This window comes from Brienomyrus brachyistius, chromosome 11 (assembly GCF_023856365.1).
Source record: "Brienomyrus brachyistius isolate T26 chromosome 11, BBRACH_0.4, whole genome shotgun sequence".
Lineage (NCBI taxonomy): Eukaryota > Metazoa > Chordata > Actinopteri > Osteoglossiformes > Mormyridae > Brienomyrus > Brienomyrus brachyistius.
In genome coordinates this window covers 16,909,151-17,028,341 of record NC_064543.1, presented here as the reverse complement: position 1 = coordinate 17,028,341, position 119,191 = coordinate 16,909,151, and the positions used below count along the sequence as shown (strand labels likewise).

At 45.1% G+C, this 119,191-nt stretch overlaps 6 protein-coding genes across 7 annotated transcripts; 3 read left to right on the top strand and 3 right to left on the bottom strand.

Annotated features, from left to right (window-relative positions):
• The first annotated feature begins 1,500 nt into the window (after nt 1–1,500).
• On the top strand, nt 1,501–4,635 carry snai3 (snail family zinc finger 3). The gene is made up of 3 exons (XM_049030767.1): nt 1,501–1,980; nt 2,891–3,505; nt 3,987–4,635. Exons 1-3 carry the CDS (start codon nt 1,902–1,904, stop codon nt 4,166–4,168), a joined length of 876 nt encoding a protein of 291 aa, XP_048886724.1. The 5' UTR covers nt 1,501–1,901; the 3' UTR covers nt 4,169–4,635.
• An 11,745-nt stretch (nt 4,636–16,380) lies between these two features.
• LOC125751656 (E3 ubiquitin-protein ligase RNF166) lies at nt 16,381–34,616 on the bottom strand. Of its 2 annotated transcripts, XM_049030781.1 has the most exons (7): nt 34,152–34,221; nt 25,375–25,540; nt 24,226–24,382; nt 23,751–23,863; nt 18,531–18,645; nt 17,149–17,256; nt 16,381–16,885 (listed from the first exon to the last, which is right to left on the bottom strand). In XM_049030781.1, exons 2-7 carry the CDS (start codon nt 25,443–25,445, stop codon nt 16,820–16,822), a joined length of 630 nt encoding a protein of 209 aa, XP_048886738.1. In that variant the 5' UTR covers nt 25,446–25,540; nt 34,152–34,221; the 3' UTR covers nt 16,381–16,819. The 2 variants fall into 2 exon arrangements, with proteins under 2 accessions (XP_048886738.1, XP_048886737.1); XM_049030780.1 differs by lacking the exon at nt 25,375–25,540 and having other exon boundaries at nt 34,152–34,616.
• A 94-nt stretch (nt 34,617–34,710) lies between these two features.
• On the top strand, nt 34,711–41,659 carry ctu2 (cytosolic thiouridylase subunit 2 homolog (S. pombe)). The gene is made up of 15 exons (XM_049030761.1): nt 34,711–35,110; nt 35,266–35,340; nt 35,582–35,660; nt 35,744–35,803; nt 36,089–36,149; nt 36,290–36,399; nt 36,939–37,195; nt 37,874–38,009; nt 38,646–38,777; nt 39,460–39,551; nt 39,743–39,843; nt 40,112–40,268; nt 41,012–41,078; nt 41,226–41,284; nt 41,442–41,659. The coding sequence occupies exons 1-15, from the start codon at nt 35,055–35,057 to the stop codon at nt 41,494–41,496; spliced, it is 1,497 nt and encodes a 498-aa protein (XP_048886718.1). The 5' UTR covers nt 34,711–35,054; the 3' UTR covers nt 41,497–41,659.
• A 395-nt stretch (nt 41,660–42,054) lies between these two features.
• piezo1 (piezo-type mechanosensitive ion channel component 1) lies at nt 42,055–107,938 on the bottom strand. The gene is given in 52 exon segments (XM_049030716.1): nt 42,055–43,399; nt 43,703–43,883; nt 44,110–44,189; nt 44,292–44,414; nt 44,810–44,982; nt 45,241–45,333; nt 45,501–45,689; nt 45,885–46,032; nt 46,872–47,030; nt 48,529–48,743; nt 50,246–50,393; nt 50,705–50,816; nt 51,006–51,276; nt 52,166–52,354; nt 52,767–53,025; nt 53,337–53,374; nt 53,376–53,508; nt 53,902–54,005; nt 54,116–54,282; nt 54,516–54,590; nt 54,858–54,969; nt 55,051–55,151; nt 56,357–56,410; nt 56,621–56,700; nt 57,210–57,299; nt 57,507–57,672; nt 57,772–57,865; nt 58,040–58,283; nt 58,398–58,554; nt 58,672–58,776; nt 58,970–59,174; nt 59,366–59,566; nt 60,874–60,999; nt 61,467–61,643; nt 61,755–61,918; nt 62,622–62,719; nt 62,875–63,033; nt 63,356–63,504; nt 63,758–63,939; nt 64,534–64,639; nt 64,794–65,054; nt 65,512–65,615; nt 65,701–65,791; nt 66,050–66,160; nt 66,850–67,024; nt 67,900–68,113; nt 68,519–68,723; nt 74,537–74,681; nt 75,495–75,537; nt 76,339–76,461; nt 88,244–88,339; nt 107,280–107,938. Coding segments are annotated over 52 exon segments (7,506 nt in total). The 5' UTR covers nt 107,341–107,938; the 3' UTR covers nt 42,055–43,149.
• Nucleotides 107,939–109,828: 1,890 nt separating this feature from the next.
• cdt1 (chromatin licensing and DNA replication factor 1) lies at nt 109,829–114,311 on the top strand. The gene is made up of 10 exons (XM_049030749.1): nt 109,829–110,502; nt 111,273–111,368; nt 111,537–111,760; nt 111,975–112,169; nt 112,315–112,457; nt 112,554–112,654; nt 112,740–112,928; nt 113,033–113,173; nt 113,345–113,546; nt 113,814–114,311. Exons 1-10 carry the CDS (start codon nt 109,999–110,001, stop codon nt 113,972–113,974), a joined length of 1,956 nt encoding a protein of 651 aa, XP_048886706.1. The 5' UTR covers nt 109,829–109,998; the 3' UTR covers nt 113,975–114,311.
• aprt (adenine phosphoribosyltransferase) lies at nt 114,302–118,976 on the bottom strand. The gene is made up of 5 exons (XM_049030786.1): nt 118,806–118,976; nt 117,053–117,156; nt 116,822–116,955; nt 115,789–115,867; nt 114,302–115,509 (listed from the first exon to the last, which is right to left on the bottom strand). The coding sequence occupies exons 1-5, from the start codon at nt 118,907–118,909 to the stop codon at nt 115,370–115,372; spliced, it is 561 nt and encodes a 186-aa protein (XP_048886743.1). The 5' UTR covers nt 118,910–118,976; the 3' UTR covers nt 114,302–115,369.
• Between the last annotated feature and the right edge of the window lie 215 nt (nt 118,977–119,191).

Genomic DNA, 119,191 nt, shown 5'->3' with positions numbered 1-119,191 from the left:
TATAAAACTGCTCGTCTGGCAGTTTTATTTGTATGTCTTTTCAAAATTGCTTCCAATGAAGGTTGTGGTTGTCTGGCGCCTCCCTCTGGACATCCGAGGCATTCCGGTGAGGCCCGCCTCAGGCGCCCGTGGAGGCTTTCAGTTACTCCGCTATGAATTGTCTTGTGGGCTTTGGAGGGGGCAACAGATGGATTGGGACAAACTGGTACCAATGTTGGCTTGTGTGTATGTCCTCTTGTGAAAAGAGTACATTTATATAAGAGGTGCATATCTAGATAGGATTCTGTTACCTTCCTCGCTTGCAAATACCTTTTGTGACTGTTAAATCCCGATGAATGAATAAATTTGAATTTACAGTAAGTACTGATCGGTCAGCATTGTCTAGAATTTGGGAACGCGTATAAAATTAGGGAAACAAAATATTTCGCAGTAATTTTTATGTTCTTAGTAGCGGTATATTCGTTCTGAAACTTAGTGTTTAAAGAAAACTGACCAAGGCGTAATATACGACATGTTACCGTACTTCAGCTACCTCGTAAGTTTAATTTCAATACTACTTTTAATTTTTTAAGTTATCCATTTGCAGCAAGGACAGACCATGGTGTCTCATTTTGTAAAAGGCCTGCACGATGCATCGTAAGTTATGCACAAGCAATTGTCACGTCGCATGAACCGTTATAGACAAATTACAGGAAACAAAACATTTTTCAGGTCCCCACTGAACTTATTTGGTGACATTATGAAGTTTAGGGCTGGATAGGGGTTTAGAATTGGGGGCTTAAATTTGCCGATAGATATAAATGGAGTCTCCATTATAATAGTAGTGGAGGTGTGCGTGTTTGTTTTTTAATTTTTTTTATGTGCATGTAGTAAGACGTTGGCTTAGACTGATCATCTGGCATTTTTGCATTTGGCCTATGGGTTTGAACCCCCCTCCCCGGCAAAAGTTAGCGTGGGTTAAGACAGAATATTACGATCAGATAGGTTCTATTTCGGCAACAGCAGAGGGTGGTGTTGGACTCATGGACGTCCGAAGGGGATATGCTGCCTGGCACCGAGTAGAAATCCTCCTCTTGCTGCTTTCAGGTTTTGTATTCATATGTTAATATCCCAGTTCCAGTGTCTTGTTTTTCTAACTTCCTTGCTCTCATTTTTGTGAACCTGTATGCGAAGCCGTCCTATTTAGCGGGATCCACTGTAAGCACACATTATACGTCAGGAGAAAACAGTGACGCGGTTTATTTTCTAAACTTAAACTATTAACAGAGGCGCGTATATACGAATAATGTATTTAAAAAATAATACGTTTTCCTTAACGTGCAGTTGTTTTCCCCCCAGAAACTTATTATGGATGTACTACACATTGTCAACATTTTAATGTTGTTTTCTTAATACGTTTTTTCGAAATAAAGGCTTTTCTGGAAATTTTCCTCGATAGCATGGAATTCAATAAAGTTTTATTAATAAAAAGATTCATGTTATATGAAATTTATATAAAGTTATAGTTATGTGATTATTAACAACAGTGATCTTTATAGAAATTTATTATTTATCGTTGCATTTAATAAATTCTTTAAGTGGACCAGGGATTATACGAATTTAAAAATCAAACCGGCCAATGCACCTGTTTTGTTGGGGTATGCCGACAGGCGCTTTAAGCCCCGCCCCTTGCACTTGTCATTTCATTCTAATTGGCCAGACGGGCTGTTTATGCTAATTAGCCGCCAGACTGCACCTGACTCTCTCTACTCTACTGAAGAATGCGGAGCAAAGACAGCCTCCAAGTATCAGCTATTTATTCATCCATCCGTCCAGCCCCTCGTACATTTATTCTCACATTCTTGCTTTACCGCGATCACGACTGCTCCATAAACTAATTATCAAATAGGGGATTTCGTAAGATGCCGCGATCCTTTTTGGTGAAGAAGCACCTCAGTAACAAGAAGCCAAATTATGGTGAATTGGACTCAAAGAAAAAAGGTACAGCTCTTTTATTTATTTTATGACTAATTTATATGAACATATTTTTATTTTTTATTATGGCAAGCATAGCTTTAAACGAGTTATTTTCTCCCTTTTTAGTATCTGTGTGGTATACTGTATAATCTTTGATTTGAAGTTTCCCCGGTAGTTGTAGAAATTGTTTTGATGGGAGAACAGATATAAAATGACTTTTCAGTATGATTGTACACCTGTTCTTCACTTTTCACGCAAACTTATAAACTTAATTATAGAACAAGTTCGCGTTTCCACGCACGTACACTTACGCGCAAAAATATTTAAAATGTTAAGTACTGCCTACCCTAGTAACTCTGTTAATAAAAATAATAATGATGATGATAATATAATAATGATGGAAGGAACAAAAACGTATTGCAACGGATACTGCAAACGCGGTTGGAGTTCAGCAGGTGCAAAATCTCTCACACAAAAGAGGAGCTCATTGTCCGCCCCTCCTTTTGGGATCTTGAGGGTCCCATTAAGCATGTTGAAGAGGCTAATGTAGTACCCTTCGAAGCTCCTTTTCACTCCGAAATCCGCCTGAAATCCGCGTTCTTGTTCAAACCTAACCCGTGTATGTGAGCTGGACCTCGATTACATTTTATTGACTTAAACTATGATGATGACGTTTTTAAAATGAGAAGAGCGACCATTTTTAAGGTGCTCCTTGATATAAATCTAAAAAAAATTAGAAGTGGTTTATATTTTCTCATAATGCTTTAGTTACTCGGAAAATTTACGTTATATGGGGCTTTTTTCTTTAGGTTAAACTAGTGTTTTTAGGAAAATGGACAATATCTCGTCATTGTGAGACAACCTCCATTTAATTGAAAATGTTTTTAAAAGTCCTTAGTTAATATAGTAGTTGTACTGGTCTTTTTTTACACAGTAGATGCAGCCTCGCCACACTTATCAGAAGAAGCCAGATCTCCTCTGCCGTGCCCTGTCATCTGCAGCCTGCGGCCATTAAAAGACTGTGCGTCTGGGGCTGTGATGGCCGAATCGCCTGCTTCCCCGCCGGAGCACATGGCTCTCCCGGCGCCTAAGCCACCCCATTATCCGCATGTGAGCCTGGCACCAGAGCTGGCGTTCCCACACAAACTTGCTCTCGCTCCACTCGGGGATTCGCTTCCGGTCATGAACCTCCTGCAACACCCAGACACCAGGGTTTTCCAGCCCCCAGTGGAGTCCGGATTTCCCATGGAGCAGGGCGGCATCCCCACAAGCCTGCTGGGCCTGGTGCCTGGTGTCCAGGAGCATTTTGAGTGTCTGGGCTGTCGCAAGGCCTACTTCACCGTCTCGGGCTTGGCCAGGCACAGGCAGCTTCACTGCGAGTGGCACTGCCCCCAAGGCTTCAGCTGCAAGTACTGCAACAAGGAGTATGTCAGCCTGGGTGCCCTCAAGATGCACATCCGCACGCACACCCTGCCCTGCGTGTGCAAGCTGTGCGGCAAGGCCTTCTCCCGGCCGTGGCTGCTGCAGGGACACATCCGCACGCACACGGGTACGGCCAGCCAGACGCCAACTTCTCAAGCACCTCTGCGTGCCCCCAAATGCAGGGATAGTTGAGACAGCTTGCTTTAGAGTTCACGTCCGCCCATTTCAGAACTTATCGGCATTATTAATATCGAGAGTCATACTTTAGATAACGGGATTTCAAGTGCTGTACTTTACTCTGGCATTTCACATATGTGTACAGCTGGACACTGTACTGATCTTGTTAAGAACTTATGAGCAGCTGCAGACACACCTTGTGGGAACATAACCAGAATAACAATTTATAGACCACTAAGCTATTTTTGCTATTTTTATGGTGAATAGATTTGATAAGCTTTATTCATCAAGGGTTTATTGCTGAAGGTCTAATGAAGACCGGATATGTGAGCGCTATAAAATCTACCATACTGTGGTCTAAGGCAGTCAGGGGATGTGCATCAGATTTGGTGTTAAAATTATTTCTGTTTGTGTATGTGCCTCTATTCTAGGAGAGAAGCCATTTTCTTGCCCCCACTGCAGCCGGGCTTTTGCAGATCGCTCAAACCTGCGGGCCCACCTGCAGACACACTCTGACATCAAGAAGTACCAGTGTAAGAACTGTTCCAAGACCTTCTCCAGAATATCTCTGCTCTCCAAGCATGAGGAGGCGGGCTGCTGCCCTCTCTCATGACTCCGGGGGGGACTCCCTCTATAGGTGCCTCACAGTGGACTTAACCAATCGCAGAGGCAGGGTTCTGTCGATTGACACGTTTCTCAACCAGTGACTGCACTGATTTGTCCCCTGAATTTACCTGCCTGTTGTTGGTTGAAAGAGTCTCTCACGTGTGCCAAAAAATAGTTATTGTAGCAATATTGTAAGTTCTTGGAAATCTCACAGCTTCGATTGGGATCTCAAGAAAACAGAAATGCAATATAAATGACCAACAAAAAAACCTCATAGGTATGATATGGTATTTGGGGAGAAAAATTGCTCCTGTTGCATGATGCTAAAAGTTTTTTGTATTTCACAATAGAATGGTTTTATATATTTTCATATTCATAAATTGTTTTTAAGGGCAGATTGCTGACTTGAATGATTCAGCTTAATTTTACATGCTACTGTTTGTGTTTCTTGTATGGTATTATTTACAAAACACAATAATACTTTCATATTTTCCTATCTTACTGCATCTTTCTGGGTTATTTTGAATTATATTCACATTTCACAGTTTTGTGCCTTATGAAATACTACTGAACAGAGTATTGTATCATTACTTGAAAACTGAGAAAAAAGATTCCAATGTAGAGAGACATTTCTGGGGGTGGTGGTCTCACAACACTGGCTTGGGGCTTCGAATCCCAAGTTGAAAGTCTCTAAATTGCCATTAGTGTTCGTTTGCCTTACAGTGGGTCGGCATACCACTCCCCCATGCTGCCTGGGTTAGACTAGGATAAATGCTTAGAAAATTAATCTCTGAATGCTTCCAGATCCATGACATAATGCAGTGTCATTAATTTATGCAGTTTCCAACCAGTTCATGCTTCACTTACATTTGGTTTTAACATTGCACTTATTTATTTAGCAGCTGCCTTTATCGAAAACAATGTACAGTTGAGAAAGCAGAGTTAGCCACTCCTTGGAGCCATTGGGGTTTAAGACTTTGCCAACCACCAGACTTGAACCAGCAACCATCTGATGACTAGCATGACATAACAACCCACTGAGTCACCCCCACTAATGAGTTTAATTACGATAGTACATGGTGGTACACATTTCAGACACTGCTCATTCATTAGAAAGGATAATAATTAAGCGGGGCGGGGGGGTCATGGGGGGTCATCAGGCGAACTGCTCAGATCGACCTGCTATTGAGAAGCATATATTACATGATTGTGTTTGTGAAGCGCATTCCCAGCATACAGTTACTCTCCTATGCCTGGAAAGATGTAGGCGTTGTGAGGGTGGCGTCCCGGCAGTGTTCTGGCCTCCGAATAAAATCAGCACACGTCTCCTACGGGGTCCCAACCGACCCCGTGCTAGGAGACTGTGTAGACCAAGGAAGGGAAATGTGCAGCAGTTAGGGTTGAACTGGGTTCTGTTCACACCTGGGAATCTGTCTGGGCTCACATGGGGCTTGCTGGTCAGAAACAGGCGTCTGGGCGGACGCCATATTGGTGGCCCTGTCTGGGCTCTGTAGCAAAAACGGCCGAGCCTTTAGTGAATGAACGCTGGCTCAAACACCGCCCCACCACTTGGACACGTGCCCAGATGGCAGGAATTTCCCCCCTTTCGCTCTGCCACCCAAGCTGCAGATGGATCAGAAATGGGCAGGTAGCATGTGAACACGTGCTGAAAAGGGTGCATGCCTTGTCCCCCCCCCCCCTTTTTACAGGAGGCTCTGACATGGGCCTGGGACCCAAAATTATACCGCTTGCTTTCCCCGTCTAATTAATATGTCTTTTGAGGACAGCTGGGTAGGTCAATCTCGATCTAAATAAAACCGCGATGTTTCCCGTTTGTAACGGGGCATGGAAAATTCTTATTAATGCTTTTTATTGGCGGGTGGACGGGAGCCAGCCACATGCCACGGACAAGCCGTGCCAGGACCCCGAGCAGGCGGCTGCGGAGGCTACAGATGGGGGTTCGAGGGTGCACGGCATTTTGTAGTCGCTCGGCAGCCGAGGCCGACGCGGCAGTGATGGAGACACGCTTTCTGCTGTACGCTGAGCCTGCCAGGCATGTCTCGCGGCTGCCTGGGGGGGGGGGGGGGGGGGGGGTGCTGTTTGTGAGCCAGGTGTTTGTGTGACAGTCTGCCCTGCCATACACTTTGCCCAGGCTCACGGGCCCTGATACAAACTTGTCACGGATCACTGTCACCTACCTGCATGAAAGGCCAGGTTAAACACTACAGCAAATTAGAAAATTTGCATTCAATCTGCTGTGATGGTGTTCAGTAAAGACAGTGGTCTGTTCGCAGCCGTGATGCTCAGGGACACGCAGTCTAGCATCTATATCTCCAATTGTGAGTTGGACTCAAAAGTGGGTCTTGGAATTAAAGAAATACTTTTTTGGACTTCTTTTGTATTTTAACCACCGGAACCCCCTGTTCTGTGGATCTTGAGGTGAAACCACTTCAGAACCACTGATCTATATGAACGGACCTGGATTCTCCACACCTTCTCCTGTCAAGCACCTTGATAAAGGTGCGACCTCCTCCACCACCTCCCCCTTCTATGATTTTCCTGGAGTTAACCGTGACCATAACCCTTGTGCAACTTTAGTGCTATTGAACTGAGTAATAATATAATTTAAAAACTGATGGGGTGGGTGGGGGGTCGAGGTATGATTATCAATCAAGTGCCGGCGAAAGGAAAAGCGAGTTTCCAGACGAGGTCCCGACCCCTGTCGCCACGCTCCATGACGTTTGCATCAGCTGACATGGTGGCTCCTAACTTTAGCCGCTGTGACTCCACAAAAGACCCCGGGATGCTATAAATACATTGTAGCCATGCACTCTCTCCCCGTACAGCAGTTGACGGGTCCAAAATAGTGCCTGGGGGGCTATTTTGGACCCCACACTGCCAGCCGGGGGGACAGGATCCCCCAAGCCCCTAGAGAACTGGCACAGATAAGTGGAACCGTGCGAGTTTCCAATGCCCCATAAGCACCTGTGTCCGTCCCCCCCGCCCGCCCCCCCACCAACCTTCAGGGAACCATCCCGAGTTGGCTGATCCCTTGCACGTCCGCCCCCCACCCCCACCCCCACCCTACACATTCAGCTGCTGGGGATTTTCTTCCACTGCTCTCAGTCACCCAGTGTTGTATTTACCCCTCCTTCCTGTCAAAAAAAATCTGCCTGCTCAATTGTAATCAATCATTCCTGTGGGGAAAAATCTATTATGGGAGAGGGGGGGGGGTCAGTGAGGTGCTTGTGGAAACCACGGCACAACACATTCGTGAGAGGTGGAGAGAGGAATTGTCGAGCTGGAAATCCTGCAATTTGAGATTCTTCTCCATGTACGACATATTTACCCAGCTCTGGGTGAAGGGAGGCCTCCTCTCATTAAACTCCATCCAACCCACATACTGCGGATCCCTATATCCTAAGCAATGTCAACCTCTTACAGTTTCTCTCAATTGCTTTGGCACGTTTTATGAAATGTGCTTAACATTCTCACGACTATATGAGCATCTCTCAGAACAATTCATGAATATAGCACAACACTATAGTTTAGCTACAAAAGAATGTTAGAATTTTAAAGAATCTAATTAATCTGTTTTGACCAACAACACAAAAGCAACTGAAAATTATATCAAGTAATGACAATTGTACGAGACCCTTTGCATATATGTACTAATTTGGATTCGGAAAATACATTTGGAAATTTGGGGGCGGCATGGTGGTGCAGTGGTTAGCACTTTTACCTCACACCTCTGGGTCTCAGGTTTGAGTCTCCGCCTGGGTCACGTGTGTAGAGTTTGCATGTTCTTCCCATGTCGTTGTGGGGTTTCCTCTGGGTACTCCAGTTGCCCCCCATAGTCCAAAAACGTGCTGAGGCAAGTTGCTAAATTGCCTGTAGGTGTGCATGGTGTGTGAGTGTGCCCTGCGATGGGCTGGCCCCCCATCATGGGTTGTTCCCTGCCTCGTGCCCATTGCTTCCGGGATAGGCTCCGGACCCCCCGCGACCCAGTAGGATAAGCGGTTTGGAAAATGGATGGATGGATTTGGAAATTTGTGTGAAGCAATGAGAAATGTTATGCTGTGCAGAAGCGACATAATGATGTAGGGATCACACTCGTCATTATCCATCCATTTTCCAAACCGCTTATCCTACTGGGTCGCAGGGGGTCCAGAGCCTATCCTGGAAGCAATGGGCACGAGGCAGGGAACAACCCTGAATAGGGGGCACCCTCACACATTCACCCACACATGCACACCTATGGGCAATTTAGCAACTCCAATTAGCCTCAGCATGTTTTTGGACTGTGGGGAGAAACCGGAGTACGCAGAGCCCCACGACGACATGGGGGAACATGCAAACTCCACGCACATGTAACCCAGGTGGAGACTCGAACCCAGGTCCCAGAGGTGTGAGGCAACAGTGCTAACCACTGCACCACCATGCCATCCCCCACTTGTCATTATGCAAATGTTAATTGTCATTCGAGAAATGCTCCAAAACATTAGAGAAAAACTGTAATAGGGCTTTGACTATGACTGCTCCAGTGTTTTGGGCAGCACAATATTATGTGTGGTAAACACACTCCAGGGTGTATTTTTAAATTTCCTACCATCCATCTTCCAACTGTTTATGCAGTAGAGGGGCACAAGGTGGAGGTGAGTAAGGGGTGTAGATGGGACTTAGGGAATGGAGCTAATCTCAGGAAGCATACAAGCAGAGGTACAGCATGGACTAGGTGGCCCTGCATTCCAGGGATTTGAACCCACAACCATGAAGGTGTAAGCCTCCTGACCCACCTTTATATATTTAAAACAGCTTTTCTTAAAAATATGTCATTCTTTCTTAATATCAAAAGTGCTGCATAGCATGTTGAAAAAAATATCCATTGATAAATTGATTTTCTATAACTGTCTATCCAATACAGGTTTGTGGTGAGTCTGGAACCTATTTTAAGAAAGACAGTGCATGAGGCATGAGACACATTGGATGGGATGTCCTACTCACAACCAGGCACCATGGGTAATACCACTACACCTAAACTACAGATTTCTGGACTGTTGGAGGAAACCGATGTAAGGTGCTCAAAACCTCAAGTCAATTTAGACTCAGTATTCATCTACAGTCAATAACCCAGAAAGAAAGCATGTCTGCAGAAGTCAAAAGGCAGGTTATCTTGGAGCAGGACACCAGGTCTTTCTCAGAGCGCAGATACACCAAGATTTTCAGACTCTAACGACGGTGTGGAGTCACCAAGCACCCAAACAGGACGTTTTTGGATTGTGGGTCAAAACTGGAATGCTTGAACCCACCAAAACAGACAGGGAAAAATAAATACTTAAAAACATGCAGAGGTCAAGCTGACAAGCAGGAGACACTTAGTAAGGAAAGAAGGATGGTCACATGTGCCGTTGGGACTGAAGCTGGCATAAAGTTTGTTGTCCCAAAAAGAGGTAGTTCTCTAGTGTCCAGCCAGTAGCTAGGGTCCTGCTTTACTTACATTTGGCGTAAAGTTTCATTTATTTATTTAGCCTTCACTTTTATCCAAAGTAACATACAATTGGAAAAACAAGGTCAGCCAGTGCCTGGAGCAATTGGGGTTGATGGCCTTGCTGGAGAGCCCTACAAGAAAATCACTATGCAGACCGTGGGCCTTAAATCAGCAACCTTCTGATTACACGCACGCCAGGATCACTTGCGGTGCCACACAGGCATGGAAATGAAAAAGACAGAAGTGGAAATCATGGTTACTGGTGTGAGGCTTGACGTCGTTCTCACAAACTGGATATTGGTACCATTACTGTTGGCGTGTCTCTCCCATGCAACGATATAAACATGCAACGATATAAACAACATGAAGCAATAAGTATAGATCGGTCTACATCTATTTTGAAAGCTTTAGGCACATTTAACCTGTATATCTGGCACTAGCTATACGGGGTCATATTAGCCCCATACGCTGTCATCAAGCCAAAGATAAGGGCAACATTGTCAAAGCTAGAGAATGTAGCCACTATATTCTTTCCTATACGGATATTAATATTAACTTTTATATCTATAAATATAGGGCAACTGGTTTATAAAAAGCCAAGACTACTCCATTGCGTAGCCATACCGTAATCCAATCTCAGGTGCCGATTTTAGCGTAGCAAAGACAAAGTGTGGCTATTTTTGTCCCCCACCCCCCCAGCTTACTCTGTCTTGACCAGGGGGATATTTTTATGAAGCCCTCCCCCCCATCCCACAGCCTTGCCCCGACTCAGATTTGCAAGATATTTTCCACAGTGTGCGCGGGCCGAATAAAAATATCAGGCCACCTCCACTTGCTGACACATGGCGTATGAGGGCAATGTGTGCACTTGTTACTCAAACCCGCCACTACCAGCTCTGGTTATATCCGTCCACTTGTTGTGGAAAAAAAAAACACTGCAGGCCTCGGGACAGGTGCAGGCTCTTAACATTTAGAGGCCTTTTCAAACGGGCCAGCAGCTTTGCAGTATTTTCCATCCGATATCCGATGTTTTTCTCTGCCCGGCTGTCACCTCTGGTGGGCGCTATTTCATTGTTTAACTTCGTTTGTTTTTTTTTCCCCAGTATTGTATTGGCAGAGTTTAACCTTGAAGGTCATCTGCTATCCTGGATCCCCTTTATAGCGAGAATCTGTGAAAAAAACAATCATTTTATTATTTAAATATCAGCAATCAGAGTGACTTAAAAACAAAAAGTTGTACTCCCTGTGTTGTATGGGTAAGGGTGTAAGTTTGGTTTTAACATTGTTAGGGTTCCAAATCAGTTCTGACCCCCCCCCCCCCCCCCCAACACAAGATGACCCCCCACAATATTGGTAGGTTCATGTCCCTACCATACAATATACGCCCTTGTACACGGGTTTCTTTTGGGTATTCTGGTTTCCTATGACAGTCCAAAGACATGCATTTAGGTGATCTGTGTTTTTTTCTGTGAATATGTGCCCCTATTTGGGACTGACAGTACATCTAGGATGCACCCAGCCGTCTGTCCTCAGGTGCCTGAGACGGACCCTACAATAGGTCCCCTCCACACCCATGACCAGGATAAGCAGTGGTTGGAAGATGGATGGATGTGATATTATACTTTCATGAAAACGAGGCAACCTCGGATGCAAGACCAGCACAAATGAGTGCTTCTGGATTTCAAAACCATGCGGGGGGGAGAGGAAGCCTGATAATGTGCTTCTAAGGAGACATAGTCATACATAGTGAAACTGTAATGTAATCTGTCGTTTATACCTACATTCATAAAATATATTTCTTTAATGAATTTACGTTCCATCCCTTTAAGAGCACATTTCCCAGAACAGCAGTAGGTGAGGAGGCTTGTGCTGATTTCTCATTTTTATTCATGTCCTTTGTTTCCACGCAGCACCTGAGCGAGGGTGGACCCCCCCCCCCCCCCCCATCTGCCCCAATCTGCCCCTGTGCCCCTCAAAATTCCTCTGCCGCCAGTATCCTTTCTTCTTGCCATTTCAGTGTAGGTCTCATCTGTAGCCTGTTGGAGGGGCTGCGACTGATCTGAGGTCAGCTTGGGGGTGCCTGACGACAGCAGAAGAGCCTCAAGTGCCGTCATTTTTTCCCACATCGCTCCACTTGAGTGCCTCAGGGGCAGATACTCTCTGCATCTTGTGGGTAAAAGGTGACAGAAGACGCCCGTTGAAGAGCATCATTAAACGAAAGCGAATTCCTAATAATTGTTTTGATTGAATTGATTTAGTAAGACACTACAAATCTGGTGGCTGTCTCTTATTATGCTGTTGAAACGACTCCATTTCCTGTCATGCATGTCCGCGTCCTGATCACACAGGTGAGACAGATGCATGAATGTGGTGGGATGACGAGGGGGCCCCTTCAAACGTGGCCCGGCACTTGCAGAAGCGGCCCACCGGGAGCCCCAGCACGGGGGCGCCAGCTTGCGACTATGCCGCCGTGGCAACGTGCATCTCCGCGCCCACAATGCCCCAAGTGCCCAAGGTCACAGGTTCACACCCAAGCACTTTGTAATTAGAGCACTTCACTCGCCATGGGGCCCTGTCCCACAGAAAAGGCATGGAGTCCAGGCCTCCTCTTTCCCAGGCCTGTTCAGAACCCCAGAGGCAGCCACACCTGCTCCCAGCTTGCTGCCTCTCACACAGCTTCTTCTCACCTGCTGTTTAGCACCCTCCCACCCCCCCCCCCCTCCACAGACCTGCAGGTGGCTGAAGCTGAATGAAGGAGCAAAAAGCTCCAGTCCCCCCCCAAGCACCAATCGAGAGACTCTCACCCGCACTCCACCGATATCGCCTGTCATTCCAACGTCGTACTCAATCACGTCTTTTACTAGAATTTAATGAGTAATCTTTGGCTTTCCCGCTAATTCTAGAATATCTACTTCACAGAGTTTTGCAACATTTTAATCACAAAGATCCATAATATTATAGAGAATATGTTAATCTGTGACTGAACAAAGTTTTGGTGATTGTTTCATTGCCGTTGAAATGACTCCAACATTTGGCCAAGGTGTATGTTTTCCTGAAGCCTTTTAAACCAACAGCTCTGATGTTTCAAGTTTGAAAAAGGTTGAAATTTATTCATGGGAACCATTTCAAACAATTTTTAAGACATATATCCTCATGGAATACTGTGATTCCATACTGGACCATATGAATGACTTGATACTTAAAGTATTGCAGTAATTTCTGCTGAATTTCTGCAGAAGGAGAAGTTTCCTTAATCTAGCTGGGGCCTCTCGTTTCTTTAGGGCTCAAGGATGAGGCTGGGGGGGGGCTGCCTCCAGTATCTGCAGGTGCTCTCAGCCCACAGACCCCCCCACACAGGTCCAAAACAGCTCAGCATGCTTTACCATTGCCTGCCCGTCACTATGGCGTCCCCGCGCCGCTGCAGCCAATCCGCTCCCTGTCCAGGGGCAGTACCTCCAAAAGGAGACATCGCCTTGGCAACAATTGTTTGTTTACAGACTGCTATGGTCCATGCGGGGGCCTGGGTGCTCCCCCACACTATTCTTTGGGTTAAAGGAGCTCCCCCTTTGGGGGAGATGTTGGGAGTCTATTCAGGGCTGGTAATTAAGCTTGGTGCACCCAGACACACCTCTCCCCTTCTCACACCCCCAGTCCTTCACAAATCTCGATGGGGGAGCAGGGGGGAGTCACAGCTAGCCTGATGGCAGCGGGCTCATATTCAGACTCATTCAAAGAGGCTATGACCTCACACCTGATCTTTCACAAAACATCGCAAACAAACATTAGAACATGAATGGATGACTGAACTGTGTGGAGGGTAAGAACAATAAATCGCCTGTTAGAAGAGTCCGGGTTTAGATGACATACAGTGACAGAGCGACCTAATTATCGTTTACAGCACGGAGACTAATATCTAGGATCCGCGCAATTTTATGTTTAAGTAGCACGTTCAATCATCCGCCATCCCTCAGCTAGCAGGTGCCACCATCAAAACTAAAACAGGCACAGGAACGCACACACACAGACACACACACGCATATTGGTGTACCAATCTAATTCATTCATTCATTTCTATGGGAAAAACCCTAATCCCAATCATGACACCCTAAACCCAACCTACACATCCCTAACCTTAACCATAAGTAACCAACACAAATACAAGACTTTTGGCATTTTTATTTTTTTGAATGCATTCACAGATTTTTATAAAACTGAGGTTTTCGAAATGGGGACCTCAAAAGATGTCCCCAAAAGTAGGGAAATTCCAGGTTTTACTATACTTTGGGGACAATTTAGTCCTCAAATGTGATCTAAGCAAACCCACACACACACACAGAGAAGACAGTTTGCTTGGAATGAGTCCGTTTATTGAGGAAAACTGCTACAAATACAGAATAAAGTATTTTATCAAACAGCATACAACTTCAGCTTCCGGATTATTGTTTAAATAACCGCAACCATCATTCAACGAATGCATAAATGAACTTAAGAGTCTCTGAATGTCGAGCTGCAGCCGTAACTTCTATGCAGGTGGGTGGGGTCACCTAGTGGGCGTATCCCAGCCGTTGACACACCCACCTGCTCATCCGACATCCTCCCCACCTCTCGCAGCTCAAGTTTTGCATCGTCATCAAGCACAGTGTTGCGTTAAGAATCTGGAATAACACGAACGATGGATATGGGCCAAAGACCGGGGTGCATCAATGAAGTAATGTGGCCCAATGCACCCGCCAGGGAACCAGATGTCCGGAAACACGGCCTTCAGCGCCTGAACGAAACTCGGAAAGATGTGGGGAAATTGTGAGAGGATGAACAGAGACAATGGATTTGGACCTTTGACCTTACTGCTGTTTTATTAGATTTGCTTTGCAGATGCTTATCAAAAACTTACATGGCTTATAAGTTTACATTTGATTCACGCACACAGCAGCCTATTAGCTGCAGCAGTTCAGGTGAATAACAGAGGCCCCCTTGAATCAGCAACCCCCAGATTGAACATCCAGTTGGCTTATTAGTAACACAAATGGGCAACGCTGATTGGAGGTCCTATTCCACCCACATCTCGACACCCAATAACAGCTTTCGATCGTGATCTGCAGCCAATCCCAATGTGTAGGCTGCCGCAGAACCTGGCTGCTCATTTGACTTCCTGTGTGACGGGGCACAATCATCCCCAGATTTGTTGACGTTCGCAGTGATTTCCTGAGTCTCTCATTTAGCCGTGAACATGCTCACCCATTAGCTCCTTGACAAAACCATGCAACAGTGTGTCAGTTCTGGAAATGAAAGGACGTTCGCTGGCATTGTTTTTTAGATGCAGCTTCGCCTTGGGCTTGCATCCGCCAGATCGCATGAACACAGCATAGCCAATTAGGTAACAGTAGATTTGCACTTGTTTGGTCAAGATATATATGAAAAACGACCCAAGCAAAAAAAAAAAAAAAAAAAAAAAAAACTAACAAAAGAATAACAGTAATTAAATATTTTTTTATACAGCTGTATTCATGAACACTACTCAAAATTAAAGGTATACCCTTCTAAAAATCAGAAAGTAGTACTACTAGGAGGTAATTAAAAAAGGTATAAAAACATCCAACAGTTGCTTCAAGAACGTTTTAAACGTCAATCAGGGACGACTAACAGCAGCCTTCAATCGGATGTTTCATTTCTCACATCTTTTATGGCTGTTTAACATGTTCAAACAGTGACATTATTAACACACTAATTTTCTTTCTGGTGAAATCAGTAAGTTCACCCCCTCCATTATGATCCACCTGGAAAAACAGGCTATGTACTAGACATAATCTGTCTGGGACCTGCGATCTGGGACCTACAGAGACTGGAGTGTGACCCCTTAAAAGAAGAGGGAAGGATCCTTATAAATATATCGGCCTAAACTTACCTGTATGAACAAACCACCAACAGGTTCAGCGGGTTAGAAATAAAAAAAATCAGACAGAATTTTCTCTCACATACTCCTTATTTACATTATCTTTTTTTCTTTTTTAAATCCCAGGAAGACAAAACAGCACCCAAGGCCTCTCACGGGTCCAGCTCAGGGAGTATCACAGATTACCCACAATCCCCTTCCAAGTAAACCTGCCAAAACACACACACAGTGCACTACGTGTCACTAGCATTCTAAATGCCCAGCACAAACTAGGCCACTGCCATATACATTATAAACTTCAACCCTTGTCTTTAAACAGAAAACAGAGGGATCAAAAACCATCTTCTGTAAACACAGAAGCAGGAATACACACATCAAGCTTCCCCACATGACTATACATATGGGATTTACATGCACAATGCCTTGAATAAATGGATTTCAACTTGCAGTTTGCTGGCCTTACAACTATACATTTTCCCAGCAGTGCACTGAATATTGGGATAAGGATGCCCTCTACAGGCAAACCCGTGCCACTACATGTGTGAACCAGTGGCTACGATCGAATAGCATGACATCCTTCGTTTTTTTTCCCCCTTTTGTGTCGATGTTGCACCGTTTGAAACGAACATTTTGAAAAATATATTTCTATCAGATGTGTCATATAAAATCCACCATAGCAAGATAAGACAGATAACATCATTATGAAGAAAAATGTGTCGCTATTCTTCTGTTAGGTAACTATAAAATAAGAACAATACTATATTTTATGTAGAAAATGAGTGCAAGTATTCACAATAAGAGGGCCTCATTATTTGAGTCTAGAGCTTTGCATTATGTTAAGTCTAGAGCTTTGCATTATGTTAAGATGGGAGGTGTGGCACCACCAAATCTGTGCTTCTTCTGAACCAGCAGCAGCAGAAAACCAAGGCAGGACTAAGAATGGGTGAGTTTATGCACAGCCTGCAAGATCCATCGGGCCAGGTCACATGGGCTCGCTCGTTCCCGGCGTGTCCAGACGACGCGAAGCTCCGCCTCTCGCGCGACCAGCAGGCGCACATTGACATCGCAGGAGCTACGACGCAGCTGTACGCCTCATCACTGACCATCCACTCACCCCCGTGATGTCGTCGGGGAGGAGGAAGGACTCACTAGCTAGGTAAGGAGGTCTATATGGGACGGTCCCAGCTGACGGAGCGGAGACACGCCAGACAGTTGATGGGATCGGGTGGAGGGGGGGTTGGGAGGGGACTGGGGGGGAGGTGGATTAAACGACGCGATCTTCAGTTTTCCGCCAATGAGAGTGCCAGGGCTGCCTGGAGAGCGGCCTCCTCGTCGATGCTGTAGTCCTGCGAACACAGAGCACGAAGCCTTCCTCAGAGCCAGGGGCATGAGAAGGGCTGTGACTCGGGGGGCCAATGTTATCATTAGCCAATGATATGTTTTGAATTGGAATAGACACGTGAAGGGGCAATATGCAAGCCAATCGGCTTTCAGTTGGGGGGCAGTGCCCCAGTGGCCCCGCCCACATATGGACACCTGCTCAAAGTGTCGGAATAAATAAGGACTGAAGTGAAGCTCAGTGAGGGAGGAATAACAAAGAGATAATCACCACAAATGTGTCGTAGGAGAACTTGTGCCGGTGCAGGAGATGCTGCAGGAAGTTGGAGCTCTTGTAGCTGGGGTCACCCCAGGGCATGGCAGCGCAAACGGGACACACCTGGCACAGGAGGATAAGGACCCCCCCCTGTCACGAGGCTGCTGTTGGTGCCAGCGATCTGGCCGTGTATGCTGCGTGAGGCTGTAAAATCAGGGCTATGCGCCGAGCTCCTCATTTCGCTGATTACATTCACTAGACCACTGCAGGTCTGAGTGCTTTGTCAGCGGCCTGACTGTCAACTCCCCTGCTGCGCTTTAAAAGGGAACTATAATGCGATCAGCACCATCACATTGCCGGGGTTCGACACACCTAGCATTCAAAAGGTACACGGTTTACTGCTCCACCACATTTATACCGAGCGACATTTCATTACGGGAATATGATAAAGCATATTTTTTTTGGGTTGAACCAAAAAGTGTGACAGGGGTCTTGTATCATGAAGTTAGGTTTAACTTATCGGATTCAAGGCATTCTGAGCTAAATATAAGTGGATGAAGATAAAGTAAATTTAAACTGGGGTACCCTAAATCCGACAAGTTGTCCAGCTAAACAAGAAATCCTGCTTCATGATACAGGACCCAGGTCTCTAGTTTAAGTCAAAACACCATGTCTAATCCTGGAGGACAACTGCAGTCAGCTGCCATGGTAAAGTCACCCAGCTGCATGCCCCAGTTTAGGAGTTCCAGCATTCCCTGGGTGTGTCCCAGTCCTCCAGTATCCCAGCATCCTATAACACTGCATCCCAGTCCTCCAGTATCCCAGTGTCCCATAACCCTGCATCCCAGTCCTCCAGTATCCCAGCGTCCCATAACACTGCATCCCAGTCCTCCAGTATCCCAGCATCCCATAACACTGCATCCCAGTCCTCCAGTATCCAGGTGTCCCATAACCCTGCATCCCAGTCCTCCAGTATCCAAGCATCCCATAACCCTGCGTCCCAGGCCTCCAGTATCCCAGCATCCCATAACCCTGCATCCCAGTCCTCCAGTATCCCAGCATCCCATAACCCTGCGTCCCAGGCCTCCAGCACCCCAGCATCCCATATGCCTCTGTCCCAGTCCTCCAGTATTTCAGCATCCCATAATCTTGTGTCCCAGTCCTCCAGTATCCCAGCATCCCATATACCTGTGTCCCAGTCCTCCAGTATTTCAGCATCCCATAATCCTGTGTCCTAGGCCTCCAGTACCCCAGTACCCCAGCATCCCATATGCCTGTGTCCCAGTCCTCCAGTATTTCAGCATCCCATAATCCTGTGTCCCAGTCCTCCAGTATCCTAGCATCCCATAACCCAGTGTCCCAGTCCATCAGTATCCCAGCATCCCCTGGGAGCTCACCACTCTGTTGGGGTCACTGCGGTGGTTCTCCAGGCAGTGCTTCACCAGCTCCTGCTGGTCCAGGTTCCGGGCCCCGCAGTATGGACACACAAACGTCGAGCGGTTGGGAATATTGCTACAAGGATGGAGAAACACAGTTGTTAACACACCAGAGCCCCGCCCATCAAAGGTTAAACAGCGTTTCGGTTTAGCCAACACTGGGTATGTGTCGTTTATTCAACCACACAGCTGTGCTGAAACTACTCCCAAAACCTCTTCTCGTCACTCAGCTCGCCTCCAGGGACCTCATGTTCTGCCTTCCTAAAGCTTGCCACGTCATACCCACAACCGGCCCAATGCTTTTCCAGGCCCTAAGCAGAATGTGATTAACCTAGTTGTCATTTGTCTTCTACCCTCCCATTCTGTCAGGATGATGGGATGATGGGCCCCCTGCTGGTCGCTAGGCTCTAAGGGCTGTGTTGGTCAGATCAGACCCCCAGCCATGTAACGCATATTACTTTAAGTAAAAGAAAGAAAGGTGGTCTGGGAGCCCAACACACAGAACTGCACAATGATGTTCACCACGGCGCCATCAAGTGGACACCGGCCAGATTTCACCTGCATTTAAGAGGATTTGTGCCAAGATGATCTGTCACATGTCCCATGTGAACGGCGACCTTTTCCCATGATGCTAAGAATACACACACATACACATCTTTGGGAAGATTAGCACACAGATGCACTATAACAAGACTGCACACACAGGGCCACATATACCATCCCTCAACCAAGAAATGCCAAATGTTAAATAAGAAGCAGAGAAACAAGTTTTCGTGACGACGAGCACGCCCGCTCTGTGCCTGCTGCCGAATTCGTGAGAGCAGTGGGGTCCTGTCACGTGCCAATGTGGTAAAGGCTAACGGTGCCCCCATCCCTGCCAGCCGAAAGTCACTGGGGTACCAATCCTGCCACACATAAACCACCACCCCCCGCATTAAAAAAAAAAATCCCGTCCATTTGGTGGCCACCAGATGGCTGAGCCTGGATCTGTAACGCGGAATCTTCGGATGAGCTTTACTTGCAATTTCCCAAAACAATCTGTATATTGGTACTGAGTAGGCATAGCAAACTGAATATCCATCCCTGCCACATGAGAGAGAGAGAGAGAGAGAGAGAGAGAGATAATTGACAGGGAAAGAAAATCCAATGACCTCATTTTGTCAATGTATACAGAGATAACATGCAATTATAACAGAAACAAAAGTTAACAGACTTTTTCAAGGAGGCAGTAAGGGCTGCAGTGCCCAAAAACAGGTAAAATAACCGGAAGAAACTCGTGCTTCTTGAAGACATTAGGCGTTTAACTTTATGCAGATGACCTGGTTCTGGGGTCAGCTGGGCTGGGCTGCGTGAGAGTGGTCCTCTCAGCCTTTGGGTCCTGACAGGTAACCGATAAAAAAAGACGCACTTTGTCAAAGTCCAAAAGAGGGCTAATCCTCAGGGACATGACCGCAATTACACTGAAGCAGCAAACCAACAAAAAACGTGACCTACATCTGGGCTTAAAAATGTTTAACACATTTGAAAAATTGCCTACAAATCAAATGGGGAAAAAAAACATGAAGGGTCTTCTAAGCTACCAAAAAAAAGAGAGAAAAATATCGGTACAAACTGAAATCCCAATTAGGATTCGGCTCAGCGAGATCTGGCAAAATGGGACAAACATTTCCGCTGAAATCCTGCGTGCGGAGTTTCACAAAAGCGTTCCAAGGGTGTACAGGAAGACGCCAAGCAGCATGCAGAGAGCTGAATTAAGCCGACGGCCCCCGTCACTAAACGCTCACATTAGAGGCGTGACTTTCTGGAAGCAGCCTGAAGTAAGCAGCACTGATCCCTACGGGGGGCCAGGCGAGAGACACAGGGGAGGTGGGGGGTGCTGACCTGTAACATGCCAAGCCTCCCCAGACGAGTAACGGAACCTCGGCAGTGACAATTTTTCCCGTTTAAATTAATATAAATACAGATAATTCGTTCAAACCTCAGAAACACTGATTTTTTTCAATTTTTTATGTTTTTCTGTGATCAAGAACATAGACTTAAATTAAAATAACCTTAATTATACACAAATAAAGCTAAATTAAACAAAACAGTACAACCGAGCATACGCTTGTTGGCGGGCTGGTCGCTCGAAAGACGCCAAAATACAGAAAAGAACCACAAAACATCCCCTCAAATAAACTAATCAATTAACATTAAAAGACTGAGTAACAGTCAAAAACAATACAGAAATTTCAAAAATGTGATTTTTTTTATTATACTGTATATTATTTTCATATGCCTAAAATTAAGCACATTTCATGTCACGCGTCGTATGGCGATGAACTTCTTTGTTTGTACTGTAAACAACCAATACGCAGTCGCCACTATGTGTGAATGGAGAATATAACACTTATATAGGAGTTACTTAATAATTTATGTTATTAATGAAGTACTGTACTTTTATGTATAGATGTGTGACTGTTAAAAACCATCATAAACATGTTTATCAATCACTGAAAGGAATCGCTATAACAGAACGTTCTCTCTCTCCATTTTTTATGAGATCATGCAGAGATATTTGATCTCTGAAGAGATATAGTAAAGACACACATCTGCCAGTTTTTTTATACATTCCACAACCGGTCTTGGCCATAATGTTCACTTCTTCATGTTCATCTTTGGGGCACTTTCAATGGACTCTTTTGGAGGATGTCTGTGTGTTCGCAGCTTCAAACACAGTTCGTGAACTGGAACAAAAAAATCGTCGAACATCTGGTTCGTAACCTGATTTGTTCAAGAACAGGACTGTTTGTGGGTAGAGGTGGGTGTGTTTTACTCCTTCCCATTCATGTTAGGTTAGGGGGTGGAAGTTCCCGACAAATGTGAAAATTTGTAAATAAATACAAATGCAAAATGAACCTTACTGAAAAGGTACAAATGAATGAATGTTACATACAGCATGTTTCAAGACACCCAAAGCGTTTACAGAAGCAATGGGGAGCCACTTCAACCACCACCACTGTGTAACACCCTCTTAGGCGATGTGACAGCAGCCATTCTGCACCAGTACACTCACCACACGGTAGCTAAGGTGGTGAAGGGGCAGGAGAGAATTCACCAGTTAGATATAGGGGATGATTAGGAGGCCAGATCTGAATGGGCCACAGTGGGCAGTTTTAGGCAGGACAGCAGGTACCATCCCTACCCTTTCAAAAGATGCCCATGGATCTTTTATGACCTTTCATCCAAAGAACAGCACCAGTTCAACAGCACAGCTTCCCATCACTATACTGGGATTCACACTGACCACTGGCTCCCTTGTTGGCCACACCAGCACCTCTGCCAGCAGAAACACAGCTTTCCTAGTTCCCCATCCAAGTACTGGCCTGACCCAAAGCTGCCCAGCGTCAGATGGACTACCTGGTCTACACTGCAGGCCACATGACTGCGAAAAACGAGAGGTTCCAGCACAAAAAGACAGCTAACACATGAGTGAGGCTGGCTGCGAGACAAAGATTAATAAATCTAGTTAATAAACAAATATTTTAAAAATAAAATATATATGTTTGTATTTATATAAAACATATACCAATGGCCAAACACACACATTTTTGGCATCATGCTTTAAAAATTACTACATGGATATTGGCGGTAATGTTTATAAACAATCAAATGTTTAGAAACATCATACATTGGATGATTAAATAAGTAACTGAAGCAAGTTGAATATAGTTCTGCAATGTCTAAAGATTGGAAGTGTTTCCATGATTTTGCCCACTAGTGCAGAAATAATTTATAATAATAATAATCTATTATTTTAAGATATAGTATGCACTTATATGTGATCCAAATCAACATCGTTTATATATTTTTGGCTTATGTGTTTGAGAGTTTAGATCTTTTGGCTTCATAAATATTAAAGTTTTATTGTTCACACAAATATACAGACACACACACACACACACACACACGCACAGTACAGAACTTTCAGTTTTTTTATCATAGATTCCCCATATATTCATTATATCACACCATGTATACCACTGGATTACTATATACTTATTACACATGTATATATCAGACATCTGTTTCTAATGCTTTTGCAAAAAAAACATGCCAAACTGCATTTTGTTGCCGAATACTTTGCAATGATGATACAGTCGAATCTAATCTAAGCTAATTTCAGAGGAATGTATCGCCTAGCATAAAGAAAGCCACTGTAATATCTTTTCTTATACTTTACATCAAAAACAGACCGTCAGCTTGCAGGACCTTAACTTCTTAGCAGAATTCCTCAAAAACAAAGGAGATTTTTCTGTAGCCTTTTGAAACCGGAATGCAGGGGTAAAATACTCAGTAATTACTACATTCATCGGGTATTATTCTGTCAGTCTGACATGCTGTTTCTACCATGAGGAAGAACTGGCACAAAAAAATTAAATGCAGACGTTTTATACAACGTGTGCACACATCGACAATGTTCTTTCGTTTTTTTTTTTGTCATTGCAATTACAATCAATATTGGAGCAGGTGATTAACACATTTGTCAGAAAATTTGCCTTGGCGACAATAAGTACAGATCCATGCCAAAGAGAATTAGTGAGCTGAATTCAGATGAGAGGGAGAGAGAGAAAGAGAGACAGAGAGAGTACATGTGTGTGTGTGTGTGTGTGTGTGTGGGAGGAGAGGTGTTCTCCACCGGCACAAATGTGTGTGTGTATGAACACATTAATCTTGGACGGCTGGCAGAAGCCCCGCCCCTCCAGACTTTCTGTACACAATGCAAAGCAGGATCACAGCCATCCCACTCACTGCTGGTCTTCTGGGCGGATTCCTGCTGGTGGCAAAGTCAGCAAAATGGAAGGCGTCCCCGAACGCGCCGTCAGGGGAGGTGGGAGTCGGGGGGGAGGGGGGGTGTTAACGCGGAGCGAAGCTGGGGGGTGGAAAAACACCAGGTTTCATTAACCAGGAGGAGGTGTGGACAGGAGCAGTGCTGCTGGCTTTTACAGAACAGTTCCCTCTGTTCCTGTAAACGCAGCACACATTCCTGCTGCCAGGACTGACATTTGCCATCACGCATGAAATGCGCCCAGCATGCTGGAGCTCCTGTCCTCCAGTTGGTGCTCCTGGTGTAGGCAGGCCGTACGCCAGCCTCAACACACCGCTCAGATATCTGGAGAGATGCATGAGGGCACACCTTACCTGGGGATGGGCTGTGACGTAGGGACGACGGGGACGAATTTGGGGCAGTTGGCCATCTGTTCCTGGACCTTGGCGCAGGACGAAATGTGCGACCTCATTTTGACCAAAGTGACCTGGAGGCGAGGTCGGGAGAAGCACATGTCAAGGTGATGGGGACCGCGGGGACGCGGAAGAGGCCGCCCAGGCCTGGGACACAGAGCACCAGGATTCCAGGACAGCCGGATCTCATTATCCGCGCCTCGGAACTCGATTAACCCGAGTCATTAGCAGGACCGCCTCCTTGCATGGCTCCTGCGTCTAAATTAGTCACAAAACAAAAGGTCATGACATCCCTCATAGACTGGGAACTCCTCTGAGGCTGGAGCCCGAAACCGCTCGCAGACCGCCTACCCTGCCTGGCGGACAGCCCCGACCCACTTTCCCCATTTCTGCCCCCCTTCCTCGCCCCAGGCAAAGCTGTCCCATTCCGGCCTACCTTCTTACTGCAGCCCCGACAGGGCGCCTTGCACGAGGAGAGCTGCTTCTCCACATTGGAGGACCGGTCCACCTTCTTGGGGTCAAAGGGCATGCGGCAGAGGGGACAGAGTGGCGAGCTGACCTGCAGACAGGGCTGCAGGCACTCCCCGCAGAACCTGCAGGAAGGAGGAAAAAGAAGGGGTAAATAAACAAGGAAGAGTTTGTGTGTGTGTGTGTGCCACTGCGTCATGTACTGGGAGAAAAAGAAAATCTCCAGTTAGCCAAAATAAAAAGAAGAAACTGCAGCTTAAATCGGCCACCGATTTAAAATGACCTCAGTCAATTTCGCGATGATCCGGAAGCTTCTGTTCCACTCTGTTCCGTTTCCACCCTATTTGATCTTATTTATCATTCAGTCAATCAGCAAAATCATGTGGTATGAGGCTGGGGGGGAACCGATGGTGGCACACGGCGTTGGACCCCTTCCCAAGCCAATGGAATGCGATGGAAAACCTGCTACCAAACACGACTCCGGGGGAGGGGAAGGGAGAGTCATGGGCCTGTGAGGCTCAGGATGAGAGAAAGACCCCTGGTCAGCATCAAAGACGCGGGACCAGGTGCTTTTCCCCAACTGCAAAGGAAAAGCCAGCTTTATATTCAGTCACATTCAGATTAAAAACGCAGAAAACAACAACAAAAAAAAGGCTTATGAAGTTGAAATTTTTCAGACAAAAAAACGGAAATACTGCAAACCATATTGTTTAGAGTGGAGAAGAAAAAAAAAATCTTCAAAAACAGGCCAAAAAAAAAGAACGGTGGAAAAACGCCTTTGGAGTCTTTGTTCTCCGATGCCACCCCCCAGTTTCACAGCCTGCCTGAAAGAGAGGGGAACCCCACACACCCGTGGGGAGACAATGATGCAGGGCGCGAGTCCCCCTGTCTGCCGGGCCGGCGTGCACAGCCCGGGAAGGGGGACGGCGCTCCATACATGCTACCGTTCCTTCTATGCTCCATCCACAAATACACCCCCCCCCACCAAAAAAAAAATGCCATTTTCACCACAGCCTTCCCTACAAACCTATTTTCACTTAAAGGCAGATGGGAATCATCACGCATTCGCAGCACATGTACGGAATAAACTGGAACGCAAACCACGGCGGCAAGATACCTTAAATTATTCCGTTTGAGCACTACATAAACTGTAAACCTCCCCCGAGAGGCCGTCTTTAGTCTTGTCATCGATTCTTACGCCCTGGAGAAGGACATCGCAGGCTGCAAGACCGCAACCCGAGGGACCGCTGTCCACGTTTCAGCTCGTGACCCACTGCCGCCTCCTGGGGACAGAGCGCATGCTTTCAGCTGCCAGCGATGTTCCACATTACGATACCCGCTCAGGGATCAGCTGCCTGCAAAATGTTCCTACCCTCTTTAGCTCAGCCTTAGCAGGCCCTCGGAGAGGACAAGACATTTTAATAAGAATAACATACAGTTAGCGTGTAGCAAAGAGGTCAGATCATACAGGGCCAACATCTAATTTAGCACACGGATCTATTCTAGTAGCTGAAGCTTTTATTGTGATTAATCAATGTAAGGTGCTTATTTGGGACTCTGTATATACTACTCTGTATTCCAGTGTGCACTGACATATTGCAGCTGGCCTCTGCGAAGGGGGTAATGGCAGTGTGAGAAGGAGGGAGCCTCTGTACACGACTCAGGGGTCTAACCCGAGCAGTGAGTCATGTGACACACTTTCTGACGTAGGTATATGGAATGAAAGACAAGAAAACATCCCAAAGCGCGACACTGTGGAGCTACCACACAGAAACGTGGGTTCGAGAAGACACTGTGATCCGAAACATAGGAAGCAAATGATTAGGGATCACGTGTGAAATGCATATACCATTTACTTTATTTAGCAGACACTTTCGTCCAAAGCAACGTACAGGGGAGGCAAATGGTACATTACAAACATATGACTGATGAGAAGTGGACCAGGTGTAAGTGCAGCTAGGCTGAGCTTCCAGTGAAGACCCAGGTACGAGTGTGAACAGCATTAGAGCAAAAGCTACACATCACCTACCAAACAAAGCAAGAAGAATACCTCTGTGCACACACACACACACACACACACACACACACACAGACAGACAGACAGACAGACAGACAGACAGACAGACAGACAGACAGACAGACAGACAGACAGACAGACAGACAGACAGACAGACAGACAGACAGACAGACAGACAGACAGACAGACAGACAGACAGACAGACAGACAGACAGACAGACAGACAGACAGACAGACAGACAGACAGACAGACAGACAGACAGACAGACAGACAGACAGACAGACAGACAGACAGACAGACAGACAGACAGACAGACAGACAGACAGACAGACAGACAGACAGACAGACAGACAGACAGACAGACAGACAGACAGACAGACAGACAGACAGACAGACAGACAGACAGACAGACAGACAGACAGACAGACAGACAGACAGACAGACAGACAGACAGACAGACAGACAGACAGACAGACAGACAGACAGACAGACAGACAGACACACACACACACACACACACACACACACACACACACACACACACACACACACACACACACACACACACACACACACACACACACACACACACACACACACACACACACACACACACACACACACACACACACACACACACACACACACACACACACACACACACAACCAGAATTGTTTGCTTATCGCCAAAAACTTACTAGGGGTGTTGCATACAACCTACAAAACAAATAAATCCTGGAGGTACATAACTGTAACAAATCCCTTGAAATACAGCAACATTTCTAGTGAAAAATGTTGCAGAAATTGGCTAATATTTGTAGTTGAGGGGTTTCATTTCAGGATTTTACAAAAAAAAAAAAAAAAAGCATAGCGAACAAATTGAAGCTAGTGTGGCCCCACAAAGCGGATTCAGAGCAGCGTTTTAGCACATTCAGGTGGGAAGGAAAATCCCAGAGTAACAGGGAGGAGAGAAAATACTGAACAGCCTGGGGGAGGGAGAGCCAGCGCAGTGGACAGTGCCAGGTACATTTCTGAGCCGCACTGGTGTGGTTACTTCCTGAGGACGCACCAAGGTCACTGCCAGCCCCCATCGCTCACCGCTAAAAGACACCCAGGTGCAGGGGTGAAGCGGTGCCACAAAACCTGGGGGGGCGGGGGGGTTACAGGACGCACATCTGTTTCAAAAAGTCAGGAAAGGAATGAATGGCCCCTTTTTCAGAAAGGCTGAACATGAATCTCTGTATTAACAGGTATCATGTCACAAAACACCAGAACCAACTTTAAAAATTAAAAAAAGTTATGTTTTCAAAAGAACGGTGAAAATGATGATGGTGGTGATGAGGGAGGTGGTGATGAGGGAGGTGGCCATGAGGGAGGTGGCCATGAGGGAGGTGGCCATGAGGGAGGTGGCGAGCAGAGAGGCTCCATCAGCAGCGAGGTGATGCCCCACATCGTTAAGACTATACCGCAATTTCTGCCATATATCCTGCACCTAACATCTTTTTAATATTCTGCCAGCACGCGCTGGGCTTTATCCGTGTTACACGCGCTTATCTCTGCATTTGTGGCATAAAACAAAACGCTTAGGCTTTTCACCTGCTTTATGGCTTGGGACAGGGCCTAGAGAAAGGATCTACTGGCTCTCCTGCCACATCCCTGCCTCGAATGACTGGATCACCAGACCAAGATCACTCACCACAAAATGTAGTCAACACATTTTCATGTAATGTGATATTTATAGTTTTGTCATTTGTCTGTGTTTTTACATGCACTATAGTTCAAGGGTAATACTGTATTCCCTGACCACTCAAAAGAAGGTGATAATTTTAGTTTCCCTCCAACAGTATGTGTGTATGTATGTGTGTGTGCGTGCATGCATGCATGTGTGCATATATGTATGCATGCGTGTGTTTATGCACGTGCATGTATATGTGCATGCATGTGTGCGCGCGCATGCATGTATGTGTGCATGCATGTGCGTGCATGCATGTGCGTGCGCGCATGCATGCGCACATACATGTATGTGTGCATGCATGTGCGTGCATGTATGTGTGCATGCATGTGCTGTATTTATTCATTTATCCATGTATTTATTTTCAAACCTCCCTGATTTTCTATTTAAAATACCTGATAGACTGAAGCCTCACGAACAAAAGCCCATGATGCCCCCCTCCGCACAGACAAAACCCAAAAAAGGGTGAACATATTTTTCGAGCACAGCAGGAAACCGATTCACTATTGAGGAAGGGGGGCGGGTGCTGTCACACATTCATTAAACAGCCGCAGGTGTGACGGAAACATGTATGCATGTGTTACTCATGTGGCGGGAACAACCCAGAACCCTCACACCTCTCTACATACAGAAAAGGAATCCAGTTCACATGCAGTCCCACCTTTGAAGCTCCAATTGTTTGACCTAATCTCATTTAAATCTTTCTTTCCTTAGTTTTTTTTTTTTTAGGAATTCTGGTATTTCAGTATCATCTTCATACTCAAGAGTAACAATTTCAATTTACTGAAAGACATTTCATTATATTTTTTTAACAAAAACGTGACAATAGACATATTTTATTGATCCACTTGGGTATATCCATATGACTATTATTATGAATTTTGAAACATCCTTTTGTCACCTTTTGTCGCATCCAGCAAGGGACACGTCAGGGCAGAGTGTGACATGTCCATGCCCAGAAAACCCAGGAGACACAAGTCCACACGTTTATCACGCGGACCTCTGCTCCCCGGTGCAGTGATGCCAGTTAAGCTCCACCTGCACAGTTTCCCCCGGTTACAACCAACCAATAGCAAAGCTGAGGCTTAAGACCAAGGCCTCAGTTATGGGACACGTGTCTTTATTGCACGAGCCGCTTGGGATCCCATTAATTATTATCCCTTTTGGAAAATCGGCTGAAAAATAGAACAAAAGTATATTTGCATATCCTTTTCCTGCGGGCTACACAAACAGTTTTCTCCTTGGCAATAATAACTGGCCCCTTCGGTAATTAAAACATAAATACCAGCAGCCACCCAAAAATATGATTTCTAAGACATTATTCAGTGTTTAAACGACAACTGAGCGGCATGGTATAAAAAAAATGGTAACTGACAGAATACAGCAGCAACACAGTTCCTACGGTAGATCAGAAGCTGAGACCAGTGCATGCAGCGTTTCACGACATTCTCAACGCGGCGCCGTCAGGAACCACAGAGCCCATGACTTGCATCCAGATCGGCCTTCAAACCACATTCGTTAGCCATTCACAAGCACAGGTGGGTGGCACCGGGCACCATGCCAACCAAAGTCAGTGTCTGGAGCGCCCTCTGAAGACCGATAATCCCCAAAATACCATAATACCAGAGACTGGTCCCTTGGGAGCAGAGCAACTGTTATGACATCTGCAAATTTCCAGTCTTACATCTCTGCAGAAAGACCTGTAGGAAGTTTGGCAGTTTATATGATATCTGACTGTTGGTCTGCAAGGTTGGAGACACAAAAAGGATTGAAATTCACACACGTTAAACACTTCAGGTAAGTGAAGATCTCACAACTTCACTCGAAAACAAGCTAATTTTAAAGTTACGTTTCTCAAAAAAAAAATACTGCAATGCTACAACTTGTAGTAGTCTTATGTTGGTGTGTTATACTCCAAGGTTTAGCAGTAGCGGTCAGGTGATGTGTGTATGCAGACCGGCCAATGGGAAGGTGCTGGGAACGCAACAGGTCATGCCTGATGAAGGGACACCTCAGGCCAAGAAGATCTCTGGAGACAAATACTTTCAAACTACGATTGTGTGTGGGGCAGGATGCCATAGACACCCAAGGGAGGAGGAAGATAAAGGACGAACAAAGGAAGAGCTCCTCTCTAACAGCGTGGTGGGGTTTACATGCACAGCTAAGTCGAGCTACGGGTATAGCTCAACCACGCCATTTAATCAGACTATCATCCTTGTCCCAGTATACATGCGTGGGAGGGGAATCGATTTATTGACCGAAGTTTGTTTGTCTCCCCTACAATAGGTGGCGATATGGCTCAGCATGTTAGTATTGAGCTTTTTCCAATTGACCTATTGAAGTCACAGATGTAAAAAAAATAATAAAATTAATAATAATGGATGCGTGTGCAAATGAAGTGATGCAACTTTATTTGCGATATGGTAGGAAGAACAAATACAGGAAGATCAGGATAGGATAACAAGAAATAAAGTATGTTGTATAAAATATTATGACAGCAGGGTACTGGAAAATATTCAAGTACTGCAATGTGATTTTGTTATAATAAACACTGCGGTGTTTATGAAACGAAAAGGAATTCAACATAAATTTCTCACAAACCTGTCTAGGTGATTTAAACAGCGAGGATGAAAATGATTATGATAAGTCTTGGAGAATGCATGCAGCACTCATGCAAAAAGCAATGGAGGTAAAACTTTAAACTGATTTTTAAACATATGCTAGATAATCTTGAAAAGGAATAATCATTAAAATTGTGAAACTTGAAGTTTTTTTCCTATGACAGAATAAAAATGTTTTAGTAAGACAAACTCCCTGCGATATAATATCTGTACCAAACTGAAGGTAAAAAAAAAAGCCTGATCTTAATCAATCTGACAAGCGATGTAAGAATTGGATGTTCATAACATACAATGTTGGTTTTAATATGGCACGTCGTCCAATCATACTATAGCCATTTTTCTAATTCAGTTCAAAATACTCCACCTTGCGTTGTGATGTCATTCGGTGCCAGTATCAGTTGTTAACCCAGTGGAAAAACCCTTGAAGTACCGTACTTTTGGTACCTTCTCGAAGTACCAAAAGTACGGTACCTGGTGCAGTGGAAAAGCACCCCTTAGTTGAGAGGTGAACTGGACAGCTTTATAGCGCTGGATATTTCGTACGTGCTGTATGTCCTCTGCTACGCTCCAAGCTTCTTCTGTGTATCGGCTTCTGTTACTTCCGGGTCAAAGCCGGGGGGACAATCTGTGGGGCGTGTGCAGAACGCCTAGGCCAGATGAGTCCGACTGAACATATACATGCAGGAGTAAATCGACTCCCATCTCATTACCTGGGTGTCTTAGTCTTTGAGAAATTCGATTTAGTACAACTTTAGTGGGACTAAGATGTTTACATGTACTTTTAAAGTCAAGATTTAGTCGGACTAAGACAATAATTCGATTTTCTTAGTATATATGCAAACGTACCAACAGAGACCAAAGTCTGATAAAGTGTTTGGTCACATACTATGGCAACACCTATAACCTGTTAACATGACTAACCTGCAATAGAAGATCAAACCAGTTTGGGGGAGGGGTGCTAAGTCCCAAACTACCAGCATGACAGATTAGAGTTCTCCCTCCATTGTTTCCTTCTCGTCAAAAATTTATTCCCTTAAAAGAGAACAAAATGTTCCTTTGGCAAGCGTCGGCTGACAGCCTTGACGTTTCATCAGAATGGTGCTGTGACGCTCCTTTGTGACCGAGCTTCTCGATCCACCGGAGGAGACCTGCTCCGAAATAAACACGGCAGAGAGATCACATTCGTCAGAGAGGAGACGTTTTTGCACTTTTCTGCGAGCAAGTCTGACTAGATCTAAAAGCACAGAGACATCATTTCAGCCAATTCCAAACATTACTATCACTGAACTGGAGATTCAAGGGCAAAAAAACAGCTTTATTTTAGAGGATGGAGATCACATGCAATCCATGCAGAGCTGACACTTAACTGGAGTTTGCCCTTGACCTTGTTAAGACATGCATCCTTTTTTCCCTGACTTTATGCAATTCCTGAATTAGGGTTCCCCAATTCTGGTCCTGGAGGGCTACTTTGTGACACATTCTGCAGATTTCCCTGCTCAAACACACATACTAAAGCTGGCAATTGGCTGGTGAGCTGAATAAAGCATGTTTGAGCTGGGGAATCTGCAAACTGTGTTGCAAACTGGCCCTGCAGGACTTGAATTGCGGAACCCTGGCCTAAATCATGCTGATAACCTAGTATGGCAGTTTCTAAAAGCAGGTGGGGATATAGAGAAAGTTGAAGGGGAAAGAAAGAGAATAAAAAGTGTGATCAACTGAGGACAAGGGAACTGTGTCAAGAATTGATCTCTGCCTCACTCATTTCCGACACCAAAGTTCAAGCCAAAGCAAGAATGGTCATTGTGGGGTATGAACCATGGCTCTTAAAGGTGTCCAGAAAAGCTATTGTCCAGCGACTCTGGCGAGTGCTCAGCTGCAAACACCCTGCAAACCAGGCAGCCCCCACAACCCACACCACACCCAGCATGCCCTTGGACAAGTCCTTGCATGAGAGGAGCTTTTCAAACTCTCTTTTTTGCTGTGAAAAGCAATGACTCATTTCCCTACACCCAGGAATCGCATAAACAAACGGCAAGGTTAATACCTGCCCGAGATTACAGCTGACAAGTGTTGTAATACACCACTGATCATCTAAAGACACCCCACCCCCTATAATGATGATCCAAAAATAAATGAAATGCATTCAGTGGTAAAAGCCGCTATTCCATGCTGCTTGCCAACCTGGATTGGCAGTTTATAACTGTGAATTACTCCAATCACCTTTTAAATAAAACACTGATATGAAGAAAAACAGACATATTAAAAGGTTATCAGACTATTACTGAGCAGTCAAACTGATTTACCACAAGCCACCATGACATCATCTTGTCCTGAAGTCTACTCAGTGGTGATGCCATATTCTAAAACATGCATCATGCATATTGTTATCCTCAGTGTTTGTCATGGCAGATTATAAATTAGCGCAAATTGCATGATGCACACATTCGTAGAGAATTTCTCCGTTTAATCTTGCTCCTGGTCACCTTCAGGAGTCCATGGAGGCCAAAAATTGTGTTAATCCAAGAAATATTCAATACAAACAGACTGGGACATGTTAAAGATATGGCTCCCTCCGACTGTAACTTTGCCCATTGTTTTGACTGGTGGTAAAGAAGCGCAGAATTTCTCTCAGTTGGCAAGGATCGCTCCAAGCAGTCATTCGCTTAAACTCGGTAAAACCCCAAGGGAAGGCACCGTCGCCCCTCGACATCATTGTCAAAGCCAGACACGTATATATGCATCCCCCCGGCCGTGCAATAACACGACCATTTCCCCTTTGTATCCACGGCATCCCGCTTTGATTCTGCCCAAACCACGTCTTTGCCTTTACACTTCTTGTTTTGCACTTTATTAATCCAATTAAACTTCGCTTATTTCCAAACACGACCCCTTTCACCTTTAAAAAAATCGACGTTTTATTTTTTTAGCCTGTTCTACTGTCCATCTATATAACTAATTAGTAACTAAAGGGCCAACTGAACACAGAATGGCCGATATGTACGGTATCACACAAAGGATTCTTTTTTTATTAAAGACTTCGTAATGCTATACTGACATCATATGAAATGTACGGAAAGATACAGGAAATGTATCTTCTTTCAATAAATAAAACTAAGCGTAAAAAATATAATAGACAGCAACGAATTTCAATAACAAATCTTTAGCATTTGTAATATTGCTAAAGACAGAGATACTGGTCGAAGTAAGACTGGTGCTGTACCTCTTAAGCACACAAAGGAATACAGTATGAAAACATGCCGCTTTGTCCAGCAGTTCGCTTTCCAGCCCTCATCAGCGGAGACCGGGCAGTATTCGTAACACAGAAAAATAATTATAATGAGTATCTATCCGTCGTGACCCTTTAATGTCTTTTGAAACCGAGGAAGGCAGTGTTACGCCTGGACAATCTCTTGCTTCTGTGTTAATACTTCCAGCGCACACTGCCTTTCGGAAAGGCTGAGACCGCTGGAAAAACAACAAAGAAGTGTCGGCTTCCCCCACTCCCGCTGGACGGGCTACTCACGTGTGGGCGCAGCTTGCGATGCTCACAGGTTTGTGATAGACCTCCAGGCAAATGGGGCAGGAAAACTGGCTCTCCAGACTGTCGCCGGCAGCGGCCGCAGCCGCCTCGCTCTGCTGCTGGTGCTGGTGGTGATGCCTAAACTGTGTAGCCGACACAAAACTGCGGAACATCGCCATCATGAACGTTAATGTTACTTACTTCGCTTCTAATTATAAATATATGTTCGCTCCTATCACTCCTCGGGATAAACTGGCCGGACGTAAATTATACGGGTGCCGCTCACTCGAAGTGTTGAAATGGGGGTTAATAATTCCTGCACCCGGTATCAATCCCGCAATGCGAGAGCTACGTAGCGACGAAGAATGCACGCCGAGCACGACAAGAAGTAAACATTACAAGGTGGCTCTCCTAAACAAAAAAACCTTTAAGAGCCATTCAGCCGAAAGGATACCTGGGTACTGACGTTCGCAGATCTCTATCGACTGTAGAATACCCTCATGTTCGGACTACATATCCCTGAAGTCTCTGCTCCTATTCCGAGTACCATCGCTAGTCGGCACTTTCCCTCACTTTAAATAAACTATAGAATCGTTGCCGCGTCACGGTCAGACTTAAACTTGAGTGTATCGAATGTGATCATTTAATTAAGCCACCATGGACATAATAAGAAATCGCTTATCTTTTTACTGTCAAGGAAAAGCAAACTGATGGTTTTTCGATGACATGCCATTCGTCATCAGACGGCGACGCTAGATACCTTCTTAAAGCTGTCACGTTACTACGTGTGTGTATTTAAATAGGTTGTTGGGTACCGTTTTTATGATTATGTGTAACGAGTTTTGACTGTTTATACTGTATCTAAACATTGTTTAAGTAAATGAGAACAATTGCCAACGTCTGACCATGTGTGAAGTAGACGAAAACTACGGCGATATCTTGGAAAAAAGGACGATACCATGGTTCGTATTCATTTTGAAGTAATCCTGCTTCCCTTATGTCTTCACGGCAAGCATGTCAGTTTATATATGAGCACTCGCATTTACATATAAATTAACGACCTGATATGTGTATGGCTTAGTTATATTATTATTTATGTAATTTGTTTGTTCAACAGCGTCTCTCAGATGTGTATGAAATGTAAAGCGAACAGTGCTACGCTGATTATCCGAGCTGGAGATGCTTTTTGCCGGTATGATCTCTGGACTCCTATTACAAAATTTTAAAAAATCAGTAGAATTTGAATTTGTTTTATGCATTCCTTTAAAAATAAAATAGCTTAACTTCACGTTTTCATTTGATTCATGGTTTTTTTTATCCGTCTAACAAGTCAAGTAGCATCCTGTATGATTCATTAAACTGAACTTGATCATAAATGTCTCGTTTTAATTATAGCCAATGTGCACTAATAGTTTGCCCATTGTATCATGTAGAGGCTGCTTCAAGGAGTATTATGTGCATAAGTTTCGCGCCATGCTCGGAAAGAATCGCCTCATATTTCCTGGTGAGAAGGTAGGATATAGCCGCATCTGAGCTTCCCGGAGTGTTTTTACATTAGTCAACAGTTCTGTTGCGATTATCTGTCTCTTACTCAGGTTCTCCTTGCCGTGTCCGGTGGCCCTGCCTCCAGCTCCATGCTTGCGCAGGTCCAACAGGTTGTGTTGAAAACATTTCTTAGTTTCTTTTCCTAGTTTCATCTTGACTTTCTTCGACTCGATATATAAATTAAATATAAATTACAATAACGTCAAATGCAATCATTTGTAGGCTAAATGTGAATGCATGACCTATATTACCTGTCAAATGTAGGAGGTTATTAATTTATAGATAGTAGTTTGTATAAATTTTCTGTACTAATATAATAACGCAATGCTTAAATTTTCTTTCTGCTTTCGCATAGTGTGGTTTGCATATCCAGTAATTTTTCATATTTTTTTCAGGGTTTGAGCCAAGATGTGCCGAAGAAATTAAGATTTGTTCCTGGAATAGTCTATATAGATGGTAAAGTCCACATTTTCGTAGCCATACGAGAGAATTTGTAGTGATATATATAATCATGCCCAATTTAAAATATATATTTTAACTGACTTCTGTTATTAAATCTGCGGTGTGGCTGACCATACCCCCTTTTTATTTTAAAGAGGGAGGGGCTACTGGCCAGAGCATGGAAGCGAGACAGATGGCAATTGCTCAGTTGGAGTCCATATTCCAAGGCACTGGCTTTCCCTTTCATATAGTCCACCTGGAGCAGGTAAGCTCTTAGGGCAGAGAACTGATTTTGGGTCTCTGCTCACTGCTGAGTAATCGGTTTGGAGCCCTACGTAAATGTTGTATTGTCTTTGTTGTGGTGTACAAAGCTTCGGGATGCATTTCTGTTTAGCTCACTAAGAGTGAGTGAGTTTATGCACATTTATTCAGTATGATATTTCCTGGAATGATTCAATTACAGTCCGTTTGTTCAGTTATACTACAAAACGGCCACAAGAGGGACCCATTCCAGCCTCTTAACCATAAACTCCAGGTTAGAACCCTGTGTGACATATTAGTCCTCGTGTCACTTAAAAGTAACCAACCAGAGTGGCATATATAACGCCATACCGTGCTTGGGAAATGTTGGTTCAGTGAAAACATGGCTTTTGCGGGTAATTTTGCTGATATGCGTTATCACTGTTTGTGTGCTGGCTCATCATAGTAAAAGTCGGAGAGCCGCCCAGTGAGGGTCTCTGTCCTGGGTGGTGACCTGGCTCATGTACTGGTGATCTTCTCTATCTTTATGAATGAATCCCGCAGGTGTTTGGTCTGCCGGGATCGGTCCTGGAGGCTGCATCTCCAACCCCCACAGGGACCGATGGGAGTTATAAGAGCGCTGTGCACCAGTACATCCAGAGTGGCAGCACGGGTGGAGCCGGTCCGTCGGAAGAGCCGGTGCTGGATGCCCAGCTGGGCACCATAGAAACGCCATCTTCACAGCATTCCCAGGCCCTGGAGAGGCTGTTTTCTTCTGTGAGGACGCTCACCGCCCGAGAGGACTTGCTGATGACCCTCAGGTGCGATTTCCGCAGTGAGAGTTTCACTCCTCCCTGAACAGGGGGGGTCACTTATTATATTGCTATAGGTACAGTGACCTTCAGTGATTTTGGTGACCCATTTGACCTTTCAGTTAATATTATAGATGAAATAATGTTATGGGGAGCAGTGTGTGGCTCTGTGGGCTAAGCCTGTGTGCCTGTAATCAGAAGGTCGCAGGTTCAAACCCCGTCTCAGCCTGTGGGTCCTTGAGCAAGGCCCTTAACCCCCAGCTCCCTGGGCGCCGCTACGGGTGGCAGCCCTTTGCAGACAACTTCCTCTATGAAAAAGAGGAAGTTGTGAGAGGCGTAAAGACAATTTCCCTACGGGGATCAATAAAGTATCGATTATTATTATTAAAATGTAGAATTTGGAAGATGATGTTACATGAATCCCCACACAGGCAGGATAATGTGGCCACATCGTTAAACTTTAAACGATGAAAACTGCAAACAGGCGAAATGGTGGACGGAAAGTACAAAGTAGCCCCAAGTCGAAATGCAACATCACTGTTCCCAGCAACTAGCTGTTGTGTTTGTCCAGTTTCCCTCCCTGCCCTGCATGACATGGGGCTTGTGGTTTAATGCGTGTGTAAGTGAGGATCGTTTCTGGCTGCTCTGGGCTCTGCCTGCACGCCACTTGCTGTACTCCTGAGCCAGGCAGCACCTGATCGTGCACACGGCGAGGACGCAGAGCTACTCCAAGGTCATGATGGGGGACAGCTGTTCCCGACTGGCCGTCAAGCTGCTCAGCAACATTGCTCTGGGCCGAGGGGCATCGCTGGCCACGGATACGGTGAGCGCCGCTCTCTTGGCCACGTGGCCCGGCAGGCTGGTACCCTGACCGTCATGTCATGTGGGCCCTTCCTACTCAGTTACGCATAATTAACCACTCAGTTAGTTTAATAGAACAGGGAGTTATGTGTGCTGCTCTTCAATAGAAGAGTCTGGTGCTGTTTTTTTTTTTTTCTTATTGCACGTCCATTAATTCTTATTTATGTTTACTTTGTTTACTAATATTCTTTTGCAGCATGTTTTGTTTGAGTACTGTATATTTTGTAAGTTTTACACTATTTATACTTGTTTTGCACTATATGTTTGTCTGCACGTTACCTACCTCGCTACTGCATGCAGAAGAGTTTCCTCCTTGGATGAATAAAGTTCATCTCATCTTTCATACTTTGTGAAATGTGCCACAATGCGATTGTGTACATAAGCATACATTATAATGGGGGAGACCGTGGCATGTGAGGTGGATTATTGCATTTTGAGCTACAGGATAGAATAATGCCTACATGTGTTTCTTTAGTATAAATACTAACAGCAATCTTTTGTAATAAAGTCATTGGTTAAACGCGTTTCCACAGCCCTTTAGCTTCCCAGGTGTGTTTGTTAATGGATGTAGCCAAAACCATTCCTGCTCTGCGAACAGGGCTTCTCAGACTCTCGCCATGGGGACATCATGGTCGTCCGGCCCATGAGGGACTACACTTCGAAAGAGATCGCTTTCTATAACCGCATGTTCTGCGTTACGTCCGTGTTCATCCCCAGCCTCGACACCAAGGTGCGACGCATTGTTTCTTAGATTTGTCTGTGTGCTTGCATGATAGGAGTAATTGGGGGGGGGGGGGGGGCGTTCAGGTGATGAGACTGTCTACTTAATAATAAAAATCACCGTGATTACTGGGGCTTAGCATCCCGAGTGTACTTAGCCATGAAGCCCCAAAGGTTTGCCTTGGATGGGTAAATGCAGCAGTGGAGTTCCAGCCTTGTCTGCTGCTCTGGGCTGTGATCTTGGATTGGCGTAGCAGGCATTTTTGCATAAGCAGTGTCTGTTTATTTTAAAAGCAGTGTCTTATCTTTGTGCAGCTTGTCTGCCCCCTTGTGGCATATTGATGGTATAGACTTCACCCAAATATGAAATGATTTTAACGATGGGCTAGGACAAGAGAAATGTTTTTCTCTGCCTAATTGGAAGTAGAGTATTGTGTGGATCATTTTACCTCTTACTAATTATGAGCCCACAATGCATACGTTGGTATTTTTCTACAACAATATATCAAAAATACCACTTTCGATAAATGTTAGGCTGTTGTGGCTGTGTTTTGTTAAGTAACTTTTCTGAGTACCACGTCGGTTTGTGGAATGAATTTGGATGGTTGCTGAAATGGGTAATGTTGGAAAATGGTCCGAAAAACCGACAGAATTGCCCAGGCCAGCTGTGTGTCTCGTCTCTGCGCTTCCAGGTTCCGGAGAAGGCCAGCATTCAGCACCTCACCGAGAGCTTCGTCACCACACTGCAGACCGACTTCCCCTCCACTGTCAGCACCATCTACAGGTAGGGCAGTAAAACCTCCGAGGGGTGGGATGGCAGGAGGGAGGTGCCGAAGCAGAATTGGCATGGGAGACAGAGCCCTGTGGTGAGCTGACTCATACTGGGGAGGTACAGCGCAGATCAGAAGGTCATGGGGATTGAGTACCAGCAGGGTATAGTCTGGTACAGATGGACCTGTTTCAATATCTCATCAGGACAAGTGAAAAACTTCAAACAGCCTCTGTGCCCCAGGACCGCGATGCTGGGCTGACTGCCAGGTGCCTGCTGTGCCTGTGCCCATTGGACACGACATGCGGTGCGTCTGGGTGCCTCAGAGTGGAGTTCTCATTGTCTAGGAAGTATGTTTGATGACAGTTAAAATGGGGCGGGGCCACTTAGGGCATTGGCCCTGGCTGGGCCCGCCTCCTCCCCTGTCAATCACTGATTCAAAACACATCATTGGCTAATAAGGCCCTCTTATGCCCCCTACTTAAGAATATCCTAGAAGTTATAAATTATATTGGGCTGCTGTTCTTCGGGTGAACTTTCCTCCTTTGTCGCTGATCTCCTGCTGTCCCTTGCAGACAAGGCTTCTGCCTTCCATGCCACCCTGGTGTCGGAGAAGCTCTCCCAGAAGCTCCCTGCCGAGGCGGCTCCACCCAAACAGGGCTGCTCCTCGTCCATGGGGCGGCAGGGCAAAGATTGTGGGGCACTGACAGATGGATGCTGTTCCTCTGACAGGTGGGAGTTCCTCATGCGCAACCCGTGGCTCCTCAGATGGCAGGACGTGGTCTGACTGGCGGCGTTCCTCCTTGGAATGTGCTTTCATCACTTCTAATGAAGCTTTAATGTTTACGGACAGACCAAACATTCGGTTTTAATGGGTCAGCTGCGGTGTATGATGCTTTGAGCTGTGCTAACAAGACCACCCTTCAATTTTGTTATGGCTATAAAATAAAATTGATTAGCAATTTGTTGAGGCCCTTCAGAAGTACCTTTTATCTTAAGCATACACTAAATCTTTTACATGGAAGGTCTAAGATACGTTTAAGCCCAGAGTTAGCCATGTATTAGATGTAAAATGCAGACAAACTGTCTAGTACATGGTGGGTTTAACCCTACTTTTAGAACTATGTAATACGCCAGGATTTTAGTGCCAGAACAATGGTTGAGGTTACAGTCTGAGTCTTGAGGTCACATGGTCTGTGTCTGGTTCCCCTGAACCATGAGTGAGTGGTTTGTCAGCCACAGAGATCAAAAACACCAATAGCACTCCAAAACAAGGATGTATTCAAGCTCTGGCTTGAAGTTTGTGGCCATCTCCTCTTTGCTTGAACACATTGCAGCTGAGCCAAAAATTCTTAATCCTTAGGTAGTGGGGAAGCAGATTTATGCTTAGCAAGTTAACACATACACTGTTGAATGGGGTTCACTTAGGTGCAAGATCTGTGGTTTAGTCAGTGTTGATGGATGTTCTGGCGCAGGATGGGCCACGTCCCGGAGCTCAAGAGCCTGCTTTGCTACAGCTGCAGACTGACCATCCAAGACACGGTAAGTGAGCTGATCTCCTCCCTCCAGCGGCTGGGTGCTGGTGCTACTCCTTCCTGCATCCATGAGGGCTTTTGATTGTATGAAAAGAGGATGAAGAGGGTTCGAGTTTCTGAGTCACCCGTTTGACCATGTTCCTGTCTTCCATAGACGGCTGTCGACAGCCTGCCCCCTTATATTTTAACCGAAGCGACACGCCGAATGCAAAGGTAAGCGTTTCGTAGATATCGCAGAATGGCCGCTTACTGTTGCTTATGGCAACGGACCAATGGATGAACCGTCGCGTAATGAGATGAGGAGACCTGCTCGCATGTGCGTGGCAGACCTGACGGTGAGTCACAGGCAAACCCAGCTGTCCCTGCTCAGGTCCCAGATGAGAGAGGAAATCGCTGAATTCCTGTTGGAGGATGACGACAGCTGAGGAGCCCCTGAGGATAGCTGGGACGATTCAGTGTCGTTGCGCTTTCTGTGTCTGGCGTCATTTGGATCATTTGACACAGACTGTTTGTGGTGCGGGGTCAGGAGGCATAAGTCAGGCTTCAATTACTTTTGTAAAACCAATTAAATATTGGTACATTGCACCATTTCATGTTTCCAGTGTATTTTCTGGGATATTTTGGAATTTTTTATTGCAAGTAGAAAAGTAAGCTAACGGGAAGGAGCTTCAGATAGTATTCATCTTACTGATTATCCGGTAAGATAAGATGAACTTTGTCGATTCCAGGGGGAAATTCAGGAATAGTGTAGATCACAGAGGAGTCTGCAGTCTGTCCCAGGCAGGGAGGCCAAAGACAGAAGTACAGTGGGTAGTGATATTGGCTCATTAAAAGTAATAAAATAGCATAACAAATTAGCCTCTCAGCAGCTTCAGAGCAATATTCATATGGGTGCTGTACTGGAACTACTGCAGGTAGGTCAGCGAGGCCGTTGCTGGGAGAGACTGCTGGTTCCTGATGCACTGCTTTACTCAGACACACTATTTTTGAAATGTCCATTTATTTTCCATTTATAGCACTGCTGATTTGCCAGAAGTGATCACTGAGATATGCATATCTCAGTGAACAGGTACATCTACCACCATCCTAAAGGACAGAAGTTCTCCTTAGCGGGTTACATTACGAACACCATGCTCACCCCCTCTCTTTATACTGGGTATTGCTCAGGAAGCAGTTTTGACAACAAACAAGCTTTGTGTTACTATATTTGGCAACAGAAGAGCAATGACTGGCATTCGCTTTAAAGTGTTTTTCCGCCTAAAGCATTATGAAACTTTTCCAGCATGTAATTTCCCAGAGGTCAACCTTGCAGTTTTTGGTATGGTGTTTGGCAACTTCAGCATTCAAGAGCACTTTTCGGAACCTAACTGCAGTAATTATCACCATACAGTCTTTAAACAACATCTTACATAAGACAGTAAACCTTTCCTTGTGGAAAAAAAAAAATCGTAATTGAAATTGATTAATTCAAGTGTTTTTTTTCCTTATGAGCCACAATCAGCCTTTTAACCAGTTACATCCTATAGGAGGAGGATTCATAGTCTTAACTGTTCGTTCTTACAAGTGGAGATTCAGAAAATCTTACTGTAGTGACCGAAAAACCACCAAGGTCCAGATGTCTCTTCATCATTTGGTTTTACGAAGAAATACCAAAAGTTTCATGTCTGACGCCAGCGGCCAGGGATTGGGATTCACATTCCTGACCATTTCGGGTGACGCCTTCCCTGGCTGAAAGGTGCAAGACTTTAGAAAAGGAGGGAAAAGCTGAGCTCAACCTAGGGGGGGGGGGATGCCTGCCACCGTCAATGGCTGAGAACAAGCCGCCTCATTGCAGTCAAGAACAGCCTTGTGATTTGTCCTTCCTCCAATGCAGTGCACCTTCAGCACTGTGCCTGTATAGCCTTCCTTTCCCTGGCTGTGTCCATATTTCCTTCCCTTGAGTTCCATGAAGATCACTAGGGAAGGTGGGAGGGGACACGGAGGTAAACAGAAGTCTAGATAAAGACACCCATCAGAACACGAGTGGGTTTGGCGAGAGGGAGTAAAATCAGGGATTGGGGATAGCAGTGAAGGCAGAGCTAGTCTTTCTCCCGGGTCCACTTGATCATTGTCTCTGGTGAACGGTAGAGGAAGATGAGCTTGGCGTAGAGCTCCTCTTCCAGCTCCAGGTCACCGGTCTCGCGCACCAGGAAGATGTCGTTGCACAGCTTCATGATGCGGTCCACGCACGGCAGCTCCTCGAACATTATGGAGTGCGAGATCTCGCTGAAGAAGCCGCGCACGAACTTGCCAATCACCAGCACCACCGACACATACAGCCCCATGATCCTGCATGATTTGTGGGGGTGAGGGGGACAATGGAGAGGGGATGTGAGTGGCTAGAAGAATGATGGTAGTTAAGCCCAAACAAGGTGTCTCTTTCACAGTGGATTTGGGTGAAATGGTTTACACCAATGTTTCCGAACCTGGTCCTTGGGGGACCCCCAGATATGTTTTTTGGGAGCAAAAATATAGACTGACAGGGAGCTGGGAGGGAGCAAAAACATGGGCTGTCTCGGGTTCCTTGAGGACCATGTTGGGAAACACTGGGTTTTTAGAAAAACTGAGGGTTCCCTTAGGGGAGTTCCATACCCGTATCCTGCCAAGAAGCCCAGGCTTGGTGGGCTGACTTTGTCATTGAAGATGACCATGGGAAGGACCTGACAGGCCCCCTCAGACTTGCTGCAGCCGGCAATGCTGATGTCCCACCACTCAAGCGTGCCGCTGCCATTCAGCAGCGTGAGAGTTACGCTTTCATACCCCTCCTCATCACCTGGATGCGACGGGACATGGGTGGTGACAGCTGACATCTCATGATATTTCAGTTACTGTTTCCAGTACAAAACTTCCCAGAATACAGCCTGGATGTGCTGTTCTACAAGGGCACAAATGTACCTTGGCAGAAAACCACATCATTGACAATGTCTACTTACTTTAAACTACTGGGAAGTGGGTTAGCACCCACACAACAAAGGAGCTGTATTATATTTGATACTCACCCTCATATAGCTGGCTAACAGGTTTAGCTTCTGCTCCATTAGGCGCCCGGATGTAGTTGGGGAACATATGAGGAACAAGTCTACCAAACAAAAACAAACAGCATCACGTCAAGATGCATCATGTCCAGTGGCTTTTGGTGACTGAGGTAGAGCTTGTGGGGGGGGGGGGGGGGGGTACGTACACTGGGTCCGTCCGATTTCCCACCAGCAGGGAAGCCAGCTCGGCTCGGACAGGGTCATCGGGCGCCAGGTCGATGGAATGCGTGTCTGATGTGTGTTCTACTGTGCCACCCTTTCCCAAGTCCCTGTTCAGGAACACCAGACAGGATATTGGTCAACGATGTGTCCAAAGATAGAATCGGCGTCCTGTTACAGGACTAAAAAACATCTGTCCTGATTTTCAACGGGGGCATTGCTAGGATCTTCAATACGCCAGGGGCTTTGCACAGATTTGGTCTCTGGGCTAAGGTCCATCTGCTGCAGCACTGTGAAGGAGTTCGGAAATGCAACCCTGGCCCAGGACTGTTATGGTGTATGGAATTCATAATAGAGCATAGTTGTGAAAACATTTGAGCTACACAAATAATTCCAAGCTCGTTTAGAATCATTCGGGGCTTGTGATGCATTTGGTGTTTGATAAACATCACCTTTTCTCACACCCGTTCTCCCCCAGTCTTCTAAATGCACAAAATACACTAACCTCTGGAAGTCCCACGTCAAACGTAGAGTCATGTCCATGGGACTACCCAGCAACTCCTTGATAACTTCTTGCCTGCTAGGGGGGCTGATCCGCCAGACCGATCCTGAGCTGCCCTCAATATTGGCAGTGACGATGTCCTCGTAGCTGTACAGAGAGATGAACTGCATTGCCACCTGAATGGACATACAAAACCCTCCGTCATCCACGTGTCTCCTTCTCAGAGAAAAACTATTCATACCGTGAAGAAAAGCATTGAATAGAGAGAAACAGGAGGAAGTGAACGAAATTCGGAAATGAACCTGCTGTCATACTTCTGTAGCCAAGTGTAAAAATAAGAAGTTATAGTCCCTGAAACAATTACCTTTGGATAAAACCATCCACTGAAAAAGAAAAGGAAGGTGGTAAAATTAGCAAGAGAAGCCCACACTCACGGCATTTTTGCTGAACTTGTCTGAAAGCTTGTTGTAGTCGTCCTCGGTGTACGGCTGGATAGACTGCTGCTGCACACTCATGGTAAACAGGGGCTGTGGAGAATAGCAGGTGTCACATGACGACCTCAGGAGGAAAGCAATTGCTTATGCTTATTAACGGATGCCAAGACTGAGACATTCATCGGCTAACACACTGTGCAAGCAGATGGATGAGACACTGGAGTCATGCATGCTAAACTGAGCGCCCCCCCATAACTTACTTCATAACCTCCAAGCTTGACAGTAACTGTAACGTCCACTGGATGATTGACCACACCCACAACAGATCTGACCAATGAGATGAAAAGCAGTGGAAACCAGATGATGCAAATGAGGAAGACGATGATGAGTCCCCCCATCCCATACTTCACAATCTTCTTCTTCTTCTGACCCTTTCGTTGAGGGTATTTCTAGAATAAAATTAAATAAAAAAAAAAACCAACAATTAGTCCGCATCACACCAAAAAAATGCCTTAATATTTAGCATATGAGAGTAAAGATGGTAGCAGAGAATGAACACCTTTCAATTAGACTACTCATTAAGAGGTGAAGGAAGATGTTTGAGACTTTAAAGGTCAGTAGATCATAGCAAAAGGTCACCACACCTTCTCTGTCTCACGGCTGCATTTAATGATGAAGGTGTTGGCATAGATGTCTTCCACACACATCCAGTTGGAGAGAGAAAGGGTGGTATCTGTCCACACCCAGTCCATGACAGCCCGTAGCTCCACCAAGAACGGCACCAAGCGGAACCTAAAAATGTGCATATTTTAGGTACTTTACAGAATGTAGATTACGATACAGATTAAGATGACTGTCATCTGTTGTAAACAGCCATGCACAAGTGGAGTGACCAAATCCAAATGTAAGTAATCCTACATTTTTGCTTCCCACAGCAAATTGCACAGATAAAATGCTTCTTTTTTCCATTACAAATTGTGCCCATACAAAGAAACCCTGTTCTGTTCTGACTGATTTCCTTGTCTTTCCAGCTACTAAAACATCACATTAAGTCTGAGTTTTCGCTTAGAATTAAATAAAGAACAAAACCACCAAACTGACTTGTAGCTGTTGGTTGGGAGCCAATCAGATGCATTTAGGTCTGTTAGTAGGGCTGGTCGATATGGACCGAAAATCATATCTCGATATTTTTAGCTGAACCGTGATATACGATATATATCTCAATATTGTTTTCCCATAAAGTAATAACACAATATACAGTTCCAAGTTAGAGCCAAATGTCCTCAATGTCACACGGGCACTTTTATATACAGACAGCTGTACATGTACATGAAAAAATGGCAGAAAAAAGTCGATTTGTCCAACCTTACTGCGTTTCGACAGATACATCTATCGATCGGTGCTACCTTACCGAAAATGTTATTGTCATTTTTATGGGCTGAAACTGAAAGCCTACTAACTGAAAGCCTCTCCCCCTAAAACACAAACACAAAACACTGCCCCTTCCAGCAGCTGAACCTACAGCCTGTAGATCCTCAGATTTGCATCCACCCATAATCTGCAACCTACTCCCCAAGCCTGGCCTGGTTCAGTTTTTCCCTGTCAAGAAGAGTGGAATTTCACAGACTCACCCCTGGAAGAGGAACAGATTGAGGTGGTTGTACTTCTTGGTGAGGAAGTTTCCCAGAATCCTAGTGGGATAGCCACAGCGGATCTGATAGGCAGAGAGGGCGAAGTATATGCACTTGACGAAGTACCACAGCTGGGCCACGGAGTTCTGACTGAACATCCTGCAGAGAGCCAGGAAAAGTGATCAACGTGACCGTCTTCCATGTCAGAATCAGAGGAATCACAAGGAATTTAATTTGGTAATTCTGGTCATACGTCACACATTAATATACAAATAGCACAGTATAATAAGAGGGTCTAGAAGTGAAAGGCCCAAGTGAAATGGGTCTGTAATCTTTAAATCCAGTTGTTATCTTCTTTGGAGCAAGATCCCTGCACTGCTCTCAGAAGTGTTTAAATGCATCAGTGACCAGTGCAGCTTTCCTGAACAGCCTGCAAACGCCTTGCTCTTTGATGAGAGATGATGGGTGAGGAGGTGTGATTACGGACAGAGGGGGGTATTGGTGGTGGTGAGTGCTGGGCCGGATGACCAGAGGTGAGAATCGCAGTCATTAGTTGTCTGGCAGTTTGAACAGTAGTCACAGAGTGTTCCTTGATCAAATTAGTAGTAAAGGATGTTAAGTTTGTAGAGTTTTCATGAGTCAGCAGATGCATGGGGGGGAAGAGATTTCTTCTTGAACTTTGTGATTGTTCTTAAGCATCATCCAAACAACAGATGAGTTGCATTTCAGATGATTTTTATACCGATTCTGATTTTGCCTTCTAGTACCTCTCACGACCCCCACTCATGTAGGCCTTCCCCTCCCCGGGCAAAGTTCTCAGCTCTTTAGTGAAATATGGTTTGTCCTCGTTATCTTCACAAACCTGAAGCAGGATGTGAGAGTGCCAGTGTACTCATTAAAGTCATCGCCGCAGGCAAATTCCCAAACTCTCAGTTCCCCAGTGGCTTCAAGGGTCCCACTCCGAGTTGATATCCTACCTGGTTTAACTGCTTTTAGTTTCTGTTTGTATGTAATCAATAACTGAACCACTGGATGACCAGAACTCCCTGGTGGCACCTGAGGAAGAGTACGGTAGGTATATCCATGGGAGGCGTCCTTTCAGTGTGGTAACAGTGCTCCAGTGTTTCATCCACACTATTCAGACACTTGATAAACTGCTATTAAGTAGCTCATAGTCCCTCATAATGATGACTGGTGAATCAGGATGCTCCTCCCGTCGTGTGACTTGGTCAGCCAGCAGCTTCTCAGCAGAATGTACATTTGCTTGAGGAGGAACAAAAACTCTCCTCCCAGTTGCCTTGTCAAGGAGTAGTTTGTCAAGTAAATCAAGTCATTCTGAACGGAGATGATTTTGCGAAGTGTCCTGCACATTAAGTTTTTCTATAGGTGGTGCATTTATTCATGTTGCAATGAGCTTCTTTGCCCAAATGAACATATTACCAAAGACCGACCAGCACACTGTAGCTGCCTCACTGTGCTCCATCTTGAGATCAGTGAATTTGGAATACAGAACTTAAAATGAATGGGCTAATGAGTGACAGAGGTCTCTGGCTGTCACATTTCATTCTGTATGTCTATTGAGAGCAGCCCTGCAATGAATTAATTTAGACTAATTCTACTAACAGAGATCAATGATCCAGACCCTCCCCATCCTCACCTTTCGGTAACGGCAGGCAAAATGAAGAACATCCAGATGTGAATGCCAAAGACAAGGATGATCTGAAAGATGAGTTTGCCCAGGACTGTCTTGCGCAGGTATAGTGCACGGTCGATGATCATGGTGCTGAACTGTATCAACAGCATGACCAGGAATGCTTCGGGAACCTGGTCCTCTGACAACGAGGAGGCAATGTCTGCTGCTGCAGAATGTTTCTGAAAGTGGAGGCACATGGGGTGACAATCAATGGGCTGCCCACCATCAGGGCGAAGCCCAAGGGAGGCTTGGGGTCTCATTTATCAAAGAGTGCGAATCGCTGGTACGCACAGGCAAATCGGTATTTGTGTGCGAACAGCCTTATGAAGTGAATGTTGATAGATCTCACGCATTCTAAATGTGACTGGGCGCGCATGGCAAGACTTAAAAAAATAAGACTTAAATAAAGAAAGAAACTCCCTCAGTGACCCATAAATGGACATATAACTTCTGCATAAACGCACGTCGAACCCTGCAATGAGAGAACGTGTTGCAGAGATGGACGCCATGAAAAAACATATACCTGAGATCCTTATTCCTGTTCGTAATATATTTTGCACTATGGGCTTGCATTATTTTGTAACTGCAAATACAAAAGCAAATATGCATTTGTTTGACAACTTTACCATTAGCCAATGGTACAGAAAGAAAGAGAGGGACCGAGCACAGGGACAGGCGACACACGCAGTTCATTCTGTACAATATGTACAGTACTCTACAGCAAATATAAAATCACAACACTTTACAATAAAGAGAGTCTTCACTTAAGCAAGGTAAGGCACGAACCGCACTATGAATCCCAAAGATGTGCATGGCACCACACAGTGGGAGCTGAGACAGAGCACGGTGCCTGAAGCACAGTAAGTGTCTTTTAATCTCACAAAGCAGCACAGTACAGGTATGTAGTATCTGTATCATACCTGCTTACTGTAGCCGTCCTTCACATACGTATTACTGTATGCATAGTGTATTACAAGTCAGATATGGACAGTGGGTTATTATACAGCGCTGCCCATTCTCCTGGTCCTGTGACACTAATAAGCGATACGCCCACTAACGTCTGACTACGTCCGCTTTCAGGGGACCCCCGGTGAGTGGATGCTACTTATTATGGAACTCGGATCTAAATGCGATCGCATGTTACTCGATCATGCATATCTTGACACCCATTAAACTGTATTTAGTGACAGTGATATTTCTTTATCCACGGACCTTCTGACTTTGGAACGCCTGTACATACTCCGTGTGGAAATAACTATATCGTTCAAATTTGTCAACCTGTCAAGGTTCACAAGTGTCTGTGCCAATCAGTTTGCTTCAGTTATGCTTCTCTGCTGCTAGGGGTGTGTGTGTACGCAAATTTTGAAGCACGGGGAGAAATTGATAAATACCATTCTATGCGTAAAAACGTGCACATGCATGGTTTACACACAAAACTGTTTGTAGGCATGACTGATAAATGAGACCCTCGGGCTGTGAAGATGTTGACCATATGGTTGGCTCCATCCGTTATACCACACTATAGACTTTTCCCTGATTCACAGCTGTATGCAATTTCTTTTCACTTTAAGTATGCAAAATTACCCCCCCCACTCTTAATCTCCCCCTTCTGTACTAGTTTTATTGAACAGTAGATCAGAGAAGAGGTCAGAGCAGTAATAGCATGTGTTGGGATACCTACCCCAAAGGCCCAGAATCCAAATACGATGATGATGAAGTCCACCACGTCAGTGAGAAACATCAAGGCGTAGACGTCGGTTGCAGCGCGGTACTCGGCATGGAGGATGTCATGGAAGAAGCCATGGACCGGCTTATAGGTGTTGCGCACTCTTCAAAGAGCCGGTCAGGGAAAGCTTTATGTTAGCGATAGAATCTGTCTATAAAGCAGGTTTCTATGCTCATTAGCATTGGCACAGAAATGACACATCTAACACAGCTCTTTAAGGTTGTACAACACCACATAGTGGCAAAAAAACCCACTTAAAATTACTCAAATAATAGTAACATTGTTACACGCTCACATGACTGATCAAGTCATATTGGACTCTGTTGCTGCATCAACGTGACAAACAGGTGATTCTTAGCAGTGCCAATACACTCCCACAGCCACAGGCAGGTAACAGGCAGGGTTTATGCTTACAGTGAAATGAAAAGACGTTTAAATCCCTCTCCGACCGCTTTTAACTTTCTGCTCGCTGCCTCCTTGCGTTTGCCCGCTGGCTTTCTCTTGGGCTCTTTGACGTCTTTGGCATCTGTTGCGACGACAAAAAAAAAAGGACAGATGTTTGGCTATCTGCTCACCGGCCCAACACCCACATCTCGCCATGGGTGCTCAGGATCCACCTGAACACCCACGTCTCCTCATGGGCGTTGAGGATCACTATCTGAACACCTTTGTCTCCTCATGGACGTGGCAGAGCTGGTCACTGTGAGAACCTCACCTTTGCTCTGCTTCTTCCGTCTTCGGAAGTGCAGCCTGCTGCTCCTGGCTTCCGGCTCCTCCGGTAGGGCCTCAGCAGCGACAGACAGCACGCTCTCCTCCTGGCCCGGCTCGGGTTCAGGCGTCTTGTCCTCATGCAGATTGACCCCTTCCAGGCTTGTTGTGTCCTGCTCAGGGCTGACCATAGGCTTTGCTTCCTCACCACCTCCTTCCTGGGGCTGCTGGCTCTTCTCCTCCTCCAGGGAACCCTCGCGGTCCCACAAGCCGTAGCGCTGAAGTGAGTCAGACTGCTGTTTAGATTATGCTGAAATACTATGCCTACAAAAACCCTTCCCATTACAATTTTATAAACTATTATAAGTTGCACATCTCTAGTATAGGAAACACCTACACCAGAGCGGTAAGACGGGGTAAGATTCTTGCTGAACATAGAGGGGTAAGAAATATGTATGAAAATGCAGAACAAATTGTGTTTTTGCATGAATCCTGGCTTTTCCTTTGTCAATATGAGACAATCCCAAAATATATGAGAAGGTGGCAAATCCAACCCCAGCGTACCAGAGCCCGGTGGACTGGGAACCCCTACTCCAGCAGAGGGTGTTATTAAAACAGGAGAACCGAAATGAAAAAATCCAGAGCTATGGAATCCCTACTGCAAATGCACCATCTCATACGTAACTAAGAACAAAAGATCGGGGTGGAGAGGGACTTTAATACTTTAATTTCTTTCTTTCTGTGTGTGTGTGTGTGTGTGTGTGTGTGTGTGTGTGTGTGGGGGGGGATGTTCTCTATGAATATTTATAGACAGTATGTTTCTGTTGACCTCCTGCAACCATCTATGGACCCCAGGTACTAATCCCATGCTCTAGTGTGTTTTACTGCTTAATTAGAAGGGACAGCAGGTGGAAGAGTGGCAAAGAGGTTAAAATACAGGACCTGAGATTATAACATAATAGTACAATGTCTGGCATTTGCACTGTGGAGCAAGATGATATTTCTAATATGCTCTTGTAAATTTGTAGCCACACAAAAGGGTGTTGGGGTGTAGTGGTGCATGAGGGAGGCAAGCGTGACCCAATATGGCCCAACATGGTCCAACAAGTCTCTGGTGTGCTGGCAAGTTGGGGGGGGGGGGGGGTTCAAGGAAGTGGGCTGGTCTACCTGGAGGAGGGAGCGATGGAAGAAGAGCACCAGCAGCTGCAGTAGGTCGTAGCGGATGTAGTTGTCAGTCTTCTCCACGCCCATTATGCGGGCCGGGAAGAAAGGCTTGTCCTCGTTCAGCTTGGCCGTGAAAGCACTGTTCCAGGGGAAGAAGCCAAACTGGAACATGTATTTCACCACCACCATGACCTGGGAACAGCCAGACCAGAGGGGATAGTTAGACTCTGTTCAGCTTCCAGATCAAAGGGGAAAAATGCTCTGAATTACTATGCAAGTAAATGTTTGTGAAAGTTAAGCTGGCTGGAGAACAATCCAGCAAAACAAAGACCAAATAAGGGTTTGAAAAACATGTACAGCTGAAAAAAAAAAAGAGCTAATCTTTTCATACCTTTCATCTCGCTAAATATATGTAACCCATTTGGCAGACCTGGATCTCACTGGGCCGCTGAAGCAAAGCAATTTGCGTAAAGCCACATGGGAATCATCAATCCTGGGGCTTTAAGGGTGCTTAGGCTCAGAGTTTCATCCCTTAAGAACTATCGCTCCACGCTGAGCTTCATAAAAATGGTTGCTAGTTTGATTCCAAGTCTCTGAGACCCACCTCTGTGAAGACGATAGCGGTCATCCAGAACTTTTTGGTGGGCCGTGGCACGGCCAGCATGGCCCAAAGGAAGATGAGGATGGGCAGGACCAGGGAGATGACGGACGCTGTCACCAGGTTGTTCAGGACGATGATGAAATAGCACACCAGTTCGGAGTTGGCTGCCAGCAGGTTGTAGAGGGCAAAGAGAAACTTCAGGGCTCGGTTCTGAGAAGAGTAGAACTGCTGACTCTGGACCAGCTCTTCTACAAAGAAGTGTCTGAAACAGACAACAGGGAAACTGAAATACACGGTACTAACATAGCAGATACAGTATATTATGTTACGTGCTAAATGGAAGCGATTGCTGACATGGGGTGTCTGGAAGGAACTGGGTTTATGATTAAGAAGATGATCTTGATTTGGGTCCCATATACACTGATTATGCACTTAACATGAACTACTTAAGGAAAATCCAGCGGTTAATCTCAGTCATTCTTGATCATTTTTATCATCACAAAGCCTCAGCCAAGCAAGTAAATTGGCTAAATAATGAGAAGGGAATGGTCTGAAATCACGGATATGTGGCACCTGTCCGTGAGCAGCTCACTGGCTGTCCTGCAGTGGCGGGTACCGCGGGCTGGGCCGAGTTTCTAGGTCTGGTTCCAGCTCCAGCTCCAGAGTGGGCTCGGAACAGAGGGTGGTGCTGCTGTAGCCAGTGGTCTGGAGGGTTGTTCTCCCTGTGCCGCTCAGATCCAAATGGCTGTTAAGGGAAAATGGTCAATGCAACTCAAGGGTAGCTGATTTCTGCTCAGAGCAGATGCCTTAAAATGGGCAAAGGGGATTGTACTTCAAAAGGAGTGTATCATTCCGAAGTAATTGCAGTAGAGCAGATTACAGTAATGGGATGCAGTAAGTATGCTTGCATGTGTGGGACTTGCACATGCATATACACATGGCATGGACACCACTGGCCCCAGCTGAAACCTGATTGGTCTGCAAAGTGCCCACTCCCCAGTCACTCACTGATTCAAAACACATCATTTGCTAATAAGGTTGTCCCTTCTAGATGAACTATGGCCCCTGTATGCCCTCCACCTTAAAAAAAAAAAACCCATCATAGAATCGCCTCTGTACCTATAATGTCCACATGTACCTGGTTGCACTGACATCAGCATCCAACTCATCCAGACAGGTCTCCATGGTGGGGCTCTCACTGCCCTGTGATATCTGGTCCTCCTGTGGCTCCTGGGGCAGCTTCTGCAAAGAAAACCACATACCTTTGACCCAGGCCATCTCACTGATCTTCTGAGATCACTGCTCCTCCCAGGTGGTCATGGGACACGGTCCATCACGTAGGCAGTGCTCACCTGGTTATGGGTGTGGAAGTAGCGCTGGTAGCAGAGGACAGTGGAGGCGTCCACGTACTGTTTGGTCAGAACATTGAGCCACTGCGTCAAGCCGTCCACCATGGCCATGAAGAGCACCCAAAGGAATCGGAGGATGTCCAGGATCCTCTGCACAATGTCACTCCGCCCTGGGTGACAGGAGGGTCAGTAAGGCCTTTTGGGGAAAGCAATGATGCGGCCTTTTTGGTAGTTAAGGAGTACTTGACTTGAGTACTTGGTTCAGCGTGAAGAAGCACTGTTAAGACTTCCAAGGAAAAATGCTTAAGCAAATATACTCAATTGTACATACTCTAAAGCATAAAATGCTACTATAAGATAAGTACTATTAACAATGATGCATTATCGCTGTAAGAACACTCACCCGAGTCTTCGTCCTCTGGCTCATCATCTTCCTCACCAGTACCTTCCGGTTCCTCACATTCCATTCCTTCATGCACTGCTGAGAACAAAGTAATGTACCGTCAACGAGGACGGCGTAGGGTGTATTTGTTTGTGCGAGTTCATTGCATCTGTCTCTGTCCGCACGTGTGCACATTTATATTTACATATCTTGCAAATGGTTTTTTATGTACAAATGAGGCAAACAGCACAAGCATATGACTGTCAAGGAGCCAATTAGGCAGAAGTGCAGCTATGCTAAGCTTCAAGTGCGTGTGTTTGTGTATAAAAATGTGTGTGTGTGGGCGTGTACATGGTGCCGGACCTGAGCTACGCTGGCGCTCCTGCTCCTCGCGCCTCTTCTCCCGGGCTTTCATGTGCTGCTGCCGGTGGCGCAGGGCTGCCCTGGCATTGGTTTCCCAGGCGTGATATGCCAGCTGTGAGCAGAGCGCCAGTGAGACCACACAGCACCAGCGGAAAACTAGGAATCCACCACATGGCATGGGCCACACTCTCACCTGGAAGGCACTCTGCCGAGGTGGTTTTGGATCCTCAGCCACGGATTCATCTTCTTCCTCACTGTCGGACTCGAACAGGTAATAGTCCCCGGAATGCAACACTACATATGAGAGAGACACACAGAGAGTGGGCCTTCGATTCTGCACACTACCACCCTGCTATGACGCAACACTGCACCATGATGGCAGCAGAGAGTTACTGTACAAGGGGACTGAATGCACTCAGAGAACATGTAACCCGTGAAATGGCCAATATCAGACCCTGCTGTTTCCATGCAGGTCCTTCTTGATCCAATATCCCTTTCATGCTGACATGCGTTTCCCCCTTAGACACTCAGCACATGCCTGCACCCAGGATGCTGACAGCATATCACAAATACTCTCTTATCTGTCTTTTCTGAAAAACTGAGATAGTATCATTGCTTGGATGAAAAGAAAAAAAAAAACTCTCAAAGAGCTATAATGCAGCTCTATGGTTTTGTTTGGCCTGAGACAGAAAACGAAAGCAGATGTCAAATGCAGACAAAACAAAGTCCCAGAGAGGCCTGGCGAAGGCTGGACTGCAGCTGCCGAAGACTCTGCTGAAGTGTGTATTGGCACCGTGTGAGGTCTCACTGTGCCTCTTTGAAAAGTAAACAGCAGGTGCAGGTACAAGCGAGACAGTCTGATTTAAAAAAATAAATAAATAAAAAATCCAATCGGTCCAGCAATAATATTTTAATTCAGCAAATGTGACACATAAATTACACGCACGGTTTTTTAACGTATCTGCAAAAACGATTCCCACCAAGTGCAGGAACTAAACTGTCAAGCTGCTGGGAGATACGAGAAGGCTCAGGTTTCCACCTTCGGAAAACCAAAACAGTTTGATGCAGAGACCTGCGATGACATTGGCTAGCAGCCGGTCGACTGTCTGACCGTCTCTGAATGCCAGGAGCAACAAACACAGAGAGGCGCATGGAGAAATGAAATAAACACCGCAGCGCATATGTATGGATGTGCGCACACACACACACACACACACACACACACGCACACACGCACACACGCACACACACACACACAGACAGCTGTATTTTCTATAGACTTGCTTTTTGACTCCTGAACTCAGCAAAGGAGATGAAAATTTTGTATAAAAAGATTAAGGCGACTGATGAAGTTATAAAAAGGCATTTATTTGTGCGTTAAGGTGATCTTAGAACAAAATCACTAGGCACTTAAAGCTGTCCACACACAAAGACAAATACAAGCACACACATCTGATGACTACATATGTAGACATGAAGATGAGGAAAGGGACACACACCTGTGGCGTGATCTAACCAGGGACGCCACCATGTCTTCTGCTTGGATGCCTGCTCTGGGGGGTGTCATAAGGAGCATGAGACCAAACGATTTAGAGATCCACTCCATACCCCGAATCAACACGGGTATAGTAAATGTCCTATTGCCTGCTAATATTTCTTGCCTGTTTAAAGATATCCATAAAACCATGCGACAACAAATATAACTCAAATTTTACCCACTGCATGCATTTCACCTATATAACCTTGCCTGAGGGGCTGAGTACCTGACTCCTCTGCAGCCGAAGCCTTTGAAGACAGAAGCCCTTCCTTATACTTCTGCTGCTTTGATCGAATGCGCTCCATCCTGTAGGAAGTGACATGTACGTTATACGTTAAATCACTCCATGTTGGTCCTGCAGGTGACCGAATCAGTATTTTAATCGGTTACTTGTAGATCATACTTTTATTTTAATACATTATTTTAAAATTGTGTATAATCTACACATACATACCCCATATACAGCACATTCCATAACTTTTTTCCAATTCATATTTATTGAATTTTTACGCCTACTCCTCTCATTCACTGCAGCAAAGGCCTCACTGTCATGAAGCAGCAACTGACAAAATCAACAACCTAACACGTAAGCCACTGCCTAACAACATGCACTCAATACTTCCTGTGGTTCCGCTGAGTTCCTCTCCTTGAAATTTTGAGTTCACTCTCAGAGGCAGGAAACTGGACAGTAGCTCAGAACATCTCCTCAGAAAGCCATAAAACAGGCAAAGGCACTGAACCAGACACATCCCGCGGACTTCTACAGGAGTTACAAGAAGGACCCCTTCATCCAGGAAATAAATGGAGCAACTCACGATCTCTTTAGCTGTCTCAAGGAGCGCTGCTCCGCCTGCTGGTGGAACCTCATGTTCTTCACAATGCTGGCCCTGAACAGCTCAAAACCCCTGTCAGAGCATCACACAGAGGCTTCAAAATATGCAATAACTCAGTCAGGTGAACAGAAGAATTATTCCTGCAGTCCTGACAATTACAATGCAAGTTTGGTAAACTCTACGTCAACTCTATAGAGACACTGTATAACATATTCAGTCCAGGTACAATGGATTTGGGTATAAACTCAGAGATGCAGAAGAGCACGTGCTGCATCTCACTTGGAGGCTTGTAGTGCAGAGGCCTGCAGATCTGCAGTCACGTGCAGGAAGTAGAAGCTGAGGAAGACTCTCCTCTGGAGTAAGAGGAAGAAGAAGCAGATACTATCCCAGATGATCCCAGCCTCTTCCACTGGAAGCACGCACTCCTGATTACTCGCTGCGTTAACTGTAACACACATGGTCACACACACAGTCAGACAGACACAAGGGTAACCCTGACAGTTATGATGCTCTTAAGTGCGGTGGTGGTGGAAAATATACTTACAGTCATAACCTTTGACGGTGCATACCAGGCTGAAGAGCTGGATCACCCAGCAGAAGTTTTCCTGCAAGTGCTCCACAAATACACACGCCAGGATCTGGAGGTGGTCGACACACATGCGAACACATATGCACACGTCACTACATATATATGTTTTTATGGCAGTACTGGTAGCATGTATGAGAGCAAAGTCAAGATCTGAAAGGACAGGGTTTGCAAGGCCTCTGCCAACTTGGAATATGTTACCCAGGGGAAATAGTTCAACACTCACCGAAAGTACATTCTTGGACACGATGACTGCCACGTTGTACATGATCAGGCAGTCCCACAGCACCAGGCGTGTCCGGGCAGGTTTTATCAGCAACTGGGTCCCAAAGAGCAGGAAGTAGAAGCAGGCCAGCAAGTAGCCTAGCCCGAAAATGCTGATGCGTGTGGCCCCAGTCACGAACACCACAGCCAGTACGAACCAGAACATGTGGCGGAAGACCAACACCTTGGCCATGTCCAAGTAGCATCTGACAAAGAGATTGACAGAGTGGTGAAACTGAGATGAGGACTGGACACAGCACTGGCTGAACTACTACAGACAAGCCAAAAAAAAAGTTCTGTGAATGCTGTTTCTAGCACACCTGCAGTTGATGTAGTTGGGCACAGGATTCACAGGCCTTTCTTCCATTGGGTTGTACTTATCAGTGTTCTCTCCACCAAAGACCATCCACTCCTCCTTCTTCTCATCCTGGAAGATCTTCCACTGCTGTGAGGCGCAAATCAGCAGGAGGAAGTCCGCTATGCAGAGGAGGAGGTGCAACTTTAGTCCACAATGCACTACATGCAAGCTTGGTGTTGGCACTTGGTGGTGGCAGCAAGACAACTGTCTGTCCATTTTGGGGGTCACAGACTCACCAATGAGGTTTCTAGAATTTGGGATAGTGTAAAAATCTGGTAGGTAGATCCACTTGATCAGGTTAGAGCTGATGGTGATGGACGATTTCCACCGCCAGGGATAATCTAAACAGACACAGTTACTCCTGTTAAGGGACATGCACATCATAACTGTGGACAACAGGGAGATGTGATATTTACTAACATATACCAATTAAAATGAGCAAACTGACTATTTATTCATTCATTCATTCAACAGAGCACATTCAACAGCATAAATCAGCTCAGTTAAGATGCTTTGCTTGCAGAGGATGGTCACCTATACAGAGGACCGGGGGGATTCCCACACACAGGATGTACTGGTAGATCATAAAAAACACTAGAAATAGGCAGTATTTTGGCCAGATCTTCGCAATAGCCGCCCGCTGACGCCGTGTCAAGATTATCACCAGCCAGCAGCCATGGATTATGACTACGAAGTTCATCCGTTGGCCAATCACATTCACTGTCATTAGGAAACAGATCTAAAGGCAGAAACAAAATTTTAGAGTTGAAAAAAACAATTCTGATGGATTAAAAAAAATGTTTATTAAATACTACCATTCAGTTATTTTACCATTATCAAATAAGGTTATACAGTGTTTCAAAATATTTAAACATGATTTCGGATTTTATTTTAGACTTATTTTAAAATATGTCCTGTCATGTTTTGTACCTCCAGGCCAAATTTGTAGAAGGTGAAGTTGAAAAGGTATTTGATGCAGGTTAGCAGGTCCTGGTCCAGGTTGTCCCGGTTGGCATTGGGGAAGATAACCGGAATTGGGGGCGGGGAGCACTGGTGCTGCCTGTAGTGGTGTGTCTGGTGGCGGTACACTGTAGCCTCAAACACCAGCAGCATCAGCACCAGGAGGTGGTTCTGAATCACAATCACAAAAACCACAGGATCTCTTCAACCACAGCATCACAGTTCCAGGTCAATAACTCTTGCAATTTGATGCAGTTTAGGGGAGGTGAAAGGTCTCAGCAATAATGTACTACACTCAGTGGCAGACCTAGAACCCCAATGCGCCCACAGAACAATCTGAATCTTTTGGGACATTGATTTAACAAGGTGCTGGAAGCTTATGGGGTTTGCTCCATGGCAGTTGTGTACTTGTAGCCATCCTGTTGACTTTGACAAGTTTGGCCATTCCCCTTTGACCTCTCTCATTAGCCAAGTGTTTTAACCGGATTCTTTGTTTATGGCACCAACCGCCGCAAACTCTAGACAATGTACCACAATAACATTCCAAAATGGTGCTAGAACCAACATGCCTGGCACCAAAAACCACAGCACATTCAAAATGGCTGAGATCATGCATAGTGCCCATTCCAAAGCTCTGGCGAACAGGAACTGAACCTCTTGACCGATTGTAGGAGCAGGGAGTTGGAGTTAACGAGGAGGTATAGATAACAAAGTGGCTGCTTAGTGTATATTCACTGGGCTCATGACAGAATAGTATGATTTCAGTCACTGTGCTGCTATCACTGGGACTGCATAACCAGAGGTGGAGATTTCAGGTCCAGAAATTACAAATGCAGACCAAGATTTTGTTTCAACCAACCAGTCGAGTACTCTGTGACTGTGACTTTTTATACTGAGCTGGTTGGCTGAAACAAAATCTTGGTCTACATTTGTACTCCTTGGGTCTGAAATCTCCACCTCTTTGTATAACTTAATGCCTCTCTATGTTCCCCGAATGTTACTAATGTTCCACTTCAGGTGACTGAATAGTCTTATTAGGTTCTTGCTTTGCTGGAAGATGTTGTGTAGCTCTTGCTCCAAAACTACTTACATTTTTACCTGGACATTCATTGGAAGTTCAGCCTAGCTACTCCTCAACAACACTGTAAAACAGCTGCAGCTTTATGAAATAGGGGTTCCCATTTCCTTGTCCCAGAACGGTCCCAACCAGCAATCGATCAACTGGTACCCCCTGCCCATTTTACCGGCCTGTCCAATTTTTGCATGACGTAAACTGCAAAACTTTAGTAAACATCAAAACTTTAGTAAAGTTTAGTAAATAAAATTTAGTAAACACAACAAAACATGCTAAATGGTGTATTTCTGTCAAGCTACAAACCACAATAGGCTGTGGTGCTGTCAGAACGATTAAGTCCAATTGAACCTTGAGACTGGATACCCTCCGGTTTTGATCCATGGGCACGGAGAAGGCATCTCACCTTGCTGTACCCGAGAGCCGTTGCCTCCTTCCTGAATCCAAACCAGTTGGCTGGATCTATGGGCTCCTTGTAAAGTGTGGAGTTCAGTAACTCATCATACTTCATGTTGGTTTCATTGGAGAAGGGCTGTATGTGGACAAATAAAGACGCCATGAGCAAACAGAAAGAGGAGTTCAGACAAATGCTTTCTTTCTGTTAAATTAACTCTTGAGTACCAGACCAAACAAGGAAGCAGTGGTCACTGTGAATGCCGCTACAAGCAAGGAGCCCATGAAGCCAAAATCTCTGCCTGGACTGACGTAAATTCCCGAAACAGACAAGAGGACTCTTTCTTTAAAACAGCCACTAAATCCACAGGTAAACACCTCAGCAGATTTTCGGCATGATAAGTGTCTGTAATTTTTCGTAATTAAATTTGTTTTCACTCCAGCAGTACTGGTCTGATGTGAAGGTATTTCAGTCTGTATTTGTGTGGGCTATCACGAAACCATGAACGGACCATTCTCTTTATCTTTTAGCACGGTGGAATGGAAATGTCAGATTGCATGTACATAAAGTATGGATTTATGTCTTCTCGTTCTCATTTTACGCACCAGGGTGCAGTTGCTAGAGTACTCCACAGGGTTGACAACGCTCAGCTGATAGAGCATCTTGCAGACGATGATGATGCACACCCATACAGTGGACAGGCAGGAGGCCATGTGCCGGAAACGGGAGTACGGCATGGCGAAGGCCCATAGAACCACCAACACCAGGTTCATCACCGAGGGCTGAGGGAACAAAGCTTGCATCAAGAATTGATGGTGTTGGGTGGGAGCTAAAACAGTACCAGGCTTAAAACACACATTTCACATGCTTCACATCTGGTACAGAACCCTGACCTCCAACAGCGCCACCCAGATGATGAAGAAGGCCACAATCTTAAGGATGTGCAGCTCCAGGACTCTCCAGATGAAGGCCTGCACCTGGGTCAGGACTTCTGAGAACTTCCTGAAGAGCACCATCAGCCTGTCCATCACTAGGCCCCACTTGCTGGGCATCATGCCTTGGTGGACAGGAAGAGGGGGAAGAATCACTTAAAGTAAGAAATACAGGAAAGGTTTGGCTTAAAATCCAAGGCATCAGGATTAAAACACAGAAGTCATAGATCCATTATATAGAACTCTGGAAAAAATTAAGAAACCACAGCAAAAATTTCACTAATTTCTCAGTTTATGGGTACAAAATATGCATTTTTTTTTTTTGCAAACTCCAGCCTGGCTCTTGCATGCTTCTCTATGATGAAGGGCTTCTTCCTTGCTTTATGGGGCTTCAGTCCTGCTTCAGGGAGCCTGGTATGAATTGTCCTAGCAGTGCACTTCACACCACTTAATATTTCCCATTCTTTTTGAAGGTCACTTGACGTCATCCTCAAATTTATGAGGCACTACTGGATAAGTCGAAGGTCATTTCTGGCACTAGAAAGTTGCTTCTTCCCTCCAACTGGATGTTTTAGTTATTACCAGTGTCTCCAGCTTCACCTTGTTCCTGTGTATTGCTGTCTTAGAACCTCTGAGCCTAGAAGCAGCCTGCCTCAGTGTAACCTTCTGCCAGCAGAACCGGGATTAAACCAGAATTTAAAAATACAATTTTCTTAAAAATAGAGAGTGGCGTCTTAAATTATTCCAGAGCTATATAAGCCAGGACAAAAAATCCTAAATCTCATCCAGTCCTTACAGACCTCATGGAGTTCGGTTCAGTATTCTCACCTTCATCTTCAGAATCATCGCTCTCTAAATCAGTCTCCTGGTTCTCCTCTTCAAGCCCGGTTTGTACTGTGGCTTCTGATCTGTGGGCATGTTTCTTCCTGTGGGGATGTCAGCAGAATAAGAATGCACGTACACTGCTCAGAATATCACGCAGGGATAAACCAAATGATGGGAGTATCCATTGAGTAAGGCAAGACAATAGGACTGAGCCTGATGTGGAGCAAAGGGTGAAGACAAGTAGCTGCAGGCCTACTTGTGAATCGGTGCGACGTTTTCCAAATCGGTGATCTTCATGAAGGGCTTATGGAAGTAGTGCAGCTGCAGGATACAGGCCAGCAGGAAGAACCCTGGGATGAGGATGCTGGTGAAGAGCTCTGAGAGCTGGAAAGTCTCTAGGCCGATGACAGCCAACCTGCAGGAAGAGCAAGTGGAAACTGAAACTGCATGTCTGTCCCGTCAAACAAACTCTGCTTTGTAACAATGGGGCAGGAGAGCCCAACTCTACCTGGAGGGCTGTACAGAATCCTATTCTGTCCTTAGCTCTTAATTGCTTTAATTAATGATTTGCACAGAAGTCACCTCACCATGTATCAAGTGCATTGGCAGTATTTCAAAATGAATTATAAATCTGCAGGACCCCACATCCTGAGGCTCAGTATCATGTATCATCATATTCAAAGCATAGAACTAGATTTCACTCATCTCATCTATAGCATAAAAAAAGTTTGTCATACTGCTCTTCTGTAAACCCGGTGAAGTTCTTCCAATAGGCAGGAAAATCCTCAAACTGGAAGGTATAGATGGCGATGAGAACCAGCATAGTGTAGGCTACCACCAACCACCAGAAGACCTTGAGCAACTTTCGCCACAGAGAGTAGTACACCTAGGAGAAGGAACATCACAGACAGGGAACAGGGCTGGTGACCAATATGGATGAAGCCAAAAGAATGTCAATGATAATGAATGGGTGGGGAGTTTATTCACGAAGATTGCTGGATTTAGACTACGGTGGTGAAAACCCTAGTAAGCAGCGTTAAACTTGTGATGAGTGACAGCATTTCATGGTCAGTTACTAGGGGTTTAGATTATATGGAAGAGAACAAAAAAACTTGGGTGGAGTTTAGGGTGTAACCTACCTGATAGAGACAGAGGCAGAGCAGGAAGATCAACATGTAGACAATCTTGTAGCCAACCAGCTTGCCAGCAAAGCTGACCATGATGAACATGCCGCCACACACATAAATCCAATACTTGGCATAGAAGCTCATAGCCATCTCCCCTAGCACCTTCAGGACTGACTCACTCTGCCCAGCATTCTCTATGACCAAAAAAAAAATACATTCTTACCTTGGTGTAAAATTTCAGCTAGTTCAATTGTTAGGAAGGTATGAAGATGAATGATGAGGCACAGTAATGCAATCATTCCAAGAAAAGCTCCACGTTTGTGTCTCCTTGCCAGGTATTTAAGCTACCACATTCAATGAGTAGAGGGAGTGCAAAATTTACATTTTTAGAGGGTCTGCTAGACAACCTAACAATGCCATGCAATTGAAGCTAAACCGGCAGTGTAACCATAAATAAGCATGAGCACGGCAATGTCTTACAGTTAATATGGTAGTTCATCAAAACTAACTGCAATAGAATTTTGCATCTTAAATTTTCCATACATCTGGTGCCTGTCTATCTTCTATGAACCAAGGAACAGTCGGAATGAACGCAATGCAGTAACCCATACAACTAGAATCTACACTCAGCATTACACAATGTTTTTCCAAGATTTTCTTTTGGAAATGGTTCAAATGTGAACATGAGAGAATAGGCAGGCTAACGACACATCAGATATCCAGACCCACAGGGAAATACTGCTGAGGCCAGGATCAACTTTGGTGGCCATCTGGCCAACATTGCCCACCTCCAGTAGTGACTTCTTGCAGGGGGGTGGTCGAAATCTTCTTCCTGCTGAAGTTATCCTTCACAGACTGTCGTAGCAGCAGCCAGAAGGTCAACGTGTAGAGCAACTGCAAATGCAAAGAAACGAGGAGAATGATGTTGAACAGACTGCTGCTAATCAAAAAGCATTCAGAATGTTTGGGCCACATATACAAGATATGGGGTTATTGAAAATGACCCCAGATCCTCCCCTTTCTCCGATTTGTGGGGCTCTCTCCTCACCATGGGCCCCAGGCGGAGGCAGGGGTGTAGGGTTCGGTCCAGGCCCAACTGCTTCAAGCTCATAGTGCCCACGTTATGAGGCAGCTCCAGCTCCAGGTCCATTCCCCACACATACTGCAGGCTGCAGAGCGACAGGCCGTAGAGCAGGATGAAGGGCGAGCAGAGCGTGGCGAAGTGGCGGCGTGCCCGCACCATCCAGATCAGACATGCCCAGAGCAGCAGCACGAAGGTCAGCCAGCTGTGGTATGTGATACTCCACACCTGGAGAAGAGGCCACCTCATTAAAAGCCCTCAAACAGGCACAACAAATATCTCAGTGCTTTGATAATTGATTATTATGGTTTGAAAACAACACCATGTTTCCTGCACTATTCATACCGCAATGATTATGAGGATATAATCGTTTCACTTAATCACTTAAACTGCGGGTGGCCAATCTTCTCCGCAAAGGGCTGGTGTATACGCAGGTTTTTGGGGTAACCTTTAGGTCAGCTGTTCAAACCCAAGTGTGAGGAGTCGTCATCCAATCAGTCATTTAATTAGTAATCTAATTAGGGAGTTGCAGCGAAAACCCAGAGACACAATGGCCCTTTCTGGATAAGATTTGCCAACCCCGGATTTAAATAACGTAAAACTTAAATCCTATAGAAGTAATTCATTGAAAGAAAATTAGAATTGTCAAAACATGAGTAAAATTTAATTAGGGTAGTGCTCTTACCATCATTGCAATCAGAGCACACACGTAGCTTTGCTGCATGATCATCCGACCCGCAATGAGAAGGGGATTATCCCCATCAGGTCCAGTGGGGGCACCACTTAGATCTGGAAGAGAGTACAAGAGTAATTTAACAAGTCTTTGGCGGAAAATGTTTAGATGGAGGCTAAATTTCCCTGATAGTCTGCTGACCTGGGTCCTGGTGGTTGGAACCGTTGATTATATTACCCGCGCTGCTCTCAGATTCACATCTTGGCAATGGACTAGCAGACAGCAGCATTTCCTAGGACAGGCAATGGAATGCACGGTTTGCATGTGATCACAACTTTATTCAAGGTGAAAATGGTGAATTACATAATAGCATGGCCACCATCACAACCATTAACTGCACGAAGACATGAGCAACTGAAATACCAGAGGCTCCCTGGAACGGTACCTTTGTGCACATGGATTCCTTTAAGATACTTCGATAGCCTAAATGTGCCGGACATAAAAAGGTAGGTAGCAAAAATAAATCGCGAGCATTAAAACTCTTACCCACCTTACTGTCATCTTGATCGGCCTTCATCTGTGAACCCCGAGATCTTAACTCCACCTGCTCCATTCCTGTTCCAATGACCTCCACCCTGCTGCTTGACAGGGCTTCTTCTCTCTTTCAAATGACAAAATGAATGTTCAAGTTAAGGAGTCCACGCCTGATCATGACCCCCTTCTTTCTGTCATGTACACTGGCTGGCCAAAAAAAAAAAAAAGTCCTGCCCTTTACCATTTCATTAGGCCGCCTTTAGCTTTGATTACGGCTCGCACTTGGCACGGCATTGTTCCCGTGAGCTTATGCAACGTCTCAACATTTATTTTCATTCAGATTTGCATTCATTTTTGCTGAGGTCTTCTATTGATGACATGGGAGTTGAGGCACTCCATAGTCTTCTCCATAGTTTTAATGCACTGGATATTTCTTAACCCAACTCCAATACTTTCAGCAATCTCCTTATTGTTCTTTGCTTGATGCAGGCCCAAATAATTAGCCCCTTCTGAACATCATTTCCATGACCACAGTATACATTTTCAGACGTGATTAAGAAATGAGAAGCTGCGCACAACATCAGTTAAAGTCAAAGGAATTATTGCCAGCTGAAATATATTAATCACTGGCTCTTCAGAATTTGCTTATTTAAATTCAAACAGCAACTTCTTTTTTTGTCAGGCAGCGTAGATTTGGGTAAAATTACAAGCAGATACGTATATTTAACGGAGGCTACCAAGCTGAACGACAGAGCATGGGTGTGCTATGGCAATGCAGCATGCATGCTAACTTTAACATTCAAAAGTTTAAAGAACCTTTTCCGTGGACACGTGACTTCCAATTTTAAACACCATCGCCATCGCGAAGTACAACAGCAGGAGGATCCCGGGGTTAGCGTACACCGGCCACTCATGGTCCGTGTTCACGGTGAAGTCGTAGGAAAATGACGAGCAGTTTCCTGGATTTAGAATTGCTTTGAGACCGAAGAGTCTGGAGAAGACAGAGGATACAGCCTGAAGAAGGACCACCAAGCTAGCACAAGTATGCCTAGAACTGAACCTCTGTTAAGAGCCAAAAGCCTGCGCCATTTGTGTAGGTCACCACAGCATCAGTCAACACATGGTGTGTCTATTCACTCTTAAAATAGGGTCAAGTGGTATGCCCCGAGTTGGCAGTCCTGTACTGGCTTTGGCCTAACATGGCGGTTGGCCATTTGGGTCAGACAGTTGGTTGGGAATAAAAAAGGGAGTACTCCATCTTTCCATCTGTACAGCCTCGGCTGCCTCCACTATGGCCCAAGTTCCCTTGCCAAACAAACACTGACCCTTGCTAGACACCACGGGGGGGGAGATGCCCTGGGGGAGTCTCCGGTTCCGCCAACAGGGGGCAGATTTAGGAGGGCTCTGACCCCAGCCAGCACTCTAGGAGAGCACATTCTAGAACATGCACAGCCAACAACATTCCACACATAGCTGCAGTCCTTGCACCTCTGAGGTATGACAGTCCTCACAGAGACGGGCTGACTCACCCCATGAGAACATAAATGGCACAATAACCCTCCTCGTCATCGTTTCGTAATTAACTGCATTTTTTAAAAATGTAATTTACTGCGCACAACATAACAAATGTTAAAGTAGACAGACATTAGTCCTTCTGACACCTTAAGCACATCAATTGTTCAATCCTCATACAGCAGCTGTTCTCAGCCCAGTCCTCGGGGACCCCTGAGCAGTCCGCATTTTAGCTTCCACCCAGCTGCCAGCCAATCACAAACACCGAATACCTGAGGACTGGGTTGCGAAACACTGTCAGTAGAGGAAAACAGTATGACCTAATGGATTACTCAGATGAACTGAAACACTTACCTGGCCCAAAGGCTGGCTGTGGGGATCAGGCCTTGGGCGTAGGAGCTCTGGTACACGTAGAGGCAGACCAGGTGTCCGGCTGTGTAGAAGCCCACCATAACACACAAGGCGTTAAAACCCAACCGGCTGATGGGGAAATGGCAGGCCCACCAGGTGCAGATCCCGATGAACAGTAGATAGTATACTGCTGAGAAGGCGGACGGCAGGGTGATCCCTAATCACACACAAACACAAAAACACACATTACTGACCAGCCGATAATTGCAATTTCAGGTCAACCTCTACAACAGTGTTTTTCAAGCCAGTCCTGTGGGACCACCAGACAATCCACATTTTTACTCCCTCCCAATACCCAACACACCTGTGCTAAGTATGTGTGATTGTTTTGTTCAGGTGTGCTGGGAGTTGGGCGGAAGCAAAAATGTGACCCCTCTGGGGGTTTCTGAGGACTGGGTCGAGAAACTCTGTTCTACAGTCATCACTCAAGAACTATATACCTGCATTGCCTGACATTTCAGAAAGTCAAGCTATATGGATAATATGGAGGATAAATCTGTAGTATCGGCTGTACGTGATAAGACTTTGGGAAGGTGAGCTGCTCCTGCCAGAACACACTTACCAGCTAGAGCCAGGAGAACCACAGCCAGGACTCGGCCCAAGTCCCGAAGCAACTTGAGGGCCGTGGTGCGAATACGCGCTGCCAGGAGTGCCGTACGCATGGCGTGGGAGGGGCTCTCCTCGGGCTCGCTGGATAATGCCTGGCATTCTTCATCTCCCCCCAGTTCATCTTCCTCCTCGTCCTCTTCCTCTCTATGTTCCTCCTCCTAAAACAAGATATGGCTCATATTCAGGCCTGTCTACAGATCTTCGCGTCCAACAGCTCTATGTAAAATAAGCTTGGTTATCTAGTAAAGGTGACAGAGTCTTTCATTATTATCATCACCAAAAACATGCTAAGGAATATGAACAGCACAGAAAATACAAGAAAATTACCCAGTTTGCATCTTAATTACAAAACAGAGCAATAGAAAAAAGCTATTCCCTCATTGCTAGAGAGATAAATGATTTTCCACTACTTCTACAGTGGGACCTTAACCTAGTAGTGTTGATAACAGAGATACAAGTGAATTATTTTGGTGTCAGAGCCTGATATTACAATGTGACCAGCCGAGGCCAGGTGCCATGAAAGAATGCACACATAGTCACACCCCCCTGAGCTGGACTGAGAAGATAAGACAGGTGTTAATTCCCAGGCACGTCGCTGGCACAGTCCTGATGACATGCGCTGCCATTGATAGTCAGCCGTGACGACTACGGGTGATGGTCACAATGTCCCCCCTCGGCCCCCTTGATGTCACTGCCTGTCTTTCAGATTGTCATTCTTCCTAATTCCTTGTGTAAACATCCATCCAACTTCCAAATACTTGTCCTAGTCTGGGTGACGGGGGGGGGGGGGGGGGAGGGGGGCAGGAGCCTATCCCCAGCAGCACAGAGCACACTGTGCTAGGGGTGCACACTGGACAGACTGTCAGTGCATTGTGAAAATACACACACACACACACACACACACACACACATTTATACACCATGGACAATGCGGAGACACCAGTTAGCCTAACTGCATGGAAGAAACCAGAACACCCAGAGAACCCCCCCCCCCCCCAGAATGGAGGCAGGATTCAAACCCATAACCCTGGAGGTGTGAGGCAACAGTGCTACGTACCGTGCTACTACATTCCTCTGTAAACACCAAACTGAAATTCACGTAAGCACGTATGTCTTAGCTTCCTGCAGCAGCCCACTGAATAGTATTCATTGTTTGCTGGGGTCATTGTACATTGCGTGCCGTCAGCATTGTCAGCAGCTCTTCATGACACTTCCTGTGTTCAAGGACCCCTCTGGCAAAGAATAAAGGACCTGCGGAGACTTCCTGCCAGGTCATGTGACTGCAGACCTCTGGTATGCCAGTGCATATCTCAGGTAGGCCAGCTGTTGCCCAATCAGACATGGCCCGCCTGCCGAAGTGTTTGCGTTGGCTTGGTTTGCCAGCCTGGCGGTCGGCTGTTTTTCCACAGGCGGTATGAAGGGAGTCGGCGATATACAAAATGAATAATGATAATAAAAAAGAAGACACACAGGGAACTCTCCCCAACAGGTGAAAAAACAAGCTAACAGTCCACGGATGCGCACACCCTCCATTTTAATGCGCCGTGTTGGACGCTGGAGGAGGCCTGCAGGAACCGGCGACAAAATGGCACAATTGAGACCAAGATACAAAGGAATAGTTTCAGAAACAGCAAGTTAGACATTACACACAAAAACCTGCGCAAATTATTTACAGGCAGTCGCCGGGTTAAGAATGTCTGACTTACTAAAAAAATCATACTTACGAGAGGACTACCATAAAGCGTACAATATTAAAAATTCAGGTTAAATGCAATACTTCATAGTAACAAACACATGCACTATTTTGTGATGCTTGTAAAAACCTGTGGCTTCAGAGGTTTGTAAGTTCGAGGTACACTACAATACTGCTATTATTAATGTTCTGATTTATCTAGAAATTCAACTTAAACACATGCTTGTCAGCAGCTAAACGACTGCAGTTCAGACCAGGTAATCCATCTGATGCTAAGCTGGTTTGGGCCTGGCCAGTACTTAGGTGGGAGACTAACTAAGAAAGTTGGGTTTCTGCTGGCAGAGATGTTGGTGTGGCCAACAGGTTAGCCCATCCTGTGGTCAGTGTGGGTCCCAATGCCCCAGTGCAGTGATGGGGACACCGTGCTGTAAAAATGGAGCTGTCCTTCGTACAAGACATAAAACTGAGGTCCTGACCCTATGAGGTCATAAATGATCCCTGGGCATCTTTCACAAGAGTAGGGGTGGTACCCCGATGCTCTGGCTAAAATTGTCCACTGTGGCCCTTTCAAATCTGGCCTCCTAATCATCCACTATATCTACCAGGTGAATTCTCTCCTGCTCCTTTAGTTACTGTCTGGTGAGCGTACTGGTGCAGAATGGCTGTCATTGCATCGTCCAAGTAGGTGCTACACAGTGGTGGTTGAAGTGGCTCCTGTTGGTACTGTAATGTAAATTTTAAGTGCTATATACTGCAAATGTAATATTCATTCACTTCATCTTGTTGTTAACCTGAGGACTGCCCATGCGCTCAGCGTAAATAAGAGCTCAAAAACATTATAATATTTAATAGCTTAGGAAATACTCAACTGTAATTTATCCCATAATATTTTATTTTACTCTACTAAATCGATATCCACCTCTGCCACGTGTGGAGTTTGCATGCTCTCCCCATGTCAGACGGGTCTCTCCTGCAGTGCAATGACGTGCAGAGAGGGTAACTGGCTAACTGGCATCACTAACTTGCTCGTGGTACCCCAGCCTTCCGCTGCCTGGGAGAGGTTCCAGGCCCTTCCTCTGACCCTGAGCAGGATATGTAGTTGGGAGGTGGATGGATATTCCAAAACAATCCAGATTTCTACACCCCATATACAAGATCTTTCCACGTATAAATTCACAAAATGCTGCCTGCCCCTCCTTCCCTCCCTCCCTCTCACTGGTACTCCCTGGCACTGCAAGTCTCCCCCAGTAACCATGCAAAAGGTACAAACCCTGGAACAAGCAGACAATGTGCAACTGAAAACACTGAAGAAACTTGGCAGGGAAACCACAGACACAAGACATGGCCAAATACAGAGCGGCTGACCACCTAGTTTGCGGTGCCCCCTACCCACCTCCCCTCCCATAAACACACTGAAATCAAGGGCAGGTGTAATGAGGCTGTGAACTCAGCCATCCAGTTACACTATACATTCATACACAGACTTGAGGGAGAGATCATCAGCTACCATTACAGATTGTCAACTAGAACATGCTCTCTTTATCCTGTTAGGCGAAAGGGACATGTGATTGTACATTACACTCCCAGTGGGAATGCCATGGGAACTGCGCTAAGGGGTCAGCTGCTATGCTTCCTGCCCAGCCCCCGCTTCTCCCACATGGCTACTCCCTCCCCCACTGTGACCCCTCCCCCGCCCCCCACACACACACACAGACCTCATGAGGAGATGCCGCTGTTAGAAGACCTACCAGTGTCAAAGCCAACGATCCTCAGTCTATATGGACACCGTGATGGCAGAGCAGAGTCCCCAGCACACAATGGTCCTGAGGGCAACATTCAGACACGCCCACCAGCAATCACCACCCACATAAGCAGGCAGGAATCAGCTGTGTATACCGACAATGTCTTCTTTGCTTGAGTTCGCCAGAGCCATTCCATTCCAGTCCAACTTGGGCACCAGTTTGAACTGCACTAGTCATCTCACACATAAACCAAGCGGGGTCCGATAGGAGAACACTGATGGGGAATTAGCTTCCATGGGAATAACGCAGCAGCATGATCTCATATCCATGCCCTTCGACACAGATGCGTTGCTCCCATGCGGATGCTAATGTAAACTGTACAAAGATTCAATATACGAACATCCTCCCCCAGAGTCAAAACAGATCTGAGATCAGTGGAAGACCTTTAACAGAAAATGACTGCGCATCCTGCTTTCATCAGCTCCCCAAGCAATCGTAAGCACTACCAGCAGGGCTGTACACGTGTGTGCTGGCATGTGGGTGGGGGATCATTCTGGGCTCCCTTTCCACTGCTGGGCTGTGCAAAGCTGAACAATAGTGATAACTTAAGCCAGATGAGGACTTCGGCTTGGCCCACTCCCTAACGGAACATAGCCCAGGGCAGCACGGATCCAGCATCCACATCAAAGCCCGCCCATGGACCACCTCTGCAGGGGCAAACTGCGTAGAACGAGCACGCGGTTCAGACACAAGATCCAGGCAAGGAACCTGGGGCCAGGATCGATCCATATGACCCTCTGGGTGGGGCGCATTTATGCCGATGACACATTCACGGCATCTGTAACACATGGCACCCATCGTTTAATCCATTATTTCACACTGGCAATAAGGCATGACTCCCAACACCTGCCAGGCCCCTAATTTACAAAGTATTTTATAAGTGAAAAGAAGCTGAGACAACAAGATCACCTCAGTGGTCTATATATTTTCTATTTAACATCAGTGAGGGGAAACGGTTTCCACTGTTGACATATTTCCATCTACAGTACAATAGGCGAGGGGAGAAAAAAAAATCATTAATTGTCCTAATAAAGTGTTCTATTTTTCTGCGCTACCAATAATTGGGGTGGTGTTTGTTTCTGCGGTTGCCTTGGTGACGAAGAGGGACGCTGCAGCACGCTTTGGCAGCCGCGCCGAGTGCATGCGGGAGCACGTGGACGGACGGGCGGCCGAGAGAGAGAGAGAGAGAGAGAGAGAGAGAGAGAGAGAGAGAGAGAGAGAGACAGAAAGGATATTTGATGTAGAGGGATGGGGAAGCTGAAACACTGACAACATGGAAATGAGAGGAAAAAAAATCACATCAGAAAAGAATTGTCAACATTTTTACTGCTTGTGTTTTGTGGGAGCAGCTAGCGTTTGAATGAGAGGCTATGGGGGGGGACGACTGGGCATGTGTTTGTGACCACTGAGCATTGCTGCTGTGTGCCCATGCCAGCCTCCAACGCCCTGGTTGTGGAAACCAAGAGGCCTAAAACAATCGTCCTTTGTCACCAGCGAGCAAGGAGCCCACCCTATTACCTCAGCATCGTCTTGGTGGCCCAAGACGAAATCACAGTAAACACGTCATGTCCGAACAATAAAAGGCCTGAGCCGGGCTCTGGAGCTCACCAACTGTAGGACATGAACATGTCTAAGGCAGAAACACGAGAAAAAGGTGCCATGGTTCACTGGCAAGAATTTCAGCCTTTAAGAACAAACCACAGCAAAGAGGAAGTCATTCTTTGTCAGGGGATTTTGGGGGAAGTCACTGTTTGCCAGGCGAGTTAGAAAGTCCGCTAGTCACCTTTGCCAACATTCGTTTTCTCACAGACGTGTAACGTGTACCCAGTGCCCCCCCCCCCCCCCAAAGACGCGCCGCCACGCTCAGCACCCTGCAGTCCTCAGTAATTGCAGCTGTGGGCACGGCAGATTCTGAAATGTGATCCGCCCACGAACTCCCCCCCCCCCCCACGCAAAACCGAACTGCTCGAAATGACTCTGCCCCCCGCGTCAGAAGCGTCGCGTGGCTCCCCCAGGCGTTTTACAGCCAAGCTACAGCTGCACGACGGTCTTCTCTGTTTAACTAATTTTAAACTTTTAACTTCAAAAGATGCCAATTAGACCCAACTACCAGCTGGTGTGATGATGGTCAGAAAAACACAGCAAAGGTAGCTGTACATTTTGAACCCGGATCAGAGGATTTTTTTCTCCATCTTTAACGAGGGCTCAGTATTACGAGCGGTGGGTTCTGCTGTGCTATTCGGTGTGGGCGCAGGGGGGTGAGATTCCACACATCACGGGCTTCTCTGCCACGTGGCGACGTGGCCGCCTTCACTTCCTGAGCTGCCTGGCAGGAAACCCTCAACCCCATCGAGCGAGCGTGCAGCGAGCAGAAGACAAGTAGATGCTCCTGTGGATGACTGTCCCACTCTGTCCGCCCACAGCACAGACCTTCACTTTGCCCAGGACCCCTGAAATGTCTCTGTGCTCCGCTCACCTTGTGTGCAGCCTCCAATTCCCGCACTTTATCCCTCCTGCCCAGCAGCCGATAGCCAAGGATCAGGGTGACCAGTGAGACGAGGAAGATGCCCAGGTCCGGGGCTATAAGTCGCAGCACCATCCAGTGATCGTTCAGAGGTAACCTTTTTGGGGGGAGGGGGGTTTGGGTTACATACACAGGCAGACACAAAGACACAGCACAAGAAAGAAGACTTTATCAAGCTAGTAATTTGCACTCCGATAATTTATGACACATAAGGAAAAAAGATCTTAATGTTAAAAATAGATGAAATGCCATGGGCAGAAATATGGAAATGTATAAGATCTTTATATGCAACATATAAGGAAGCACCAGTATGGATTTTGCATCGCTTACAGATAACACTCCAACTAATATACTGAAGAATATTGGGGTAAAACTGTCAACATGACCTTTCAGAGAGTTTCAAGCAGCAACATGAAAATAAACTACGAAAGACAGAAAATTAGCCCATGCTAAATTTTGAATATATTTTTATACATAAAGATACCAACTACGATAACCAGTTATTTTATTATTTTATGCAACAATTACAATAGGTTATTCTGTTCGTTTATATTGCATACTATTTTTTTCTGTGTATGCTTATTTTAATTCCTTTCTTTTAAATGTCTGTAAAGCACTGTAAACCCTGAGGTTAAAACAGTACTATATGAATAAAGACTGCTTGATTGATTGATTTCAAAGGATAATTTCATTGTGGTTGAAATAAACAATGACAAGGCATAAGCTGGCAAAAGAGTACAAAATGTGCTTCATATTCATGAAAATATTTTTTTATAAGTGACATTTTTGGACAGAGAAATGATTCATGGAATCTGAAGCGGTTTGGCCCAGTTTTGACATTACCCTCCAGTCAATGTGGCTGTGTGTCAGTAGATACTAAAGCCAAGCCCAGCTGCCCCCAAACACATACCTGGATACACCGATGTGGTGCGTTAAGGTCTCCCAAGAGCTGCCTGTCAGACAAGACCAAGCAAAGGACAGTTAGCATTTCGCACGCGCGGCCAGGTGCCCGTTCCTCGGCGTTGAGTCAAAGCCCTGCTGGGTTTCAATTGGCCACAGGCGGCCAGAGCTGCTGGGTACTGAGTTCTGGGTATTTGTACTTTGTGCAATGACAATAAAGTTGAATTAATCTAATCTAATCCACAACACATTACTTGACACGGCACAATTACTTACTGATAACTCAGTTACTACTGAAGTACAAACAATGAACAAATCATGAACGAATATAGTTGCTACAAAAGGTAAAATATGCGTTACGATTCATTATAGATGAACAAGCATGGGATCAGTATTTCACTTGTGTCATTCATTACTTGTTCCTTCAGTAGTTCAGAAAGGTTTACAGAATCAACAGCAACAAATATAATAACTGCTTGAGATAAAACATCACAATTCATTAATGTTGAATTAACATGAAATCAGTATATAACTAAGACTTAGTTTGTGGTTAATTAATAAATAAGTAATAGCATGATACTATCTTATTTGTGCCCAGTCAAGTAAAGTGTTACTATCTAATCTAATTTGTGGAAGAGAAGAAGCTGGGAACCTGGCTGAATCGCAGACCCACAGAAAACTTTCCAGTCATTAAGATAAAAAGAAAAATGGGGGATATTATAGTGTCAAAGGACATCATCTGATATCTGAGAAGTGTTCTGAACTGAGCATTTATCCTCATTCTAAGCGGACAGACTAAGAGAACAATATTGCTGAGGTCCTTGCCCCCCTCCCCCCACCCAAGGGTTCCTTACAGTTGTGTCCCAGCTCATTGTCCAGCCCTGGGATGGTGTGCAAGCATATCTGGAAGGTTAGATGTGCCAGCAGGAAGAGCAGGCTGGTGCAGAGCAGGGCTTTGGTGAAGCGTCCTGTATGCCCTGCAGAGAAACACATGCAAGTGATGCTTCATTAAAAGAAGCTTATGAGAAATAACAAGGGTACAAGTTTTATGGGGTCATATTATGGCAAGTCACGCTTTCCCTGGATTAGCGCTGCTAAGAACTCGGTATCAAGCACAGACCAGGTTTAGAAATGCAGACGCCTTCCAGATCATTCCCCGTTCCTCACTCTATGGCGATTTGCCCACGGCGGGGCTGCTATATGAGTGGCATTTATGCAAGACTCTTCATGCTCTGAACGCTATAACCGGCATGAAGATAGGGCCAGGAATTAATAAAATAACGCTGCATTCCATCGCCCATACCAATGAGTAAAGGATGAGGGAAAAAAGTGAGAATGTAATGCAATTTAGCAATAATCTGGCTCTGTATGGCGACAGGGTCCCAGTCACAGGGCTACTGAGGGAAGGAACGAGGTGATGAACCAGACAGAAAACAAATACACGTCTTGCATGTGTAAAAACCACAAGACAGACTGATGCTTCTGAACTCTCCCCCCAACTTCAAACAATTTTCAAATACATACTGGCCTCCAGAGGGGCTGATCCCGGATGTCATCCCCTCCCCAAAACACACCCCCTTTTCACAAGCATTCATAACTAGATAAGTGTAAGTGACTACATGAGCAGTTTAATCGTTAAGTGGTAAATTACACGATGCAGACTGCACTTTACAATGACCAATGAAGACTTAAAGATCAACCAAGGCTTTAAAACAAGTTTGAATACTGCAACCCCTGGTTAACAAGGCTGTGAACTTTAAACTGCAGCAAACAGCAGCCAAAGCCGAGCAGGTGACCAGCAGAATTCCAAGAATGCAAATCTTGCCATTTAGCTCTCATTGCATCAGAATCCCAGTCGTCACCAGTAGTCACTTCTGCACTACTGCCCTGTATTTCACTATTCAGGTATAATTCCCTTTTTATACAATATGTAGTATTACTGGAGAGAGGGCAAAGAGTTTTGTTGTACATGAACAATGACAATGAAGATGTTCTATTTATAGCTGTGATGCCATACAAGACTTCAAACAATAGGTCAACAATGACTGGCATGAGCATGGTTTAAATGAATGGCCATTGGTCAGTTTCTCTGCAGTGTACTCAATGGTGAGAGTGTAGAGCACGTTCCCTCCATAAAGCCATCAGTTCCCATTGTCGGTGTGATCACAGAACTCCAGTAAAACCAAGCGTTCCTACTGTAGAAGCTGCACATGGAGGTGAGGCCCACAAAACTCAACAGAAGGATCTTTTTATGGGACTGAATAGCTGGAGAAGATTTAGCAGCTGTAATTAGCATGCGTTTGGCTGCACTTTGGTTTCAGTTTATGGGAACAGTGGTCTTCGTGGCCTGAGGAGAAGACCAGTTTTATGGCTCATTTACATCGTAGTTACTCTCTCAAATTAACAACCCGTGGAACACTTCATTTCATTATGCAATTTTGATTTACAGTTGTCTGAATTTTAACGAGTCTTACATCCATCTTCAATTCAAAGACAGCTATTAAAATAACGCCTGATGTCCTTCGAAATACGTATGATTCTGTTGACCCAGATACAAGGCTCAAATACTGGTATTTCGCCAACACCTCTCCTTTTGCAACTTAAAAAAAAATAATATAAAATCAAAAATCAGTTTCTGCTTCCAAAAAAACATTTCACGTTTCACGTTCCAATTTCCAGTTTTAGTCCAACCCGAGCCCAATGAGACTAGCTGAACTTTGTGGAAACCTGTTTTTCCCTCCCCCAGAACTGAATTTATAATGCTTTATCTCTGCTGGAGATGCATTTCAGCTTTCAGGTCTTCATGGAAAACGGAGCTGGATCTTGAAGGATATCTAAATCTTCAACAGCCCCATTCTGCCAGGAGCACTGGCGTTTCCAGGTGCGATCAGCCAAGTGGGCGCGGTCCCAGCCATCACCAAAGACGTCTCGGGGGTCCCATGGGACCGTGAGAAAGCCAGCTGCCTTCCATTCTGCATTTGGGATGCGTGAACCGTGGAAACAATTCACGCTCAACACAAAAGTCCAAAGACTATTTGAATTTTTACCTATTTATGCAATTAGATATTTAAAAGGAGTGGTGCAGGTTAAATACCCCACTCTACAACGGGGGTCCTCAAAAGGCTAGAACCTACAAGTTCCAAGGCTATACTTATTTGTCACCCCCCCCCCACCACTCTGCATGCAGTGAAGGCATACAGTGTAATCCAAAGTTTCTCAGACCAGTTCTCAGGGACCCCCAGACAGTCCACATTTTTGCTACCTTCCAGCTCTTCAGGTATTTAGAGTTCTTGATTGTTTGGTGCTGGGAGATGGGAGGGAGCAAAATGCAGACTGCCTGGAGGACCGAGAGGACAGGGTTGAGAAATACTGGTCAAGTTCACCAGAAGGCACTGGTGATTTCATCAGTCGTATTGTTTGGTAATAGCGGGTAAATGTCCGTAGATAAAAATGTCACGCATGCATGAACTGAAGTACTACGGGTTTTATAGCTGAAGCTCAGGGCATCTGCTTGTCCTGGTCAGGCTGGTAGGTGAAGCCTTTATAAGTATAAGTGCTTATTCTAAAAAAAACACCTTTAGCTTGCTGCTAACTGCATTATTTCCCAAACTTTGGAGATGGATATAAAAACTAGGAACAAGCTGGAGTCTGCAGTGTACAAACAGGCAGCCATCTGTTAAACTACCATGCTATGAGCAACCTGGACGGGTAACAGATGACATGACTCACAGAAACGGTTAATCCACTGACAAGAGTCTGACCCTAATTAATTTAGCCCAGGGCTGCACCCTAATCCCGCAAATCACCATGCAGACACAATAGACACTAATTCGACCTGTAGGGCCAGGAAACAGACACCATTGCTATATCCTGTCCTCCTGCAAGAGGAATTCAAAGTGCTTCAAAACTGTGAAAGAGTCTGCACAGATGTATGGCGCATTAAGAAGCGTCCCTGCTTGTGCAGAGCCGACTTCCTGCTTCGGTTCCATAATTAATGGATTTAAGGTGGAAATATTACAGAAGGTTCTTGTGTGACCGGTCTCCAAGATATGGGGGCAGTGCTGGGCTGTGCACTAGTTAACGGAGCATCTTCATTTCACAGAATACTACACGACAGCATCATAACGTGCTAAAATGAGACTGTAAGGCAGATATAAATGGAGCAGTGCTGTATCACCGTACAACACCCCTCACCCAGGGTTCTGTGCATATCTGTGTGCAACCCTAGCTGTGGTGCTCAAAATAGCTACTTACCCTACGCCATTCTTAGTGTTTTGACAGCTGTCTGTCTATGCGCCAGCTTTACTAAAACCAATGAGAACATTATAATGGTTATAGACCCAGAGGTGACTACAGTACTGTATCATTTTATCCTGAATTAGTTTTAAAATTGAGAGGAAAAACAATTAATCGGTTAATAAGAATACAATCCGTGTTTCCCTGCAGCCAAATCAGTTTGGAAAGATGATTTCAGATGAATAAGGTGAGCTGATGCAGCCTTTCCTGGATCCGGGCTTGTCCTTCTGCATGTACACTGAAATTTGCACCCAAAATCTCTGCATAGGCACCTTCAGCTGGGTCATGTTAATCCCTTCACCGCGAAAGCTGGGCCAGTTCTGAAACCCTACGCAGCGCCAAAGGGCCTTAGGAATGGTGAGAGACTTTCCATGAAATGTGATCGCAGAGCTTAGAAAACTACCCATGAACATTTTAAACAAATTAACAGCTTCATATCAAGAAGCTCGTAAGGGATTTGGAAATGTCTCCAGCCTCACAGAAAGAAAAACACACGGTATTCAAGAGGAGGGCAAGGTTTTTCACACTCCTCAGGGTTGTCAAGTCCGGAAAGATAGCTAGCGTTTGTTTTTAATTCCATCATTTCATGGCAGAATGAGATACAAGGTAGATACAAGTTACCAGCTAAAGTTAAAACAGGAAGAGAAATGCCCAGCCTATGGGCATGCAGAGGGCAGGGAACGCGCTTCCTCATTCCAGAATAATGCGGAAAGATATCACTCACCACCCCCCCCACCCCCACCACCATTTCATATTTGTCAATTTTTACGGTCTAGCTTTTTGAAAGGTGACCTCTAGCGAACGTATTTGTCTTTCCAGAGCCCAAATATACTGCTGGACTTTACAAGTCCAAAGTAAACAGCAGGTATTTTGAAAGGACGGTAGGGTGATGCTAAAGGGCAGCACAGCCCAGGCTCTGTAAGCTGGCTAGGGCGAGGCCTTCCTCACATACCTTAAACAAACAGGCAGCCCCCCCCCACCCCGCCTTTTCTGTAGCCACAACACAAAAAGTGCACTGGGCCCTCCTTTCCAGATCTGCACCCTCCTCTGTCTGTATGGATGAGCAGGCCCCTGTGATCAGAAGGTAGCTGGTTCAAGTCCCAATGCTAACAGACTGAGAGACACCTAAGCAAGGCCCTTAACCCCCCCAGCTGCAGGGGTTCTGCACACTGGCTGACCCTGCACTGTGACCCCTAATCAGGCTCCCACCAATATGTGTGTCTTATAGACAGGTAGGCAGGATTGTTTGAAATTCTCTTTTCACCTAAGTATCAGTACCCATCTGTGTTCTATACCCGCTTGCCCTATGCAGGGTTGCAGGGGGCCAGAGCCTATCCTAAAAGTTAGGGGCACAGGGCAGGGAATATCCCCGGATGGGGCATCAACCCATCGCAGGGCACACACACACCATTCACACCTACAGACACCTTTTGGACTGCAGTGAGAAACCAGAGAACCCAGAAGAAACGACACGGGGAGACCAGGCAAACTCCAAAAGACTCGAACCCTGGTTTCCAGAGGCGTGAGGCAACAGTGCTAACCTCAGCCCTTCCTTCCACCAAAGGATCCCTGTTCTGTTCTATTCTATTTACAAAATTTCCTCCTTCCAGTTGTCACTCCTAAGGCAATGTGAGTGTAGCAGCGTGTGATTCCGTTACGCTTCTAAAATCCGTTTTACTTCACTGGCTCTCCCTGCGTACGTATTTTATGTCAACCTCAGTAACAACGCTGGTGGTTCCAAAACTCTAGGATGGCATGGGAAATATTTTTGGCATAAAGTACGCCAGGATTAAATTCAGTTTTTTGGCAACAGGTAACACAGCAATCATCCAAATAACAGCAGCTTAAAAAGGAAAAATAAAACATTTAAACGCAATTATCACTGACTGGCTTCAGCTTCTTGTGGCAAACTAGGGCCTCGTAAAGAGGAACGAGCACCAGACCTCCACCCCACAGCACAAATAAATGCATCGCCATTTCCTGCATGAAGATCCACGTCCTTCTACCTTAATTATGTTGCCTTTCTCCGCTTTCCTGCCAATTTCAAGGTCAGCTGCTGTGTGTGAAAATGATTTTTTTTTTACTGCGGAAATAAGATCACAGCTGAAACAAAACAGAACCGTTTGGGACCTTGGCTCCTTCCTGTGTTAGAGGTCCCATCACAAACATCCTCGTAAGACAGCTGAACACAGGGACCAAACGACCCAAAAATGGCAGAGGCCAACTTAGATACTGCACATGGATGCTGGTAGATAAGACCACCTCTTTCCATCAGACTGATTACATACTAAAGTGCATGAGTGTCGTCTTTTGAACCCCTGGCAAATGCTGTCCTGACCCTGATTTCACATTGTTAAAGAGCAAAGTGCACTATTCTATAAGAGATATTGGCACAGTGGGAAATTATTTGACTAAAATGTTGTGGATTGAGCTGGGAGTTGTATTTTACAAATGAAATATAACTAATCACTGTAATCAGCGTGTGCTCCTTACCTACTAATAAAACAGATCTTTCTGAAGATTCATTGAATATTGATACACTTTGGCATTTAATAGAGTGAAGTATTAAAATATGCATCTCAAAAGATGCTTCTCAAAGAAGAAAAATAGTAAAAGAAAGACTCTGATGAGGTTAAGCAGGCTGTGAACGCATGATTAATCATTCTTTGTCATGTAATGGGCCATTCAAAAATCTTCACCGTGTTCTGTTAAGTGCCATCAGACTCCAAAAAGATGGGTCACTTACCTTTGTATATTTAAGTACATTATGCATTTAAGTACATTATGTATTTAAGTACATTATGTATTTAAACACTATGCTTAGAAATACAATAAGCTTTTATCTGCAGGGTGAAAGATCAGTGCTTTGAAGACAGCTATTACATAACTGTGAGTGTGATTTTCACACACACAAGTGCTCCCTACAGCATCAAAAGCCGTCTCCACTAACCACATGACTAACCCTAACGTCCTCACAAACACTCATGGCCTATTTCAGGTACAGACACTATGAAACCTTTCAAATATTGCCAAATTCTGTGTAAAGATGAAAAGACTCTTTCACCTTACTCTGAATACCAGTTGTTGCACTGTTTTAAACTGATATTATTTAACACTGTGCTTCCTTTCTTATAATAATCATGTATGATGCTGCACTGAGAGAGTCTGCCACCTCAGTGTAACAATACTTTGTAGTTTTGATGGCAAGTCTCCACATAATCTCTTATTGATACACGCCCAACGGATTGTCCTTGTACTCAGGTTCTCATCGAAGCTGGCCGTTTAACATCCATTCTTCCCATCCTCTTGCACGTTGCTCGATTCACATGCTCTTATTAGCTGTCATTTGCGGGGGCCATGTGGTGTGGAGAGTGACAGGCTGAAAGACCATCTAAAAGCACATAATCTCTGACACGTCGGGACTAAGCATCAGGAGGTCTTTCTGTGTCCAGTGAAAAAATTCTTTGTGGATTCTTTCGATAAGAGGGGTACAGTTAAAGACAGGTGTGATTACGCAGATTGGAATGGAACCGCAGATAAAGCGCTATATTTCATTACACTCGATGAACCCCAGGAGCATTCTGCATGACAAACACGATTCCAAGCAAACGTGCTAGGAGATGAGATAATGGTCAACACTGGCTGGAAGCGGATACCACAGGGACCCAAGCGAAACGATGGAAGACGAGTCCAGCGGACTTCCAGAGAAGCTAGTCTCAGCATGAGCATTTATCAACTAGCTGAATGTGTTTCAGCGAATCATCTGTGGGTTTATTTTCACCAAAAGGCCGCCCTACCCTTGCCAGTGACAGAAACCCAGAATTCTCAGGAAGAAAAACTGAGAAAGTTCTAGGGCTGAACACCTTAACTTCCCTGATTGGAGGACCTTTAATGGTGCTATGGGAAATTAACTCCAGTTAAGGGTGGGACGTAGAAGGAGCAGTGGTCCACAGAACGAAGCTGGTGGGTTTTCCAGGCACCATACCCAAAGGTGAGAGTTAAATCACGAACCAGGAACCAACCTTTCTCTTACGCTATAAAACTACACAACACTAAGGCACATGCTGGTCCCTCACCGGCACGGAGCAGCTGATTCCAGATCTTCAGAGTCTGGGATCCCTGCGGCCCCCTACTCGGCTGCTGCTGCGGCCACAGCCATTTCCAGCTTTTCTTCCCCTGAACCCCCATTAATTAAGCACATCTGGATACTCATCCACGAGCCAAAAAACTGCCCCTCAGGAGAACAGGACAAAAAAAAAAAAAAAAACAAACAATGATTTTCCTTAAATTGTTCATATGGTTTGCTGTTAGCTTCACAAACTTGGCAGTGCGCTGGATTTTCCTATAGGGAATTTGGCCCACGCTGCCTCCCGGAGGGCGGACTCTTTGATCTGTCCAAAGGACAGCAAGTTGATCATTTTGTCAACTGAAAACAAAATGTCATGAATGGTATCTACCCCACTTAGAATTTTTCACTTCCAAGAATGTTTACTGGACGTTACAATTAAGGTATGGAAGCGTACAAAGTGTCCAGTGTTCCTGATGCTCCCAGAACGTTATACCACTACTGCAACAACTGCTGAGAATATTAACAAATCAATAAATGAAGGGCAGTGGGGAACACTGTCGCTTTACAGCGCAAAGGTCGTGGCCTCAAACTATACACACATAACAATATTACCTGAACATCCTTTAAAAAACAAAACAAAATGCTATCAGGCTGACACAGAACCTTTCTTACAACGTAAAACATGGAAATTAACGTTACAGTAAGAATGTTCTCTGCCAGCCTCGAGAGGACCTTCACATTACATTGGCTAAAGTTCTGGGAATGTTCCCTGTTAACTGGGTAGGCTCTCTAAACAAATAAAAGTCCTTCATTAACGTTTGAAATAATGATAATAATAAAAAAATAACCTACTTCCTGTTCATTTTCCGGGAAAATACAGTAGCAGCCAGTTTATTTCAGGCCTTATCGCAAAACAGGAACCGATAGGCCTTCTGAAATTCTAAAGCGTGAAGGAGTTGATAAGTTGAAACAACAAATCTCGACACACCTAGAGATCGGCGTAATCCCCATTGTTTCTCCACCAGCAGACTGGGGGTGTTTTGCTAGCTCCCACTACACCAGGGAGAGGTCAGGATGTGGAAAAATCCCTCCCACGGCTGAAAACACACGCGGCGTGTGTGAGTATTTGAAGCACATAGGAAAATCTGCCTGTGCAAATGAAAGCTACACATGGGTGTTTTGTGAAAGGCTGGACCTCTGGGGAATCGCAGGAGGTGAACCTGCCAACATAAACGCAGCTGAACCGCAGTCTTCCGCTACACAATTCCATACACACGCGTGCAAATGTACATTACACGTGTGCATAAGGTCAACACGCTTCATTCTGCGCCCCGTTAAAACATCTCTGTACATCCTGCATTGCTGCATTGCCGGGGCACCGTCTGAACCCTTTCCAAATGTCCAAAGTCAGGAGCTTTGTGACATTTACCAGAACAATGACATCCTCCCCCTAGGAACAGCGTCAGGAAAAGAAAGGCTTGATGCACCTCTATGCGAAGAGGAACAGCAGGAATTCTGGGAAGAAAGATTACTAACGAAACTCTAAGTTCCCAATAACAAGAACTCCCAAAAATGCCAACCGCAGACTGAACTTGGCGTTTATAAGCATGACAAACAGTCCAAACTGAAGCAACAGCAAGCCAGGAATTCCAACTAATTTCAAACAGACCCCCCCACATAAACTGCCAGACTGTTTATGTTACTCTTGCCATTGTACAGTGGAAAATATTTGATGTTTTATACATTATCTATAGAACTGAAGGATGAAACATACGCAGGTCCTTCTCAAGAGGGGCAGGATTGGCTACTCAACACAAAAACAAACAGCAAGCACTTCATTTCCAGTTAAAAAGTCGATACAAATCAGGGAACATACTGGCTGACTTGTTCGTCAAACATTCAGCTAGCGATACTGTCACAGTAAGCAGCATTAAGCTCCTGCTGATCTACTGAACTGGTTTCAGATACCAGCATGCTGAACATGCCTACACACACCTAAGCTGAAATTACTGCAAGCATGAAACTACCTGGAAAAATGGCACCATGGTGGCTTCAGAGCCGCCATTTGCCTTTATAGACTTTCATCCTGCCCTGCAAATTTATATAGAGAAAAATCCCCAGGTCATATAACACTGAAATGCATACAACTGTCCCCGCTGACACCATTCTGTCACCACAGTTAGTTTGTATAAATGAAAAAAGGCAGCTGGTTTGGCCGCAAGACTCTGCTTACATGTCGTACAAAAAAACAATTACAGCCACGACTTGGTTAGCGAAGTCCTGACTAACGTCACGCTTTAATGACGGCCCTTCCATAGAGACATGATACATAAAATCGAATAGCGGGGAAATGTTATAAGAGGTTGTGAAACATATCGAATTAAAAGTATCCATCCATCCATCCATTTTCTGTACCTGTTCGTGGGAACTGGAGGCTACGAGCACAAGGTAGGGAACCTTGTGGGGCAGGAACCCATCGCCGGGAACTCTCACACACCAACGGGCCATTTGGTAACTCCAGTTAACCTCAGCAAGTTTTTGAACTGTGCGGGGAAACTGGAGTTCCCAGAGGAAACCTCTCGATGACACGGGGAGAACCTGTACACTCCACACACGGACCCATGGCGGGGACTCGGACCCTGGCCCCGGCGGTGTGAGGTAACAGTACTAACCACAGCACCGGCATACCACCCCTACTTACAATATCAATTTTATCATTTAAATTTGTATATAATTAAAATGTGAAAAGGTGTGGTGTACAGTACTATATTAAATTTGTATGATTATGAAGGTATCCTCTATTGTGATGTCATTGAGTTGTCAACTTCTCTGCCTCACTTCAAAGACAAGAGAAAAGATGGAAAACATCAACTCCTCTATGCAATTGGTAAGTACGGTACACTACAGTAATATTACAGTATAAATATTGGTATTAATGCATTATTATTACCGTCTTTCAATAATTATTATTAATCTATGTGCACATTATGTATGTATGCTAATGTTAGGTTAGGTTACTTGAGGTTAGGTTAGCTTAGGGAAGGTGTATACGCTTAACAATGAAAAATCAACTAACATCTCTCTGGCCAGAACCATATGGCCTCGTTAAGCAAGACAGAAATATATTTAACAGCACTTACTTGCTATTTTAATACAGATTAATCCATCACTTAAATGAAATACTTGGCAGCAAACGGACAGCAGTAAAATGATACTTGATGGATCGGGTGGGAATCATAAATCGGTTATGTAAAATGGACCCATGTAACCAGATATCCAGTGGGACACACAAGGACCAGCGGAATAAAAACAGGCGTAACTGAGAAGTGGGCTATGCGACAGCCAAAATGAGTTTGTTGTTCCAAAGCAAAAATCAGATAATTATATTGCTTTGATAACCCGTTTCTATACCCTGAGAGTGTCACAAGTCTCGACCTGTATAAACATGACTCTGAGCAGCCCATCCACACAGACCCTAGCACCAGCCAGGCCTCTCTCCCATGCCCCGACAGCCATTTACCCAAGAGTCTCCACAGAGAAAATAAGGCAAAGCAGCAACGATCTGTGGAGCAAAAAGCCTTAGACCTTGAGAAACACAATCCCTCGCTCAGAAGTGCCATTCCAGCAGGTTCCATGTTAAGGACGGAGAGGCAACTGGAGCTCAAATCACAGGCCTTTCTTTACCGATCCCCATTCTGCAATGTGGGAGCCAGGAGTCACACAGGCCAGGAGGACAGAGCAGCAGAGATGTGGCCATTCAAGGAGGCCCACTGATTCACCTTCCTCCTGCTCAGTGTCAGCTGAACCACCCTCACAGCTGACCTATAGGAGCAGGGTTGGGTTTGTTGTTTTTAGGGCCCCAATCAGCAAGTGACTTTTGGGCCCCTGGCCACTTTAGTGTAGTGGGGCCCCATGCAAGCTCATGGTTTGTGGTGGTAAACAGCACCGCTGTATAAAAACCCTACTGACAGTTGAGCTCAACTTAATGGCAAATTAATCTCATCTCAACGTCATGAAAAAACAGCAATATTAAAAACAGACCCAAGGCACTACAACAACACTCACTTCATCATACCGCTCACAGACAACCGATATCCTCTCTGTTACTTAGATTCTTAACTTGCACTCCTGTAAATATGCCTTAAATGGAAAAACAAAGATGTCTTTAACATCCATCACGTTTGAATGAAAAAGGAACAGATGATGGGGCAACACAGCAGACTCACACCTCCAGGACTGGAATTTCAATTCCTGCCCCCACCCTTTGGGAGGTGTGCCAGTTTCCTCTGGATAAACCACCATCTCCCCCCCTCCCCCTCCACCCCCCCTTCCCCCATGTCCTTCTAGCACATAAGTAGTTTGAAGATAGATGGGTGAAACAGATGACCACTTACCTCGCATTGACTCCTCGTTGGGCCATGGGAACCATGGTAACAGCAGCAGGTATAGCAGATAAACTAGGGACAGGGCATTGTGACGGAAGAGGCAGGCTGTGGGGACAAAGAAGAGTAAGGGTCACTTGATGGACTGGAAGACTTTAAATGCGGCATCAACATTCACGTTTCTTTTACTGGAAGGCTGTTCATTCGTTTGGGTTCTGGGGATTTGTGTGGCACAAATTAGCTTGTAGAATCTCAGGGCTTAAGTTACTGAAGGAGACCTGATGTCTGTCCCTAGTGAGGAAGCAACCCAGATATTCACTTAAGAAAAAGCCTATAATCTTCCACCCATAAGATATTCAAACTTCAAAGTGCCAGCAAGCATGTAATAACAAAGTTAAGTCTTCCTTCATGCAAAGTCATGCTTTCAATAACATTAACTATTACAAACCACTGCTTCCATTCTGTGTTAACCAGTGATTAAAAACAGTCCTTCCCAAACCTACAGGTCCACCCTCATAAGAAATCGGTAAAAATTCAGAGATTATTGCAGACTCCAGAATAAACGCATATATGCCTATTTTGAACAGCTCATGTTTCCAGGGGCAGGTTTGTGATTTCTGGGACCACATTCAGAAAGTCAAGTAGAGTCAGAAGATCATTTCCGAGCTCGGTGGTTATCAGAACGTGTTTTGAGAATATGACGCTATTTAACATTTAGTGCAGTGACTACTTTTGGCCAACAGGGGGACAACAAACCTTGGGGGCCCTAAGCAAATGCATGGCTTGAGTGGCAGTAAACACTGCCACTGCGTCCCTCAACTCAAAGCCTGCGCTCCATATCTGTAGCCAAACCGTCTCACAGTAGCACTTCTCAGGACTGGCGTCAGTCTGGATGAGTGCCAGCGATGTAGAATAGCCCAATGAGAATTCTCCCCCCAGACACTAACAGGACAGCCATCCTCACACCTGGAAGCTAACGCTCCAGCTTACTTTCTTCAGCCAAAAGCCTGATGGGATGTCCGAGGCCCAACTCTAATCATAGAATTACGTTACACTGGCTATCGGCCTACTTGCCTTTACCCTCCCCAAAAAGAAATAAGTCTTCGTAACGGCTTGGGCTGGAGTGGCTATTCTCTGTTTGGCTGGATTCACAGATCACCGTGGTGATATCATATGACAGATGACACATGAGACTCTGTTTACAGGAATTAGGTGAGTGTTGCTACCGATACTCTGATTATGCAACGGCCATTTCTGTTTCTGGGAGGAGACTAGTTTTTTTTTATTTTGGCATCTTTCATAGTTTACGATAAGGCACCATTAAAACACCATTTGTCGTAGCACTTAAATCGAACGGCCACATGCTACAATCGGTCTTGCACGCGAATATACTTTCCCAATTTCAGTCCCATAAGAAACGGTCAATTTAAGTTTCACTATGAGCTGTTCCAGGACTCTGGCTGAACATGAAAACAGTCATTCACCGGATGAAAAAAAAAAAAAAAAAAAACAGAAGGTTCTGACTCACGGACATTTAGATTAGTCATGTGTGGCCCCATTCAGATGCCTCTCTGCGTAAATGAGCCCGAAAGGGCACATCACATGAATCGCAATCTTCAGTGTACTTCATCTGCAACGTATTCAAGCTTGGAAGGCTTGTCCGGGTGGAATGATGAACAGAAAGAAGAAGGATGAGAGGAAGGAACAAGAGTGGGGGACAGGGGACTGGACAGAGTTGAAAATGCGGCAGAAGGAACAATAAAAATTCAGCAGTTTTAAATGACCACAAAGGCCAGAAAGAAGCATCAGGTGATGAAAAGAGCTCTCAGTGTAGAAAGATGTGGGTCAGGCATCACGGGTCAGGTGGATTTTCTATGGCCCAGAAGTGAAAGCATGCTCATGTAAGTTTGACTTGCACAAAAATATTCTAAGGGCAAAACGAAAAATGATTGGTTCAGAGATAGCCAATCAGATTGTAGAGGAGATGGGTGAAAGAAACTAGAGGATGTGGGACCAGTCAATCAGATGTCTTGGGCCCACCTCCTCTACAATCCTATTGGTTCTCTCTGAACCAATCATTTTTCGTTCTGCCCCCAGAACATTTTTAAAACTCCCATGACCTGAAAGGACGCACTTCAATACATTAAGGGCTTAATTTCTGTCTCATCGATTAGCTCACCATCAACTACTTAGCTTTTAGCTAGTTAACACTTCATAGCTTATTTTACAAAAGGACACCTGTAATACAGTACATGACTCACTTTCCTCCTACAAAGCCTGAAGCACTATTGCAGGTTTTATTTACATCTCTGATACAATCTGTATAACTCAAGACTCATTCATATTAAACAACATGTTTGTGACCTCTGCGGATGGGAGTATAATACCATTGAAATGGATTGTATTAGCAGGAGGGGACCACAATGAATGGGCTAAGAAAAAGAAACACACACTTCTTCCACACACACTTATTTCCAGAACGAAGACTGAGTAAAGGACATGAAAAATAATTAAATCTAATGAACATGTATTATATTCTGGTAAAAACTGTGAAGAAAATGTCTACAGTTTGAACTACAATAATCCCTTTCATTGGTGGAAAACTGCTGGCCAGTTCACATAAAAAAGAATAAGCAAAAAGAGGCCATTATATTAAAAAAAAAACCTCAACAAATTATTCCCTTAAGGAAAACGAAAGGCTGTGTCAAGGTTCCTCTTCCCAATACACGCAGTCCTGGTACTGGAAGGGCACATGTGAACCACACAGAGGGCCAGTGACTCCCTGTAACCCTACAGTCTGAAGATGAGGCAGGGGGTGAAAGGTCAGCTTGAATGAAAGTCTCAGTTTTGGGCACAATCTTCCTGAATGTACATTTCCCAAGTCATTTTGCCTGGCTGACCCCACCCCATTATTACCTTCTGTCAGCCATGATTTAAATTTAACCTCCTAGCCTTGCAAGCAGTCTATCTGATGTGACAGAGTGCTTTCCATGTCCTGAGGCAGTAAGGATAAAAAAAAAAAGAGTGCTAAAATTATGCAGGGAATGAAAAGAAAAAACGTCAGATAGGAGAGAAAGGCGTCAGGCAACGTGAAGCGCGGCAGGACAGGAGAGACCTGCGATGCTGCCGAACGTAGCTGTAAAGCTGGCCTGTCTAGTTCGAAGAAGAATTCGGTCAGTCAATCAAGACCTCTGGCCTCCTCGCAGAAGCGTGAGCTCATAGGTTCTGGAACAGGGGCTGGAGAGAAAGGCCAGGACGCTCGGGGAGTCATTAGCCGTCCGAGAGAGGGAACAGGACTATCAGCTGTGAAGGAGTCCAGCCAAACCGGCCCGTGTGACCTCGACGCCTCCCTTGTGGGATGGGCACATTCTGGAAATTATGCTAATTTCACGCCGGAAAAACCAACAGCCAGGCGCAGGCCAGAAGCCGCGACGCAGACCTGGAGAAGCACGCGCGAGCGAGGGCCGTCTGTGGCAGGGCATGCTGAAAGCGGGCCTGTGTTAGCCTCAGGCACTAGGCTAACCTGCACATGACAGGGGAAGCTGCTTGGATCGCGCCCAACTAGCCAGAAGGGAGACTCAGCTAGAGCTCGTTAACAGCAGATCGCAGATTACTTTCTCGCATACAGTAATGCGGCTGTTTCTGGGGAGGGGGAAGCATATAAACAGATACCCGTGCTTGCGTGCGGTACGAGTGGAAATCCCCCACCCCCAAAAGACTCCTGAGTCCCGCTGCTATTTCGGAATGGTTCCACGTTCGTCCTCAGCGCCCCACCAGATGCGAAGGCACTGCCAGCCAGGACTCCACCCTGCGGTTAGACGGCTCTATGCACCACAGGGACATTTTTAACCTCAGGACACTGAAATGGGTCACAGGCCTGAACCGAAATGGCTTCTGTGAATGGATTCATATACACACCGTCCAAAAATAGCCGTAGAAGATGGATGGATAACATTTCATACAACAGAGAAGACAATGATCATAATGAGGAATGCTACACCAACCACACGGCTGCAGTCTATGCTTACATTCCACAGCTGTACATTTACATTTAATTTACTCAGCAGACATGTTCCAAAGTCAGGCAAATAGTACATTACAAACGTATGTGCTGTTGAGGAGTTGACTAGGCATAAGTGCAGCTAGGCTGAGCTTCCAATCAATGCCCAGGTACGAGTGTGAGTGGTATTGGAGCAGGACCAGCACACCATCTACCAAGCGATGAAAGAACCTAATGAGACAACTATTTAATAAGCAGAACGTGTATCATTCAGAACATTCAGTTCAGTGGACCTGCCCGTCTCATATTAGCACGATTTGCTGCTCAAAGCTAATCCTCCCTCTAGGCATCCAGTCGTTCATCCTCTAGCTGTTTATGCTGGTCTGGAGCATAGTGGGACCTTGATCCTATCCCAGGAAGCAGAGGACACAAGGCAGCGGCACACACACACACACACACACACACACACACACACACACACACACACACACACACACACACTTAGGCATTACAGGCAATTCTGAGATGCCATTCAGCCTAACCGCATGTTTCTGGCCTGTGGGCAGAAACCAAAATACGCAGAGGAAACCCAAGTGATACGGGGAGAACATGCACAGACTGGAGGTGGGATCCAAATCGCCAGCTCTGTTGCTCAATGCTTCCCAATCTGGTCCTTCGAGGACCCACGGCCAGTCCATGTTCTTGATCCCTGCGAGCTTCCCTGCCGGATAGTCCACACTTCTGCTCCCTCCCGGGAGCTGGGAGGGAGCAAAAACATAGACTGTGGATTGGGAAACACTGCTGCAGGTATGAAGCTGCAGGGTTGCCCCACTGAGCCACCATGCTGCCCTGAAGCGGATCAAATTCTCACAAATCTGTTACTCAACAGGAGGCCCCGCTTTAAACTTTAGGAAACTTGTGTCAGTTTCAGTAGCCTGCTGGAGTGCGGACGTGCGCTGCATAAAGGCCCCTGGTGTACGGGAGCTCCACACAAAACCAGCGTTTCACAAGAGGTGAACCAAGTGGTAACCGGAGGCATGATGCCGATAGCATCTTCACACATTGGTTCAGTCCAGTCATTGTAGCGTTTTGTGTAACAGATTGCATCTCCCGCACAGCAGACCCCATGGTCATTTCCTATCAGCAACCCATCATTTTAGCATCTCTCTCGACATGTGGGGCTAACATTCCTGCTGGTCAGCATTGTCAGAGGGCGTCGGACTCCACACTCGACCATACGACCATGCTGCTAATCAGATGTTCTATATAAAAGCACATGAAGGATGGTTGGTGTTCAAGACAAGAGATTCTATCCCCGAACACATATTTAAAAGCGAGATTTAATGCAACTTCATAAAAGTAACGTTGACTTCATAATCCCATCATTTTCAAAATCGTATTTGACATTTTTAGGTCTAAAATTTTGATTATTGGATTTTAGACTTTTTACAGGACTCGCAGAAACCCTGGTTTGTTGGCACTTTTATGTGATGCCTGAAGACGAGCTCTCAGGGGACTTCATTACATTCATAGCCAGTGCAAGAAGCCTAGTCAGACAGATGAGCATGTGACTGAGTGAGAGCGAGAGAGCGAGAGAGAGAGAGAGAGAGAGCGAGAGAGAGAGAGAGAGAGAGAGAGCGACTTGTCCAGTGACAACTGAAGTAAAAGGAGCAGGGTGGTGACAAGCAAAGTGTTGGCCTGCAGACCTTTTACCCACTCAGCTTCCTGGGGTGAAACCAGCTATTAATACTGCCAAGAGTTATGACGTTCTGCACCATCTTCAGCTGTGTGTCAAAGGAACAATTTGAAACCCAGTGAGGCAATATATTCATACTGGGTTGTCAAGACTATTCGGAACCAAGAACAATATTACAAAAGTCTCGATACGGCAGTTCAATGCGACGGAATTGCTTATAATTCTATATGCATGGTTTCATTTGCATTTCGCACTAATTGGATTCAGTCACTGTGGAGAAGAAAGCTTGTTAAAAAAAATGCAAAATGAAAGGTCTCAGACTACAAAGGAAGCACATTCATCTTTCGAAATCAAGTCATACGTCAGGGCTGGCAGGCAGTAACGGAGGAGATGAGAGAGCCCTGAAATACTGCCTGCTGTCACCCCAAATCTGCCTTCTCCTGCCGGAACTAGCAGGGACCCCAGAACTCTTTATTTTCTGTGTCTGCAAAACCGTGGGCCGGTTCTCTAACTCAGAGGTTATTGTTCCTGTTCAGAACTATGACAAAATCCCCATCTAATCTCTCCACACCACAAATATTCACCCAGCTCTTATTTGATCAGTCCTGGTATTCCCTGTCCTGAGCATCTGCAACTGGGTAATACCAGCTTGGCATTTTCTCTTTCCTTCACAGAAGCACCAGCTGCTTACATTCCGTAAGTTAAACTGTCAATCAAATGAAGTGAAGTGGGGAGCCGAGAGGCAGAGGGCTGAGGCTGAAGCGGCCAGATGCTGGCCCTGGCTCCTTTCTGGCTCTTTGCTCTGGCAGGAGTGAGTCACAAGTTGCTCCTCCGCTGGGTATATGCTCAATCTGTCTTCCTCCACATGTCCTGGGTTCCCAGTCTCATATAGCTAGACAGTGCCTGGAAAATTGTAGCACTTGCTCTATCTTTCTGTTCATCCATATTTCTATCCATGGATATCTCTTTACTAAGCTGCTGGATCTACCACATTCCTATATATCACCATTACAGCACGTTAATGGAAAAACCCGCTTGTTGTGGGAATCTGAGAGTTTTGCACTAAATTAAAATATTTGATATGTTCATCACCAGACTGGGAATGGATTATATCAAGTCAAGCACACATCTTCAGTACTAGTTTGTATTAAAACAACACAACAGCGAATTATCAAAATGAAAGTGATTTAATAAGGGACAGCCTGGATGGTGAGCGGTCACATCACAGAGGATCTGTAGCTAACGACAATGACCATACAGAAATAAGCCGCACGGTCTGTTGAAGGACAACCTTCAGGACCCTTACCTCACTTACGGGGACCCTACCCCCGCTTAGCCATGACCAGTCATTCCTTCCTGGACACTCCGATTTGTTTGCTGACAAACTCGGCACATCATCCTTCGTTACTTCGTGCAAAACAATTTGGAGGGGGTCAACTTCACAGGAGCGCCCAATTTTGAGCTGGTATGAGTCATTGTGATCTGCGCGACGGTCAGAGATTTTCCGAGGGCTCCTTCCCAGGCGCGGAGCCGGCCTGCCCAAGCCCTGCGAGCAGCTGCTTCTGCGGCCGCCAAGTCAAGCCGGGAGCTCAGAGCCAAGATCCTGAGCTCCACAGAGGAGTTCAGGCAGCCTTCGCACCATGGGGGCTGGCAGACAGTCGCAGAGGAGATGAAAGGACATAAAGAAACTATGGTGAGAAATAAACCCCCCAAAGTCTGCTGAAACCCTTATGAACTCTACAAGAAAAGCCTTGCTCTTCTGCTTCTGCAAAACTGCACCATTTCTGTAATTCAGGGGGTTTCAACCTTTATTAAATCACAGAGCTCCAAGTGAATATAGATCAGAGCTAGGGACCCCCTACCACTAGTGTGTAATCAAATAACCAATGACAGAAGAGGGTCCCCTTTAAATATCTTTTATGAGGGGTAATAATAAAATTTCGTCCATTTGCGTCAACCACTCCACAGACCCAATAACTTCCATGATTGCTTACATTATATCGTACTGCTAACTTTCACCAGGTGAGACTTACAATGAACACTCCTTTTCATTATTGACAATACTGATGCTACTAAAAAAGTCAGATAAAAAGCTGACAACTGCATTAGTTTGACACAAAACATGACTTTTCCCAACTCCAACTTGGGAGATGCAACTGGCTGAATCTGTATCCCATTAGGGCCTCAATATCGTTTCCATTCATGGGGACTAACATCAAGCAACACTTGCAAAATAAGCCAACAAAATATCTATTCAAAATGCATGATCTTCCAATAAGGCAATAAGATCCAGATGAACAGCCGTCTTCAAAAACCTTTTTCAGTGGCCTTGTGGGACTAACAAACAGCTGCTGCGTGACACTACTCACCCTAAGTTGACCTACTAAACTTATGAAAGCCTTTCCAAAGGATTTAGACCTTTTGAAAAGTTCTGTATAGTAAAAAATAAAATAAAACAACAAATAAAAAGAAATTCAGATTCTCTATGGCTTTGTTTGTATATTTAATGCCCAGGGCTACTAGCAAATCTCATTTTATATAGCATGTTGCCTCCCAACATAATTACCAACCAACTGTAATTAAAATATTTAAAGCATGCTACCTATGGAAACAGCTGGGTTTGCCCGCTTGGATGCTGAATAAAGTGAGATCCACCTCACAATCTTATTTCCTTTAGAGGTTACTATAACGTAATGGGCCACACCCAGAAACCCGATGTTTCCATTTCTTGTGGGGGGGGGGGGGGGTTGCTACATAAAGTAAAACATTATTATCATTAAAAACAACAATATAAACATACAGAAAAAACCGAGCACCTAGCGGAGTAAAACCGGTACTTCCAGATATTTGCTACATTGTATAACTTCGGCCTGAGAACAACATTCATATTTGATCCCCCTCACAAAGCCCTCATCTGAACAAAAGAGATACGGAATACTTATAACGGGCTACGCTAAACCTCTTGACTTGACACTGGATACTCACGGTCCCCATGCATGTTGAGATATCTCCCATGTTGCATTTCTGCATTGGCCCAAGAGAAAGCCACTGTGGAAGCACAATCTAATCTCTAATGGCAATTTTACCCCCCCCCCCAACCCTGCCAAACCCCCCAACTGCATGGAGTGCAGAGAAGCCCAGGTGGTCTGGGATGATAAGGCAGAAAGCTACAATGACATCAAAGATGGCAAAAAGAAATGTAATGGAAGGTGCATCTTCAACCACCTTGGCAACTGCCTCCTCCAGACTCCAGGTCCAACAACAAAAGCAAGAGTGGTGTCAGGCCCAAGCAATATATTATAGAAGCTCATCTATAGATGCACATAAGACCCTCTCAAAACTCAAAAAAAAGGAACTCATTAAAAACGCAAAGGCTGCATTTCAACCCACTACAACCGGGAACCAAAACAAAGAAACATTCATAATTGCTTCATATATTCATCTTCTCTCCTTATGTTGGTTATGAAGCTGAGACTGAATAATTAGATTTCGCAATTCCTTGTGTTTGTAGAACTGAGACTAAAAATGTGGGCTTGTTGGGACAGGCGTAGGGAGAATCTTTGTAGGCAACAACACAAACAAATAAATTTTAAAAAACCCAGTGAGCGACGTGACCATTTAACGTAGCCAGGTGGATATTCTTGAAATGCTTCAGAAACAGAACAGCACCTCTATCCCGTTCAAGCTCGGGTTAACAGACTTGGAGGATGCAAACAAATAATGGCATGGCAGATAAAAAGAGAGACCAGCACATGGGCCTGCATAGACGATGGCTAGAGGGCCGATATCAACAGCCCTGTCTCCCATTACAAAGCCTGAAGCCCCAGCCAGTACCAGAGCAGACTCACAGTATCCTGGCATTTTCTGGTTGCTGTTTGGCCAGTGTTCACAGCAGACTGTCAAATTAGCATTCGATTGAGCTCATTTCCGCCGGTGCCCCGCTCTTCCGCCAGTGGGTTCGACAAAGCCTCTCTCGTCTGCTTTCCACTGCAATAGCTTGAAATTGACTCAAGCCTGCCTTTGGCATCATGCACAATGGACGCCTGTTTATGTTTCCATATCATTTAAGTGATAAGCCAGGAAAGTGACATTTGTTCAGCGCAACGGTGCAAGTTAGTCCCACCGCATTATATCAAGCCACACGACGAAAAGGTATTAAACTATTAATATCCTTATTTCTTGGAAGCAACATTGACTTTATTAATCTCACTTCATCCACTTTAATCCAAATTCTGAGGATGCATTGTATTTTTTAATTTTTTTATTTTTGACTTTTGCTTTTACTTCTTTCAAGGAGGTTTGAAACAACAAGCCTCCTTTTCGACGAGAAAACAGCTTTATTTTCTCTAGCTCCTACAAAAGCAAACATATAACATGCTGGAACCCTATGATCCAGAAGGTATTGGTATAGTTTCCGGTGTTTTGTAGATAGATTAGCAAAAGTGATTAATTCATCTAGAAGGCATCACAACATGCAGGCCACTGGGGAAGAGGGTAATCTAAAAATTATACAACTTTATTCCTTCTAACCAAACAAATTCTTTATCACGCTCCCTCCCAGTGCCTCACTCTATCTCTACTCCTTCCCTTAGGAAAAGGGGATCTGGTCCACACTCTGAACCCCCAGTGCCGTGCACATTTCACAACTTTATTCACATTCCTAGACACTCTTAGACTTACACCTGTGTTACATTCTGACGAACCCACGCAAAAAGGAAAATATAAGTTGAACATAATTATATGACAAAATGAAGAAATAAATAAATAATTATGATATGACGTAAAATTATTACTACAGTATTTTTCACCTTTTGGACGGTGATGGTATTATATCACAGTATTACTTTACGCTGTGCTACTAGTTGTAGTTAAACCTGTTAAATACTTCCAGACTGCACCCTCTTATCCGATGTTCTTATGCTCCTTGTACTGCAAACGGTATGTGCATGACATCAGGTGGAAGTCACTGAGCTTACACCCACTGAGTGGCAAAAAAAACTGAGTGGCAGCGTTTGAATGCCCAAAAACACATCTAAAATGGGAACGAGCTAAATAAGCAAGTACTGGATGTGGATTGGTCACATATGACCAATACCTGATCCATCTAATAGGGGATCGGTGCACATCTAGAATGAACGATTTTCAATTGGAAGACATGGAGTATCAATGGCATTTATTTTGCTAAAAGCCTGAAAATCTTTATATTAACATTTATGTGCTACAAGAAAACTAAAATTACAAGTTGTGCTGTACTAAAAGATGGACACTTTTGTGGTCACATGGTAGCTGTGGGTTACATTGCGTGTTTTGTTTGCCCCGATACAAACGAAAGCATCATGGCACACAGCTACTAAAGCGTACAGCGCAGACATCCCTCCTCTCCCGGAAGCCCTGCCAGTCTCCCGCATGTTGATACCAGCTCCCTGACAACCGCAGATTATATACAATATCCTGGACATTTGTTTGTAAGGGCGAGATCCTGAGGGAGCAAAGACCCTAGAGCTTATCGAGCATCTTTGGAGGAGGAGAGCCGTCGTCAGGGAGCCACTATCAACATGTGGGAAACTTCCGGAACTTCGGGAGAGCTGGGATGTCTGCACAATGAAACATTTAAATGATGTTTTTTCCAGAGTAACTTTTGAGAGAAAGGAGAGGATGTAACAATGCATCAGTGCGACCACGACTCGGCGATGAAGTTTGAATATTGTAGTTTGCCGGCGTGCCGGATGATTTAAAACTGAAGCAGTTCCAAACAACCCCTTTTGGAGCGAGACTCCCCTCTCCTTGTCGACACCTCAGCCGGTTCCGACATTCCACTCACGTCTTTTTATTCCTCTTTCCCAGCCTCTCTTACCTTTATTAGCCGAACCCCAGCTTAAGTGGCACGGCGTCTAACTGGGCAGCTGTGCCCTTCGCCGTGCACCTTGCATGAAGGCAGGGGCACAGATATGTGCTGATCCAGCAAATATGTTTTACTTTTTAAAATTGCTACAATATACATGCCACTAGGGTATTTTTGTTTAGTGTGAATAATTACACGAAATCTGTTTATCAGCGTCATGGATTTGATAGAAAATTCATAATGCAGATAAATTAGTTACATATACTATATATGGACGATGAGTATTAAGTATTCAGACTACAACTGAAGCTTTGAAGAAAATAAAATGCTGGATTTTTTATAAACAGACTGTAGTATAATTAGGTTATTGACTTCTTGCAGTGTACCTGGTATAGAGCAACCCATGCCATGGTAAACAATCACACCGGTAATGACTATGGCACTGGTGTACCACCCACTCCTACTACTGTCACCGAATAAGTAAATAAGTACTTTAACTAAGTAAAACTGAAAAGTAAATAAATGAATACAAGTATATTTGGTGAGACAAAAAAAAAATAGCACAACACCACTGTTAACCACTGTATGATCGCTACGGAGACTGGAAGTGAGGGCGGGTGGATGCTGCCATCGCCCGGCATCGGCAGAAAGTATCGTAAGTCATGTCCATAGCCCAGGAATAGATCAAAATTCTAAGTTTTATGAGTTCTGAATGTGCATCACTATCGCACCATCGTAAAAGTCAAATATCATGCGGAACCATCGTAATACACTGATGCTCCTCGCATCTCCTTCTGACTGGACCCAGATCCTGGTGGGTCAGCTGCTTTATATCAATCACAGCTGAGGTTCCAGCTCCCGAACAAGGCCGGGAGAAAGTGCTCCTCAGGTTGACGTGACGTTTACAGATCGCGGGGCTGCCAATTCTGCCCATAATTAAAGGCCATAAAAAAACTGTGCCTGGCTTTTTTTTTTTTAACAACACAGTGACTGCGTTTGGGGCACCGGCTGTCGGGAAGGACCACAGTTAGAGGGAGTCGCCTTTGCTTCATCTGCGGGGTATGAATCGGAGGGACGGGAGGGGAAAGTGCGCTCATGCGTGGTCACTGACCCACACGTCTGCTATGGAGGTTGCTATGACTGACTCTCAGAGAAAAGTGTGTGACTCGGCAGGTTGGACACTGTGCCTGAGATCATAAGGTTGCTGGTTCAAATCCCAGGGTCAGCAGAATGATTTCACCATTGGGCTCTTGAGCAAGGTCCTTAATCCCCAATCACTCGAGGGACTGGCTGACCCAGCACTCTCAATTGTACATCACTTTGGAAAAAAACTGCTAAATAAATAAAATGTACAGAGTATTAGAGCCAGCAGGACTTGCAGAACCCTCCCTCCCAAGAAAGCAGGGTGGGCACTTGGGTGACGTTCTGTAACTACATGTACTTCTGTCACGGGCCCTGGCTACAGCGCATGCCTCTGTCCTGCTGGGTCGCTGAAGCACTGACCAGCTGGCAAGAAGCTGCGTGACCTCCAGCTGGACTGGGAAAGACACCACTGTCAGGGCCGTCGTGCGGCCTGCAAAACAACTTCTCAGTTTCCAAATTAGACACCGATTTAGCCAATATGCTTACCCTGATATGCCTACACTTGTGGCTATAAATGATGAATCAGTTCTCTTTAGAATATAATAACGCAAGAAGAAAATAAAAAAGCTATTCTAGCCTATAAAGAACAAACTGACCTCCATGTAACTCCTCCAGAGACAATGAGGCTCGAAAACAGCGCTCGGCACCGGGCTTGGGTCCTCACGACTGCACGAAAATAAAACCAGGTCATTGAACTTTGGCCCCAACACTCCTACGCTCGTAGATGCCCATTTCATTAGAGAGGTATTTAAGTTAAAGGCTATCCAGTATACATAACCATTCTGACCATTGTGCAAGGCGTTCCTTCAGGCCAATACTGACACAAGTACATATTTGGAGTCTGGGTTCCAGCAGCAGTAAATCCCCTAAACAGCCTCCCGGAACGCCAGGCAGCAGCACACAGCCTTTCCCAAGGGGCCCCGGATTTGCGATGCCTGCAATAATGTTGTCCGGCATCCAAAAGTGCCATCTGCGCATCCAAAAGACCATAAAAACTCTTCAGGAATTTCCACTTCTCCGTAAATTCTGATTTTATATACTTTACTTAGGAAAGATTTACCACTCGTCCAAAGAATATAGCTTTGAGGACACAGAAATCCACATGCGGTGATCTCAAGAAGGAAAATGCAGGCCGTATAGGACCCGTGGGCTGCCATAACCATCACATTTCAGACATAATAGAGCCGGGAAGGAATTCCACTCTATGACTGCACTAGAAACACAATACAGACTTCACACCTTCACAAGTGCCTGAGAAGCATCCAAGCGACACCTGGCCCTGAACAACAGGCGTGTATCCAGCAAGGCGCCTCTCTTAAACCTACGTCGAACCCCCCCCCCCGGCCCATTGTGTGGGCATGCCAGTACAACATCCACATACAGGGCCCATGGGGCACACCATGAGTCACGGGGGGGGGCAGCTTCTTTACAGGATCACAGCTCCATCGCTACAAAAGCCTTCAGCGTGCTCAGATGCGTAGTCTCGTGTTAAACAAGCAGAGGACGAGTCATTTCGTGTCCAATCGCGGCTCTTAACGCCAGTCCTGGCTTTATAAAACATGTTTGCTGCAGGATTAGTGAGATGCCGACAAAGCTTATAAATCTGAGGCCACACAAATCCTTCAGATTTTCCAGCTTTTTAATATTTCATTAATGAGGCAGCTGCGTAACTATAAAAGATTTACCAGACTGAAACAGACAGCGAAAGCTTGAACACTTAAGACTACAGATAGCCATTAAGAGAAAATGATATCTACTGTGTATTATGCGATATCTTACTGTATATTACAACTAACTTCAATGGTTGTGGAGGCAGGAAAACCAGATTAAATTACTTTCTGAGTGGACGAAAATTTTACAATAACGGACAACAACACAGATTCCCACTGAAGATCTTACATACTTTGGCAGAAATTTCTGTCATTATCTGCTGATTGCACTGCAGCCAAACGTCTCAATTCACCTACCATCACCATCTTCCTTAACCTACCCTAAAGGGCTCAAAATCACACACTCTACTTACTTCTAACAGGTCAAAAAAAAAATAATGAGCATGATGAATATATGAAGTATGATGGAAGAATTTCCGGGCCACTATGGAGACGGACAGGTTATAATGTCGAACTCCTGCTCATTTAAAACAAACACTGTAATTCTTGGTAATTAAACATCATCTGCAATGACCCTTCGTGGGAGTGAGAGACATAGAGACTCATTGGTTGTCTGCGCCGAGGGGAAACAGGCTTGTCGCCGCTTATTTTCTTCAACGATGAATGAAGGTAGGGGGAGAGGGGGGGCACCGTGTTAAACTTTTATAAGAGACTGCTAATTCCATCTGGTTCCAAAACAAAAACCCTTCATCGTTAACGGAACATGACCTCCCAGCTTGACTGGCATCCCGTTTATGATAAAACGGTGACCTCGACCTCATCCCTGAGAGACACAGGCACGGCCAGGACCCCAGGCGGCCGCTCCCACACTGCGATGGGTGTACAAGCCCATTATATTCATCAGGTGCTTTTATCTAAACCAATGCGCGTTTGAAAAAAAGCAGGGTCACCCAGTTCCAGGAGAAATTAAACGATCCTTTGTTTGCCAAATGCATCTCTTTGTATAACCCACCTAGCTTTCTTTTCTTTGAGACCCACACACACACACACACACACACACACACACACACACACAGGTACAGTTAAGAGTGAAGCTTGGGGACCCAGGCACAGAGTCAAACCCCATATCCAGTGTCCCTGGAGCACTATGAAGGGTAAAGCATGCTGCAGAAGAGCCCAACAGAAATATGACTATTGCTGGGGCTCAAAGCGGCTGAGGGCCTCGATCAGGGGCCCAACAGTGAAATGACTCTGCTGACCCTGGGATTTGAACCAGCAACCTTCTGATCACAACCATAGCCTCCTAACAGGCTGAACCACACACCACAAACTTTTGCTGGTGTTCAGGCAAATGAGGACAGACCTCCATGTGCCTCTGGCAGCCGGGCCCTTCCCAGATCACACACGGCTTTGTCAGGGACTCACGGCAGCGGAGGAGGGCGTACTTCAAAACGGGCCGCAGCCAGCTCACCATGGAGCTCTATAAATGGACAAAAAACGGTGCAAAACTAGAGTAAAACAAATAAAAGCCGTGTCGACCTAGCTGTTTACACCCCCGAATGAGGTCATCTCCGCAAGCCGACACTCGAAGCAACCAGCACATAAAGAGAGACGCTTATTACAACTCAGACTTGCCACATTTCCTGTCTCCTCTCCTCCTTGCGTTCGCAGCAGTCGAACTGATTGACAAGTCTGACCATCGGGGAGAAGAATTAAAGTAATGGGACCAAATGGTCACGGCTTCAGCCGTCGTCACCCACTGCGGAGTTACGGTCCATCAGAGAAAAACAAGGTCTGCCATTAACTGGCGACGTGCTGGCACACATCCTTACCCGATCCCCCACCATTTACAGTAGCCACCTTTAAAGTACAAAAACTAATGTGCATTCCTGACACGATCAGCAGCATAAATTCTCTTAATGAGTGTTATTAGACAGCTGAGAAATGCTGGGCCTATTACAGGACAGAAGTGTTTATCAACACACAGCAGCAAGGAGAGCCCACGTAGTGATTTATCATTCAATCACCAGGTCCCTCCGGCAGGGGAAAACGAGTCCTTAGCTGCAGAGTCGATGCTCTGCTGGCCTGCACTGGTTCCTCCACTGGCGGGGTACGCATCATGCCCATGAGAGCGGACTGGCCTCATGGGTGACCCTCCATTTTACGGGCTCCGTGTGATGCTGAACATACAACATGGAACGCAGCTTCCCAAACACGCGTGTGTGAGTCTATTACTATTTCATTGGTAACTGGAATTGCATGAACAGACATGAATCATAGTAAATAATGTGCAACTTAAAGTACAGTGCTTTTATTCTGTGCAATTACTAGAAAGAAGTCAGTGACAGTCTTTGTTTTTCATCTTTGCGTGCCCCACCCATGTTTCTCCTCTGAAAATAAACTACAATCGTCACTGGTGAGCATTCTGCCCTGCCTGGCTGTGATTGGACACGACGCAAAATGTGCACTGTACAAACATCAAGGTGTGTGTATGTTATATATCTGTACTCCACTTACAGCAAAATGAAATTATACTTCAGAAGCAGTGGAATTTAGATAATAACCACCTTAAAGTTTTTCTTTAATTATAGGCAGTATTTAAAAACGGGAGAGGAACTGCATTCTTTCTTTGGGGCGGACTTAACTGCCCACCGTTAATCACATGTGCTGTGAATGCCGCTCAAAAATAAACGCGATCGGCACACTGCTGCATAAAAGGGGTCTTAAAGGAGGATGCCAGGGTAGATTTAAAGGAACAGTACAGGGAAACACTGGCACACTCATGACCCTTGAAAGATTCAGCTTAAGTGTCCTGCTGTAAACCACAGGTGAGCTTGACCTCGGAGGCTGGATCGGTTGTGCTTGCTTGGTCTCCACTTACAGATGAGTGCTGCTTCATCATAAAGAACCTTGCCATTTAATTGGGTGAGCGGTGTCATGGGGGGCTCTGACAGACCCTAACTGACCCTAATAACTGTGGAAGGGAAGATACACCCACACAAAGCAAAGTCTCATGAATAACAATGAACAATGTGGCAGAGAGACAGCAGATACACTGACACGCACTCGTACTGCAATGCAGCGGGACCTTAACTGGGCACTGGTTATTCAGAATTGTATTTTAGTATAAGACAAAAGGTGAAATGAGATTTAAACCCCCACTTAAAACCTTTCAAAACATAGAATTACTGAACAAATAAAGCAAAAAAATTCTAAATGTAAAAATCCAAACAAAAATTTGTCATGCCACATAGTTTGATTTAAATAGTGCTAAATGCATGAACTTCCTAATTCCCATATATGAAAATTTAAAAAAGGTATAGGTTTCGTCAACATATTTCATGCTGTCACGTTATTCTCTGGATGGGAAGGCTAGTTACAGTTAAACAGAGAGAGCCGAGCAAAGCGTGAAAAGAATATCCTTAAATGAATGGGATTACACAATACAAAGTAAAGACTGTTATAAAGTCACCAAGGCATGTGACAGGTCATGTATAGGAACAGTACATAAGTAATGTGTGTCACTGGGGACTGCAAGGAGGACAGTATATTGGAAGACGACATAACCAGGCTTTAATCAGAGCTAAAATCTGGACGAGTTTGGTTGACCACATATTAGAGAGCGGGTGAGGACAGTGGTATCCGTAAAAAAAAAAGAGCAGTTAACTTCCTGTGAGTCACACGGAGCCCATGTGACAGAGGAAGCCCAATAATATCCTGTCAAAAACCTTTTCACGACAGTTGCAGAAGAACCTCAGCCCTATCCAAAGCTTTGACAGAGCACAGCCAGAAGTGTCACAGATTGGGGGCTAGGGGCTGACATGAGAAGAAAAAGGAAATTACTAAACAGGATGGAATGCGTAAAAAAAGCTAAGGGTGACTCAGTCAGAATGACCTCATATACATTAAATAATTTAAACACAAAATCTTCAAGCTAACATGCTAACAGAAAAGGTCTGAATTGACTTCCACCGTGAAAAGGGCCAGTGAGGGAAAAGTGTATGTTAGGTATCCTAACAGCGGGACGTGTTTAGGCCCAGCGGAAAAGAAGTGTGAGGGTGTGTCCCCTGAAATGACACCTGATGAGTCAGGAGTAGAGGCTTATTCAGGAGTCTGAGAACAAAGTGAGGAAACATGCTGTCAGTATACCTTACAAACCCATTCTGATCTACACTGGAATATGGACACACACATCACAGCCCTCACAAACCATACATCCATTTTTGTGTAAAAACTGTGCAGCCGGGATTGTGGGGAGCTGTCCTGAGATGTAGAAGAAATGAAACAGGATGCACAATTCATGGGACACGGTTACTATATAAAAATGAAAAAAGATTATCTGTTAATATAAAAAATACGATCTTAAATCCACACTACACACTAGTGTTAATTATTTTTAACTCTATTAAAAATCTCAACAAGCTGAATGATTTGACTGCAGTATCACCAAACTTTACATGCTATCCAAAAGTACTACAGCGCTATTGCGACTACAATGAATTTTTTTTATAACCGACGCGATCGGAATCTTGTTTAAAACGATACTGAACAGCACATATTTGTACTCTAAAGCAACAAGTAAGCAGTGCATTGTGAAATACAAAAACACGTACCCTTCTTTCCCCAAACTAAACACGGTTATCACTTGGCTTGCAACAGTGCAGGACATGACGTATTTGGACATATACTCTGTGTATGTTCTTAATTGTAATGACAATCATCAGCAAACACCCAGATGACGGGAATAGATCCTTTACCTGCTAGCAGGAATATGGGCAGCAGGCAGCAGTAGAAGACGCAAACCACGCGGACTTCCATGAACGCGTCTCCGAAAGGCTCAGTCCTCGAGCAGCAGCATTCCTCAACACAACGGCAAATTCCCAGTATTCAGATTAAACCGATCCTCTTCGGGACCAATGTTCATCTTAAGCGTGAAACTTTGCAGTAAGGCGCGGCGATCCAGAGAAGCACTCCATCGCCAAGGCAGCATAAATGCGCCCGCAAGTCCTCGCGCATGTCAAAGGAAGTTATCAGATCCCAGCAGCTCGTCAATTCCACTTGACTAATTCCTACCTGCTCAAAAGAAGTTTCTTCATGACATCATGATTTCACGCAAGCAGAAAACAATCGACAAACCCAGTCACACGCCCCTGCATAAGTCTTCTCTCTTACTCACTGCTTTGAAAGACAGAATATTCCCAGTACAGCAAATTTCACATCTTCATGGAAAAAGTGATCCTTTTGTGTTGCAATAGCCGCACTGTTCTTCAAGCCCCGAATGACCAAGCGAAGACTCTGCCCGCTTTCGTACGCATTTCTTTTTCGGCATTAAAACGAAGGCCGGTCTCGCCATGAGAAGGTGTCGCCTTTGCCCGCCTCTACCTACAGCAAAGCGCGTTTTCATGCTCGCTAACTACACCCACGGCTACAAGAAGCGCCCACCCCACGACGCCTTCCTCCAAAAGACAGCCCAGCTCCCGACACTGCATGCAAGAGCCTTGACAGTTATAGTTTAGAAATATTTAAAACTGATTTTTGCTTTACATCTATATCTTTTTCGCCCTACCCGTGACACATGAGACCAAAGTTATGAGTTTAATTTGCGCGCAAACTTGCTTATTTTATAGCAGGGGACAACAAGCGTGAAAAAAGCAGCACACCTAAAATGTTAATTTTCATCACTACTATATGAAATACTTCATTCAAAGACAAATTAAGTTAATAAAATATAACGGTTTTTAATATCCGAAACTAAAACGATTCTATTTTCAAAGAACTACCATCTATTGATATATATACACTTTGAAATATTACTCGCACTTAAATACTTAAAGGATCCTCTGGCCTTTCACTGGTACTGGAAAAAAAATCTCCAAACCGCTTATTGCCTACTGTCTTTTTAATTGACCACAGATGAAGTATGCCTTTACAAATCACAAAGAAATGTATAAACCCACTTTTAATGTATTAAAAAGCACTTGTGATAATGTGGTTTGTCATCCAAACACCAAAATAATTTACGAAAAGAATGACATTTTAGGAACGTAATTACCACCTGTCCGAAAATAACGTATACATTATGTGTTAAAACGTGTAGCATTTTCTATGTACGCTTAGCATAGAGCAGCTCTATTTGCACTTATCTGCCCTGTCCTGCTGTGACTTTCCCGCTCATTTATTAGTCAGAAAGGACTTTTCATACTTTGCCAAAATGACTTCACTGGTGCCTACAGTATGTGCTCAACCTGCCTCGTCTTTCGCCCAGTTTTCTAGCATCAGCCATAGGTATTATTGTAAAATGGCTCCACCTAGTGAATATCTATGGAACATCAAAAACAAAACTCCCTGGTTCCAGCTATTACTGTTTGTACTTTATGAAGTTCTGACTTGTTTTCATGCAGAGGCGTCGTTAGGCCTGTTTTAGCCTATGCCCGAATAAATGTGTATTTATTGACTTAAATTATGAATAGCTTTTTATATTATATATAAGTTTACCCTTGCCCACTCCAGTAAAGATTCAGCCCACCTATCCATTCATGTCTAACTACGCCCATGTTTAGTACACGTTGAGTTGAATCTATTCATGGTTATAGTAATAACGATATATATCTAATGATTTTCCAAAATCATACAAATACACGTATATTGTGTTGATTGAAGTTGAGTATTTACTTCAAAACGTCTCTCTTGTCTAAATGCACGGTGGCCCTTGGCGCCGCGGTTAGCGCGGTCGCCTCACATCTCACACCCGTGTCGTCGTGGGGTTTCCTCCACAGCCCAAAAACAAGCCCGTAGGTATGCCTGTGTAAGTGAATGGCGTGTGTGTGCCCTGCAAGGCATTGTTCTGCAATACATTACACTGCATTTGACCACTTTGTGTATGTCACTTATTCAAAAACTTATAAAGCAGCACAAACTGATCTAAAAACGGCAAATCTTTTTATAAATCAAAAATAAAACTCTGCCAAATAAGTTACTTTAAAAAATTGCTACCAGGATCATACAATATGACATATAAACTGCTTTGATCTTAAGTTTCAGAAGAGGTTTATTATTGATGACATATCATTTCAATGGTTAATTTCCCATTTTCCTTCGGGAATTCAAGAAATATTGTGTAGGTAAATATATATTTTAAGTATATAACCTGGTTTAACCTGGATAGAACCACCCTTTCATCTCCAAGAACTATTACTTGCACTACTAGTGAAGAAAGCGGAGAGAAGGGGCGGGATCAATCACTTGTATTACCATGAGGACGCATGCGGAAAGGGAGGGCCGTGCGGCTATTGGTGCTACGTGAACCAGACGAGTCACATGGGTGTGTTTCGCGCGAAAGCTTATTTCCCTGCAGCTTGTAGTAAGCTGAAACAGAGGTAGACTAGGTGGCTTGATTGATTATAGATGTATATTTTTTAATTGTTTTAGAGAAGCGTACCAAGTTGTGTAGGTCATTACGGACATAAACGGGCAAAAATGTCTCAGGCTCGCGTAACAGATTTCTTTGCCCAGAGCAAGCGTGGTGGTATTGCTAGACATCTTACGGATAAAAGTGAACAGAAAGCGTTTGTAGAAACTGAGGTGCCTAGGACTGCGATAAGTGGGGAAAATACAAGATCCACTCGGACAAAGAATGCAGCTGGAAGTAGACCGGCTACAACCAGATCTACGCGCTCCAAAAAAGCCGTACAAAATAACCCGAAAGCTGCGGCCGGTTTACAGGTGGATAAAGAGGAGACTTCCGATGAACGTTTGGAAAAATCCTTGGAGCAAAGCCAAAAGGAATGTCCTCGGACCCCCAAACGGACATCGTCTGAGTTCAACCTTTCTTCGGCATTGTTCCCTCCTGGGGATAGCTCTGCAAAGAAGCGTGCTCGGGTGGATTTGGGTCGGGAGATTAGCCCTACTGTGTCGAAAACTGCCGAGGTGAAGAACCATAAGAAATCTGCTAGAAAAAAACTAATCCTATCCAAGGAACAGGTATGTCGAGTTTCTGGATAACATTTGTTTATCGATTACCTACATTACATCATGTGGAGTAGATATTATGAAAATATATCTTGTCAGCAGTTTTTATACAGTACCAAACCAATGAAAATAACGCCGCCATACAACAAAGAGAATCAACCGTGTCTTTTTTTTTATTACGAAACGCTTTACCCAAACTGTAGCACTTAAGTAGACTCGCGCTAACAGCGCATAGGTCGTGAGTTCAAATCCCATGGAGCACGCACAAATTGTAACTAAGTTACTTTGGATAAGCATCGAATAGAGGAGTTCTTTAGTTGTGTACTGTTTGGCGTCGCCACGCATGACCAGTGGCTCCACGACGACTTCCGGGTCAGACCCTCTAAGGGTCATCCCAGCGCTCTGTGGATGTAATCATTGGGTCTGCCGATATGTAATTTATAAAGGCATCGTTATTGCAGATCCGAATGACTTGGCAGTTTTACTGCTCCACGTGTTAGTTGATAATTGTAGCCAGAACTTAAAAATGCAGAACTTCTGATAAATTTTAAGTGTCTTTTAGGTAGACTCCATGTTTAGTTTGATACTGCCGTCCAGTTTTAGGTGGACCGCATGGCTCTCGTAGGGGACAATGATGGGATAAAGTCCGCATTTGATTATTTTTTGGCTTCTACTAGGAAAATAGGCCTGAACATTAACCGTATGTCACTGATTCTACTTTGGGGGTATTTCTCATTGTATGTGACTAAACCTATGTACTGATTTATTCAACTTATTTATAGGTGACCGAACCCGCGAATAACCACAGCTCATCTGGTGAAAGTGAAGTTAAAAATTCGAATCAGGGTGCCAGGTCCTCTCCAGTGGGGAAACAGAAGGTAATTACCAAAAGCCACGATGTGCATCTCCTGATGTCTGCTGTTAATAATTCTGTATATGTCTGTGCTTCTCTAGAGCATATGTTCGATCCTTATTTATCTTTAATCTCTGCCCCCCTTTGGGTTGTAAGCGGACTGTTTTGAAAGGGGCTTGTTTCCCCCCTGCAGACCTTCTCCAAAGAGGATGTTGCGGCACTTAAGTCTCGTCTCCAGAAGATCCAAGAGCAGAAGTCATCTCCCGTTCCTGCTGCCAGCGTCGACGCCTCTGATGTCAAGGCCACGCTTGCCCGTGCCCGGGAGTTGGTGGCGAGAGTTCGACAACGGAAGGAGAAGGAAAAGACCGAAGAGGAAAAAGCTGCCACAGAAGAAACTCCACCTGAACCCAAGGATAGGTATAGAGCTGCTGAGTTATAGATGCTACCTAGGTGTGGTGCTAGTTAACCTCTTATGACATAAATGCAGATTGCCGTTGACGCATCACTTCCAGGACAGCCATAGACCTCCTTAAAGGGGTCACTAACATCTTAATTTCTAGTGGTTACATTTTTTATGGTGGTGGCTGGAAGGGGGTCTTGTTCATGGAGAAATGTGCATCCATTTCCACAGAGAGAAGGTACCGGCGTACCAGCGCTACCACACGCTCGCCCAAGATGTTCCGCCTGGCCTTTCCCTGCCTTACAAGTACAAAGTTCTGGCAGAGATGTTCAGGAGCACGGATGTCATTGTGGGAATGCTCTTCAATCGTTCTGAGACGGTCACCTTTGCCAAAGTCAAGCAGGGCGTCCAAGATATGATGCACAAGTAAGGAAGATGCATCAATGCTTTGTTCTGGTGTTGGTCAAACCTGAATCTGTGATTGACAAAAGCCACCCTTAGATACCTAGATGGATCTGATGTAGATCTGGTTTCTAGATGTTCTGTTATTGAATATGTCATGTCTATACAGGAGGTTTGAGGAGAATCACGTCGGTCAAATTAAGACGGTGTATCCTTCAGCATACACCTTCCGTCAAGAGAAGAACATTCCCAATTTTAGTGCCACCGCAAAGAGGTCAAGCTACCAGCTAACAATGGAGCCAGTTCTGGATGGTAAGGTTCCACTCATTCCTCATGGCTGGGGTAATGGGATGCTGATAGTTTGAATTGGTATTTTGGAAACAAGCACACGTTCTCTTCCTCTTTCAGAGAAGAGTGGTGCACGTCCTCAACTTTCAGCTTCATGTCTACTGGAGAGGAGGCGGACATTCCACCGAAACCTAGTTGGCATTGTGAAGCAGCAGCACCGGGTACGTTCTGTTTCACCACTGAGGATTTGTTGTGCTTTAGAGTTTATTGGGAGATTTAGTTTGCAAATGGGTTCTTCCTCCCCAGGCATTCCTAACCTCCCTGGACCCTCCACTAAGTGTCGCGGATGACAAGCTAACCCGTTGGCATCCTCGCTTCAACGTGGATGAAGCCCCCGACATCCTGCCCAGTGAGCTCCCTCAGCCGCCACAACTGGACAAGCTAACAACTGCCCAGGAAGTTCTGGACAAGGCCCGTTCTCTGATGCCCCCGAAGGTAACGGCAGACCACAGTAATCCCGGTCCTTGGGACCTAGAGGTGGGCTTCAGTGCGACGGCTGAAATTCTTCAGCCTTCCTATAACTGGGCTGTTCTCCACAGATGGAAAAGGCCCTGACTAACTTAGCCCTGAAGACTGAAGTGCCTGTGATGAAAGACTCGGAGCCCCCAGAGAAAACACGACCTGCTCCTCCTGGCACTCCCCGTGCTTTAGTGGGAATTTCCCAGTCTCTCGTAGAGAGGGTGCGTCTTTCCCTGTCCCACCATCATTCTTTGCCACCACAAACCTACCAACAAAATAACGCCGTCCATTGAATCTCACTGAGAACAACAGAGATTAAATGTGACAACAAGGGTTTTTGTATTTATCTGAAGAATTATGAGATGCTAATTGCTATTATCGGTCCACTTCAGATCAGGGCAAAGGAGTCCCAGAAACTCCATGCCGCCATGATGCGCAGTCCTCAGCAGGAAGAGCGCCTGCTGATGATGTCACGGCTCGCAGAGCTCGCCAGGATCCTGCGTAACGTCTTTGTGGCAGAGAAGAAGCCGGCCTTAGTCATGGAGGTGGCCTGCAACCGCATGACTTCCAGCTACCGCTCCGCACTCAGTAGTGGTACGTGATAGCTCTCTGGTTACATGTAATACTGAATTTTTTTAATGACGAATGAGTGCTGGACCTGCCAAGAGCTGGGAGGGAAGGACTGGTTAGTTTACTGCATTGTTGGAACCAGAATCATGGCTGTAAGTAGATGCGAAAACAGAATTCTCTAGTTTCGGGAGGTGCTTGAATAGCTGGCTTATACACAACCAGTTGTGTGGTTCTGAGATGCAGAAACCTATACTGTCATACATATGACTCAAGCTCTCCCTCCAAATTCAGGAGAGATGGAGAAGCACCTGCGTCTGCTGGCAGAACTCACCCCTGAATGGCTGACCATCCATCAGATCAGGAAGGATTCTTACCTGAAGCTGAACAAAACTATGGATTTGAACGTGATTCTGCAGAAGCTGAACAAGAAGATGCTGGAGGAGAAGTGCTGAATGGCTGATAGTGTGCAGTTAGTGTGGATGTTTTTAAATAAAGGGTGTTTGAGTTTTTGGTTTGGGTATCATGGCTGCTGATGTGAGGTTTTAACTTCAGTAGGGTCTTGGGGGAGTTATAGCCAAGACTTATGTAACTACCATTGCTGATGTAATCATATAGAGAGTAGTGCAGTTATGATTACTGTACTTTGACTTCCTTCATTGCCCTTTTCTGAATCTAAAGGCTGATTTCACAAGCTTTTTTATAAGTAGGGAAGGAAGCTTCAATAAAGTTGCTTTTTGTATTCCCTACAATTAATTGTGAACAGATTTACTAAAGATTGCTTACATTTCACCATTACGGTTTCATTTATTTCCATTTGCATATTCTCATTGCATAACCTCTCATTTTACGCTTCATAATAAAGAGTATGGCGAACATTGGGCCTCATGCAAGAACATTTTCATATTCTGATCTTAAATTCAGATGGACTTGTGTGCATGCAAATGCTCCCAACTTCAAAGAACCAATACTTGGCATGGTTGTCTTCTACTGTGTCCTTACGATTGTCCCCCCCCCTCCTGGTCTGCACTCGCACCCTTCCAAACATTCAGGGCCTGAACCTGCTTTAGTCATGATCGTGCAACACTTTGTCGCACAGCGCGGTGGATTAATATCAGTGTTAATACTATTGTCTTTTTGTTTCTTTGGAGTCATTTAGACGCATGGCCCTCAGAATTAGAGAATGCAACGCCTTAATTATGTTAGACATATAAGGAGATCGCTTATTCGACTTTATGTTGCATCCTGGATACCGTCATCAGCTCACATTTCCAGCAAACACCATGCCTCTGCCGTAGCCCAAACTACATAAGCATGTAAAAAGTCAAAATCACTTTTGCGTAATGAAATTTAAAGTTATTACTGAGAAACTTAGACTTGGATAACATGAGACTATGACAGGTCTGGACCGCTTGTAAATTGTGTTCATACCCAAGAGGAGGTGAGGAGCCTGCCTTGCCACACCCACCCCATGACAAACCACCTCAGGGAGGAGACTGTGAGCGCAGCCATGTGGCAGGTGATGCCTCAGCACCACCCTAGTCTGAATGGACCAGTGTTTTCCAGTGGCTGGATCGCCACAGAGTAGGGAACATTCAAAATACCAAATTATCGGTGAAAGTTCTACTAAATCACTCATACGAGCAACTGAAGAGGAAATCTGTTTCTAGGAGTGGTTCTTGCATGAGGCTCGCTTGATTTATTGTATTGTCACACACCTTGCAACAAAATATTTCCAGAAGAATCGCAACATTTGAAAATAATAACATTGTGGAATGTCAAGTTGAATTTTCCGCCAGGTCAGGTGACTGGCTAAGGGATAGAGGAAGGATGACTGTGGGGGTGGGACCTCAATACTGCAGCAGGGAGAATACTTTGTAGTTGTGAAGCTTTTCCTCCCCCTTCAGATCCTTCAACTTGATTATCACAAAGCAGCCCAGCACCTCTGCCTCATACTTCTCCAGCAGCTTGCAGGAAGCCTGCATAGTCCCTTAAGAGAAAGACACCTGTGTTATTAACTTACCAAGCTACTAATCGCACATGTTTATAATGGTGATAAGATAACCTAATGGTCAAATTAATGAGCAATGCATTTCCACCAGTCTGAAGTACACTACAGTAAGATCAAATTACCTTTAGACTGGAAAATATAGTACCAAACAGTTCAGTTAACCTTTGATTGAACAGGGCGTCCCTTCCTGATTAGCCAATGAAGATGACGTCACTGATTAGTACTGCAGTAATGCAGCAGTCGCAAACATCAGCTCACCCCCAGTTGCCAGCAGGTCATCAATGAGTATAACCTTCTGTCCTGCGGTCACTGCATCTTCCTGGATCTCCACGACATCCTGAATGCAAAGAACGACTCAAAATGTGGACCAAAAATAACTACAATTACATTTATTCACGGGATACTTTTATCCTAAGATGGACCAGACGGTCCCTGGATTCTTTGGGGTTGAGAACCTTGCTTACAGTTAAACCACACTGTCCGCAATGGGATTTGAACTGGTAACCTTTTGCGCACATGTAGGCTTGGCCAGTATGATGACATTATAGTACAACCTGGGATTTAGAAATCCTTATTTTTACTGCTGTAAAAAAAAGAGACACTGCTTTTGCTATGAAACTAATAGAGATGCTGTACTGAGGCGATGTAGAACACAGTGTCTGCGGTCACTGGAACCTCACTTATAAAAAAGTCAAAGAGTAACGCACATATGCATGTTAACGGCATAAAAACAAAAACGCGCCATGAATGCACTGTAAACTTTCAGAGCAGGAGCGGCACGTCAAACCTAGGGTGCATGCGGCCACAAATCGGGCAATGACAGTGGTGTCAATAAGTAAAGGGTCTTTACGTCTTCAACACAGTTGTCACCTTGCTTTCCTAACTTCCACACTTACGAGCCTGTTTAGGTTACCTCTAGGTCCGGAGTTTACAGCAGCCTATGTCATTTATTTTAAATACTGTGGTGAAATGTCTAGAAGGTTTGACAGTTCAGAAAAAAAAAAAGACAAGCGGAGTGTCAACTGAGCCACAGACTTCCCCCAAAACTGCAAAACACCCACATACGCATAAGTTTAGCTCATAATCTTTCAAAAATAACTTCGCTGCCAGCAAGCAATGTAGTTAAGGAACTATGACCAAAGTGTTAAAGGTCTAAGTTAGTAATGGAAGCATCCAATAAGCATCATAAAATTCAAGCTCTGTAATTTGCTATAGATAGGAAATTTCCTTATGTAACACTGGAGCATGTATTTTTTTTTAGCGACACAAGAAGCCAGTGGGATGAACTTACCTCTCCGTATTCAATGGTATAAGACAAAGACGCTGTAGGACCAGGGAGTTTCCCCTTCTTACGGATCGGCACAAAACCTACACCCAACCTTTGTGCCAAGAGAGGTCCGAAAAAAAATCCTCTGGCTTCTATGCCTACATAAGACAGACATGAGAGCAGTTAGTAATCAGGAACATTCACAAAACAGAATAACTGACCGAGATTTGAATCTTAATCGGGGTGACAACTTACCTGCGATGATATCGACTTGAGGAAAAGTTTGTCGTGTGTGTTCTTCAAACAGATCAACCACAGCTGAGAGCGCAGAGGGCTCTTTCAGTACTGGACACACATCTCTGAAAGTCAGGGCGGAAAATGAACTACTACAGCTGCCTGATTGAGTCACATCTGAATTATCATCATCTTCGTTACGCACTGTCATTAAGCTACCAATTTCTACAGTTACCAGAAATCAAGTCCAGGTCAAAAACACTTGAAACCAAGCATACAAGTACATGGTCCAGCGTCTTGATACTTATAAAGAATCACTTCCTTGTTGAAGTGCTGCTTTGGTGCTGGTTAGGTGTTGGACCATCGTAGCTGTGCTGGTTTAGCTGCACATGAAGCTGGCCCTCTAGCAATATTTCATTAATGATGCAGGTCCACCAACACCAAAACACAACATATGATGGTGTAACCAGCATGCATTATGTTGGCCAATGCTGTTTTTTTCCAGCAGGGAATTCAGACTGATAAGTGTTAGACTTCTTAAAATCCAATAGGTAAAATCCAATTACCTACATAGGCATCCATTTTCTTCTGAACCGTTTCAAACTTTTAACGGATCCCAGTTTCACACAAAAACACTACCGATACATGGCCAGCATTAACAAGCGCTTCGTTTGCAACCAGATTAACAGGAATCCCATAATCATAATCAAAAATCGAATTAGCTTCACTTGTTACGAAGATAAAGGCCATTTAAGTAAGGAATAATTGACGACGGGCCGTTGAATTATTAAGAAATAATGCACATCCGAGGTGGTAATGCGGCCACGACGCGAAGCGTTATTATTATTTTCTAATAATTCAACGGTCCGGAGTCAATTATTCCGCTTATACTACGGTTGCCACACCTCAAGACATCGATCAGATGATATATTTCAAGGGATTCGTCCGGTTTTTCTACTTAAATCGCTATTGTGAGTAGGATTATTTCTTCCGCATCTCACCCAACGACTCTTTTGCTAGCTCCAAAACGTCATTTTAAAGCTGGCAATGGAGGCTTGAGCCGTTGATAGCAGACTAATGCAGTTAATAATAAAGTTATTAGAAAGAGAGCGAGAGAGACAGAGAAACAGAGAGAGAGCTTGTATGAATTAGGCTACCTCTGTGTGTCCCTCAACAGTGTTCTGAAGCACCGTCTCTAAACTGTAAGTCTGCTTTAAGATGCAGCGCTGTTATTACCTCGCTAGTGAGAAATGTCATGTGTAGCCTTTAAGTTGGTACACTAGGCTAACTAATACTGCTGCAGCCCAGTTGTTGAAAGTTTCATATTCACCGTAAATATTAAAATTTACTTTCGGGAAAATCGTCTGTCATGTTGTTTTTGTTAGTCCTGTGTGCTGTATAGGTACTGTATGCTAATTTCCGTTATTACAGTTAACTATGCGAAGTGATATGGAACTGTAATGCGGTCAAGAGAGCTACCTGGAACTACGTTCGCCGTGCGTTTATGTGAAAATAATTGCGCACCTCAGAACGTTCGTCAGCCAATCAGATTCAAGCATTCAACGGTCCCGTAGTATAAACTGAGGTACCTTAAGTCCGGCAAGTTGTCCGGCTAAACAAAAAATCTTGCTTTTTCATATGGGTCCATAGTATAGTATTTCTGTGGCAAATGGAACGCAAGATAAGATTGGCGGTCGTTTACGGATCATAGACCGCGACAGGACCTACACGGCTAAAGATTTTACACGATGCGTTCAGCGTAACATGCACTTACTTGAATTGTATTCCTTTCACGGGAAAGTCTGGAAAATTTCTTATATTCCGAGCAATCAACTCTATTTTTGCCTGATGCGTTCCGTTACCCATTGCAAACTCCATAGACGTTCTGCCACGCGCGAATTACGTTTACGTGAAAACGGAAGCGCTGACGCAGGCGCAGATGCCAGGGAAGGTGCTCGCGCATACGAACACGGCAATGCCGTGGGCGATTTAGAAATACCACTTTACCAAGTTGCATGTCTTTGGATCGCAAGAGAAAAAAAACTACATGGCACATGGAGAACAACTAAACTCCAGTGTTTCAGAGAAAGATTTGAACCTCCAACGCCAGAAGCAAGAGTCAACATAAGTTGCGCACTGAGCCACAGCACGTGCTCCCAA

Bases quoted from the DNA above. Each gene is read 5' to 3' on its own strand.
- cdt1 (XM_049030749.1), top strand. From the start codon at position 109,999: ATGTCTCAGGCTCGCGTAACAGATTTCTTTGCCCAGAGCAAGCGTGGT. The intron at 111,369-111,536 runs GTAATTACCAAA...TCCCCCCTGCAG, and splicing joins CTCCAGTGGGGAAACAGAAG to ACCTTCTCCAAAGAGGATGT. The intron at 112,170-112,314 runs GTAAGGAAGATG...ATGTCTATACAG, and splicing joins GTCCAAGATATGATGCACAA to GAGGTTTGAGGAGAATCACG.
- snai3 (XM_049030767.1), top strand. From the start codon at position 1,902: ATGCCGCGATCCTTTTTGGTGAAGAAGCACCTCAGTAACAAGAAGCCA. The intron at 1,981-2,890 runs GTACAGCTCTTT...TTTTTTACACAG, and splicing joins ATTGGACTCAAAGAAAAAAG to TAGATGCAGCCTCGCCACAC. The intron at 3,506-3,986 runs GTACGGCCAGCC...CCTCTATTCTAG, and splicing joins ACACATCCGCACGCACACGG to GAGAGAAGCCATTTTCTTGC.
- LOC125751656 (XM_049030780.1), bottom strand. From the start codon at position 34,330: ATGATGGCGATGTTCCGCAGTTTTGTGTCGGCTACACAGTTTAGGCAT. The intron at 18,646-23,750 runs GTAAGGTGTGCC...CCATCCTTGTAG, and splicing joins ACGTCACAGCCCATCCCCAG to CAATATTCCCAACCGCTCGA. The intron at 16,886-17,148 runs GTGATTATCTCT...CTGTGTTCGCAG, and splicing joins TCTCCTACGACACATTTGTG to GACTACAGCATCGACGAGGA.
- aprt (XM_049030786.1), bottom strand. From the start codon at position 118,909: ATGGAGTTTGCAATGGGTAACGGAACGCATCAGGCAAAAATAGAGTTG. The intron at 115,868-116,821 runs GTAAGTTCATCC...CTTTGCATTCAG, and splicing joins ATACCATTGAATACGGAGAG to GATGTCGTGGAGATCCAGGA. The intron at 115,510-115,788 runs GTGAGCTGATGT...CTTTCTCTTAAG, and splicing joins TGACCTGCTGGCAACTGGGG to GGACTATGCAGGCTTCCTGC.
- ctu2 (XM_049030761.1), top strand. From the start codon at position 35,055: ATGTGTGAAGTAGACGAAAACTACGGCGATATCTTGGAAAAAAGGACG. The intron at 35,111-35,265 runs GTTCGTATTCAT...TTTGTTCAACAG, and splicing joins GAAAAAAGGACGATACCATG to CGTCTCTCAGATGTGTATGA. The intron at 39,552-39,742 runs GTAGGGCAGTAA...ATATCTCATCAG, and splicing joins ACTGTCAGCACCATCTACAG to GACAAGTGAAAAACTTCAAA.